Source organism: Mus musculus, chromosome 1, assembly GCF_000001635.26.
Source record: "Mus musculus strain C57BL/6J chromosome 1, GRCm38.p6 C57BL/6J".
Classification (NCBI taxonomy): domain Eukaryota; kingdom Metazoa; phylum Chordata; class Mammalia; order Rodentia; family Muridae; genus Mus; species Mus musculus.
In genome coordinates this window covers 60697002-60818897 of record NC_000067.6, presented here as the reverse complement: position 1 = coordinate 60818897, position 121896 = coordinate 60697002, and the positions used below count along the sequence as shown (strand labels likewise).

Genomic DNA, 121896 nt, shown 5'->3' with positions numbered 1-121896 from the left:
CCTGGTCCCTTCTTCTACTTGCTTAGGTGGGTTTAATTCTCCTGTAGCCTCCCTCAGCCTTGAAGCAGGCTGATCCAGACTTTGACCTTGCTGCCACTAAGAAGGAAATTACCTAGGGTAGAGCCTTCTGACCTTGATGGCTCTATTTGCTCTTCTTCAAGACTCTGCTACTGCTAAAAGGTCCTTGAGATGTTCCGGAGACACACCCTGTAGATCGCCTATGGGCTGGCTCCAGGCACCAAGAATGGGCTGGTGGGGGATGGGCCTACCCTCTTTATAAGCACAGACTCTCAGTAAACTTCGGAGGGCCTTAAACAAAAAAGTGTCTTGGCCTCCATTATTTCTCTCGTTGTTCTCTCCCATACAGCTCCTGCCTCCCACTCAGGAACCCAGTTAGTGTAGCTGCAGGCAGCTACAGGCGGCTTACATTCTCCCAATAATGTTTTATACTGTTTAAAACAAAAGGCATCCGTGCATTTTATTACATTTATTCCTAGATATGGAATGGTTTTTATGTCATTACAAAGAATCTCTTATTTAATTCTCTATTTGTTGCTAGTATGGAAATATGACTAATTTTGCACATATGCCAATTATCTAAAGAGCCTGACAATTTCACATAGCAATATAGTTTGTAGATTCTTCTGGACTTTCTCCATATGTAATCATGTTATCTATGAATAATATCACTTTGTTCCCTCCCTTCCAACCATTACGCCTTTACCCACTGCATTTCATGGCTCCTTTTTAAGTCAAAAATTCCAAGTGACTGAGGTAATTTGAAATCATGATCTTATAACTCAGAACATTATCTTTTCTTCAACAATTTATCAAATTTGTAGATGTTAAATATGATTCCCATGTATCCCAGTATCTTGGAGACATTTTTAAACATGACTAAAACCAAAGCCATTGAGAATGCCCAAGAGACTTGGTTCCAAGCTGACACTCACTATTAATTTGCAACATCCCCCCACATAAGAACAAAAATCTTCATTCAAAAAAAACCTACATAAATTTCAGCTGCCATTCATTTCTCTACTAGAACATCACAATATTTCTGTCAAAGTATTCTCACATTCCATAGAGGTCATGGTTCAACAAGTATCTATCACTTTAAACAATGTGAAAAAATTTACTGCTTTCTCTGAATGAAACCTCTCCTGGCATCTTTGTGAAGACCACTTCTCCAGAACTAAGCAATCATAATATATCATTTAACAGTCTGTTCTGGAATTTAGCTAGGAGCCTATTTACTATGGATATAAGTTTTCTTTTGGAACTTTGGTGTCAACAACTTCCTCATCTCTAGTTTTCTGTTGTACTGTTTTCATACAGTAGAACATCTAACTCCAGCTCTTTTAACCATTCTGTAGCTGAGCAGGCCATATCCAACCACATCCTAACTTATATGTCAGTCAGGGTCCTGGAGGACCCAGAATCCACACCTTACTCCAGAAGAAAAGGGTGAAGGGATTTTAACAGGACTACTAGTGCAGTGTGAGCAGAACTAAGGAAACACACAGAGATGGTGAAAGCACCTGAAGAGAGTAAAAAACTGAAACAATCCTGAATCAGGCTGGGTATCAGCTGACACAGGTGGCACTGTGTAATTGAAGAAAGGGACCAATAACAAAACTGTGCACAATCTTTACGTAAATAAGAACTGATAGTGTGGTATCTTAATATGAATAAGAGTCAAGAAAGGGACTATCCAGCAAGCCTGAATGAAGCAGAGGAAGCTACTACTAGAATCCAGAGACTGTCATGTGGGGCAGCCAACCCAACATAGTCAGAGGATCAGGTATGGGAAGACAGAAGGATAAGGTACCCGAACTCACTCTCTCCATCAACGTGACCTTCTAAAATCCGGCTGATGCTTCTCATTGACTGAACCCCACTCGAAAAAGGAAGGCAGAAAGACAGACAGATAGACAGAGGTTGGCGGTAAGGGGAAGAGAGGGGGAAGGAGGGAGAAGGAGGAGGAAAGGGGGAAGAATTGAAATCTTAAAATAAGATCCAGTAATACTTGGAGCAGATTTTTGTCTTCCATCATGGGATGTGGCTGTATAAACTCTCCAGCTCATCGGCCACTCCTTCCCCACTTGCTCTGCTGTTTCCATCCATTTCTTTCGTACTGCAGTCATTTACAAGAGTCTGTATCTCATTTCAAGCAAAGCCCAGCTGATGAAGCAGTGGGTTAAGGTGCTTGCTGCCAAGCCTGATGACCCCTAGGAGCTACATCATAGAAGGTGAGGACTCCCTTATTCTCTGACCTCCAGAAGAGCATGAAGACACACATTCCCATGCATATACACTTATACAGACACATATTAGATACAATAGACAGACACACAGACAGATAGATGACGGACAGATAAATGTTTAAAAGGTCCATTCACTTTGTGTTATCTCCCTTTTGGAGACTTGGAAACCCCACCAATACATTTTGAAATAAGTCAAGTATTGTATTTTTTAACTGTTTCATAAGCTGTAAAATGGAAGATAATACCCTCCCTATGTTAGCTTCACTTCAAATGAGAATATTTCTTTTTTGATGACCAATTATTCCATTGCTAGGGTCTTTTTCATTTATTTTCCATCATTGGTAAATCATGTTTTAAAAAAACAACATCAAATTTTTAGGAGACTGAGATCTCCAGTGAAAGCCCAGTGGTTCCATTTACAAGCAAACTTCACTCCACACTTGACAATACGAATGGCACACTAAGCATGTCAACACTGAGTTCTTGACTTGTCCTTCACTGTGGAAATAGCCCTACAAGTGTAATCTCACCCTGCTTAGTCACAGACTAGGAATAGCCCATGGAGAGGTTGACCTTAGTGTGAACCTAACACTTGGATCCAGTAGCAGTAGGGTTCATCAGTCAGCTATGCTCCCTACAGCGAATTAAGGAATACGTTGTCGCACCTATCAAAACAGCATGCAGCGTTTAGAATTAGAAAAGCCTTGAGATTAGCTCGAAAAGGGAAAGTATTTGCCAATATTTGCCAGTTCACTGTTCATTTGTAATTTTTAAAAGAATCTTCAGCAAATGATCACGTGAACACTCTTTACTGGTAGATACCTGCTAGATAAAAAGCCTGGAGAAAGCTAATGGAGTAAACCTCCCACTTAATGCTGAAGGCAAATCACTCACTCCTACATCAGGACGGGAAAGCCCATTCCCAACACCCACCACTGAATGAGAAACTAAGTTGTCAAATAAAACACACAACAACTCTTTTATTAAATAAAAGTTAAAACATGTAAAGCTAAAATATTACCTAAAGAGTCATATATATAAGGTGGCACACGCCTTTAATCCCAGCATTTGGGAGGCAGAGGCAGGCAGATCTCTGAGTTCGAGGCCAGCCTGGTCTACAAAGTGAGTTCCAGGACAGCCAGAGCTACACAGAGAAACCCTGTCTCGAAAAACCAAATAATAATAATAATAATAATAATAATAATAATAATAATATCCAGGAAAGGAAGAAAATGATTAAAGCACAACCAATATCTTTCCTCGGGTAAGGAGGAAGAGGATTTAATAGAGGAAGGGTCAATGCTACTAGTTAAAGCTTATTTCTTACATTAAAACAGGTATACATTGGTATACATGGGATTGTTTTAACCGTGTACACATATACAAGTTATGGATACATTATTTGTGCTAATTCATTCATTGTATATTACACATTTATAAGAAAAATCACTTTGAGAGTAAATATAATAAAGCCTTTGACCCTTCAACCTTCCTTTTGAAATAGTTTCTATGTAGATACTATTCCTAGAAATTAAACATACTGCTGAGAATTTTGAAGATAATTGATTAAAGATGGAAAGACAAAAGAGGCCTGGGGAGCCAGCCCTAGGTTTCTGTTGTAATTTATTACTAAAATTGAACTACTTTACTCTCAGCTTAATAAAAGTTTAAGAGAAGGGAGTATGAGTGAAGCTCTGGGGATCCCAGCCCCTATGAGTCTTTTGTTTGGAACATCTGACCCTGTTCATGTCAATGAGGTATGAGCTATTGTCCATGACCCTCCTTGTACTGGACGGTAATAGACCACCCCAAGCACACTAGAGTGTATCTAATATAGGAGCTCTGATTTAAACAGTACTTTCAAGTTCAACCACATGCTTTGCTGACCTGTCGTCATTACACTTGTATATATTACCATGTGTATCTATGCACAGCCCCAGATTTGTGCTTCTTGTATTTGTGGTATTTTTGAAGATGCAGGAAGCACTAAGGTCCTTTGGAGAAATATGGGATAGAACAAAGCCTGAAAATGTCTCCTATGAATACTACTATTTTTTTTAAATGTATCTCTATGAAAAAAACTAAGATGCTCTTACTTGATGCAGGAAATAAGTATCATCACTTCTGGTTATACTAGGACCTAAATCTCTCCTCAATGTTATTCATATTTTTTTTTTCCTTTTTATGGGGGTTATCAAGGTCTTATGGTCAAAATCAATCATGCTTCCTCGCTGTCTCTCTATCTCTGTCTGCCTCTCTTATCTCTGTCTCTGTTTCTCTGTCTCTGTTTCTCTGCCTCTCTCTCTGTTTCTCTGTCTTTATCTCTCTCTCTGTCTCTCTATCTCTGCCTCTCTTATCTCTGTCTCTTATCTCTGCCTCTCTTATCTCTGTCTCTCTGTCTCTCTCTCTCTCTCTCTCCCCACGTTAAAAATCAAGCTGCCTTTTATTTTGGTGAGATGTTTAATTTGTATGCAAGAACACCTCTGTTTAATACTTTTGATCTTAGCTATTTGGAAATCCTTGCCCTGTTTCTGTCTGTGATGGAATTAGCAGCCACAGGCCTGGAGCTCTGCCTTTCTTCATCCAGTGACAAAGATGGATTGTTTTTGTTTGGGAGGGTTGTTGTTGTTGTTGCTGATGATTTATGTCAAGGTGAAGATAGAATCATTATGGAATCCAAGTTAGTAAGCAAAATAAGCTTTTTTTTTTTCCAGGATCAACTGCAACTGAAAATTAGTCTCTGTTACCTGAGCTCTGATCTTTGAGAGTGTCCTAGCTTCCCATTTTAAGACTAAAGAAAGTGAAGTTTTCTGGACATCGATTCAGATGTGAAAAGAACAGGCAGCTTCTTTATCTTATCCCAGGTCCTTCTATCTTCCTCCTCCAAGTCACGTATACATATCCTCAAGCACAAAGAACGATACAGATCCTCTTCTGAGCATGCTCAATACAGGCTTTCCATTAGGAAGCAGAAGAGTAGTATTCAAATCTCTCTCCTCTGTGTTGTCATAACAACCAGTTGAACTCTCTGCACCTCAGCAACCACATCTATAAATTGGAACAAACATCTACCTTTGAGCCCTGTGATGAAGGTAGACAGAGAAAACCCATGCAATGGCATTTCATAACTAAGTGCTCCACACAATTTAAAGTTATTATTGTTTGATTCACAGCTTCAGTTTGGATACAAATGTTAGCAGCCTTGAGTAGAAGCCAATGGTAGAGCCAAGAGAGGACTAACATTCCAAACTGTGTCATAGGGCATCACCAGTCCCCTGAGTTCTTAATAGTTGTTACATAAAATTAAAATTTTGGGGAAAAATATTTTAGTTACTTTTCTGTTGCGGTTTTAAAATATTCTAGTCAAAAGCAACTTGGGGGTTAAGCCTATATTTCCAGGTCATAATCCATCATGGATAAAGTTTGGGAAGGCACGTTTAAGAAGAAACACCAAGCAAACCCCATAATTCCTGCTTGCTGGTGTACTCTCTGGCTCACCATCAACAGATTCACATGTAGCTAGTAGTGCGTGCATGTGGTAGGATCCATAAAGGCACACCATGCAACAGGTCTCATGTGGGAGGTGTTTTCAGAGATGGGGGTGGCGATACAGAGGCTGCCTCTGGTGGAGGTAGAGGAGAAAGGGGGTGGGAAGGAGGAACAGACAGAGCCTTTTTTGTTGTTTTTTGTTTGTTTGTTTTTTTTAGACAGGGTTTCTCTGCAGCCCTGGCTGGCCTGGCTGGCCTCATGTTACACATGCACAGGAGGATATGGGATGTAGCCTCTCAGCAGCTAGTAATGATATGTCCTACTGTTGCTGAGGGCCCTTGGGCTGGCCATGGAGGTGCCTGATTGCTAATAGCTAACTTTCTTAGATAGCCCTAGACTATTTTCCTGGGGATAGTGGCACCCACAGTGATCTGGCCCTTCCTGCATCGATTACTAATCAAGACAAATCTACCAGAAATGCCCAAAGGCCAGTTTAAGCTAGGAAATTCTTCAGTTGAGGCTCCTCCTCTCCCATGACTCTAGGCTACCTCAAGTTGACATTTATGAATAAGGATAGGAAGGATCAGAGCAAATTGGTGAACACTGGGAGAGCAGTGGTCTCACAGAGTTAAATTCTCTTTTTATCACCAGATTTCTCAGAAATATCAATATGTTAATGTGACAATTTGACAGGAATGTCATTGTCTTAGTTTGGGTTTTATTGCTGTGAAGAAATACCATGACCAAGACCTCTTATAAAGGCAAACATTTAGTTGGGGATAGCTTACAGTTTCAGAGGTTTAGTCCATTATCATGGTGGGAGCATGGCATCATGCAGGCAGACCTGGTGCTGGAGAAGCCAAGAGTTCTACATCTTGATCTGACAGCAGCCAGAAGGCTCTCATTCTACCCTGGGAGGAGCATAAGCAAAGCAGACCTTAAAGCCTACCCCCACAGTGACACACTTCCCTACCAAAGCCACACCTACTCCAACAAGGCCACACTTCCTAATAGTGCCACTTCCTGTGGCCAAGCATTCAAACGCAAGAATCTATGGGGGCCAAACCTATTTAAACCACCACATTCCACTTCCTGAACTCTATAGGCTTGTAGCCATAACATAATGCAACTTCAAAAGTCCCCATATTCTATCAATCTCAATAATATTTAAAAGTCCAAAGTTCAAAGTCTCTTCTGAGATTCATGCAATCTCTTAACTGTAATACCCTATAAAATCTAAATCAAAAGGCAGATAGCATACTTCCAATATCACAGGATATACATTACCATTCCAAAATGTCGTAGTGAAGAAATACTGGATCAAAGCAAGACCAAAAACCAGCTGAGCAAACTCCAAACTGCATCTACAGGTCTGACGTCCAACTCCTTTCATCTTTGTTGACTGCAACACAGCTCTTTCACTTGGGCTTTTTCAACTTCCTGTTAGCAGCTTCCCTCAGCAAGTATCCCACATCTCTGGCATCTCTTACTTCTTTTGGGAATCCAAGGCAACTTTAACTTCACGGTTTCTTGTGCCAATGTCTTGGATCCACATATGATCTTCTGGACTCCTCCAAAAGATTTGAGTCACTTCTCCAGCTCTGCCCTCTGTAGCACTCTAGCTCTGACTGACTCCACTCCACTGCTGCTGCTATTCTTGGTGATCATTCCATAGTACTGGCACCTCCAATTTTCTGGAGTCTTCCACTGCAATTAGGCTTCACTAGTTTCTCATAACTTAACGGTGCCAAGCCTCACCTTCTTTGCATTACCCCTTCATTCCTGGGCCATCAACTGCCCAGAGTCTGTACCTTCACCAGTAGTCTTTGCTGTCCTCTCACAGTGCTAAGCCTCAGCTGTTCTCCATGTCCCCTTCATGCTTTCAAAACCAGTTCTACCTGCATGATACTTACACATTACCAAATCTGGCTGCTAGCACAAGGTCTATCTCTGGAACACAGCTTCTTTGTGCTCTCAGAAAATACTTCATAGAAGATTGCACCATAGTGATACTGGTCTCTTCTTAATCACTGCTGTTTTCTTAGTTCCAACTAACCAGTACCAATTGTCCCAGTAACCTCTTCTATTCTTAACTCCAAAGTCAGAGCTGCATGGTCAAAGTTGCCAAGTTTTGCTGCTTGCTTGGTTCTATTACATCATCACCAGCTTTCTGTTTTCTTTTCTCTTTGCAGAACAATATATTTATTTAATAATAAAAAAATTAAAAGAACTGGATCCCTCCCTTAAAGATTGCAGTCTCACCAGCAATGGAGGAGTGTTTTTCTTTCTCCACATCCTCACCAGCATCTGCTGTCACCTGAGTTTTTGATCTTAGCCATCTGACTGGTGTGAGGTGGAATCTCAGGGTTGTTTTGAATTGTATTTCTCTGATGACTAAGGATGTTGAACATTTCTTTAGGTGCTTCTCAGCTATTTGAGTTTCCTCAGTTGAGAATTCCCTGTTTAGTTCTGTTCCCCATTTTTTAAATTTGGTTCTCTGGAGTCTAACTTCTTGAGTTCTTTGTATATAGTGAATATTAGCCCTCTATCGGATGTAGGACTGCTAAAGATCTTTTCCCAAACTGTTGGTTGCTGTTTTGTCCTATTGACAGTGTCCTTTGCCTTGTAGAAGCTTTGCAATTTTATGAGGTCCCATTTGTTATTGTTGGTTTTTTTTTTTTTGTTTTTTTTTTTTTTTTTTTTGGCTTTGAAATTTAGAAACAAGTTTTATTTAAGATCTGAACTACAATTCCTAAGTTATCAACTTTTCAGAAAACTGTGGCTACACAATAATGCATTGCCTCTATCCTGTTAGAACATGCATTAGACCCAAATACAAAAACCAGGAAGGAACCAGAGCATCTCATCACATAGCATTAACACATATTAGAAAACTGTGTAGTGTCAAAGGGATAGAACCACCAGCATTCAAACAATGTTGTCAACTAGGCAATAAAAATGGTCTACTGAATTTTTTCTTTGTCTAATTACTACATACACTGGTAGCAGCTTTGAAATGAGGAAAGGACCTGGGTACTCCTTTTATTTTCTGTCTGCAACAGAACAGGAAAACAATCTGAAACATAAGCCCAGTTTTACATTGACAGTTTTAAAGAACATCAATTATACCATGAAAGGACACAAACAAAAGTCTTTACAGATACCAAACAATAGTGAGTGGTCAGTAGTGGTCACAGAGCTTGCAATGACAGTCAGCAGAAGCCACTTTGTAATCATTGGCAGTAAACATAGAGGCAGAATTCTTTGCCAGATGCTTAAGGAGATCATGCAGATAGCCCAGCCATAATGCCAGGCTTTTTTCATCAAGGGGAGTATACATTGCCCCAATTCTCACGAGTAATCTCAGTAGGTGTGGCGCTCCATAGATCTGCGACATTGACGCGTCAGGGTGAGCCAGCAGAATCTCAGCATACTGAGGCCTTTCAACCTCGCAGAGCAGCTGAGTGCCCAGCATCACATTGAAATACTCTTTTACCCCTCCCACAACTTCACCAAGTGCACGCTCCTTATTATCAACATTTCCCTGCGATTTCTTGCAATTGGCATACTCCTCAAGAGGAGCTGGAACAACCGCTTCTGTCTCGTAACCAAGTCCCAGTCCTCCACCAGCCACAGTTTTAATTCTTCAGGGATCGTCGCCTTCACCTCCATCCTACTCTTGAATGCCTCCTCGCTCTCCACAGCAGGGTCAGCCCATGCCCTTTTCTTCTGAGGTGTCTGAGGAACTTCACTGGTACTGCCACCGTCTCTGTTGCCAGGAGCCTTCTGCTTGTTCTTCCTTGTCTTCCACACAGAACCAGAAGCGTGTTTTTCAGCAGAGCGACCTCCCCATCCTCCGGGCAGGGCCGGATCGAGATTCTTTGGCTGTGAACCAACTGACTTCTTTCCTGAGGCAGCTCCTCTCTCATCTTACTTCTCTGTATATTGCTTCGAGTTGGTTTCTTAAAGTTGTCTTCTTCTGCAGATTGTTGTCCGAGTTTGTGAAGCCTGCTTTCTGGAACTCATTCAACCCTGTTTTTATTCCAACAAAATGTTTCTTCTTTCCCTTCCAAGGATTCCTAGTAATCTCCTAGGATGGTCTGGAGAAATGAAGTGGGAATACAACCCTGTATTCTGCAACTAGGATTGGTTCTGCAACCAGGGTGAGATCTCCTGATCCTTACTGTGTAGCAAACTTGGCTTTTCTGATGATGACCTGAAATGAGAATCCAGCCTCTGTCTGCTGAGTGCTGGAATTAAAGATGTGTACCGCCATGCCTGGGTTTAACCTTTTCTTTATGTCCAAGTGAAAACAATAACTAGGTCATAACCCTAACATGATATAACTATCTCTCATACGGCCAAAAACACATAGTAAATTTAAAATAAGTGGCAATGTCCCCTTTTCAACATCTTTTTCACAAGATGGAAGCTTAGCTGGGTTGGATCCCCCCTAGCCCCACCACCTGAGGTCACCACTCACCCTGTTTGTCTCCTTGAACACAGGATTTAGCTCCATTCCACTTCTCGGTGCCCTTTCAATACTTGAACAAGCATTGTGTACTTTTCCTTTGTAAGCTTCCTATGCCTGATCTAAACATTCTTCATAAGAGTGAATGACAGAACTAAGTCTACACTAAACTTTTTTGAAATTCCCTTTGTCAATGCAATTATTCTAAATCTCTTCACCTTAGCCTCAGACAGACTCTTCAAATGAGGGCAAAACGTAACCATATTCTTCACCAAAATGTCACAAGAACGATCTCCAGGCAACATACTAAAATTCTTCTCTGAAACTTCTTGAGCCAGGCCCCCAGAGTTTGAACCATCCTCAGCATCAATGTCTTCTATGTTCCTACTAGGTTGGTCCATTAAGCACCACTTAAAACATGTGCTGCTTTCTAAATCCAAAGTCTAAAATCTACATTCCTCCAAACAAAAACATGATCAGGTCCATCACAGCAATACCCCAGTCCTTGGTATCAAGTTCTATCTTAGTTTGGGTTTTATTGCTATGAGGAGACACTATGACCAAGGCAACTCTTATAAAGGCAAACTTTAGTTGGGGCTGACTTACAGTTTGAGAGGTTCAGTCCATTATTATCATGGTGGGAAGCATGGCATCACGCAGGTAGACATGGTGCTAGAGGAACCAAGAATTCTTCATCTTGATCTGAAGGCAGCAAGGAGGAAGCTGTCATTCCACACTGGAAGGAACATAATTATAGGAACCCTCAAAGAACACCCCTACAGTGACACACTTCCTCTAACAAGGCCACACCTACTCCAACAAGGCCACACCTCCAAATAATGCCACTCTGTAGTGGGCTTGGCCTAGTGCTACTTGTATTCTAAAGTCAATTTGAGTCCCCAAAATTGTTTGCAGGAGAGAGTCCACTTGTAAGACAGTGAGGGACCCTGCCCCTACTTAACTCTGATTGGTAAAGAGGCCTGCAGCCAATAGCTGGGCAAGGCAGACAGAGGCATTCGCAAACTAAGATAGAACTTGGAACCAAGGACTGGGGTATTGTTGTGATAGGCCTGGCCATGGTTTTGTTTGGAGGAATGTGGATTTTAGACTTTCAGATTCCCAGGCTTGGGGCTGGGAGAGAAGGAGGAAAGAGATCTGCCATTCTGGGAGAGAGGGGAGGAGAGGAGAGACACCATGCCTGAGAATAGTACAAGACACGGAGAGATGGTCACCATGGAAAGAAGCCAGGAGAGCATGGCCCAAAGGGCTGCCCAACTGGGTCCAGAGCAACCAAGGTAAAATATAGAGTTTAGTAAGTGATAACTCAGGATTGTTGGTGGGAGGGGGGTTAGTCACGTGGAGGTTAGGTAGTGGCCCAGTTATTGAGCTGTTTAAGGCACACCAAAATATAAAGGCTGTGTGTGTCTTTCATTCTGGAACATAAGGTTTCATTAATTTATTAATTAATACTACACCACTCCCTATGGCCAAGCATTTAATCACATGAATCTATGAGAGCCATACCTATTCAAACCACCACAGTCTTCTATAATGTTTAATTTCTTACCCCATCTTCTTTAATGCTTTTTCTTCCATAATACCATCTTAAATACACCTTGTCTGTTGGCCCTTCCCTTTTGGTTTCTATATTCTGAAATCATGATACTGAATTCTCAATATGTATTCTGTAATTTTGGCTACATTGGATTTCTATTAACAAACAGAATAACAAATGCTCCAAAAATGTTTTATTGGAGCAAAGGTCCACAACTGATCCCACCAAATATAATAGAGTGTAGTATATGGAGTATAGGATATGGAGTATAGTATATGGAAACTGGAAAGGAACTTGAAGGGCTCTAGGAGGCCCAAAGGAGCAAACACAGGCCTGAGCGCAGCAAACATGGCTCTGACAGGTTTTATCTTTTACCTCTCTTCCCTTGCTAAAAACCATTAGATTATATTCTTAAAACTAGCCACCAAAGTTTGCTCCCTTATTTGGCCATTTCCTCCTCCTGAGGCTGACCACCAAGGTCCAGCTATCAAAGTATCAGTCCAGCAATCAAAAGCCCCCTTTTGGCTCAACTAATTAGCAAGCTTCATCAAAACAAAGCAACTCATCCTAACACAGGGTTTCCCCCTTTCCTTTTATAAACTGCCATTTGCCTAGTGCCCATGTCTGTCTCCCTCTATCTAGAGACAGCCCTTTGTTCTTTTGGAGCAAATATACCTTTCCCTTCTTTTCCCTTCTCTTTGGTCCTCTGTCTCCTGTCTTTCTCTCTTATTCTCTGCCCTTTGTTCCTCTGGGGCAAATAAATTTCCTTTGTGCTGAGAAGTTGGTCTTGGAGTGTCCTGTGCCAACTCTGGTCTTTTCAAAACTATTTTCCAGGATCCAAGCAAGTCACTAGAAATATGAACTATACTGCATGGACAGATCCCCTTCCCAAACTATAGGTCAGATTTGCATAAAAATAATTTGACTGTCAACTCTATTGGTGCCATGAAGTGTCTTAATCACAGTTCTCTTTACTTCTATTTTTTATCTGTGTCTGTTTGGTTGGTTGGTTGCTTTTTGGTGAGGAAGTTTAAATTCACAAATTCCTTGCCTCAACTTCCCAAGTGCTAAGATAATCCTGACAGGCATGTGTCACCAATCCTGCTACTACAGATTCTTTTAAAAGTACAGTTTGTTCATGACACATTTTCAAGTTATACAAAAGTTTTAAGGGTAGGCAGTCTGTGTAATATAGGACTCAGCCATCATGGTATGCACAGTAAGGTAGAAAAGTGGAGCACAGCTTTTCCCTTGGCACATTCCAGGCCTACCTTTCAATCATTTTCTTACTCAGGGTATGAAAAGGCTCCCCATACTCCCTCAAACTCACAGATTTGCTATCTTCTGTTTATACACTCATATCTTACACACACACACACACACACACACACACACACACACACCCTCTTCCCTTCTGTCAAATGTTTTCTCGTCTCTATGACTCAGATCATAAGTTCTTGGGCCAAATCTAATTCCCTTGCCCTTATTTTCCCTTTTTGTATCATGTTTAGCACATATAATCTTTCTCAAACACCCAGAGGCTACCCAGGGCACCTCTAACTACCATGGCTGTCTCTCTAAATATCACCTACACCTTCTTCAGTGTGAGCCCCCCATACTCCCACAAAACTTTATGGCTCATCTGCTCCACTCCAGCCTCAACTGCCAGGTTCAAGCTTCCCCCAATTTGTAAATGACTACCTTCTGCAGAAGCCCGTCTAGAGTCAGAAAAACAACCTTGGGCTTGATTTGAATGTGAAAACCACTGTGTTCCTCTCTTTGCTAAAATAGTTACTGTGCATGGCCCTTTTCAGTTTCTAGACCCCTTTGCCCTAAAAAACATGAAGAAAAGAAAAGCAGGTGGAAAGGAAATCTTGTACATTTAACTCATTCCCTTTGCTACCATGCCTTGTTACAAAGCCTCAAAGACTTAAGAATATCTGAGTTAGGTTGTCAGGTTGCCATCTGCACTACCTGGCTTTATGGCAACTTGACACAAGCTAGAGTCATCAGAGAGAAAGGAGCCTCAGTTGAGAAAATGCTTCCATGAGATCCAGCCGTAAGGCATTTTCTTAATTAGTGATCAGTGTGGGAGGATCCAGTTCATGGTGGCTGGTGTTATCCCTGGGCTGGTGATCCTGAGTTCTGTAAGGAATCAGACTGAGCAAGCCATAGGAGCAAGCCAGTAAGCAGCACACCTCCCTGGTTCTGCATCAGCTCCTACCTCCAGGTTCCTTCCCTGTTTGAATTCCTTTTCTGATTTCCTTTTGTGATAAACAGTAATGTGGAAGTATAAGCCAAATAAACCCTTTCCTCCCCAACTTGCGTTTTCAGTCATGGTGTTTCACTATAGCAGTAGAAGCCCTAAGACAGCATCGAACTCATAAAGGGAAATGTGTATTCCTGAAAAGACAATGCACTTTGAATCAGGACAAACTAAGTTGTTTTGCCAGTTCCCATCCACATGGCCTTAAACAACTTTGCTTGACTGAACCTCAATTTCCTCATCTAAAAGGCAACGAAAATAGACAGTGTGTGGGTTATCTTGATGAGGTAACGTAGTTAAGATGCCATGCCTAAGGCCAAGTCATGGGAAATATGATGCTGTTTATTAGCCCAGCTAATTCCCATATATTTGATAATGATCATCCAGCAACTTTAAGCCTCCACTGTTTCCCCAGTCAGTCCTTGGGACAGCCTCCAAGTCTATTATATTTGATGTTATGCTTGCCAACTGTTCAACAAGGAAAGGCTAGATGGAACTGGGCTATAACAAGAACTGTATCTGTGCCAACAGAGGAGCCATAGAGTCAGCTGAACAGTGAGGGAAAACAAAATTTCATGCTCGGTCAGCTCACCATTTGCTCCTTCCCCTTCTGCATATGCACACCATGCCTCCCTAGAAAAGTGGTTCTCAACCTGTGGGTCGTGACCCCTGAGGAGGGGTGCATGTCGGATAACCCTCTCACAGGATCACACAGCAGATATCCTGCATGTTAGATGTTTACATGAAATTTCATAACTAATAGCAAAGTTACAGTTAGGAAATAGCACCAAAATTAATTTTATGGTTGGGGAGAGGTCACCCAATTTGAGGAACTGCAGCATTAGGAAGGTTGAGAAACACTCCCCTAAAACCATCCAAAAAGAATGAGCTAATTTGACTGCTGTCCAGTTGCTAGCAAAAGTGTGACAGATCAAAGACAATGAGCACTGAGACCGCCAGTATCTGGACATTGTATGTAAATCTGTAGTCAATAAAAATTAGAAGTAAATGTAGAATGTCTTCACTTGGGTTCCAGAGAGCAAATTATGACACAAGGACTTCAATATGAATATTTTATTAGGGAATAGAGTTCAAGGACCAATAGCAGTGGCCTGGAAATGCAAACTAGGAAGAGAAAAACCAGTTCAAGGAAGGGTTATTAAGTCAGCCACCAACATAGATGCTGTGTTGCTCAATCCTTCAGAACCATATGGGACGTGTGTGAAGTCTAGAAATGAAAAGAGAGAACAAGTTAATCACTGTCTCCTACTCCCACAGGACACAAATGCTTCACACTTATAGGCTGCATGTTCATGTTAGCCAACTATTAATGAAAATGATGTGTGATAACTAAATATAAGGCTTTGCTGACTTACAAACCACTTATTCTTTTACTTAAGGGTCTTCGTAAGGGTTAGCTGGCCATGCTCCACTTCAGACTCTGTGAAGGGAGGGGTTAGGTTTCTTTCTAGTCTACATGTCTATCTTTAAACTAAAATGTGCCTGGCACATGTGTCTCGTGATGACTAGGGAAACGCTAGGCTGATTCAAACCACAGAAACACATTTAAAGCCCTTCTCTACATTGCATGCACTCAAATTCCATGGGACACAGCAAGTTATAAAGCCAAAGTCAAGGAGGGAGATAAAATAACCATCTAATCTACTAGGAGGCACTAAACATAAAACTACTTGACAATGAGTACCATGGGAAGGGAGTGAGACTGAGAGCCATCATCTAATCTAACAATGCAAGCATCAAGTGTGCTTGTGAGAGGTCTACCCGGAAGCCCTATGGCAGATGAGAGATCCTCAAGGACTTTGAGAGAAGGTCCTGTCAGTTGAAACTGTGTATTCACCTCAACAAAGGCAAGGAAAAGTGATGGGCAGAGCTGAAAAGATTTGAAGTGACATATAAGAGATGTATGGGGGCGCATAGTTAACTATGACTCCAGCTAGAGTTTTACAGCATGGCAAGGATAATTACTTCATCACAGGATTTAAGAAGGAAGCTCCTGAGATATGTACTTTTCCTGTGCAAATAAGAGACGTCATGTGACTCAATGCAACTGTGTGGAGGTCAGAGAACAACTTTCAGGCATCAGTTCCATCCTTCTACACTGTGGGTTCTAGGATAGAACCCTGGTCATTAGGCTTTCAAAGCAAGAACTTTTACCCACTGAGCCATCTCACTTGTCCTATACTGTTGCTGAAATTTTTAATCACAAATCCAGGGTTTCTACAACCCCCCTTGCCCCTTTAGTTCCCAGATAAAAGACACACACAACCTTTTATTTACAATAAGCCTTAATCAGCACTAGAACTGGACAGATAGCTACCCTCTAGTATGCTATTAGAATTTACTTTCCTATTGATAACCCTGAGTTATTACATTATGTTTTTCATCTGGGCTGCTCTTAACTTGAGTTTGGCCAGCCCTCAGGGCCACAGTTTCAAGGCTCAGCTAACCCATGGTGGCTTCTCCTCCATTAACCTTTTTCTCTTCCCTGGGTCCTCCTCCAACCCCCTCCCCCAAAGCCTACGAACCCTAAACCCTACTATTGTCTCTTCTGCCCAGCTATTGGCTGTTGGTATTTTTATTTACCAATTAGAAATAATTTGGGGGCAAGATTACATAGTGTCACTTGGAAATCAGGTCTTGGGGGCTGCACTTACCATTACAATACACAGCAAAAGACCAAACCTCACCACTATACTGCTATGTTTAGAATTCTGGAAGTGGAGGTGAGGAATCCTGAGTCCTTCATAGAAGAAATGAGTTGTTGGCCAAGGTGGTGATGTCAGATAGTCAGATATCCTTAGCCATGCACACTCCAAGACAGCAAACCTCTCTTCCTCATATTGTCCTAGAGTTCAGGGAGAGCAGGACATCCTGGTTCCATCTTTTAAATAAATCACTCTTCCTGAATGCAACCTAATCCTCTCACTTATCTCTTAAATATACAACTCTTGCCATTCTGGAATGAAAGGAAGCAGACATTCAGTATTAGTTCTGGGATCCAAGTCACTGTCCCACATGCTATCCTCCTCTATTTCAGTCTAAAGTGGTACTCGTCTATCTTCTTCAAGGTTAAAACAGTCAAATATCTAAGTATCTTGTCCAACTTAAAATAGCCAGAAATACAAAGCCGTCAACTGAAAAAAAATTTGATTGAACAAAAGTGACTTAAAATTTGTGTATCTTTCTGTTGGGCCCCATTTTGGCCCTGGTTTGGGCCTTGAGGACAAACCCGAGCCTGGCTGAAGTTTTGAGACATGTCTCAGTTACTTCCGTATTGGGGTGACTCAGCAAAACCTGTTTGGCCCTGCCTCTGCCCCACCATTGCTGATGTAGAGCTTTACCATTGGCCCTGTCAGTTACTCCATACCCTCTGTCACCCTTCTCTGCCTCCATCATCTTACCTCACCAAAAATCCCCCTTCCTTTGTTCTAAACTTATATAAGTGAGAGGCTGATGCCATAAAGTTGAGTTCCTCCTTTGACAAGACTCCCAGCTCGGTGTGTTTCTTTTGGGTAGGTCAACACTCACCGTCCTGTTCAGCCCCAGAAAGACCCCAGCAGGACCAGGACCTTTCTCCTCTCTCTTGGACCTGCAGGCAAGGAGCAGGCATATTTCCATAGTTGGATTCAATATGAAGATTGCTTTTCAAAAACGTACGTTCCTAGCCAAACATTGGGTGGAACTTGGGGAATCTTGCAGAAGAGGGGAAGGAAGGATTGCAGTAGCCAGAGGAGATAGGATTCAACAAGAAAATCCACAGAATCAACTAACCAGGGCTCATAGGGACTCACAGACACTGAACCGACAATTCGGGAGCCTGCATAGGACTGACCTAGGCCCTCGGCATATGTGCTATGGTTGCATAGCTTGGTCTTCTTTTGGGACTCTTAATAGCGGTAGCAGGGCCTGTCTCTGACTCCTTTGCCTGCTTTTGGGACCCCTTTCCTCTTACTGGATCACCTTATCCAGCCTTAATATGAAGGGAAGTGCCTAGTCTTATTGCAACTTGATATGACATATTTGGTTGCTATCACTGGGAGGCCTGCCCTTTTCTGAAGGGCAATGGAAGAGGAGTGGATTCTGCAGGGAGGCTGGGAGGAGAGGAGGGAGGGGAAATGGTGGTTGGGATATAATATGTTAAAGGAAAAAACCACATTCCTATAGCAAGTAACCAAAAATCTCTTGACATGTTAATATGTCCAAATTCACACTACACTAACATCTCATTTTCTTTCTTAAAATGAGTCTCCTGCATTGGTTTACTCAAGGGTATTTGTCCACAGGTTTATGAACTATAATAAATCATATGAAGAAAGGGGAAGGAGTGTATGTATATGTGCTTTTTTTCCTGGAAAGAAATTCAATGACCTTTAAGATCCCCAAAGGGTCTGAGCTCAGAAAGAATATGAACACTATAAAATATCTAGTATATATATATATATAAAAACCTCACAGTATAGATTATATGAAATATATAAAGTGGCACTCTTAAAACTTTGCCAGTGGGTGAGGCAAAATTATACTCCAAATCTGTTTTCTTAAAATGAGCATTTCCTAGACTTTTGTTGGAACAAGCAGAAGATGGCAGCCCAGCCAATCTGGCCTCTCCAGAAACCAAGCTCATTCTCTGCTCTCCCTCCAGCAAACTTTCTTCCCACTGGCCACTGGCACTCATCCAAGCTGAGCAGCTCAGAATAATTCCTGATATTCTTCAGGCTGAATCTGGGAGAATTACATGCATTTTCCTCTTTGATCATCCTCCCAACAGCTGTGAACCTACCGAGAAAGGGGAAGATGAGAACAGGGTGAGTTTCTAGAAGGAAGCAGACACCAGAGGTGGAAACAGCCCTAAAAGCATTTGTCCTGGTTACACTGTCCCCTCCTATCCAAGCTACTAGCCCCTCCCCCTTGTTTCCAGTACTATCTCTGGTTAGCATCTTCATTTTTAGGTTATAGATAGATAAATAGATAGACAGATAGACTGACAGACAGATAAAATTAAAAATCTCTCACAGCCATGGCCAGAGAGCAGACTCCCATGTGATTCTACATTCTGTCAACTTGACAATTAACACTAACTATCACAGAATAATTAGCACAAGCCACGAGTCCTGGTGACTCTCAACAACTTAAAAGGCAGAGACAATGTTCACATAAAAAGATTAAGAATGTCACTCTGGGAACAAACCTGGACTTGAATCATTGCTCTACACCTGGACATGTCATTCAAATTCTCTAAGTCTGTTTCTTTGTCTATAAAGTAAGCAAAATGGTGGCAAAGTCAATTTCATTAAAGAATTGTGAAGATTAGATAAAACCTGTGTGGAACATACATCCTATATGGCCCTACACACAGCATTCTTTAATATCTATAATTATTAATAAGTGAAGCTTCGAATCTTAGCACTTTCAATGCCAACCCACCTCAAAAACTATACAAATGCACGCAACACTCAAAAGGAACTTAGAGGTGTGCAGTGCATAGATGCTACATACAAGTGAAGGGAGATCCACCAAGCAGTGACATTGGCACTCTGTTGACATCTCTCCTTGTGTTTTAAAAGAACAGAGTGTTAAAAGGTGACTTATAGGCAAGTTAGTTACTCAGTTCCCTTCCTGATACCCAAGCCTTTTCACTTTGTCATGCTGAACTGGAAAACAAGCTCTAGGGAGAGTCTCATTATCTTCCCCTTGAATATGAGTTGGTATTACTCTAAGTTCTAAGGCAACTTTTGCTTTGCTCTTTCCTGGAACCCTTGCCATAGAACCTTTGATGCCACATTATTAGGAAGTCCAAGTTGTGTGGAGATGTTCTGTGGAGGCCAACAGCCTGCAACCAGCAGCTCTCCTGGAAATTCTAGCTGGCAACCAACATTAGTGGCCAGGCTGTATGAGGAAGCTTTTATAGCAGCTCCACTGCTCATGTGGAGAGAAACAAGCCAAGCATGATCAGCCTCCAACTGTAAGAAGTGAAGGTGAGAACAGTAAGAGTGTGAGACCCTTGTGTTGTGCCAGAGAGTTTAGGATAGTCTGCCACCAGTCAGCAAATAAAGGAATGGAGGTCCCAAAGAAGAGAAAACCCCATGGGGCTGAAGAGATTAGCTTAGTGGGTGACAGGGACAAGTGTTCTTGCAGAAGAATTCTGATCCCAGCACTCAGCTCAAGTGGCTCACAAACCTTTAACTCCAACACCCTCTCTGGCCTCCTTGGGTACTTGCAGTCACATACACACTTCTGTGTGTGTGTGTGTGTGTGTGTGTGTGTGTGTGTGTGTGTGTGTGTTTATGCTCTCACTATTGCTTTAGTACCTCTATGCATTTTACACTAACAGAATAGAAGATGCTGCTTTGCAAAAAAAAAACAAAAAACAAAAAACAAAAAACAAGTCTTCCATAGTCCATTGATTTGCATCCAGTTTATAGCGCTTGACTTCTTACATCCTTTAAAGCTCCAATATGTGGTTTCAGAAGTTAGTACAGTATTCTCAGGAGTTTTCTTTGATATTTTTGACCGTATACAATAGTAAACATTATTAATAATTACAATGTGTGTGTGCATGTATGTGCGTGCATGTGCATGTGTGTGTGTGTGAGTATGTGTGTTGGAACACAAATGCATGGTGCTGAGTCAATGCCATTGTATGGTTATTACCTAGAGAACACAATCTGAGATACTGAAATTTGTTGGTGTTTTTACAGAAGAACATTCTGGATAGAGAGGGGTGGTAGGGGAAACAGAAGTGAGCAGAAGGAGAAGGAGGCCTCTGATGTGGTTTTAGTTCAAACAGAAGTTAATACTTACTGGAAGTCATGCAGCAGGGATGGATGGCTCTTCTCAATCGCCTCCCTGGAGGGACCTCCAAATCAACCAACCAACGAACAGACACTATTCCAGGAAGAAGACATGACTTTAAGGGAGGCACCTGCCTTCAGTAAAGGATCGTTCCCACAGAGGGACTCATTTATTTATGGGCTATCAGAAGCAAACACTTCAGCAGCTTCAGGAACACTGCCCTGTTCTATAGGGAGGTCTGGATGCCACATCTCAGTGTGACCACATCTAGATCAACACCTAACAGACAAAATGGTAGAATTGCAAGTATTTCCATTTTCATAAAACTACTAATACAATTTACCGCTTTTTTTTCTGAAGAGAAATGGAGGATAAGTGGATCTGGGGAGGAGGGGGCACTGGGAGAAGAGAAGGGAGGAAAAAATTCAGTCAGAATGTAATATATGAAAGAGGAATAAATAAATTAATTAATTTACAAAATAAATAACTTTAGTTTTATGTTAATATTTTTTAAATTGTCAAAGGAAGGTCTGTGAGAATGGCCCTTTCATGATTGGAGAGAGATAAATATGATGGAATTTTGTCTCCAAACATAGGAGCTATAGGTGATTTTAATTCTATTTATATAAAATATTCAATGGTACAAGCCTACCAGAAAGTAGAACTTTCAATACTTTTAACTGCAACTTCTCTGAGTACATGGTTGGTGCTATATACTACATCTGGGCATTTTATTAGAAGTTCCTGCACTGAACCCCAGCCCATCAATGTGGCAAACAGTGTTTTCTCTCTCTCTCTCTCCATTTTTTGCCATATGAGGACATACCAAGGTGTCCAGAGAGTGAGCCCTTACCAGACAGGTATCTTGGACTCTCCAGCTTTCATGAGAGTGAGAAATAGATGTCGATTCATGGTAATTTGTCTTGGCAGGGCGAACCAAAAATAGGTAGAAGCCCAGCTAAATGCCATTAAAGCAATTAGATGTAACTTAGACAGATGTGGGTTGCACTAAAGGGGGTAAATGAAAGACTAAGAGGCTCCAGAACAAACTGCAAATTTGCCAGAAAATGAAGTGACCTCAATGTTAGTTTCACCCCTAGCTGTTTGATATGAAGTTACTAGTTATTGCAAAAAGAAGCAAATCGGGTGTTCTGTGTTTAAAACAAAACAAAGCAAAAAACTTAAATACCTTTTTTACTTAGAGTAAATGAGTTTTCCACAAAAGGAAAGCACGTGTGGAAAAAAATATATTATTAAAATGGCTTCAACAAGCACAGGGAATTAGAACCTCCAAAAATATGTTTGCATGGCATGGTATAGAAGATTAACCTTCAAATAACCTCATTTCTCTAGAAACTCTTTCTGGCCACCTGAGAGAAGATGAGATAAAGAACTATGTCACTATGTTATAGTCATAGATACAAAAAATATGTTTAAAGTCTTATTTTCAAATTCTTCTATCGACTTGTGGACTTTTTTTTTAGGTATATATCAGTTGTACAAAGGAGTTTCATAATGGCATTTCCATGCAGTGTGACATATTATTTATACTTGAATAAAAATAAAATTTATGGCATAAGTATATCTTAAACCTTTTAAGCATTTGTTAACTATGCAGAAAAGTACAAAGCAAATGTATATAGCTCAGAAAATCTGTAGTAACCAGCACCCAGTTCAAGAAGCAGAACACTGTACCTTCCATAACTCTATTGCTCCATTACCATTAACAGATGGCTGGATGTGCGTGATATTTATATTCACTTGTCATTTATAATTTGCCAGTATTTTTACTCTGCATGAACATTATATTGTTGATATACGATAATAGACATATTACTAGTTTGTTGTTTTATGTTTTTGTCTATTTAGTGGATCTCCATTGATCTTTCTTTATCTCAAGTATCACAAAGACTAGGACTGAGCCTGCCCATCGTCTCCCCTTGCTGACACCCTCTGCTCACAGCCTCCCTCACTCCTGTGCTTCGGCAGGTCTGTCATAAAGAAGCTGCACTGCCCATATGTTTCCCACCCACCACCTTGGTCTAAATTTGGTTCATACTGTTACTCTCTCACATAAACCTAACTCTTTTTTTTGTAACACCTACCATAGTCTATAATTGCATATATATTCATGAGTGTGTGCATGCCTGCTGATCATCTTCATCAACTTAAAAGCTCCATGAGGTGAAGAAATTTAAGTGTTCTCTTAGTATTTCCTAGCCAGCATGAAGCTCATCCAAGACAATCAGTGGGTGTTCAAGGGAAAAAGAAACGGAAAGAGGGATGAGAGGGGTAAAATAATAAACTTCACAGTGATGACTGACTCAGAGATCTATGCCTCCCTAGACTTGCTCCTCTGTAACACCCCATAAGGCATGTGTAGCTGTATTCCCACAAACATATTAATAACAAAATGAAGTGCATCATCCTTCCTCTGTCTGATACCAGCTTTCTCCTGTGCATCCTGACCTTGCAGGGTGAAACACCATCTACCGTCACAGCAGTCAGAACTCAGGAGTGACTTGTGTCCCTCTAACTTTGAGTGAGCCAGCCTTTCCCTCAACTGAGTACCTTCCCAATCAGCCAATCTCCAAACCAAATCCTTGCCTCATTTCTGCAGTGCCTGCCACAACTTCTTTCATGTGCTAGCAAAGAGTCCTTCCAACACTTTTGACCAGGTTCCTCTGGTGCTTAAAATCTTTCCAGAAGTGTGAGAGGTAGTAGACGCCTTCCATAGTAGAGAGTCAATCCATTTTGTCAAGTTTAACAAATCAAGAAATAGGAATATAAATATATTGAGAACTACAGGGGTAAATAGGAACTATTTTAAAAATGGTTAACTTGTAAATAATAGAATTGCAGACAGGGGACATGAAAAAGGAAGATATTTCGTTTTTATTTTTATAGCCTTGGGTACTGTTAGAACATTGATTATACTCTGTGGCATGTAGTTTTTCCTACCTTGCTTTAAGCTCCAGACAGACCACACTACCAGCCCCTACCCTGATTCCCTTGGATCCACAGATAAAACACACACACACACACACACACACACACACACACCAGTTAATCTTAAAAATGCCTTTGCTAACTCAATTACTGGACACTACTAAACCTCCTCTGCCACCCTAGGCATAATTGGATAGAGTGACTATTGGCTACTCCAACTGAAAATGCACATAGCTGGTTGGCTTTATCTCCTGTCACTACTGCCTCCTTCTCCCCTCTCACACCCCTCCTCCACCCCTCACCTCTCACCCCACCCCACTCCTGTCATCCCTATTCTCCCTGCATCTTCGTCCCAGGAAACTCTAAGTGTCCTGCCCTGTCCTCAGTCATTGGTTGCTGGTATCTTTATTGATCAATCAAGAACCAGTTGGGGAGTCTTCCATTAGCAGCCTTCAGAAGAAGATGTAGAACTCTCAGTTCTGCCTGCATCATGCCTGCCGAGATGCTGCCATGCTCCTACCTTGATGATGATGGACTGAACCTCTGAACCTGTAAGCCAGCCTTAATTAAATGTAGGTCTTTCTAAGGAAAAAAAAAAAAAAGAAGAACCAGTTGGGGAATAGGACCTTAGTGTCAGAACCACCATCTATAATACTCTATAAATAATTTAAGATGAAGATTTTTAAATGTATTTTTATTAAGTTTCTGGTTCTCTCTCTCTCTCTCTCTCTCTCTCTCTCTCTCTCTCTCTCTCTCTGACATTTTTGTTGACATGGCACTTGGGTAGTTGATTGCATTATCCACATGCAAATTTTATTATGTATATTATGTTGCAATGCACATAATATACATATAATACACAAAAATATCCTTTAGAACAGTTATGCTTAAGACATGAGTAATGGATTTATACTCTGAAGCTGCAGTGTAATTAACTGGGAACTCAATGTCCTAGGAGTGTTTGGTGACAGTTTGCAGCACAAGGCTATTATGCTGCACACAATTGTCAGAGTGTCCCAGAAACAAGGTACTGTCACATTAACAAGGTTACTGGTACACAAGTACCACTTAGCATCAGTGCATAGCTGTAAGGAATTGAGGTTTACCCCCAGGCTGCCTTAACATAACTGGATTAATCACAGCTCAGATGAAAAGGACAGGAAGTGTGGTCTCCATAGAAACCCTGCTGCAGTCTGGATAGTAAAGTGCTAAGACACAGGAAGACTTTAGAAGTGCAGCAAATTCTGAATTTTCAGAGCCTATCTACACTCTTCTTCAAGCTGGCCTTCTCCTCAGGTGTCAGAGTCACTCTGCAACATCTGAGATTCCAGTTTGTTCCAGGATGAAGGGCTCACTGAGGAAGATGTCATCCTTTTTTCATAAAGAGATCCTTAATTATGCTGGAAATGGTATATACATCTAGATTCTCCATTATGCTCTTGACCAAATCTGCCACATTAGTCAGGGTTTTCTAGAGTAACAGAACTTATGGATGAATCTCTGAATCCATATATAATCATATATAATATCATATATATATTATGTAAATAATCCACTATACATCCATATATAAAGGAAATTTATTGGAATGACTTACAGGCTGCAGTCTAACTAAATCAACAATAGCTAGCTGTGACTGGAAAGTCCAAGAATCTAGTAGTTGCTCAGTCCCACAAAGCTGAGAGTTTCAGCAAGTCTTCTGTATATTCTAGAATCCCAAAGAAGCAGGCGCAATGCCAGTGAAGGAATGGATGTGCTAGCAAGGCCAGAGCAAGCAGACAAAGAATAAGAGCTTCCTTCTTCCATTTCCTTATATAGGCTTCCAGCAGAAGGTGTGGCCCAGATTAAATGTATGTCTTCCCGAATCAAGACCTTGATCGAAAGCCTGTGTCTTCCTACCTCAAAGGTCCGGACCAAGCAGAAATCTCAGGTGTGCCCTCCATTTCTGGGTTTTAGTTTATTCCAGAGATAGTCAAAGTGACAACCAAGACTAGCCATCACATCTACCCTTTCAATGTAACCACCTCACAGGCATTGTCAACCACCTGTTTGCGAACCTCTTTCCACTGCTCCTTATTTGTGTCAGTGCCAAGTTCTGGGTTAAATTGTTCTGGGAGTAACATTTGCGTCACTCCACACAAACACACTAAAGTCTCTACGCTCCATAAGTCCCATCCATGACAGCTTGGCAGGTGAACTTCCAGCCTTTTCCCCCATCAGGTGATGGAACTGAGCTAAATCCAAAATGCAACCACTTCCGGATAACTTGGTTTTGGGAAAAGCCACTTGTCTTTCAAGCAGTGTAGGTCAAGACATCCAATGAGTTTGACCCAACAACAACTGTTCAGATCATACTTCAGCTCTTAAAGGAGGTCACATTATGCTGGACCAAATAGAGCCAGCTCCCTTTCTCTTGCTGCCAGTCCCCAGATGCAATAATTACCAGCTTAGAATTCTCAGTCACACTACAGTCTTTGCCAGGTGTTCTAGAGGTGTTCTGGTGTTCTAAGGGACATGTTCTTGGTCCATCATGTTGCCCTTCAGTTTGTCTTCCAAGATATCAAGTTCATCTGCCAGGTCCTTCATTATGCATGCCATCATGCCATCAGTATCTTCAACCTGCAGCTGTGTGCCGGACATACTCATTGGGTACACTTGGGTCCTCTTGTTTCTGAGTCCATGATGATGAGGGTTGGTACTGTTGGCATGGTTTACATTAACAGTATCTTTTATTTTCTTTATTCTTCCCGTATACAATATATCCCAACTGCAGCATCCTTCAGTTTCTCCACACATACCTCCCTTCACCCCCAGATCCACTGTTCCTCCATTTCCCTTCAGAAATGAACAGGCCTCCCTGTGATATCAACTGAATACAGCAATGATTATTGCCACAAACCCACTAGAAGAGGCAACCCAGGATGATAAAAAGGATGCCATGAGCAAGCAACAGTCAGAGACACTTCCACTTCCACTGTTAGGAGTCCCACAAGAACACCAAGCTACCCAACCCTAGCATGATGCTGACTCCCAGTTGTGATAATGACCAGCAAAAACTGTAGTGTGACTGACAACTCTAAACTGGTTATAGGTACTTTTGAAATGGTCATTTCTAGTTCTCTGGAAAGTTAGTTATAACAAATGATGTTTTGCTGGGGCACACAGGTGAAGAGGTATCTTGCTAAAGCAAACATGAAAGACTTTTCCTGAAGCAGACCCAGGTGTGAGGATGTTTGGATATAGCAGACATGTAAAAGGATGCTTGATGAAGATGTGTAGTCTCCCCTCCCCCAGCCTGAAACCTGCTTGCTCAGGGGTGGAGCTTCCTGCTCATTCGTTCTGCCACGCCCACTGCTGGAACCTGCAGAGCCACACACGTGCACTTTTCTACTGGACCAGAGATTATTCGGCGGGAATCGGGTCCCCTCCCACTTCCTTCATAACTAGTGTCGCAACAATAAAATTTGAGCCTTGATCAGAGTAACTGTCTTGGCTACATTCTTTTCTCTCGCCACCTAGCCCCTCTTCTCTTCCAGGTTTCCAAAATGCCTTTCCAGGCTAGAACCCAGGTTGTGGTCTGCTGGCCGGACACAACAATTGGCGAACCAACGCGGGACTGAGAAACGGCAAAGGATTTTTGGAAGATTCGCTGCTGGTTCGGAGCTCCATAAAATAAAGGATTAAGGAAATTCATACCGGAGAAGGTATGGGCTAAGCTGAGACAGCGTTAAACCCGAGCGCTGGTTCACTTAGGTTCAGCAGTGAGGAGCTGGGAATCAGGCGGTAGGCCGTAGCTCTCCGAAGCTACATGAGGTGTGAGAAAAGAAAGGGTTTATTAAAAGGAATAGGCGGATTGCCCCAGTTAATAAAAAATGCATCATAAGGGAGGAAAATGTCCCAAAAAGCAGAGAGAAATTTCTCTCTGGGCCTTATAGCAGGAGTACTCTGTTCCCTTTTGTGTCTTGTCTAATGTCCGGTGCACCAATCTGTTCTCGTGTTCAATTCATGTATGTTTGTGTCCAGTCTGTATGAATGAATGTTCTATGTTTTGTGTTGGATAATAAAGATGGTATAAAAAACTTTATCTGCAAAGCCGAGAGCTGCCACATGTTTCATCCAGGAATCAGACACGTGGCGGGAGGGCCCCTGCTGGAAAAACTGTTTCTTTTAGGAAATAAGGGCGAGTGCACAGCCTCTAAGTTTCGGAGTAAAAAAGCTAATAAATGGTTCATGATTAATGTGTTTGACAATGGTAAAGAGTTTTTTATTCTATGATTGTAGCTACAAAAATTATTATTCTCTGATTGGTCTAAATGTAACTGCTTCATTTGGTTCTTTTTTATTGGTAATGTGCTCTGAGTGTCTTCACATTCAGCTCATAAGTTGTTGGTTAAGATTAATAATTGTTACATTGCTACAGATGGTTAGTGTTAAATTTGATAACTCAAGTTTAGAGTCCTTCCGACACATGGCATAAAGCAGGCCAAGAGGCTGGGTCTCTAAAGATATTTCTAGTTTAGGTAATAATTAATATAGTTTGTATCCTAAATAGTAAAATTTAAGATAAGATTTAAAGCAATGTCTCTTTATTAAAGCATTAAAGCTTGCTTTAATAGGTATTCATAGGTATTAATTGACATCCAAACTTCGTAATATGATAGTAATGCTTCTAATATTGATTTTAAAGATAATAAATTGTTTTAAACTTGGGTTTTGCTTTCCCAAGGTTGTAGGTATTATCCTAACCTTGCACAAAAAACTTAAAAATTATGGTTAAAACTGCTATTGTTCCATTGACTGCAGCTTGCAGTTTGATTTCAAATTTAAGATCTTTAATTCACCTGTATACTGTAATTAAGATAATTACAAGAGTAATCATCTTATGAGAGCGCTCATACAGCTCACTTCATACAAAACTGTGACAGAGTTATCTAGTTATGTTTGTCTTTGTGAATAGATTAGACAAACAGTTTGGTTATAGTTGCTGCCTGGCAGGAAACTGTAGTACAGGCAATTTTTTCACAACACTAAAGTTGTGAAGAACGTTTTAACTGTAAGTCATCTTAAGAAAGAGTATCAAAATTTAGAGGCGTAGACAGTTATATTGTTTCTCTAAAATCGGTCCTTATTACAGGAGGGCCAGGATGCTCATATTAAAAAGTATTTTACGTTTGAGTCAATACATGGCTCTGGGCAGCCCCAGAGCAGCTTGTGGCCTTTCTTTTGTTTTGCAAACAGTGCCTGAGAAAGATTTTTCCCTGTGTTCAAGAGAAATTCTTTTTAACAGTGTTGCAGATCTATTCAGATGTTTAAAATAATGCTTAAATTCAAAGAGTTTTGCTTCTAGTGAACTGTAACCACTAGAAAATTTTGCCTCTAGGTATGGCTAATGTAACTTTACCTTATGTAAGAAAAATTTTTATTGTTTCTGCTTCTATACAAGAAGCCAAGAGTTTTAATCTTTCAGTGTATATTGTTTCCTAAGAGGAAAGTATTAACTAATGCTTCTTAAAGTTTACCTTAAATCCTTGCTCTCACCCAAAAGATTCAGAGACAATATCCTTTTATTACTTAGGGTTTTAGTTTACTGCAAAAGTTTCTACAAAAAATAAAGCTTTTATAATTGTTGTTAATTGGTAATTAAAAATTGGTTGTGCCCAAAACAATTCTTTGGCCAAAAAGAAAACATTATTGTAAAGTCATTTTTCTCATCCTCCCAGCCAATCGTTGGCCCACGTGGGCCCAACTAGCTTCTGTGGGGCAAAGTCTTAAGACACAGTTTCCCCTGTTCCAGCACAGATGATCTAGTTGTGTGCTGTAGATGTGTTTTAAAATGCTGAACAATCAAACCTTAATTTGTATATTAATAGTCAATGCCATATCTCTGAGCTCGCAATTGCTTAAATTGTTCATCCCTCAGATACTATTCTCAAATTTACAATTGCTTATGCATATTTCTAGTTAATAAATTATGCACATGTGACTCTTAATAACTTTGCAAGCCTTCTAGAAACAACTGCTCCTTAAGAAAATTGATTGAAAGTGCAACTAGTCACTGCCCCTTTACAGCCATGTATTTAAAATGTTTTGTCAACTAGTTATTAATTCAAAAGTTTAGGTATTGTAAAATTTTAAAACTTTAACTTCTTAAAAGACAAAAAAGAGAGAAATTGTATCCCCGTGCATACTATTTAGTGCATTCCCATGCACACTATTGAAGTCTTACCTTTATTTTCAAAATCTAATATTTTAATGTCAAAGAGTTTAATAAATGCTTTATAGTATCTTAAAGGGATCTACTTATTGGCTTATAGATTAATCCTAAAACAGCTACCTTATTAGAAAAGGGAAAAACAGGTTTTCTCCACAAAACGCTGCAGAAGCATATTAGTAAATTCGTGTGACAAACTGGTAGGTAAGTTGACTCATGTCCTGATTGAATTGACTAAAAAACTAAATTAAATTCATGTTTTAGATCCATCCTTACTTGTCATTTTTCCAGTTTAGACTAGCTTCTAGCCTTTTAACTTTATGGCAATAGTACATCAGAGACTGTATATTCAGACTTAGTAAAATTAGTCATTTAATAGAGTCATAATGATTTTTCTCTTTTCTTCAGTGTGACCGGCCATTCTAACTCAATCTCAGACTGGTCTAATATTCAGTCCAATGTTAGAGATTCCTATATTCTAAATTACCTAACAAAGTTAATTCAGAGCACATCCCCCACTTCCCCTAGATCCCTAACCTCAGAAGGATTGCTGGCCTTACAGCTAGTAGAAAAAGCTATTAAAGAGCAATTGGTCACTTAATACATTGGTAAAATAGAAGGACCCCCTGACTAACAAATGGAAGGGTCCAGATCCAGTTCTAATTTGGGGTAGGGACTCAGTTTGTGTTTTTTCACGAGATGAAGATGGAGCGCAGTGGCTGCCAGATAAATTAATTTGTTAGATGAACACAGATTCTAAATCTTCTAAAGTATCACCTTGAGGACTAAAATTCCTCTTTTGCTTAAAAGTCGGCTTGAGGACTCAGGCTCCGAAAAAAAAACTACTCTCTGAGCCAGCTCCCAACAGGAGGCCGGAGACTAGCCTCAGCTTTACAATTTGCATTTGAATAAAGTACCTGGACTTCCCCAAAATAAGTTCTGCTTTCCTACTTTCTCACTGTCGAGATTTTGTCTTTCAAGCAGGTAAATCAACATTCTCGAGGCGGACCAGCGGATGTGCATCCCCGCCCCCCTAGAGCACACAGGTGGCTGCTGTTATCTCCTTTCCAAGGACATTTCCAGCACGTGGCCTTCAGTCTGATTTAAAAATTAGGTTTACCAAGAGGGCTAGAAAAGTAGATATTTCTATATTAATAAAGATTGGTTTTTATTTTGATAGACAGGCTTAGTCCCTTAGCTGACCTCTGGCTTCACCCTTGCTGTTACTGCAAGGTGTCCTTAGGCTGTGGAAAAAACAGGGATGAGGAGGAACAACTTCCAGCTCCTATTTCAGCCACAAGTCATGGTGTTACTAATGACATAATTATTGCTTAGGCCTTGCTAATCTGAGGTTGATAATTCTCCTTTAGGAGCTGCACAGCACTCAGAACTGTGCATACTGGTTTGTGATCGTACAAATTCAGTATGGGCATCGCTTGGTGCAGAGGCACTGCAGGGGAAGGTCCAGCTTGACCATTTCTGAGTTTCCTGTGAATAAACCCGGTTTGAAAGAGGTTGGTATCATATTTTGGCTAAAAATCAAAAATATTTTTCGGCTCTGCCTCACCTCCCCAAAAGATACCCAGAGCCACAGGTGTGGGTCTTATCAGTACCCACGGGAGGAATCGGGTCAATGTCCACCCAAGCCAAGGTTAAAAGCCCACTCATCTACGGATGAGAAAATCATTTGATCACCTCAGTTAAGCGTTGCCTTATTTAACTTAATTAATAGGGGGGAGAGAGATTGGAGACGTACTATTGAAAGGGCAAGCCCTTCACTGCCTCCCACCCAAATAAAAAAGCCAATTGGCCTTGTACTACAAGAGCCGGTCGAACTCCTTCTCCCTGTTTCCCACCTATCATCCAAAAATGCGGAGGAATATCAACTTAGTGTTATTCTTATTATAGTGTATTTCACATTTGTTCAGTCAAACTTAGCCAGAGTTCCAACGCCCTACTTAAAATTTCAACTAGAAAGTTACCTACCAAGTACTAATTAGCATTATAAAGTCAGAGCCTACAGCTCCAGGCTTTTCAGTTAGTTGTTTACTAAGATAAGAAAGGACAGTCTTAGCCTTATACAGTTTACCATAAGAAAAGTTAAGGAATCCCATGAAAGCAAGTTTTTTCTTTAGCCCTAGATTCCAGGCAGAACTATTGAGCATAGATAATTTTTCCCCCCTCAGGCCAGCTTTTTCTTTTTTTTAAATTTTGTTAATAAAAGGGAGGAGATGTAGTCTCCCCTCCCCCAGCCTGAAACCTGCTTGCTCAGGGGTGGAGCTTCCTGCTCATTCGTTCTGTCACGCCCACTGCTGGAACCTGCAGAGCCACACACGTGCACTTTTCTACTGGACCAGAGATTATTCGGTGGGAATCGAGTCCCCTCCCCCTTCCTTCATAACTAGTGTCGCAACAATAAAATTTGAGCCTTGAACAGAGTAACTGTCTTGGCTACATTCTTTTCTCTCGCCACCTAGCCCCTCTTCTCTTCCAGGTTTCCAAAATGCCTTTCCAGGCTAGAACCCAGGTTGTGGTCTGCTGGCCAGACACAACAAAGATGTATAAATATGACCCCACAGACAGTGGGAGACAAGCACTGAGCCTTGTTGATTTGCTGTGCCTTGCTATTCTTCACTAAAGACACATATGTATTGCTTCAACTTATATAGCGTTGTTGAGCTCTACTTGTGATAATATTGTCATTGTGAGAAATTCGCCCAAGAACTGCTCTCGAGGCTCCTGAAGCAGCGTGCCGCTTCTGCAGCCTCACCTCAGGCTGGTTGGTGAGCCTGGTCGTTTCTTCAGGATTGAACTACAGTTTCCAGTTTGTGCCTGATGACTGCTTGGTGAAAGGACTGGATAGTAGCTGCTGGTTCGTGCCTGTTGTCGCCTGCCTAGAGGACTGGTCTGCAGCTGCTGAATCATATTTGGTGTTTGCTACGTGACTGAACTGCTGCCCAAGAAGATCAAGCTTGCCCCTAAAGAACTGTTGTTCCTGTAGGCATAAGTTTTTACAACCAATTCTAATAAGGGTTCAGCCTCTCCTCTAGCACACCACCCAGTAGAGGTAGTAGAAAGGAAATGTTATCAGGATATAGGGGCTGTTCAGCAACAGCCTTGTGATAAGAGTTCATTAGAAGAAAAACAGGGCACAGAATAGATGGCTCAGTCGGTTAAAAGTGTTTGCCATAAGTAGGTTTCATTCCAGGGATGCAGGGATGGTTAAATATATGGAAATCCATCAACATAATCCACTATATAAACAAACTCAAAGACAAAAAACACATGATCATCTCGTTAGATGCAGAGAAAGCATTTGACAAAATCCAACACCCATTCATGATAAAAGTCTTGGAAAGATCAGGAATTCAAGGCCCATACCTAAACATGATAAAAGCAATCTACAGCAAACCAGTAGCCAACATCAAAGTAAATGGTGAGAAGCTGGAAGCAATCCCACTAAAATCAAGGACTAGACAAGGCTGCCCACTTTCTCCCTAACTATTCAACATAGTACTTGAAGTCCTAGCCAGAGCAATTCGACAACAAAAGGAGATCAAGGGGATACAAATTGGAAAGGAAGAAGTCAAAATATCACTTTTTGTAGATGATATGATAGTATATATAAGTGACCCTAAAAAATCCACCAGAAAACTCCTAAACCTGATAAACAGTTTCAGTGAAGTAGCTTAGCTGGATATAAAATTAACTCAAAACAAATCAGTGGCCTTTCTGTACACGAAGGATAAACAGGCTGAGAAAGAAATTAGGGAAACATTACCCTCTCAATAGTCACAAATAATATAAAATACCTTGGCGTGACTCTAACCAAGGAAGTGAAAGATCTGTATGATAAGAGCTTCAAGTCTCTGAAGAAAGAAATTAAAGATCTCAGAAGATGGAAAGATCTCCCATGCTCATGAATTGGCAGGATCAATATAGTAAAAATGGCTATCTTGCCAAAAGCAATCTACAGATTCAATGCAATCCCCATCAAAATTCCAACTCAATTCTTCAACCAATTAGAAAGGGCAATTTGTAAATTCATCTGGAATAACAAAAAAAATCTAGGATAGCAAAAACTCTTCTCAATGATAAAAGAACCTCTGGTGGAATAATCATGCCTGACCTAAAGCTGTATTACAGAGCAATTGTGATAAAAACTGCATGGTACTGGTATAGCAACAGACAAGTAGACCAATGGAATAGGATTGAAATCTCAGAAATGAACCCACCCACCTATGGTCACTTGTCTTTGACAAGGGAGCTAAAACCATCCAGTGAAAAAATGACAACATTTTCAACAAATGGTGCTGGCACAACTGGCCGTTATCATGTATAAGAATGCGAATTGATCCATTCCTATCTCCTTGTACTAAGGTCAAATCTAAGTGGATCAAGGAACTCCACATAAAACCAGAGACACTGAAACTTATAGAGGAGAAAGTGGGGAAAAGTCTCAAAGATATGGGTACAGGGGAAAAATTCCTGAATAGAACAGCAATGGCTTGTGCTGTAAGATCGAGAATCGACCAATGAGACCTCATAAAATTACAAAGTTTCTGTAAGTCAAAAGACACCGTCAATAAGACAAAAAGGCCACCAACAGATTGGGAAAGGGTCTTTACCAATCGGAAATCAGATAGGGGAATAATATCCAATATATATAAAGAACTCAAGAAGGTGGAATCCAGAAAAATCAAATAACCCCATTAAAAATGGGGCTCAGAGCTAAACAAAGAATTCTCAACTGAGGAATACCGAATGGCTGAGAAGCACCTGAAAAAATGTTCAGCATCCTTAATCATCAGGGAAATGCAAATCAAAACAACCCTGAGATTCCACCTCACACCAGTCAGAATGGCTAAGATCAAAAAATCAGATGACAGCAGATGCTGGCGAGGATGTGGAGAAAGAGGACCACTCCTCCATTGTTGGTGGGATTGCAAACTTGTACAACCACTCTGGAAATCAGTCTGGCAGTTCCTCAGAAAATTGGACATAGTCCCACCTGAGGACTCAGCAATACCTTTCCTGGGCATATATCCAGAAGATGTTCCAACTGGTAAGGACACATGCTCCACTATGTTCATAGCAGCCTTATTTATAATAGCCAGAAGCTGGAAAGAACCCAGATGTCCCTCAACAGAGGAATGGATACAGAAAATGTGGTACATTTACACAATGGAGTACTACTCAGCTATTAAAAAGAATGAATTTATGAAATTCCTAGGCAAATGGATGGACCTGGGGGCTTCATCCTGAGTGAGGTAACCCAATCACAAAGGAACTCACGTGATATGTACTCACTGATAAGTGGATATTAGCCCAGAAACTTAGGATACCCAAGATATAAGATACAATTTGCAAAACACATGAAACTCAAGAAGAACGAAGACCAAAGTGTGGACACTGTGCCCCTTCTTAGAATTGGGAACAAAACACCCATGGAAGGAGTTACAGAGACAAAGTTTGGAGCTGAGATGAAAGGATGAGCCATCTAGAGACTTCTATACCTGGGGATCCATCCAATAATCTGCCTCCAAAAGCTGACACCATTGCATACACCAGCAAGTTTTTGCTGAAAGAACCCTGATATAGCTGTCTCTTGTGAGGCTATGCCTGTGCCTGGCAAACACAAAAGGATGCTCATAGTCAGCTATTGGATGGATCACAGGGCCCCCAATGGAGGAGCTAGAGGAAGCATCCAAGGAGCTAAAGGGGTCTGCAACCCTATTGGTGGAACAACAATATAAACTAACCAGTACCCCCAGAGCTCGTGTCTCTAGCTGCATATGTAGCCGAAGATGGCCTAGTTGGCCATCATTGGGAGGAGAGGCCCCTTGGTCTTGCAAACTTTATATGCCTCAGTACGGGGTAATGCCAGGGCCAAGAAGTGGGAGTGGGTGGGTAGGGGAGTTTGCGGGGTGAGGGTCTGGGGGGACTTCTAGGATAGCATTTGAAATGTAAATTAAGAAAATACCTAATTAAAAAAATAAATTATAAAAAAGTGTTTGCCATGAAGCCTGATGACCTGAGTTCAAAATTCATATAAAGGTGGAAAAAGAGAATCAACCCCATAAAGCTGTCTTCTGACATCTACATATGTGCCACAACACACACAAACCCCTCACACAACAATAATAAATAATTTTTTTAAAATGACAAGATGTGGTACTACACCCAAAGAAATAAGCCACTGATCTAAATGTGTAATAGCATTTTAAATATATTTTTTAATATAAGCATATATTGAATTTTTAAATGCACCATATTAAGAGTATTTTGAATTAAGGAGTGCAGCAGGAGAACGAGACCACTGGCATAGAAGACTCAGCCTGATTCTGTGCTTTGTGTTTTCAGAGGACTCTGTGAAGTAGTGCAACAGCCCTATTTTTCACATCTCCTGTTGATATCAAAACAAAACTCTACTTTTCCCAGATTCCTTCTAGAACATTCTCATCACCAATTCATACAAAAAGAGAAAGAGGAGAAAGGATTTTTATTTAACTATTTTTAATTTATAATATATTTACTGCATTTCCCCCTCCTCTTTTCTCCATCAAAATCCTCTCATGTATTTCTCCTTACTCTCTTTCAGATTCATGGCCTCTCTTTTTCATTCATTATTGGTGTGTGTGTGTGTGTGTGTGTGTGTGTGTGTGTTCCTAAATACATAAATACAACCCATCAGTCTGTATACTATTGCTTCTATGTGTATGCTTTCAGGGCTAACCATTTGGTATTGGATTTGTTCCTCCCTGAGGAGACTATTTCCCCCACTCTCAGTGTTGTTCCTTAGCTGCCTGGAGTTCTTTGTGTAGGGTTGAGGCCTCATGGGTTCCTCAAACCACCACCATCCACATCAGCATGCCTTTCCATGTTGTCCTTGCTCAGCTCAGTTTTAGGCAGTCAGTTTGGTGAAACATTGTGGGTGTAGCCTCTGACGTTCTTAAGAGACACAACCTCACAGCAAACTCTCTGGCCTTCTTTCCAGCCCCTCTTCCGCTCAGCCCCTGATCCCTGAGCCTCAGGTGGAGGAGTAGTATTGTTGATGTGTCAGTTGGTACCGAGCTCCACAGCTCTGCCTTTTGATTTGTTGTGGTTTTTCAGTTCAAAAAGCAGTTTCCTTGATGAGAGGAGTACATTCTAAATGTATTAGAAGACAGTTAGGGGTTATGCTAATTTAGGAAAGCAGCGATGGTGGTAAGTTTTAAGAGGAGAAAATGCGAATGAGTGCTTGAATCTTCTGTTCTTTTCTAACTTACAGAACCTCAGGAGCCAATGTTTCAAAGAAGCCAGTAACCCAAATGTCATCTCTTCTGAGGTAAGGACATTGTTACCAATATACTGATAACATCTAGTTCTTCAAGTTGTCAGAGACTAATAACTGAGCATACCAAGAGGGTAAGGTAGTGTTGAGTTCTTTATTTCTCCAAACAATGTGAAATTTATGAATATATGTTCATAGATTATAGATAACATTATATATTATATATGTAATCAGTCAACATGAAGTTAATTAGGATTATATATATGCATATAAACATATATATATAATCAGTCATTATGAAGATATTAATTAGGACGGTTATATTTCTCTGAATCTTTTTCTTTTAATTTATTTATTATTATATGTAAGTACACTGTGTCTTAAGACACACCAGAAGAGGGTGTCAGAAATCATTTTGGATGGTTGTGAGCCACAATGTGGTTGCTGGGATTTGAACTCAGGACCTTCGGGAGAACAGGAAGATTATACTTCTTCATGTAATAAGAAAATCCACCTGAAATGTCTTCAATAATAAAGCTATTTGTTGTCAGCCATGTCAAGAAGCTGAAGACAGACACTTTCAGGGTTGCTCGGCCTTCTGCTCAGTTCCCTCAAGGTTCGGCTGCTTTCTCTGCCCTCCTCTCCTGGCCTCAGCCTGCTCTGACCATCGGGCCAATCCTGCTCATTGTGCAAAATCCCCTTGAAGACACAGCAATCTAAGATTCAAAAAAGGCATTCTTTATTTCCAAATGTCTTTTAAGAACAAAGAGAAACTTTCCCAGGGGAGCTTTGGTGCACACTCACGGCCTTATTGGTTAGAATTGTGTCACGTGTCAGCCAATCCTGGATGAGAGGGTTACCATCACTCTAGCGTATGCCTACCGTTATCCACTCTTTGGATTTCCTGGAAAGCATAAGTGGGAAAATAATACAGAGTTCTGTGTGTTGCCAAGCGAGAGGACACAGTTTTTGATTTGAGTGTAAGAGGCATGGTAATAAAATGCACTTTGACATTTTTAAAACCTTGTAAATTGCTAACCGGGCGGTGGTGGCACACGCCTTTTATCCCAGCACTCGGGAGGCAGAGGCAGGCAGATTTCTGAGTTCGAGGCCAGCCTGGTCTACAAAGTGAGTTCCAGGACAGCCAGGGCTACACAGAGAAACCCTGTCTCGAAAAACCAAAAAAAAAAAAAAAAAAAAAAACTTGTAAATTTTATCAGTAGTTTTCAAATTTCCCAAACCTTTTAATAGTACCTAGTTCATCTAATTTATCAAAAGACAAAACAGTTTTTGTGTGTTTTTCAGATAAAAGGTTGTATATTTACCTATCCACCTGTTTGTTCACTCAGTTAAAAGGTTTTAAGCACCAATATATTATACTCAAGATTTAATATACTATGAAGAATTCAGAAATCACTAGATTTATACTATCAAGTATTATTATTATTATTATTATTATTATTATTATTAGAGAAATGTCTATCTTTAAAAAAACAATGAAATTTTTCATGCTATTACATGAAGGTGATTTTCAAATTAAATTCACACAAGAAAGCCCATATAAATAAATATTTCTACCTTAAATCCACAAGTATTTCACTATTTATTTAAGAAAAAGTGACACATAATTTTTAACTAGTGGAGATAATGTGTACAAGAAATTGTAGGCTTTTTCAAATATTCCCAGCTGACAAAAACCTCAAAAAATACACATGTATATAAAAGCTATAATATGAAAAAATAAAACAGTTGTAATGTGGGATATAAAAAGTACAAGACATCTACACAGAAGTCCCTTTGTCTAATCCTTTCATATAGTAGTGAGTAGAAACTAGAGACAATCTGCCGTTGTCCCACCAGAAGGTTCAAGGGCAAAGACAAGAATTAGCCCCAAACTTAGTATTCTACGGGGCACAATAAGTCATAATTTCCCCCTGAGCTCTAAACCTGGAAGTTTACTTTTGCATTACTAACCTTAATTCACGAAACAAACAACCTACTGAAAGAGGCCAGATTTGAGGGGCAATGAAGGTTAAAACAAACAAACAAACAAACAGGAGAGAGGTGCTTGTAGGAGCTGGGACCTCTCTTCCTGTTTTGTTCTCAGTGGTTTTCATCCTAGGTTGCTTCCTTTTGAGACTGAGAATATGTCTCTCCCTATAAAGCTAGTAACCAAGCGGCAGAAAGATCGAAGTAGGCTCCACAAGATAAGTACTCTCCTGTCACAGCTTCAAGAGGAGGCTGAGCAGATTTAAGTCTTTCTTATGGCCTCTGTAGAGGCCCTGGGAAGGAACTGAGTGAATAACCTACACAGCAGTCCTACACACTATATAAGAAAAGTCTTGGAGGTCCTAAGGCTGTTCACCCAGACTGTAACTTGAACACATTAGTGTATCCTGGCTTTGCAGGATACACCATTCTGAGAGAGGTGTGCCTGCTCCTGGTATTACAGGCTGTTTGCATATTAAATCTTAGGTATTACAGGCTGCTTGCATATTAAATCTTAGGTATTACAGGCTGCTTGCATATTAAATCTTAGGCATCTGACCTTTTGGGGAGCAATTTCCTATTCTTGGCTGCACAAATGAAGCTAAATCTTACCCTATTTCTAAAATGCCCAGATAGAATGAATGAGTGTATGGCTCAGAGTGCCCCCACAGGCTGTTTCCAGAAAGAACTATTTGTACCTTGGGTGTAACCAGCAGCTGTAGACAAACAGGGTGGAGCAGCGATAAGGGATGACAAAGGCCGGGTCAGTGTCTATGATCTGTATAAAGCTGACTTTCACGCCTACCTGTGAAATGCCAAGCTTTAGTTTGCCCTTCCAGTGGGCAGCAGCAGGGGTTGCGGGTGCGGGTGAGGGTGTGCTCTCCTGGTCACCTATAAATAGTAGCTAAATTTAGATTTGAAAAAGTCATGGAAAGTGGTAGGAGGCCAGTCCTGAGACAGCTGCTTCTGGTCTCTGCTCCACCCACTCCACACTGGAGCTGAGTGTGGTCCATTTGGAAGGATTTGCAGGGTAATTCGTCTTTTTCATTACCTTGGACACGGGCCATACCCCCCCACCCCCACTGTGAATAAAAATTTATTTTGTTTCCTTGGAGATTGCATGGATTTGATGGTTGGACGAGAGGGAAAAGAGCAAAGAAAATGTAACAGTAATCATTGGGCTTTTAGCACTAATTTCCCGAGGATGCTGTCATCTTGAAATTCTCGTCCCCTTTGCTTTTAGTTTCCTGTTTCTCCTCCCCAGGATAGCTCTCTCTTGGATAAAGTCTCTCCCTCATTCTCTGCAAATCCTTGCCTTTTTTTTTTTTTTTAAATAAAGTTACTTGGACACTCACACTCCCAAGAGGTCTTTACATGCACCCAGACTGATCCCTTCTAGATGGTGTCTGGCGTTCAAAGACAAGCTCAAAGCTTAAAAGTGGTGCCTTGGTTCTGTCTCAGAGGTCAGCAAACTGCGGCCTACAGGCCAAGTCTAGCCACTGTCTGACACTGCACAGGCCATGAGCTGAAGAATGGATTGTATGTGTACATACGGCTAGGGTGATGGTGCAGCAATCAGAGGAATCACAATATCTGGCAAGAAAATTAAAGGAGAATCAAATACCAATATCCATAAGTAAAAGCTTGCTGAAATACAGCTAATCTCAGTTGTTTGTCTACAGTGACAGACTGCAGTAGCTACAAGAAACTATACAGTCACCAGAGTAACAGTAGATACACAATGTCTAAGTTCTACAGTCAGGACTAAGTAGGTGCCTTAAGGTGAATAGAAGGAGGTGAAGGGTTGTAAAATACACTCTGATTGGTCCACGCAGAGATAAGGACAACAGCGTTGCTCTATCGTTTCTCCTGTACCCAGTCCGCTTTTCAGAGCTGGGAAGACGGTCATCAAAATGTTGTTGGATGAATGAAGAAGAAGACAGGACAGAGAGGCACAAAGCAAATGAAACATGAGTTGCACCCTGTTTGGAATGAAAAAGCATCCCCATGACAACCTCCAGCTAGTCTTGCTTCATATCATCTATATCACTGGTTCCCAGACGTTAGCAAAAACCCTCACTTTGGATGCCAACGTATCGAATGCTCAGTGTGTGCATAAGAAATTGAAAAAAAAAGTCTGTATGAATCTGGCTAACTTTGCTGATGCTAATTCAAACCCACCTTTCTGACCCTCTTCCTCAGTCACCAAATGTACATCAATTTAGTCTAGACACTAAACTCAGATGAGGAAGTTATCAAGGGAAAGGAAATCAAATGTAAACTTCATAAATAAACCTTTTGTTCATCTCTCTCTCTTCTTCCCTCCCCCTCCCTCCCTCCCTTCCTCCCTCTCTCCCTCCCTCCCTCCCTCCCCATCTCTGTGCTTGCAGGTGACACCCACACATATCCTTCAGCGTTGGCAGAGATGTTCACTCAGATAATGACTGGAGTTCATGCTACCTGTTCTCATCTTCATGTGTCATCGTCACCATGCAAAACCACAACTATAGGAAAACAGAGCTGTTTGCTGCTCTTCTGTCTCAACTGACATTTCCACCCAGTTCACAGCTTGCCCTTTGGAGACAAAGGAGATTATCTGTCATTGAGATGCCTTTACATAATGAAGTATGAGTGAAATCCAGGCTATCCTTTACAACTTTTTATCCCCTTGAGTTTGTAGCCTTTCCAATCCTTTCGCAGAGTTTAAGTGGGCAAATGGCATAGGGCATGGCCTTTGGGAAGCACACATTCTGATCCTTGATTTTGCCCCAAGAGTGAGGTCAGCTCAGAAAGTCTGACATATTCTTGGACACACAGACTTTCAATGCAAGTAGTTTCAAGCATTGGGTCCAATGTCAACCCTGAAATGAGCAAAAGGCACTTAAGCTAGTGTTTCACATACTGCTCTGGACAGTAGTCTACAGTTTTAAGAACCATAAACCTATGATTCAAAAAAAAAACAAAAACAAAAACAAAAACCACACACACACCCTACTTTCAGAATGTCAGATGGGAAAACATAAGGAGGTCCAATCTCTCAGATGTATTTCTCAAAACCCAAGATCCTGAGTACCACTGCCAGCACATCAATGGAGGCTCAGTTGAGGAGAACACAGAGCACACCATCAGCAGGTTTCTAAGGTGGTTCCCAGACCATCTGTAGCTGCCTTTTACTGTGGGGGTCAGATTTCTGTTGCAATGAACCCAGGAGTTTCTTTGATTTGTCTCAACTATCTATCATCTCTGTTCCAGATATAACGAGAGATGACAAAAGATACTGCTTAAATAGGAATGTGGGTCTAGGGAGGTGGCTCAGTCAGTAAGGGACCTGTCGCATAAAGATCTAAGTTTGGATCCATTCCAAGCAGTCACGTAAAGAGTCAGGCTTTAAGGGGCTCACCTGACGTACTAGAGCTGGGAAGGTGGAGGCAGGAGCTTACTGCAGCTCACTGGCATGAGTCCTACATTCAGTGAGAAAGTCTGTCTCAAAAAGTACAGTGCAGAATGATAGAGAAAATATCCAACATCAGCATGTACATGCATACACATGTGCTTATGCACACACACACATGCACACACACACATACACAAAGATATATACACACATGGCTCTTCCCACTGAAAAGGAAACTACCCTGGGCTGGGGATGCAGCTCAGTTGTTTGCCTAGATGGAGCCCTGGACTGAATCTCCTACAAAGTGCACTAAAGGCTGTTGTTTGTTGATTGTAAATTCTCACATTTGTGGGGTTAAGACATGATAGAGGGGCCTGTCTAGTGATGTCATAGAATTTGCCTTGTGTTATACCTTGAGGATGAGTCTGGAGGTACCTCAACTTTTTAACAGGTTATACAATTTTCCATTAGTACAATAAACACATCCTTACTGAGATCTGTGCAGAGGTTTTTCCATCTATTAATCTGGTACCTTTCCAGTTTGATCTGATTTCCCTGTTGAAACATCCACGAGACTAGCTGATTCCAGACTTTCTTAAGTAGTAGCCTGGATGTGAGCTCATCTTTTTCAAGCTTTCTCTGCATTTATTGAACTCCACAAGTCTCGTTTCAACAAAACAAAGAGTGGGTTTAAAAATGAGTTCATCATGTACCTTGTTTACTCCAGGTCATCTGCAAAGGAAAACTTAAGGCCAAATAGAAACAGCTACATGGATTACCAAGTATCAGACAAGCTCTTGTGTCTGTGGCTCAAGTGTCTCCTCCTCCACACACAGGATTCTTTTGCACTGCCCCCCACCCCACCCCACCCCCAGCCACTGTCCGCTGATGTGTGTGTTAAATACTAGTATGGTATAAATTTTCAGCTTGCTCCCAATGCCACGTATTTTGCTTGTTTGCTCTTCTTTTTGGCTGAAGCTGTTGCAAGCTTTTCAAGCACCCACTTACGCCATGAGCAAGACAGGTAAAGAGACTGGCATTTCCTGTCCTGACCATTGTTTGAGATCTTTTTGGATCAGAGCTAACAAAGCATTTCTAGACTTCACTGGAACAAAATCACTCCACAGAGAAGAGCAGTAATTCAGCTGTAGGGTGAGTTTTTAACTACAAAAGCCATATTTTCAGAAACCAGAAGCTAAAGATGGGTTTAAAGCATTGACAAAATGCTTCCCTCAGAAACATGGGTTTTAAATGAAAAAACTCTCAGTGCCAGGCATGGGATATGTCATAGAGACTGCGGAGGCCCGCAAGGCAGCAGAAGCTGCTATTGTCCTGGTTGCCCACCTTAACTGCATGGTAAAGCCCTGCTGCTGAAGATACAACAGACTTTAATTACAGAACAGAACAGAGTAGTCAAGGTAGAAATGGCCTGAGAATTTCTTTCCTGCTGGTTAACTTTCATAGTGCCGAGAGGTGCTTTTCTGGCAACTGAGGGGTGGGGTGGGGTTATAAACAATGCCACCAAGAACCGGTCCCTGGAGGCTACAATATCAACCTGACAGAGAAGATGTGCCCACAGATGCAATGGTGACAGGAAGGTTATGGGTTAACCAGTCACTTTCTGATTAGATTTGAGTCCTACACTATAGGAAGGAATTGATGCCTGATACTGTGAACCTGGTCAAAAGTCCGTGGCTCATGGTTCATAAGTCATAGGTCATAATAGGGAACCCACTGCTATTGTTTTACTGAATAGACAGGTAAGACTTCCTTCTAAATATTTCTTTTTATATCCATAGGTAAGTGCTGCTCTCAGCCTTTGCCAAATAAGCCTCTTTTCTGCACTAGGCAGAAACTGGTCAGATTGGTGAGAATGAGTGACTTTTGTGTTTTCTTCAACCCTAAATGGGAATCTGTAGCAAGCAACCTTTCCCACAAAGTTCGGGGGACGTCATGGAAGAGGGAACTAACTTATAGAATGTCAGAGCCAGAGAGTGTGGCATGCTGTGACATGCTGTCTTCTAGATATGCCACAGCCACTGCACAGCCATTGTACTATGAACTTACAGGAGCCATGGCTACCTGTACAAGACCTGTTCAAGGTCAAGCCACCATGACTGGTACACATTCCAGCAAGTGGCACTAACTGGACTAGGTGGGTTACCAAAATGAAAAGAAAAGGAAAAGAAAGGGGAGGACGTGAAAACAAGAGGGGGTTGTGCATTGGGGACTGCCCAGGGCCATGGTGGCCAGGAGCTGGGTATGGGTATTGTCAGATACAGCGAACAAATGCATGAAATTGTCAACAATGTTATTTTTATTTATTTTTTATGTGTGTGTTTTGCCTAAATGAATGTCTGTTGGACCACATAAGCATCTGGTGGCCATAGAAATCAAAAGAGAGCATCAAATATGGGTGCTGGGAAACAAACCTGGGACCTCTGGAAAAATAGCCCATGTCATGCTCTAAATGACTGGGATATCTCTTCAGCCCCAATAACAACATTTTAAAAGAAGGTTCCAAAAAATAAAAAATAAAAACAAAAAGGATGTCAAGAAGCTATTGAGAGAGAACTTGAGAACTTTAAATGGAAAATCAACCTATTCCTAATTGGTTGTTTTTAGAATAACATTTTTAGAATGACTCCGACTGTATTCATCTTTCAGGATGCATGAAAATTTCTAAGCTGTAAATGAATTTGTATCAATGATATGTCCTTCTACCAGATTTCTCTGTGTCTGCTTTACCTCTTCTGTCTCTAATAGGAAGTGGAAAACAGAAGTGATTCTGCTTCCTTCTCAGACTATGAGCAGATCATTCAGATTTGCCACTAACTCATAAACCCACGTGAAATCCATCTAGTCAATGAATAAATATTTATTGCAGGCTAAGCATTATTCTAGGCACTGGGGATACAGCAATAAAATCAAAGCAAATGGAGTTCTTTCCCTTTGGAGATCCGGTGTAGATTTAGGAAAAAAAACAGGCAATAAACCAATAAATAAGAAAAATACCTATTAGTAGAGTTATAGAGAAAATAAAACAAGGCATGGAGACAGGTTGTACAGGTAATTAACTACAGTTGAAGGTGGCATTTGGGCAAATATGTCAAGGAAGTAAGAGCAAACCAAGTAGATATCTATGAAATAACATTGTAGACAGGGAAAATAGTATGAATAGAATGTGTTAAGTCCCTGGTACAGAAACAATCTTGATATTTGCATAAACATAGCAGTGCAAGAGAGATTTAAGCTTCACCTGTCTTTGTAGAGAGCATAAACTCATTCACAAGTCCTGAGAGAACCCACACTACTGTGCTTAACTTGGGTTAATGGTGGCTATATGGACATGAACATTGCAATTTCTGGTCCATCTTACCATGTAGTTGAATTTAACATATTCAGGTAAGTATACAAGTTACATATAGTTCCCATATGGTAGTACAGAAAGCTGGGATGAGAGATCAGACATCCATTTGACCATCAGTATGCATATTAAAATAGCCATTGCAGATTAGTGGCTCACTCCGTTGACTAAATGATTGAAGACCTAAATGATTTGAAGGCTCAATCAAGTTATATCTGTCCCCAGCAGTCACATTACAGAGAATACATTGGGTAAACCCAGACTGAAATCTCCAAGAGATAAAACATTGGCCTACTGATAAACTGCTACTGACTCGTAGCAAACCAACCACAGCTTGTATTTCTTCCATAGAAAAACAACGTTTTGAAAATCTGCAGAGAAAGAGACAGACAGAGAGATACACAGAGACAGAGAGACACACAGAGAAAGACAGAGAGAGGGAGAGAGGAAGAGACAGAGAAGTGAGGGAGGGGAGACATATGCACAGGAGAGAAAGAGAGAGACAGAGACAAAGAGACACAGAGAGAGGAAACCAAAGGTGTTAAAAATGTTTGTCATACACTTTTTCAAAATCTCTCCCAACTCACTGCAAAGGGGGTGCATACCTGCCCTAAGAAAAACATTAAAGCACGAGTTTAAACACAGGCATGTGCTAGTGTGGTAATTTTATCATTGGATGTAGCTATAAGGTACACCGGGTCTCTTTAAAATTGGCATGCTCGGTACCAAATAGGTGAGCTCATAATTAGAAATTACAGGCACACCTTTAGTTCTTAGACTCTTACAATAATAGCAGCAAGTGACATAGTTTTCTTCATACACACTACATCTGAAACTGCAAAAGCTTTACTCTGACCCAGTGTTTTTAACCCGCCTGTTGGTTCATACCGAGAGCGAAAGGCTTTGGACACCTATGTTTCGGTTGTGTTCAGAGGAGGTATGAAAACTTTCAGGTGTGATTCATCTCCAGTAAACCTCCTTTTCCAGTTAGAAAACAAAGTTATTGATTGCCAAAGACCAAATCTTTCCGTTTAAAAAAAAATGGTTTGTTATTTGCTATGACCCTTTCTATAAATTCTCCAGCTCTGTCATTTTCAAATATAATTTTATAACTTAGATTCAAGAACTCTATGTGTCAAGAGGCTGACTGCAATCACAAGGGCCAGCATTCTTTTATCACACAAGTAGGGCTAATCTTGGCCTTCTCTGGTTTAATTAAAAGCACAGAATAGAAGCCATTAAAAAAAAAAAAAACCAAAGCACAATATCTTCTGTCTAGAATTAAAAGATTCCTATCTTTTCTTACCCCTCATATTAAAAAAAAAGTTTAAAGATCTCTTTATACACAAAAACAGTGGGGGGAGGGGAAATGCCTCATGTTTGATTACAGGATATTCCAATTAGCTGGAAAGTTATTGAAGCTGAGAGATTATCACGAGTTTGGGTCATGATTGTGCACTCCTGAAATCCCAACTCTTGGGAGGCAGAGGCCAGAGGATCTTAGCAAGTTTCAGTGTGGCCATCTTACAGTTGAGGAGTCATAGACTTGGATGAACAGTGACTTGCCTGAGGCCATTTAACTCATAATGAAATGTTTTTTAAACCAGGTCTTCCTGACTTTAAAACCTCTGAATAATTCAAAGCACTATACAAATGGTGAAGACAGCTGGACAGCCGTTCTTCAAGGTCCCCAGATACATTCCAGTTGATCCGAACTGGAAGCAAAAAAGAAAGTCCACCTTCATTCCAGTATCAGGTCTTGTAGGTACTTGAGAACTTTGATGTCGTCCCTAAAGACACATTCCAAAATAATTGTTCATGTCAATGTATCCCCATGGTATGAAGCAGCTGAGCCCACAAAGTTCTGGAGTCCTGAGTCCTAGGACATATAAAATCCCTCTAAACTGTAGAGTCTAAAGGAACTTATACTGGGGCTCCCAATGGTGCCTTCTGGAAAACATCTATGTCTTTCATACATGGCAAGAATGACCTCATTCCCTTCCTCAGAGGAAGCTTCCTGGAATGCATCCTTACCACCCTGACAAATACTAACACTACCCTTTTTGTTCACAGTATCATGACTAGCAATATATAGACACAATTTCAGATATCCATCCACAAAGGACAACAAGTGGCCCAACTGTAAGAAGTTGAAACTTAAAATGATTTGACTATAACAGGCTACTAAACAGATAACTCTTCATAGCATTTTGTGTGTATGTATATGTGTGTGTGTGTGCACATAGGTATGTATGTATACATACATATGTGTACGCGTTTGTTTTTTTTTTTTTTTACATAAAGTGACCTTACTTCCTCTCACATTCTTCTTGGTGTGGGAGGGCTATCTAGTTCTGAAATCATGTTGTGACTATTAATAATACTGAGTTCCCATGACCGGGAATGAGGAAAGAAGCACTGGGGGGTGCTTTGAGGCCATTCCATGAGTCAATGTGATTAAAAATGGTCAGAAATCATTAAAAAAATATGTCCACAACTTTCTAAACTAACAGGAAAACACTATTTAGGAGCTAAGTGGCTCATTTCATGAGTGAAAAAAGTGTTTTCATTATTTTTCAAATAGTTAAGTACTATACTCTAACCTATCCCCACCCCAAACACCAACTTAGCCAAAGAGAAGGTTTTTCTATCCTTTCTTCTCTGTCCAAAACATCTTTGGCTATCACACCACATGACTGAAATGTGCTGGCAAGTGAAAACGGGGCAGGGCTCATCCAGGAGCCTGCAAATTGACTTCCCAAGGCTGAATGAATGATCTTTTTGATTGCTCTACTCTAACTTCCCCAATCAAGTCAATAAATGTATTAAGCTTGAGTTTGGGTCAAGCCACACAGACTTTATCCTGCCATAGAAGCTTCTGTCATTCATTCCAGAGTCTCAAGATGATCATGATGTTAGATCTAGACACTCTAAAATAGTTGGCATTGGTGGCCCAGTAGAGGTCCAAAGTGGCCGGCTGAAGATGAGGCTGTCCTTTCCTATCCAGAGCAGTGATGATGAGCAGGTAGACGGGTACCAGCCGGCGGGCTTCTGGATAGGGGTCCCTGTCAGGGGCGGTACGCTGCAAAGTCTCTGGCAGGGGCGTAGGGCTGGTAAGGCTTTCGAGTGAGCCCAGGCCTCCGGGGAGTCATGTTCATGTAGTCACTTTGAAGGAGTCTGTTCCTTCTACTATTTGTCTAGGGGGGGAAATGAAAAAAGAAAAAGGTCAATATGGAAGGACTTAGAGGAGGTATTATTGGAGGGGTTCTAAGACTTTAGGGATAATTACTCAGATCATCAGCTGTTAAATGACCCTGAGGAGCCTTTTTGTGTGCCTTGGACTAGGATAATGACTAATCAAAGCCTGACTATCAACAGCTCTACTAAAAATCTAAAGGAAATTGTTTTATAAAAATGCAACCATTATTCTCAATGTTGTCATCTAATCCGAAGCCCAAGAATGTATTTTAGAACATATTCACTATTGATATGTAAATGCAATAGAAAGCCTTTAGTCTTTGGATAGATTAAACACTCCCACTTTAATCATTCATTAAGTAAGCTATTTTTCTGTAATTAAACAACAACAAGACAAACAAATAAACAACAACAACAAAAAAAAACCACCAAATTCTACCAGGAGCAGAGAAAGAGGAATGATACTAAGCCTGGAACTAGAGGTAAACTCACTTTGCATCTTGACCATGTTTTTTATGACTGTGGTCTAGGGCATCATTGCTAGATCAATGTGATGGTAATGTTTGCATAGTTGTCAAAAGCAGAAAGTCATGTGGATTGCAGAGTCGGGATTCTCTGTTATTTAAACACAAAGCCTTATTCTAAGCAGACAAGTCAGATGTGATAAGTATATACAATAGGTATGAGGGACAGGTGTTCCTGGATTGATAATGAGTGGTTGAGGACAGCCTTGGCCTCCTTTTCACACCCACATGCCAAGGCCTCAAAGTAAGCAAAGACTGCTGGGAATACTATCCAGGCAAGCAGTTTTCAGTACTGATGCTAGCTTTTAGGGTCTCCTTTGCCAACCCTTGCCTGTGGATCCTCCAGTGAAACCATAGCTTAAAGAAAGGCCTCAGTAAGAAGGGTGTTGTGACTTTGAGGTTCTCCAAGCTACACACAAAGATAAAGAAAATCTGTTACAATCAGCTCCCATGCTTACCCCAACACTATTATCAGACAGTGGGTTTAGCTGATTCTTAACCAATGGGATGGAAATGGCTGGGGATCCAGTCCAAAACCTATGGTGTTCATGTGCACTCTCACAATGTATATGCATAGAACACCCACCCCTTGTGTCTGTGTATCTGTGTCCCTCACCAACCAATGCCCGTTAAAGATGCATGACTTCAAGGCCACTCTATCCTTTGCCTTTCCTCCTACCTCTGCCTTGTTTCCTAGACAAAGCAGCCACACACAGGGCACACATAAGCAATGTACTAAAATGGTCAAGAATGCAGATTTAAAGGCAGATAATGCTACCTAAATACGCATTACCTACACATTGTGGTACATACTGGCATAAAGCATGTTAAAACAAAAACAAAAACAAACAAACCAAAACAACGCTCCTCTAACCTAGAAAGGGAGCCAGTGTGACAGCTCAGCTGAATGAACAGAGAATTAGAAAAAAAAAAAAAAAAAAAAAAAAACAGGTCGCAGTCTGTGGCAACCTGACCAAGAAATGCCTTTTCTTTACTCAAATGCCAACATCAGGTCAAGCACAGAGACAGAAACCCACACAGCCTGGAGCTTCCTACAGTTGCACAGCATGGATTCTCAGAAGGCTCTGGAACCCAGTTAACTTTCACCTAGGGCACATTGCTGGCCAGACAAAAATAGGATCCCAGAAAGTGGTTAAGTCCTCGGGATCCCTAAATGCCCAGCTCACCAAGATGTTTCCTGACCAAATAGCAGGAAAGGAAGAGCTCATGGTAAAGGCGCTACATTGTTCTGTGAGGTGCAAATTATTCTTATACCCCCACTTGGTCAGAGAGTACAAAGACCTGGGTTTGAAGTCCAAATAAGTGGCATTTTTGTTAGATAGCCTGGTTTGACTCCCAAAATCCACACAAGTAGAGCACTAAGGCTGTCTAGTCACAGTGAGCCTGTGAGATAAGTCAAGAACAGTTTTCCCAAGGCAGAGAAGATGAATCTTACCAGAAATTGGGGGGCTGCCAAAGGAAAGCACAAAACATATCTGATGCATGACTTGAAAGGTGAATTGTTTTAACTCATTGAAAGTGAGAAGCTGCTTTTGGGGTGATTTCAGTCACTCAGTGCATTGGTGCCTCATCTTAGAAGCTGATTTCCTTGATATATATTTACCATAAGTGTTAAAGTGGTGCCTGTGGGATCACTGAAAGCCAAAGCAGTTTCCAGAAGTCCTTCCCACGAAGCTAGTAAATTCCTTTGACCTAGGTCAATACATGACAAGGGAGCCCCTTCTTGGAAGGGTACCCAGAGGGCTATTGCACCTGGTCTTTAGATTAGGAAATTCAAGTTCTTGGTTAGAGACTTGGAAAGGAAGAAAGTCAGTAGTTGAGGATTAGAAAAACCAAGTCAAACCTAAGGATTCTAAAGTCATTGGAGGCCCCTGTAGAGCAAGAAGATAGCAAGAGTGCAGACTCCAAAGTCCAGAGCGATGGACGTTCTCAACTAATATCAGAGCCAGAAGTTGGGCAATAGTTTCTATACTAAAGCCTCTGTCACCATACCCAGATTGACAACTTTTGGAATTCTCAAGATGAAACAATTCCCATGAACAAGCTAGCACTGTTCCCCACTGTGTAAAAGTTATAGACTCGTCAAAAGGTAGCCTGACAAATGTCCACCTGCCCCATGGCCTGTGAACTACAGGAATGTGTGGGGAATAATAGAATAGAGAGGCAACTTTGGCTAAGCAAATAAACAATTTAAATCTCTGGTGGGAAGATACAACTTGATGACTTAGAGCTAGAGCTGCCCTGTCCCCTCTCCAATGCTATAGTAAATAAGATGGCATCACATGGCATGAGTTCTAGAAATCCCTGATCATAAGTTGTCTCTTTAAATATTTGGATTATGCCTTTAAATGGGTATCATATCTCAAACAGGCTTAGTTAGGTCCTTATTTGCTTTGTATGGTGGTTACCTATTTAGCAGCACAATAAGCATTCACTAAGTCCTAAGTGTGCTTCGTAGTAGATGGGTGAAGAGTAGCAAGATAAGGGGTCTTTTTTGTCTTGTGCAGCATACATTTCTCATTGAAGAACTTACCTGTATATTCACCCAACTTCTGGGGAAAAAAAAATCAGAGGCATTTGGAATCAATACATAAGGCATTCTGTTACTCCTACACAAAGGGGTTTCTAAGAAAAGGATCCTTGTTAAGGTCGTACCATCTTAACAGTGAATGTGTTCATCAAAATGTGTTCAACAAGCATAAGGAAGATAGCTTAGCAGTTAACAGCACTGGCCTCTCTTCCAGGGAACGGGGTTCAATTCCCAGCACCTACATGGTAGCTCACAAATATCTGTAACTCCAGTTTCAGAAAAACTGATGCCCTCTTCTGGCTTTCAATGAGTGCCAGACATATAAATGGTGCACAGACATGCATGCAGGCAAAACACTTACTCACACAAATTAAAATTCAAAAATCTTTAAATATGTTCAAAAGTCAGACATGGTGCTATACACCTATAAGCCCTCAAGAGGATGAAGCAGGAGGATTGACATGAGTCGAGGTCAGTTTGGATTGCATAGTAGCTTCCAGACGAATCTGGTCCACATGGTGAGTCATTGTCTCAGAAAAAAAAAAAAAAAATCAAACGAACACAAAATGTTTAATCTTGAATCAAAAATTCAACATTGAGGAAGAAAATATCTATTAAACTTATTGCAGAAAAATCTATAGAGACTAGTAATCTCTATTCAGTGGGGAGAGCTCTGAACAGTCCCTCTCCTCTTACAGTCTCATAATGACAGCATCCAAGTTGACCTCACACAGGGCAACTGCTTCAGAAGAGACAGAAAATAGGACTGACATAAACAGACCTGCTTTCTTCTGGTTTGAATGCACAATTTCAGCAGCCTACTTTCTCCTGATTTTTGACCCCAAGCCAAAGCACGGGCTTCAGTTGCCTAATCCTGATGAGATTTAGATTTTATACCTTATGTATGCATTTAAGCTGCTTGATATGCAATTATTATGTTAGAAAATTAAGAATAAGAAAAGCTAATTCTCTAATTTCCCACCGTAATCTTCCCATTTCATTCTAATTCTGCCTGGCTACTTGGTGCCTTCTGGGAAACAGAACTCACATCAGATCATTACTATGTATAAGTTGGACAGACTGAAAAGCGTCATTTGCTTTAACGTAGAAAAGATACAGGCCAGAGTCTTAATATAGTCAGAGGGCAGGCGCAGAGAAGTTACATAAAAGCAATGTTGCTCCTCTTACCCAGATAACACAAAGAGCCACTGTCACTAGCAAGCCATAACAAAACAGGACTCCAGCAACCACGACCAGTGCCCAAAACAGCTTAGGAGATGACTGAGTATGACAAAGATGTTTCTCTGAAAAACACAACATGTGGGTTAAAGGACACAGAAACAGCAGTTGAGTACATTTCTGTCCTGTACATCAGAGGCGAATTTGAAAGTACTAAAACATGCAAAATACCACCAGCTTAGATGATCGAGTCTTGCTCTTTGGGACTTACTCAACCCCACCACTGATCATACTTTGTCAGTATACAAGGCTAAGGTTACAAACACTGCTTTGTAGTGCTACATGGGTGTCAGTCACTGGGTCTTGTTAGCACTGCATAGTGCTAATGGCGACTTTCAGTGACTTTAACCTGACCCCCAGCCCTCGTCAGGTATATAGATAATTTACCTATACCCTAAACTCTTTGAAATAAGTAAAATGATACAAATGTTTTCAACCCCTAAGAAAAATCATCAGCTTAATATGGCAGTCAGAACTCTAGCCTGGAAAATTTTGAAAAGATAAATATCTGGCTCCAACCCCAACAGATTATCCGATACTGAATGAGTCAGGTTATTTATTTGGTATGAGAAAGGGGATGGGGAAAAAACTCCATGCAGTTCTATTAAAACTCGTGGAAGATTATAACTAAGCAGAATACTTCACAGTTCATTGAGATGTATAGACTTTGAGTCTGATGAATTTGGATACATGAGTTTTTTTTTTTTTTTTATTTCCAAGTTCTTTCTAATAAAGTTGTAATAAAATACAAAAATAAAAAGAATATCAACAACTCTCTGATCCATGAGGTTTTAATCCTGGCTACACATTAGAATTATCCGGCAGAGTATGAAATCATTATCTACCTCCCCTTCCTCAAGCCATGTTGGTTAAGTCAGAAACTTAAAGTTGAGCACAGGCATTTTTCCAGTTACCTACTTAGGGTTTATGATATACAAATATAAACAGGGCTGAAAGCTGCCAAGTACAGAATCCCTGACTTCTTTTCTAGTTCTCCTAAATCGATATGTATGCATACACACAATATACTAGCCTAAAGTAATGTATCATTTATATGGAAAAGTGTTTTACTCTTCCAAAATAGTATATCTTTTTATCCTCTGACTCAATCCAATTAAATATTTTGCCTGAGAATTACTGATATTAGAAATCTTAATTTGTGTATTAATTGCCTCTGTTTTTGCCAGGACATGAAAGATACTGTCATGTTAACATAATAATTCTTTTCTTGTTTGATATTTAAATTTTCTTAAGTACACCTTTGTTATGGCATAAAAGAAAATGCATTTATTGTAATTGTGCTAAAGTTGAATGTAAAATGGAGTATATATTTTCTTATCTGTCATTCTCATATACATAAAAATCTATCCACCCTCCCTCAGTTTTTAATGTTAATGCCAATAACTATATTTGAGTTTGAGAATCCTATTATTTTTCTTCCCAGTATTTACACAGAACATAATCTCAACGTAAACATAATGTACTTATTGCTGCTGATTCATGAGTGCTGCTTAATTATATTGGGTTTGGGGCTATTAAAAAGTTGGATAACTTAGCCAAGATCTCAAATTGCATGCCCCCTAAATTTCTAGACCAGCATCCTTTTTATGTTTTGGAAAATGGAAAGAAACTTAGTAAGTGGAAGAACATGGATCAAAAAAAAAATTAGTTTAGTATCCAACCCATTCTTCCTGAGTCCTGATCTGTCAGACTATGTTTCATTGTAGAGGACTCTGCTCAATTTCATACTTGATCCAAAAGGTCAAATGAATTCAGGAAAATCTCATAGTTTCTATTTCCATAGACTCTTCCCTCATCCTTCAGTGAGGAAAGATAGAGGCATTCCAAATAAGCTGGAATCATTGCTGGAGTAAAAAGAAACAGGTTTATGAGATTTGCCTTCGAGTCTCAGATCACATGCGAGAGCCCCAGCTTCACTTATCCCAACCCTGCCTTCAGCATTCTGCAACCGTCCTTTAGGTTACAGGAGTACAGTGGCGTGTTACCTTTTATGTGAATAATAGTTCCATTGCTCCTCTCGTTGTCTAGGTAAGGCGGAGGGTACATGAACTCAATTTTGCAGAAGTAAATATCTGTGTGATTGACGTGCAGATTCCAGAGACGGAACGTCACTGTTTCGTTGTCGAAATCCCCGTCGCAGTTGAACTCGGCATTCGAGCGAAACTGGGGCTGATAGGTAAAATTCCCATTCCCGACACAGACTTCCACGTCGCTGTTCACGCCCTTGTACAGGGATGCCCGGAATTCCTTTGCGAGAAGGTTGTAGGAATACCTGCAGCTGAGGCTGACCTCGTTGCTATCTACCACAAGCAGGGGCGACTGCTTTACCAAAATCTTGTTTTCTGAAGGGAAAAAAACATTTAGTTAGGAGCATAAGAATAATAATTCCATTGCCCTGAAATCAAAGTGAATTAATTAGCCAACTGAACAGACCTCCAACAAAGTTAGTCCCTTGGCAGAAAAAGATATATTAATAGCTCTTCTTGGAATGATGACTACACTGAAAGTTCTCAAGTTTATATTTCAATGATGCTGGCATCTTTCTCTGAATGGGAAGACAGGAGCGTGCTTCCACCTGGACAGCACAATGTGAGCTGCTGTGAGCACTGAGTACCCCAGCTAAATGTGAGCTGCTGTGAGCATTGAGCACCCCAGCTAGTCACTAGAATTTTGTTAGTCCAGTTGAGATTCCTATGATGTTAGTCAGGCCTTGGGTTGACTTCCTGAATAACTGATCAGCTTGGAGGCCTCTTGAAAGCCTGACACAGATGTCCAAGTGATTTTTTTTTCAACTCTGCAACAGATTTTTGTAAAAGTATTTCAAAGTTTTAAAACATTCTGACTTTGCTTATTGACCAAACCAAGAGCAGTCAATAAAGGGGTAAAGAAAGGCACCACGTTTGTAGCCCCAAGGGCTGGCTTAAATTACTCTTCCAGAGCAAATTCAGATAAGAGCCTCCCAAAAACGTTGCATGATTATTCTCTCAAAGCAAGAAGAGTTCTATCTTTATGCAACAATCAAAGCTCTGGATACCATCTAATTCAATTTCTCCCCTTAAAGGCAAAGAAAATAAAACTATACTCTCAGTTCCTTTGGGAGAAGGGAGACAAAGCTCGTACTGTTTCCAATGCACCCCCATTTCCAGAACACAGAAATACAGAAGTACACTCCTTTTTTAAAAGAAAGTATTACATTTTAAATGTGTGTGTGTGAGAGAGAGAGAGAGAGAGAGAGAGAGAGAGAGAGAGAGAGAGAACATGCATGCAAATGGAGGTCAGAGGTCAAGTTGTAGGATTGGTTCTTTCCCTCCACCCACAGGTCAGGCTTGGTAACAGGTGCCTACCATGTCTTTGACTCTCTTTTTTTTTTCTAAACAAACAAAACAAAACAGAAACAGAAACAGGTATTCACTGGCTGTCTACTACATAGACCAGGCTGGCCTATAACTCACTAATTCACCTGCCTTTGCCTCCTGAGTGTTGGGATTAAAAGTGTGGGACACCGTCCCTGTACATTTGTTTAAAAAGAAAAAGATGACTGAATGAGGTCTAGAAACATGAATGGTTCATCTACAGACATTGAGCAAATGGTGAACAAAATCAGAACTGAAACCAAAGGCTACACCACCTAAATAGCTGACCGCTTAGGCACAGAGAGTCAACATCATAGATCAAAGACGGATAGGATGTAGGCATCCTCTTTCTCAGACATGACCTGAATTTTTCAGTAGTAAACAAATTGCTGTCTGTGAAGAAATTTTTAAAAATAAATAAATAAAATTAAAATCAATTTTTACTGGGGAAGCATGCTAAGAGCTACCTATTTATAGTTCTTGTTGTGAGGCTGTCCTCTAATTGTCGAGCAATCTCTTCAGCCTGCTAGTTCTAATTTTTAAAAGGTTATTTGTACCACACCCAAGAGCCAGTTAGACTCCGAAGTTGTTAAAAATGAAATTTATCATTTAACCTGGGATTGAATCCATGTACACAGGTGTTTTGGTTTTGGTTTCTGTTTGTTTGTTTGTTTGTTTGTTTGAGTTTGTTTTTCCTTTCTTCCTTCCTGTATTTCTTCTTTTTTGCTTTGGGTAGAAGGTGAGTACACAGAATTAAATCTCTACTAACTTTTATCATCTATATAATTATCAGTATTTCAATACATATAGAACTTAAAAAGAAAACGCATATCCACAACCTCTTACTCTCAGAAATTCTGATATATTTGATATAAGTTAAGATGTGGTTAGTGTTGATATTTGGGTTGAAATAACTTTACTGAAATGTAATTCACGTATCATAAAGTTCTTCTTGTTAAAAACACGATTAAGGGATTTTTTTTAATACAATGGGAGTTGTGAGTGGACCACCATTTCTGTAAAACATTTTCATTACACGAAAAGGAAACGTCCATCGCAGGAGCCATCAGTTCCCGTCATGCTCTCCCTCCAGCCCCTGGCAACCACTCCTCTACTTCTTGTCTCTACTTGCCCATTCAGGACATATCCTATGTTTGAAATCACAGTATGTGTGTCGTTTTGTATCTGGCGTCTTTCACATAGCTATTTTCAAGTTTCGTGTGTGATGTGATAAAGTATCAGAACTCCAGTTTATGACTATTCTGTTGTGCAGCTGTAGTACATTTTGTTTTTACACTCAACATTTTTTTGCCTGTTATGAGCAATGCTACTGTGAACATCTGTGTAGGGGTAGGGAGGAGCTAGAGGGATAGGACAAGCTCCAACATCCAAACTCCAATGTTCTTTTAGTAATCCCTGTCTGATTCAGCAGATGACATCTTCCCAAGACACATGTGAGAAGGAAAACAGATTTCCTACACATGAATTCCTTGGGCAGTTCCCAGTCTAGTAAGGAAGAAAAAAAAAAAAAATATATATATATATAGTTTTGATCCAGTAGACAACAGTCTGCAGGTTGTGGGACCAGTTGATTTCCTAGACATGAAGACTGCTAGTCTGTGGGATAAAGGATGATGCCTACATTGATTGACAAATGTTTACCAAGATCTCCTGCCAGTGATAGAGACCAAGTGAAGGCTCTTAAGCCGAAAAGCAGGTGCTCACAGCTTTTCATTTCTGTAGATCACGCTAACCAAAGTGGAAGCAGTATTATGGAAGGTACAAGGATGAGGGCATGGAGAGTGGGCAAGATTCATCAGAGGTGAGAGGTGAGAGACTACACTGGCTTAGAAGTAGTGGATGAAGTGAGCAATGTTTACAGGCTAATGCTTACCCAACTTGACAGTGATTTAGGTGTGGTTAAAGAGAAAAGGAAGCATTTAAAATGACTTCCTCAGCCAAACAGGGTAAGAAACAAGAAGGTATTTTTCTTTTTACTCATTTCTACTTCATTACCAGAATAGACAGATCCAAAAACTAAGTCAAGTGTGGACATCTGGGTATAACGAAGACATGTTTTCAGCATCAGGGGTCGGGACACAGGATGGAAACTTTCAGAGGAAGAGACTGCAGTCATTCTCTGAAACGGTCTTTCTTCACAAGGAGTAATATGAGAACTCAAAGGTAGCTTTTCTTCTTCTTCCCAGCACGAGGCCTCTGAGCTCAAGCCTCAGCATGACTGAGGTTGTCTGATTTCTCCCAAGCCCATTTGACCTCAGCGTTACAAACCAAGCATGCTCTCAATGAGAACTGCACAGCCCCTGTGTCAAGGCTGTGTGTTGGCTGCCATTGTGCTGGAGATCAAGCACAGACCAAGGAAAGGGGAAATGCCTCATTCAGTGACTGTGCCAGCTTTTGCTGGGAAGAGTTTGAAAACTGTGAAAAGGAGATGGGCAGTTTATCCGTCGGTGCTCACATTTCTCTCTTCTGTGTCGACAGATAATTTTTAGATTAGCTGATGCTTAAAGAGAGATGCTATAGTCAAGGTAATTTCTTGTATTGTGCTGATATGTGGCTAACAGCTTCCTAGCTTAGGATTTGAGCTGATAAGACCTCTTTTTAAATGTTAATACAATTTCTAGATTTCAGTCCCACCTTAATTTATTCCCCGTGAGAAGCTACCTGACAGGACCTCAGAATCGACATCTTCTCTGGAGACACACGAAATAAAATAGGTTTCTTTAGGTATGAAAGAAAGATTACAGTTGTCCTAAATGGTATTGACCATGTGTACTCACTGTGGTTTCTAATACGTATGATACTACTAGCTCCTTTTAATTTCCCTTAAAAATGGAGCATGCGTGAAGAGATCCATCTCCACCCTACAGCAGTACAGCACAAAGATACAGATGAACTGAAGCACATGACAATGGTCAGCTTGGCTATGTATTTTGGTTTGTTTTTTGGAGTTTCTGGGGATCTGTGGTATTTCAAATAATTTAAGGGAATATTATAAAATTTAAGGACATACCTAGACTTAGACCAGTGGTTCTCAACCTGTGAGTTATGACCACCTTGAGGGTAAAATATCACATATCCTGCATCACAGATATTTACATTGTGATTCATAAGAGTAGCAAAATTACAGTTATGATATAGCAACAAAATAATTTGATGGCTGGGGTCACCACAACATGAGGAAATGTACTAAAGGGTCACCACATTAGTGAGGTTGAGAAGCACCGACTTGGAAGGAACTAGAGATACATTTAGCTTTCCTCTATGGACTTCTGTTTGAAGATGTGTTGTTTTCTAAACCATGCTAGGAACTATCTTTCTTTCCCTCTGCAAATATTTGATTCTGTTTTCCTTCTTGTGAGTGGTTTACCTAGGCTACACCCACAAGAAACAGCGTTACTCTCCCAACTGCATTCACTCAACACAGTAAAAGACTGCCTTGGCTGGCATGTCTACCAATCATCAGGTTGTTTTGATGGTGAATTTGTGCTTTGCTTTTCAAAGCCTCTCCTAGCAGCTAAACAAGCCAAAGCTGTGGAGACAGGAAGCAGTAACCTCAAGACTCTTTTCCTCACAAATAGGCTCTATACCAGGTGACATGAAGACTAAGGGCAGAGGTGAGAAAGCACTTATCTGCAGCCCAGGGCAAGGCTGTGAGAGCCAGAGTTCCCACCAATAGTCTGTGAAACTTGTGGTAGAACTGGCTTCTAGAAGGTTGACAATTGATTGTGTTTCCAAGGGAATGCAATAGTTACAAAAACAACTTCTTTCCTTCTCATCAATTCTAAGTGGGTCAATTACTATGCTTAGGAACCAAACCAACCTCTGTACAGGTGCACTGGAAAATCATCTCTAAGGTGATCAAACATCAAAGAACTTTGACCTTAAAAGGATGTATACACACACACACACACACACACACACACACACACACACACAAACACACACCTCCCAGTTAAGCTAAATTGTGTATTTACAAAGAATATGAAGTATAAAATACAATGTAGGGAACATAGTAGTTTAGAATCATGAGCCTATAAGACGAGTCCAAGTTCAAGACAAATGAGCAGCCTTTGAGACTTGAACTCAAGCCTCCCAACAGATTTTGGTCTATTGTTCCTTTCCCTCTGACACACTGCATCAACATTCTAACATAATTCCAGTGGTTGGTTTTAGGTCCTCTAGAGTCTGGACTTGATCAAAGAGCTGATACTGAGATCTTCATGTGAGAATCAAGGGAATTACTATTTAGCAGTCGGTAAGTTGAATGGCAAGAGGACTGGACCAAAGTAAACTTCATTTTCTCCACCATTTTAGTGGAGTTCTGTATGGAGAGAGAGAGAGAGAGAGAGAGAGAGAGAGAGAGAGAGAGAGAGAGAGAGAGAGATCTCAGCTGGAAGGAACTTGAAAATTATCTAAAGCCATTCCCTTGTTTTATAGATGAGGCTACTGAAAACAAAAATAAATGACTTTTTTTTTCAAACAAAGTCACACAAAATACTAAAGAGCTAATGTGTAATTTATTCGTGACTGATACTTTCAATCATAAATGAACAGAAGAAAAAAAGAACAACTTTGTTCATTCGACAAGACAACATCAGTTTTGTGCTCATATTTAGAGGAAGTATGGTTCCAACTAGCTCTTCCTTGTCTGTGATTTTCCATTCCACAGTCTCTATTACCTATATTCATCTGTAAACCCAGATCATTAAATGGGAAATTTCAGATATAAACAATTCATAAATTTTGAATTGGCATCACTCTTGTGATGAGGTTCAATGTTAGTCACCTGAGATGTGAATTATCCCTTTAGTTGGTTGTTCTACTATGCACAATCACCAGTTAGCCATGAAATTGTTCCCTGAGCTATCAGATCAACCACTGAGATATCTCACTGGTTTTGTTCAAACTACCTTTATTTTACTTAATAATGACCTGCAGTGAACGAACGGTGATTCTGGCAAAAATTTCTATAATTAATAAGGAAAAAAAAAGATCAAATGCTGAGGTATTTAGGATTCACACTAAGGAGGGAAAGTCAGGCTAGTTTGCTGTTACACCTCTGACTGCAGAAGTTGCAGACACAGTGTGTGGTGGGCTTGGCAAAGATGGGAAAGACATTCATTTACAGAGTTTTACTATCTAGGATTTCAAGTGTCTACAGAGAGTCTTGGAACATGTTCTCCATGGATAACGAGGGATAACTACACACAAAGAGTTTGCGCACAATTTGAGAGACCTACAGATTCATAGATGAATCTCAGATGAGACCTACAAACACTATTATTATACAAACTGCTTTTCATAAAGAATTTCTACTTTACAATTAGTGCTTATCCATTGTAGCTCTTCCATTTCATTTTAGCTCCATGTACAAAAATATGTCAATCAGCTCATAAAGTTACCTTTCAGTCCAACTTTTAATGGCTGAATCCTTAACTAAAAAGATTTACATTTTAAATCATGTTTAAATTTATAATATTCTGTCTTTCTTTTTTTATATCATAAGCATCATAGTGAAATAAAGTGGCCCACCAAGGCTGGTGTGACTCAAGACTGAAGCATAGACTGGCATGCTAAAGATGATATTAGAAAGATATTATACATACTTAATTAGAAATTGATTTTTCTTCTAGAGATTCTAATGGATTCCATTTATTTCCATCACAACACTTCTATACATTTGGGGGAAAAATGAAGTTATAGCTTCCTAATTCTGGTGTTTTCTTTTGAAAATTCCAAGTGAACAGAATTTGATGTGTTAGTAACATGTTAGATAGGGGGCGAGGCTATGTTTGGCTGCTTTGTACTCTCGTGTTTGTAGCCAGTTATGAAGACGTCATTGGTTGCCCTGGCAAAGAATGCCTGGGTCCTGACCACAGATCTGATTAAGTTACTATAATTTTCCTCCAAACGTATTTCCTGTTTGGGACTAGGATATCCTTCACCTTCTAGCCCCCTGACCACTAGCTTCCTTTCAGACTCTGTAAGGTACAGGCTCTCTGATGAGCCAATCTAGTGCTTGTTCTTGAGCCTGTAAGTCATACTGGGGGCTCAACATCTTGTAGCTCAGGTAAATAGTTTCAAAGTAACTATGGTTATTTCCTCTCATTTTCCATCAACTGTTTTCTTGCAATTCTTCTCATTTTTAAAAGAAAGCATGGTATAAGTAAAATCTTTTTTTTAAATGAATTTCAACAATATGATATACAAGCATGTATGTTGTCTCTTTCGGGATTCCAACTGAAAATACGTGGCCTGTTAAGTCACTGGCACCCATAGGCAGGCTTGTTTATGAAAGATGCACTGTTCAAATTGTGAGAGAGTAGAAGCCAACAGGAGCAGGGGACACCTGTGGCATGCAGCACCACAGCTGTGACCACTGTTAGATCTGAAGACAGGAGTTGCCAGAGTCAGAAGGAAACAGAAGAGTAGTAGAGACCACTGTGACAAAGCATGACTATTGTTGATTTAAAAAAAAAAAAAAGCTAACCGGCTAACCTTGTCCAAGACTGTATGTCATTGCTATCAACTGTATCAAGTACACTAAATCTTATTAATAGTACATAATATTTTAAAACAAAACAAATATCATTCAACTCAGGCAATTACAAATTGATTATAGGTGCCAATGAAAACAGAAATAGAAATATGATGAATAAATTTACTAAATGAATCACTTTGGACCATTACTTATCAAAGCTATACCCTTAACTCTGTTCTATGACCTACAGTGCTTTGGATGCCCACAGACAGATGACACAGGTGAAAATCATATTAAAAATTTAAATGCAAGGTAAATTTTCAAGAAAAAAAAACCTATGGTCATTTTCTCTCATTTTCCATTAACTGCTTTTGTGAAATTCTCATTTTTATATGAAATCATGGCAGAAATAAAATCTCTCCTCCCAAAAATGACACTGAACAATATGATACACATGTACAATAATGTAGAAGACACTTGTCTTTGTCTCTTTAAAATATTACTGTCCTATATGCAACTGTCAGAAAGTTCCGGTGCAAAAACCAACCAACCAACCAAACAAACAAACAAAAAAACCATATGAGTACTGAGACATAAAACATTCATTTCTAGGAGAGAAAATTTGTCAGAATAATTAATGTATACACTCTGAAAACAAAATTTGATTAGTCAGAAAATTGTTCTCTGATATTCTAAATTCTTCCATGACAAAGTCATTAATTCAGCAAGTTTAAATAATGAGCTCTGATTATTTGGTTCTTTGGAAATGGAAAGATATAAAAGAAAGCCCTGGTAGGTTCACAGTTATACTCCAAACCCATGGACAGTGCATGAATTCTATAGAGTCATTGACAGTTCCAAGGAAAAGCTCACAGAAGCAATGAGTCTGGAGGCTTATATACAGAGCAGTCCTGAGCTGGACCATGAAGTCTACAGCAAATTGAGATAGGACAAGATTAAGGAAATGACCTTACTGCAAGGGTTTATCAGAAAGTAACAAGGAATTTTATTTATTTAAGGACGAAATAGGTATTATGTTTACACCAATCATGCGGGGTGCAGGGGGCTTTGATACCAAGAAAAGGCGCGTGGATTTTTCCAGGACTCTTCACATCTAAGGTAAGAATGGAGTCCCACCTCTCCCGACTCCCTGCGGGGAGAGGTTGCACGATAGTATGATGGAAGGTTAAGGACAATTCAGAGCAGTGAGGCTGTTGCCATAACAGATGTGAGCTGGCAAGGCCTGAGCTGCAAAAGGATGAGCAAAGCACCAGCGCTGGACTGACTGACAGTCAGTGCGCATGGGTGGAGCAAAGCACCAGCGCTGGACTGACTGACAGTCAGTGCGCATGAGTGGAAACCCACCCAAGTTCCAGTGCCGCTAAGCGCAAGAATTGAGGCACCGTTGATAATGTAAGTTAATAAATGATATCTGTTTGGAGAAAAGGAACTGATGGATTGTTTCAGAAATGTTAGACTTAAGGGGTGGATAAGGCCTCCCACAGAGACAATCAGGAGGAGACAAAAGGATAGGGCAGAGTTTTAGGAAGCCGCTGGAGACTGAAATATCCTTAGGTCACCTGTGTTGAGGGTGAATGGTAATTTTAAGACGTCTAGAAAGCCATTGCCTACTCCTGTGTAATCCAGCCCCACCTCCCAGAGATTCCACTGTGGAGCTGAAACTCTTAAACACACAACCTCATAAGCCTGAGATCAGTCCCGTCTACCATGTATAGGACGACAACTGTCCTCCGGTTTTCTAGAAATAGGACACCATGGCAGAGCAAATTGATTAAACAGAAGTGGTATCATAGTAAATACCACTGAGCCATTCAAAAGAGTCAAACTGCATTATTCTAGTACCGAAAGAGCAGTTATCTTTATTAACTTTCAACACGAATATTATGACCGTAATTCAATTTTCAAATATGGAAAACAGTTATAAAAGAATTATTTACATGAGCATAATATTTTTAATCACTTCATTGTATAAACTCACAAATAAGATTACACAAATAAATTAAGTTACAGTGACTCCTTCAATCTGGCTACCCTGATATATTGTTCTCTATATGTGCTTTTTAATCCAATGACCAGATCTTAGGGCTCCTGAGTCTTCATCATCTGAATTCCTATTCAAAACATGTAAGAAGATAGCAAAACATTTATCTTATCTGTGCTGCTCTCTGTAAATATGAAACATTTGAACAAGCTGCTCAGGGCTCCTGTGACATGCACAGACTCTTCTGGGTAGGTGTCAGAGCCTGGAATTCTGGAAATAATGACTGTTTTAGACCTGAACTTTACGGTGGAAAATAAGAGTCAACAAAGGCAGTATGGCTTCCCCAACCCTGCAGCCATTTAGAAGCACATAGGCACCTAAGATTCTAAACAACAGATATAAAAGATTTCAGAGATAACTGGCTTGCAATTCTCTACATATATGCATCTATGTATATATGTATGTATGTATATATATGTGTGTGTATGTATGCATGTATATATGTTTGTATGTATGTATGTATGTATGTATGTGTGTATGTGTGTATGTATGTATGTGTATATGTATGTATAAAATACATTCTTGAATCCAATCCCTTCATGTACCAGATGAGTAAATTGATACCCAGATCATGTATGTCATGATGTGACAAACTAAAGACCCTAACCACATCTCCCTATCTTGAGAAATCCTTAGATTTATATTTTGAGTTGGGAGTGAGTTAGAAAGTTTAAAAACAAAACAAAACAAAACAAAAGAACAAAAACCAGTCTTGGTCTTCCCAAGATCAAGCAGCTACATACTTATTCCAAAAACAAAACAAAACAAACAAATCAACCTAACCCCACAAAGAGATGCTAAGATTAACATCCCTGCCTGGAAACTGGTAGCTTCTAGTTGGTTTGAACCTTGTGGCCCTGTTATCTCAGCCAGGAGCTGAGGTCAAGCCCACACACACTGTGCACTTAGAGATTTGTCCTCTCTCTAATTTTCACATCTTTTGAGAAGACTTCCCAACCTCCCTCTGAAGTCTGTTCTCTGACTCCAGTGCTCACTTCAGTTGCCTCCTAACCAGATTTCATAGGTTGTATCCCATTACAAAGCTCAGTCCATGAAAACAAGAAAACTCAACTAATGATACAAGCAGATCCTGTGTGTTGTGACCTTGTGCTTCTTGTCCTTTTCCTCTGTTTCCTCAGTGCCATGAAGGATTAAGATATGAGAGGTCTAATAAATATTTGCTAAAGGGAGCTACGTTCTCATAGAACCATCTCTTAAAATAAAGGCAGCCTTTTCCTCAAGGAGGTGACTCGTTCACCCAAAAAAAAACTAGTGTGAAAAAACTTTCACCCAAAAAACTACTATGAAAAACAGTAGATCAGGAATGGCAGAGATAGACAGAAGGAACCACAAGACAAATACAGCCTTAGTAAAGTCAAGAAGGGTGGGGTGCCAGTGTGAGACAGTGGAGGATGTTGGAGTTAAGGGCCTTTTTATTAGGGTACAGAAGACATTAGCTTGGAAAAACTAAGATGAGAGCAGCCCAAAAGCATGCAACAATCCCAAGAAACTTGACAATGTAATCTTTTTCTCAACATCTTCTAGTATGATTGTCAGCACAGCTTTCTTCCCTGCAAATTGAGAAATACGGGTTTCCTCCCATCTCTAAACACCTGTGGTTTATCATTGTTTTCTACCACATTAAATTAGTGTGGATAGAATGCTATTCATAATTGACCTAAGACTGAAAAAAAAAAAACCTAAGGTTTTACGATTCTCCCCTTTACTTTATCACATCTTGAAGTGTTTTTTCTTTTTTTAACCTGTCACAGGAACCAGACTATCCTGCACATAGAAGATTCTCAATAAATGCCTCCCGAAGGAGTGCATGAATGAGAACTTATCTTGCCAAAGTACATGGTCAAGCCAGACACTTAATAGCACTCTGGTTTGGGGGTCCCTGAAGTGTCGCAACAGAAGAAAACATTCTCCTCCTATGTGCCCTTCCACACTTAAACCCTGAGGATAGAACCAATGTGTTTCAGCTAGACCCCTGCTGATCTCCAATTATGTATTAGTATCACTCAATATCAAAGACGGTTACCAGGTCCCAAACAAGCTGCAAATACATCTAAGTGATGTTCTGGCTCTTCCTCCTCAGCAAGAAAACCACAACCTTCTAATTGATCACTGATTAAAAAATCGAAATGTTGACTCTGGAGAGATAGGTCAGTTGGTAAAGTATTTGCTGTGCAAGCAGGAGGAACTGAGTTCAATGACCAGAAGTCATATTTTAAAAACTAGCTGTGATGGCATCCACTTGTAATCCCAGTACCAGGGAGGCAGAGATAAGCACATCCCTAGTATTTAGTGGGCTGCCAACGAAGCCTACTAGGCAAGATCTCGAAACAGAGAGAATTCAAAAACCAAAAACAAACAAATAAGAAATGGTGGTCAGCACCACAGAAATGGAACCTGAGGCTGCCCTCTGCTTCCACACTCATGCACACATGCACCTGTAAATACACAAACACACAACAAAACACAAAGGTGAAAGGTTGAAAATTCAAACACCCGCCTAATTTCTCGACCAGTATCATTGTTACAATGAGGGGCATGTCAATAAATCAGATGTCTAGATGAACAGATGGATGATGAAGATACTTAAATGTTTTGATTATACATTATATGGTCAATTATGAGCCAACAACGTAATTCAGAAGCTGTGGAAAGGATTTCAAGATTAGATTAGAGACTAATGTGAACTATAAGTAATTCTGAATGACATCGGTAACCTGGTTACCTTGTCAACCAACATCCTAGAGATAATGATAATGGTGGCGGCGAGGAGATGATGGTAACCATGATGTGAAGATAAAGAAGCTCGAAGTTAAGCAAAAAGCTCTCCACCGACATGAAGTGTCTCTTACTCATGAAGATACAATTTGCATAATGATACAAAGGGGAAAAAAAAACATGGGACCAGTTACATTAGCAATAAATCACTAAAGGCAGAGAAAACACTCCCTTTCTGAGTCTCTGCCAAGAAACTGAGGACTTCTTGATCCCACCCAGCAAACCTCTCTTCTACAGCTTAAGGCTGTCAAACTGAGAGTCACAAGCAAAAAAAGAAACAAGAAAACCTACCTTGTGAATGCTTTCCCCTCACCCCTCAGGCCTTAATGCTCCCCACCCCAGCCTGCTCCCCCAGCTTCAGGGACTAATTGCCACTCACCAAGTCTCCTGATAAAAGCTCTGGGTATGTTGAGCATTTGTTGTTTTGGTCCTCTTCCTTGGTTGGTTAACTAGTTGATTGGGTGTGTGGGTGGGTGGTGGTCGAGCTATAACCACATCACTACCCAGAGAGTCCAAAGAAAGCCTCACCTGACTTAGAGAGCTGGACACCCCTCCAGTGAGTCACAAAAACACCCAGGTCATTTCTCTTCGAGTTTGACTAAACTCTCAACAGAAAAATTCAAACATCTGTGAATAAATTTCTTAAGGAAAAAAGCAAACTATAATTTAGCTGAGAGGAGAGGAGAAAAGGATTTATCCCTGTCAACCCGCCTGCTATGAGGTAATGGTGCTTTCTGGGAGTTCCTTGTCTTCTAGTCACGACAAGTGAACCCTGTTGTCCCCACCAATGCCTGTGAAGGTGAACAAAAAGAACAATGCTTTAGATGATAAACCACAAATGAAATTTGCTTCTGGAATCTTAGTGGCATAATTTTTTTCACTTGGTCAAGGTCAGCACACTGCCAACTAAGAAGTACTTGAAGGAAGATATCGACACACAACAGTCATGGTAATTACAGGGAATTTCTTCACTCGTGAAAATAGAAAAGGGGGTCATTAGATAGAAGAGTCCATATCTAAGGAAGGGAGGCAATGAGAGCCCTTCCCCCACCGCAAAAGTTTGCATGCCTGCTCTTCACAGCAACTCTCACAGATTCGTTTCTTCTGATCTGCCTGTGGCGATGACTCATTCTGCTTCTTGGAATTGATAAATCAATATTAATTTTAAAACTCCTTGCTATTAAAGTCTCTGCTAGATGGGTTGCCTTTAAAAGAGGGTAGTTGGGGGAGGGGACACTAAAAAGATAGTGTATTAATTAAGAGCATGGTAGTGAACCAAATTCTTAGCAAATCCTGTATTTTGGAAGTAGCTATCAGATGTACTTCAAATGCCAGAATGCCTGGTCAGTTTTTAACAATCAGAAGAGCTGGCCACGATGCATCAGAATCAGTGCAAAGGCAGCAGCCTGCAGATTACATCACATTCCTCCGCACTCATCTTTTCTTATCTTACTTTGCAAGCCCAGCCTCAGAGCGACACTTAACTGTGAGAAGCCAATTATTTTTCTGTGCATCTACCACAGAGGAAGTCATTTGCCAAAGATCGGGCAAGAATACAGTTTTTAATTACTCTACTTTGTAGATATGACTTTTTATTAAATGCCAATCATTTTTCCATGCCTCACTATGGAAAAGGAGTTCTGAGGGGAATGCAGAATCAGTGGAGAAGTCATTCATGTTCAACCTGGCCACTTGGGCATGCTCTATCCACTACGATTTGGGGAGAAATGAAAAGAAGTGCTCTCACGGAAAAGTAAACAGGTATTTCCTGAGTTTAGTCTCTAGACTACATGGTCAGTTTGCTGAAAAACTAACAAAAGGCTAGGATAGATAGATAGATAGATAGATAGATAGATAGATAGATAGATAGATAGATAGATAGATAGATAGATAACCAATGATGCATGTTATCTACCCACCCCCACTATCAACCACAAATGATTATTCTCTCAGGAACCTGCAGCTATGAGCTGGACTTACACTCCAAAACCCAACAGAATCCGGTCTTTTAAGATCTCAGGAGCACTATTATCCAACATGCATACAAAACATGTAACTTTAGCAGAAGAAGCATCTAAGGTACAGCTTCCTAACCCTTCCTGTATCAGACTTCTTTAATTGAGCCATAATGATCTTTCTGCTGTATCACTCAAGCCATGAGAATCAGGTTGCACTTAAGCATCATCAAGTAAGTGCATTAATGCATGCTGTGAACCAATGAGTCAAAATTATTCAATTAATGAATCTAAAGACCTGCCCCTAACACACAGGCACATTTTAATGCAGTTACATGTCTCATGTAGCCCAGGTTAGCCTCATACTTGTTATGTAGCCAAGGATAACTTTGATCATTCTGATTCTCCTGCCTCTACTGGATTATAGGAATGTGCTACCATGCCTGTTTTATGCTGTGCTGTGATCAAACCCAGGGTTTCATGTACGATAGATAAGTGCTATGCCAACTGTACTACATCCCCAGCCCAAGACAGTAACATTTGACCAGGGAGTTTCCTTGTGTGAGATGGTGGACATGAAGAGAGAAATGAAAAGCATACAAAAGGCTTCACATCCTTTTCCATGGGTCACACATCTTTGCATTTGCAATTATCTTCCTTTCCTTTTAACTTCTTTCTCTTCAGCTTCCTACCTCTACCCCATCCTACTTTTTCAATGGCTGCTTGGCATCAAATCCTAAGACGTAGTAGGAAAATGTATTGGTATCTATGAAGCAAAACCTATCTTAAGGTAAATAAAACTAACGACCTGCACACATGTGAACTTGCCAACTTCTCTTTTAGCTAACCCCTGTAAAGATTCTAAACAGTGAAACATACAAAGCTTTGAGTCCAACCCAAAAAGTTTCCAAAGAAAATACATGAGTTTATAACAAATGGCTGTCCACAGAGGGCATCAGAAAAGCATTCTGTGTAAAATCACTAATGTTGCATGACTTTCAACAAGGGTAAGGCTTTACTATCTAGTAAATTAAGGTGTCTTAAGTATTCCTTTAAAAGAAAGTTAAGATCCCTTAAACATGATATACAGAAACCTTTAAACATAAATTTTAAAGATTCTTTAGCTGTAAATATGTGTTGCCAAATACTGGAGACCTGCATCCTCTGGAGAAATTATTGAACATTCTCTTCAATAGATGGCCTCCTTCCAATGGTCTCTTCATTTGGAATGGAGTTTATGACAATAAATAGCTCTTACTCATGAGAACCAAAGGTTGTTTAGGGTAAGAACTTTCTAATTGATAAATATATAGCCTCCTTGCCATTGCTATTGGGAACTTGAAGGATTTTAACCTAAATAAACATATTTCAACCAACAGTAAAAGGAAACTTACTGGTGTCTATACCAGCTTTTGTGCTTACTTCAGGATTCTTCTTGGCACTCGCTGAATTCAGGTAGACATACTACTTACATGAACACCATGTTTACTGCTCAAGCCTGAACTAAGACCTCCACAATGTCTATTTCATTTTATCTCACAATGAAATTGAGGTGATGCTCATTTAGGGTCCCGTTTTACAGAGATTTAGGTAGTAAATCCTGCTCCAAACGCCACTAGGGAGAATTGAGATATGAGCCCAGGCAATCTAATCCAAGACCTCTAGAATTTACCTACTCTCTTACTTATCACAGTTTTATAGGATGTAAAAAGTAGAATCCTGACTGGGCGGTGGTGTCACATGCCTTTAATCCTTGTACTCAGGAGGCAGAGGCAGTTAAATCTCTGAATTCGAGGACAGCCTGGTCTACAAAGTGAGTTCCAGGACAGCCAGGGCTATACAGAGAAACCCTATCTCAAAACAAAACAATAAATAAAATTCTGAATATAAAAGTTCTTGGGACTAGTTGTTAAATAAAATGTTACTTCTTCCCAAAGAACTTGTGTTAAAGTTCTATTTGCTGTATTATGAGAATTAGCTAGTTTCTAAATAGTAGCTTGTCAAATTAGCACAAAACTCTAAATGCATTCAAGTTTCACAGGTCACTACAGTTTTAAAATAAACCATGCTGGTCATGAGAACACAAATGAAAACAGGGGGAAAAATGGTATCAAAATTGCTTACCTGTTACTTGAACTGAGAAGAAGTTGAGAGCCAAGAACAGCAGCCTGAGTGTCATTGTTCTGATGAGGGCCAGGGCTGCAGCCCCTCCTCTGTGAGCAAGGCAGAGTGTGGTGTGAACTGAAGTCACATCTGCCAAGGTCTATGACTCTCTGCCATCCAGGGCCACTTTACAGGGCACATGATCAAGGGACTCAAACCACAAGGCTTCGTGACTTTCACACAGGATATTACATTGTTTTTGATGACTTGACTTTTACTTCTTTTAGCAACCAGTCCTTTTTTTCTTTTTTCTTTTTTGGGAGGCGGGGGGGGGGGGTACTGAAGAGAGTGTCAGCCACCACCAGATAATGTGCTCAGGAGAGTCATGCTGATGAGCATCGGAGCTGTGAAATGTGGGCGCTTAGGGCCCAGCAACAACAAAAGCAGACAAACAAGGCATTCTAAAGAAGAGAGAAAAACCTCTCTCAGAAGACAAACTCTTACAGACGAATCCAAAATACAAGGCTGTGTGGGAAGCTGAGAGATTTCTATGCACGTGTTTAAATTCTGCATAAACGTTATGAGATTGAAGTTTGAAATAATCTTAAGGCGATCCTATGGAGTGTATGTATAACTCACTTCTACCAATTTTGAAAACCGCTTCCAAGTACACACTTGGCAAGCACCCAGGCATCTGAGCAGCTGCAGAAATTTCCAGAGCAAAGAGGAAGTCATAAAAACACCATATTTTCTTAGGGAAACAGGAGGTAAACGAAACACCCTTGCTACCTCATGTTCCCTATGTCCCTCAAAGAAACATTTCAAACAGCAGACCATTGGAAGATTCACCACAGAGACACCCGGGGCCTTTGTAACCAGCTCTCCACACCTCTCCCCAACTCCTGGGCCTTCTGTAGACAGGGCTAGCCCACCAGCATGGCCAGCTCCACATTCCTCTTCTAGAGCCATCCTGGATCCCCCTGGTCAGCATCTGTACTCAACAGCTTCCCTGATAGTCTGACTCTTATAGAAGCTATAATCATCGGAGTTTGTGGTTATATGTATCTCATACACATTAGCTTTCTCAAAACTTTCTTGGTGATTTTTTTTCTTTCTTTTCTGATAATCTGAGCTTTGTGAAACCAGCCTCATTTGTGATTTTGTGTATATTTAAAAGAATGATTTATATTTTTTATTCTGAATACAAAAGTGAGCTATATTGCATACGTAAAAAAATTTAGAAAAAAATATAAGCATAAAGTCAAGGTTTACCTATATTCTTACCGAATTATAAAAATACTTAATATTTGAGCCATTACTTTCCATGTTGTTTTGTTTATAGTTTTCAATAGATATGTTATCAATTGTTAATTTCTAAGGCATCCATATATGATATAAATATTTTTATTACATTTTAGCTGGTATATAAAACTTAAATATTAAACGTATCAGTCAAATACCATATGATGTTTTATAGGCATATATACATATTTTATTTTTCGAGACAGGGTTTCTTTGTGTAGTCCTGGCTGTCCTGGAACTCGCTCTGTAGATCAGGCTGGCCTCAAACTTGTAATCCTCTTGACACAACCTCTTAAATGCTAGTATTATAGATGTGGACCATAATACCCGATTCTACTCTCTGATTCTAGGCAATGAATGTTTTTTTGTTTTGTTTTGGTTTGTTTGTTTGTTTTTTTATCTTCAATTGGATGAAATTATGTGATACTTGTCTTTGTGTAGCTGACTTCTCTCTCAATGGCAGTATACAGAATAGAAAAAGATTTTCACAAAATTCACATCTGACAGAGGGCTAACATCCAAAATATTTAAAGAACTCAAGAAACTAGACATCAGCAAACTAAATAATTTAACTTTAAAATGGGATACAGGTCTAAGCAGAGAATTCTCAACAGAGGAATTTCAAATGGGTGAGAAACACTTAGAAATGGTCAGTGTCCTTAGCCATCCAGGAAATGCAAATCAAAACAACTTTTGAGATTCTGTGCTATGCCAGTCAGAATGGCTAAGATCAAAACCACAAGTGACAGCTCATGCAGGCCAGGATGCTTAACAAGGGAAACACTCTTTCATTGCTGGTGGGAGTGCAAACATGTATAACCACTTTGGAAATCAATATAGCAGTTTCTCAGAAAAGTGGGAATCTATCTACCTCAAGACTCAGCCTTACCACTCCTGAACATATATAACTAAAGGACACTCCAATCTACCATACTCATCTGTTAAAAAGATGACATCACGAAATTTGAAGGCAAATGAGAGGAACTAGAAAAAAATCATCCTGTGTGAGGTAACCCACAACCAGAAAGAATGTTTAAATGCTAAAAAACCATGTTGCATGGTATGTACTCAGTTATAAGTGGATATTAACTGTAAAGTAAAAGATAATCATGCTACAATCCACAGACCATAAGTAACAAGGAATGCTTAATGGAAAGAAGGAACAACACAGAATATTCCTGGAAAGTGGAAGTAGAATATATTTCCTAGGTGAGGATGAAAACAGGAGGGGTTGGATGGTGGAGGGCGGATGGAATGAGAAAATACTGGGAGAGACGACTAGGATCGGGGAGGGGCATTTGGGGAATGAGTTAGAAACCTAGTGAAATGGAAACTCCATGGGATCTACAAGGGTGACCCTAGTGAAGACTCTTAGTAATGGGAGACACAGAAGCTGCAGCCATCCTCTGCAACGAGGCAGGGCCTCAAGTGGAAAGACTGGGACATCAACCCAACCATCTAACCTCCAACCTACCATGTCATGCCTGCGTGACATGCTGGCACTGGAGCCTAGCATAATCATCATCGAAGAGACCAGAGAGACTTCATCCAATAACTGATGGGAGAGGATACAGAGTCCCACAGCCAAACATTAGCAGGAGCTCAGGGAGTTCTGCAGAGGAAGAGGGGTAAGAAGGATTGGAGGAACCACAGGGGTCAGGGGCACAAGAACACAGCCCACATTAGCAACTGACTGGGACTCAAGTGGACTCACAGAGATCAGGGATCCTGTATGGGTGACCTAGGTCCTCAGCATATCTGTTATGGTTATGTAGCTTGATGTTCTTATGGGATTACAAACAGTGGGATCCAGGGATACTTCTGACTCTTTTGCTTGCTTTTGGAACCTTTTTGTTCCTGCTTTTTGTTGTTGTTGTTGTTCCCTGTCCAGCCTTAATGTGACGGCATGTAAATTGTAGCTTGTTACAGCATATTTGGTTGATGTCCCTGGAAGGCCTGCTCTTTTCTGAGGGGTGGAGGTAGGGGGAGATCCAGGAGAAAAGGGAGGTGGTGAGGGAGTGTAGCTGGACATTTGACTACTTTATGGGTTTTTTTTTTTTCTTCATGGAGAAGGTTTTTACCCTTCATGCCTTTCCTACTCTTTCAACTCATTAACACTAGATAGGAGAGAAAAAAGGATAGAGGTGAAAGGGGCTGACATTATCATTAGACTACTTTCTGCTGATTAGGGGCATTGAGTTCCTTGGGGCAAGTTTGATATTTGCAGTCAAGATATCTAATTATTCTTCCTCCTCCTCCTCCTCCTCCTCCTCCTCCTCCTCCTTCTTCTTTTCTTCTTTTCTTCTTTTCTTCTTCTTCTTCTTCTTTTCTTCTTTTCTTCTTCTTTTCTTTTTCTTCTTCTTCTTTTCTTCTCTTCTTCTTCTTCTTCTTCTTCTTCTTCTTCTTCTTCTTCTTCTTCTTCTTCTCCTTCTCCTTCTCCTCCTCCTCCTCCTCCTCCCCTACCTCCTCCTCCTCTTCTCTTTCTTCTTCTCCTTCTTCATTCTTTGCACATAAGTACTTAAAACACACACACAACCAACAACCCACCATCAACAACAACAATCTTACCTCTTGGGTCCCTAGCAAGGACCTTCTGAAAAGTCCCCAGAGTTCTAAACATCACACACTCACAGAAACTATCTTCAGCTAGCAAAATCATGCCCCTGCTAGAGCACAAGGCAAATCATAGTCAGCTGCTGTGGACAGTCTGAAGCAGCCCATATATCCTAGGCCTGGAATTAAAATGAATACATATCCTTATAATATTTCTGTATTTTTTAAGAAACCAAAATTCTCACTCTAGGAGAGAGACTGAGAGGAGGGGAAGGAGGGAAAACTGAATTGCAATATAATATATAAGAGAAGAATAAATAAAAAGGGAAAGTATAAAACAATAAACTTATATTTTAAATTATGTGTATGTGTACATGTGAGTGCAAGTGCCCAAGGAATTGAGAAGAGGATGTCAGAGCCTTGGAGCCCAAGTGGGTGCAAGGAGTTGAACCCAAAGCAGCAAGCACTCCTAACCACTTTTTAGTCATCCCTCCAGCCCCTTGACTTACTCCTCTTAACATAATGACCTCCATTTCTGCCACACAACAGCATCTCCTTCCTTTTCATTGCAGAGCCTATTCAGACCAAATGCTCCTGTTCATTCATGAATGAACAGGCTTTTAGGTTACTCCCATGTCTCATCTGTTGTGAATAGTGGTGTGGTGTACTTTGGAGTGGACATAGCTCCTCTATTTCTGATTAAACTTCCCTTGGATGTACTCTCCCATTATCAGGATAGCCAGATCATTTGGTGGCCTCTTTCCCCCACATTCTCACCAACATTTACCACTCTTCTTTTCAGCAAATTCTGTTCTCACTATGGCTTTGATTTGTGTCTTTATGATATTAATGATGTTGAAATTTTTTCCTGTATTCATTGTCCTTTTGTGACGGCATTGTTTGAGAAATGTCTATCAAAGCTAAAAACTTATTTTTACTTGACTTACTTACAATATATCCATTGGATTTTGGAGTTCTTTATACATTCTAGATTTCAACCCTTTATCAGACACATATTTTGCAAACATATTCTTTTTTTTAATATTTTCAGTCCTTTAAAGATTTTATTAAACTGGAATACTACATTTATTATAAACAAATTACAACTTATTCTTTTTTAAATATAATTTTTTCTTTTTTTCAATTAGATATTTTATTTGTTTATATGTCAAATGTTATCCCCTTTCTCAGTTTCCCCTCTGTAACTCCCCTCTTTGATCTCCCTTGCCTTGCTTCTGTGAGGGTGCTTTCCAACCCGCCCGCCCACTCCCACCTCACTGTCCTACCATTCCTCTACACTGGGGCATCAAGCCTTCACAGGCCCAAGGACCTCCTCTCCCATTGATGCCAAATAAGACTCCTTCAGCTCCTTCAGTCCTTCCCTTAACTCTTCCATTGGGGTCCCTGTGCTCAGTCCAATGGTTGGCTACAAGCATCTGTATTGGTCAAGATCTGGCAGAGCCTCTCAGGAGACAGCTGTATCAGGCTACTGTTAGCAAGCACTTCTTGCATCTGCAATGGTGTCTGGGTTTGGTGTCTGCATGTGGGATGGATCCCAAGGTGAGGCAGTCTCAGGATGGCCTTTCCTTTAGTCTCTATTCCACTCTTTGTCCCTGTATTTCCTTTAGACAGGAGCAATTCTGGGTTAAAATTTTGGAGATGGAGGAGTGGCCCCATCCCTCAACCAGGGAGCCATGCCTAACCTCTAGATATGGTCTCGACAGGTTCTCCCTTCCTTTTGTAGGGTATTTCAGCTGATGTCATCCCTGTGGGGTCCTGGGAGGCTTTTGCTTTCCTGGATATGGGACTTTCTGGTTGCTACCCCCAGTTCCCCATCCCCCATTGCTACACACCTCTTTTCAATTTCCTGACCCTCTGTACATCTCCTCCATCTCCTCCCATATCTGATTCTACCCCTCATTTTCCCCTCCCTCTCCTCTCTTCCTCCCAAGTCCCTTTTACCCTCTACTTCCCTTGATTATATTGTTCCCACTTCTAAGTAGGACTGAAGCATTCACTCTGGTCTTCCTTCCTCTTGATCTTCATGTGGTCCATGAGTTGTATCTTGGGTATTCCACACTCTTTGCCTAATATCCACTTATCAGTGAGTACATACCATTTGCATTCTTTTGTGACTGAGTTACCTCACTCAGGATGATATTTTCTAGATCCATCCATTTGACTGCAGATTTTGTGATGTCATTGTTTTTAATAGCTGGGTAGTATTCCATTGTGTAAATGTACCACCTTTTCTGTATCCATTTCTTTGTTGAGGGACATCTAGGTTGTTCTAAAAATTCTTTAATTCCTTTTTATTCATTGCATAACCAAGTTATCATTGAGTAGAGCATTTTACAGCTTCCATGTATATGTGGGCTTTCTGATGATTTTGTTGTTATTGAAGACCAGCCTTAGTCTGTGGTGATCTGATAGGATGCATGGGATTATTTCAATTTTCTTGTATCTGTTGAGGCTGTTTTGTGACTGATTATATGGTCAATTTTGGAGAAGGTATCATAAGGTGCTGAGTAGAAGGTATATTCTTTTGTTTGAGGATGAAATGTTCTATAGATATCTGATCCATTTGGTCCATAACTTCTGTTAGTTTCATTGTGTCTCTGTTTAGTTTCTGTTTCCATGATCTGTCCATTGATGAGAGTGGGGTGTTAAAGTCTCCCACTGTTATTGTGTGATGTGCAATGTGTGATTTGAGTTTTAGTAAAGTTTCTTTTATGAATGTGGGTACCGTTGCATTTGGAGCATAAATGTTCAGAATTGGGAGGTCTTCTTGGTAGATTTTTCCTTTGATGAGTATTAAGGGTACTTCTTTATTTTTTTGGATAACTTTTGGTTGAAAGTTGATTTTATTCAATATTAGAACGGCTACTCCAACTTGTTTCTTGGGACCATTTGCTTGGAAAATTGTTTTCTAGCTTTTTACTCTGAGGTAGTGTCTGTCTTTGTCAATGAGGTGCATTTCCTTTCTGCAGAAAATGTTGGGTCCTGTTTATATATACAGTCTGTTAGTTTATGTTTTTTTTTTTATTGGAGAATTGAGTCCATTGATGTTAAGAGATATTAAGGAATAGTGATTGTTGTTTCCTGTTATTTTTGTTATTAGAGGTGGAATTATGTTTGTGTAGCTATCTTCTTTTGGGTTTGTTGAAAGATGATTACTTTCTTGCTTTTTCTAGGGTGTAGTTTCCCTCCTTGTGTTGGAGTTTTCCATCTATTATCCTTTGAAGGGATGGATTCATGGAACGATATTGTGTGAATTTCGTTCTATCATGGTATACTTTGTTTTCCCCATCTATGGTAATTGAGAGTTTTGCTGGATATAGTAGCCTGGGCTGGCATTTGTGTTCTCTTAGGGTCTATACAACATCTTCCCAGGATCTTCTAGCTTTCTTAGTCTCTGGTGAGAAGTCTGGTGTAATTTTGATAGGTCTGTCTTTATATGTTACTTGATAGTTTTTCCTTACTGCTTTTAATATTCTTTCTTTGTTTTGTCATTTGGTGTTTTGACTATTATGTGATGGGAGGAATTTCTTTTCTGGTTCAATCTATTTGTAGTTCTGTAGGCTTCTTGTATGTTTGTGGGCATCTCTTTCTTTAGGTTAGGGAAGTTTTCTTCTATAATTTTGTTGAAGATATTTACTGGCCCTTTAAGTTGGAAATCTTCACTCTCTTCTATACTTATTACCCTTAGTTTTGATCTTCTCATTGTGTCCTGAATTTCCTGGATGTTTTAGGATAGGAGCTTTTTGCATTTTGCATTTTCTTTGACTGTTGTGTCAATGTTTTCTATGGTATCTTCTACACCTGAGATTCTCTCTTGTAGCTCTTGTATTCTGTAGGTGACTCTTGCACCTATGACTCCTGATCTCTTTCCTTTCACACACACACTTTCTCTGATATTGAAGATTTCTTTAGGATGAAAAAAATAGTCATAATTTATAGCATCATTCAGCTGACCCATATGACACATAGTAACTCCAGTCATTGGGGTAGGGGAGAATGGTCCTGATAACACCTGATGACTTCATTAAAATGCATAAGTATCTTACTAAAATAATTCCAGATACCTTAAGTCTACATATTCTTGAAAATTAGGAACATATACATAATAATGAAATAAACTACCTTAGTCAATCAACTAATGTATTCAAATTCCAAGCACAGCCTTTGCCAGAATATGTGTGTGTGTGTGTGTGTGTGTGTGTGTGTGTGTGTGTGTAAAGATGACTAGATTCTATATGCTCTTTGAAACATAATAGGAAGTAAACGTGGGCATGGCCACAAAGGGGGTGAAAATGAATTTGCGCATTCTGCATTTACTGTGGCTAGCTAGTATGTCTGTCTCCAGTCTGGATAAATCACACTCATTCTACCAAGTTCAGTGTAAACAGTCATGCCTTCTCCAACCAAACAACACACACATGCGCGCGCGCGCGCGCGCGCGCACACACACACACACACACACACACACACACACACACACACACACCTCATCTCCCTGCTATAACCTCTACCACACTATTTACAGAATCATATGATACCACAAAGACAAAGTACCCACAGATTGGTGCATGGTGCTATTTGTCTAATGCCTCTCCAGCACCATGCAAGGATGAGGATAGAGTCACATCTGTTCTTCACAGCTACATCCCTAAGTCTAGCACTCAGTAAATGCTCAGAAGTTATTGGAATGAAGGTGTAAAAGGCATGAAACTCCCTACAACTCCCACTCTTCCAGCCAATATGTCTGCAATTGTGGACATCCCTGTCTTGGAGTCTGATCAGCGAAGTCTTTACCCTGACTGTATTCTTAAACACCAGACACTAAGAAACCGTGCAAAATATGCCTTCTCGCTAGCTAGGACCTCAGCACCAGATTCCTGGCTGCTCCTCTACCCCGGTGATGTGCTTTAAACCAGTAGGCATCTCGGAGAGCTGCTTCCTTCATAAATCATTTGTCTTATAGCCAAAGCCAGAGTCACATCTAGCCACTCAGCCTCTCCTCCCCTTTCTCCCGCACCCTCTGTGCATCCCTTACATTTTGGAAAATGGGATGTTTCCTCCACTGGACACATATTTAAGACGTGCTTAGCCAATTTGGCTACAGAAAAGGAAAGACACTGAGCTTGGGATTCTGTTAACTAAAAGCACAGGATTTGAAGCCTCACAGAATTAGGGATTGCCTGCTCTGAGAGAGCTACAACCTCAATTCCTTTTATATAAAACAGAGATGAAAATATTTCACTCAATGTGTTGCTCATATTTCACAGAGTATGAATCTCCTCCACCCTTAAGATAGAAATATATTTAATCTTCATTTCACGTTGCTTATAAAGGCTGAATAAATGCTTGTTGGATCAATCAGAGCAGATCATCAAATGTACCTGTGGTCTATTTAGATGAACCCACTTTGCTACACAGAGTAGGTTCCTCCACACTCTTCTTTGGAAATTAGCATTAGTTTCTCCTTATTGAACACTCCTGAAGTTTGAACATATATAGGTATTAACTGCAAAAGTAGCATTGAAAGCTTCCAAGAGTTACAGCTGTCAAGCTGCAAGTTATTAAGAAAAAAAAAAAAAGACTTGTGGCTAGCTACTGGCACACAGAGCAAGCCAAGCAGCATAAAGTGTCTTTGATCTGGATTCTAGCTAGATACTTACTACTCATTTATATTCCTAATTCTCCCCACAGCTCCTTCTTACAGAGGTTTGAATGCTCCCAGGATGGTTGTAGGAAAATCATAAAACAAGTGATCCTGTCTTTCAGCTTTATAGGATTATGCCAGCTACTAGTATTTTAAAGAAGAATTTATTTAAAATGATAGACAATGATGAAGTTACAAAAGTAGTGTATATTATCCAAACACACAGAATCAATGCCTTACACAGAAAATTATGCGAAACCCAGAAAGGAAAGCTAAGGAAAGGCTACACTGATCATCTAATCCCACTGAGTACGCGGTACTAAAAACTTTTGCAAGAACAACTTAAGAGGTTTTATCAAGAATTACATGAAACGATATTGTGAAAATTTTCTTAGAGCAATTACCTAAAAGATCTAAGTGGATAGACTTTGGCCACTTAGCAGGTAGGCTTATCACTCTGAGTTATAAAAGCTGTAGCTAAGATTTATTCTCACTTAATCCTCACTCCAACCCAGGAGATGGAAGCATCATTATCCCCATTTCATGGGTAAGGAAACAAGAGCTCAGAGTGGTTAAGCCGTGTGTCCACAATGTAACTCTAAGCAACCGTCTTTTTTTTTTTTTTTTTTCTTTCATTCTGCTAAATGTGACTCTAAGGCACTGGTTCTCACCCTTCCTAATGCTCTGACCATTTAAAGCATTTCCTCACTTTGTGGTGACTCCCAACCATAAATTTGTTTTGTTGCTACTTCGTAACTGTTGTGTTTCTACTGTCATGAATCCCAATGTAAGAATTTGATATGCAGACTGTCTGATATGGGACCCCCAGGGGGGCATGACCTACTTGCTAAGAACTGCTTCTCCAAAGTCGTCTTTGATCAGGAAGGTGTGGTTCTCAGCACTACGGTGCTGACCTTATACTCATGGAGACCCCACCAGAAGAGGAAGCGAAGCCTGTACAGCCTTGCTCTCATCTGAAAGGAAGTTATCCTGACCAGACAAAGAACTGCATTACTGTCAGCAAGATGGGCGTATCATGAGCCTAGACAACAGGCACTGACAAAAGGTTCATGTATTTGTTGATCTGAAGAAAGCGAATCGGGGCACAGCATCATGAACATGGAGAAGGTATGCTGCCCTCAGACTCCAGCTAGGTCATTTCAACGGGGTAAACTTACATACCTGACATGGTTTTCTAAGAAGATGGTTATTGGTGAAATAGTTGACTATTCCTGAAATTCTGCATTTCTGAAAATCTGATGGTTTCACTGAGGTTGATCTAAAGACAGCCGCCTACCTCCTGGGTGGTACGGCACAGAGGGAGCAAGCATCCTGTGTCTGACTGATTTGCTGTTTTAAAAATCTGGGCTGTTTGGATATTTTCTGGAGACCAGAATGATAATTAACTATGACTGGGGTGGGAGAGCAAGGAAAGGAATGTATTTCACTCTGTGTCCTGTATTGACTGATGTCAACCTTTTCTATTCCTGACCATGCAATCAGTGGGATTGTAAGCAGGGCACCTCTGACCTCTTCAGGAACTAAAATCCTGTCCAAGCCTTGGGAAAACGGCCACGCTTGGGCTTCCTCCCCCTCTGCTGCAAGTTTTACAGGCCTTCGAACGTGTTGCTTAAAGCAGCAACCCCGGGAAATAAAGCTGTTAACTTCAACATTGCTCCCCGCGGCTGCTCATGTTACTGACCCACTGGGAATCTGTTCCTCCTCCCTGCTTTGCTGTGGCTCCCTGTCTCCTGCTCTTTCCCACAAGTTCCCACAGTCACTGGATAAGGAAGGTCAATCTGAATGCATCTGTCCACTTTCCGGAATGTCACGGAAGAGTAACAGCTGTTGACCTGCTATCCTGTTTGTCTCAAAAGCAGCTTGGATGAACTCCAGCTAATATATACAGTCTCTACTTCCTATGAAGGATGTAGGGCCAGGACAGTGTGCTTTCCACACTTGCTTTGAATTTTAGCATAAATGCAGTCTGCTTTTTAACATTGGATCTTATTACTAATAATTAATGGTTATACTTATGCCTACAGTTCGTCAAGCATTTGCGATGCAAGACAAGGTAGAACTGTCTCAAAGATGTAAGACTTAAGTTATCTAGAAAAAGCAGTATTCTTTTCTTCCTAAGTGACCATGCTCAGATATTTTTACACACACACACGTCTTTATCAATTTCCCACAAGTACACAGGATGAAATTAAAATTGTGCACTTTCTTCTAGAGATAGGAAAGAGAGGTACTTGGGAGGGGGAGAGGGAGCTAAATGGTGATGTGAGAGAATAAAGAAGCCTTTGGAAGCTAAGGCAAGTAGATCAAGAATCTGAGTGCCAGGGGCTGGAGAGATGGCTCAGTGGATAAGAGCACTGACTGCTCTTCCAAAGGTCCTGAGTTCAAATCCCAGCAACCACATGGTGGCTCACAACCATCCGTAATGAGATCTGACGCCCTCTTCTGGTGTGTCTGAAGACAGCTGCAGTGTATTTACATATAATAAATAAAGAAATCTTTAAAAATAAATAAATAAAAGAATTTCAGTGCCAGTCTGGGCTACGAACAATCAGTTTGCGGCCAGCCTGAGCTACATGATGAAACCCTATCTCAAAAAGAATGTACAAGAAAGAACAGGGAAAGACCACTAAGAGCAGATGAACATGGGTTTTGTCTAAGAATGCACCTAGAACACCCACAACACCCAGAACACCAGCGGTACATATGGTATCTTCTACATGTTGCCTTGAGAAAAATCCCAGACTATTTTTGTGCTCACAGAATGTAGCTCCTATGGTATCCCAGGCCACTCAGACTTGGAGTGCCTGGCACCAGGCTCATCATTCCACCCAGTCACAGACTCTGGATGGAGACTATGAATATGGGAAAACCTTATCCCCTCGGGGATTGGCTCTGAGTTAATTTCTCCTGCTATTGCTCACAGTGTGACATTTACTCATGTTTGCTGGACCAAATTATAGGGCTCTTCTGGGAAAACTGCAGTTGTTTAGCTGACCTCTCAACAGAACAAATAAGACTAGAAATGTATATAAGTCATATGAACTCGTTCACCCAATAGACTGGTACAGAGAATATCCAAGGGAGATTAAGGGAATTCCCGTGTTCCCCCCAAAATATAAGCCTTGAAGAAACATGGTGGAAGAAAACCCTAACCTACCTGGAGAGGCATGTGTGGGTGGGGTCACCATGATAAAGAGAATAAGCAAAACTGTCCAGACCACCGTCAGGAGGGGAGCTTGCTTTCCAGGCACAATATATACTACCAATAAAAGCCATGCTGCCTGGACTGCTTGTGCACCCACAGAGAGTTCAGTGAGGTGACAAGGAAAAGACACCAAGGAAGGCTTGGGCTGTGGCAGGCTGGTCACCATGAGTCTCCATGCCACACTTACTCTCTGAACTGAGCTCAGGGAAGAAGCCTTGAGGTAAGGCACAGCACACACCTCTGCTTTGCTGGCATGGATTTAGGAGGCATTCGCATAAAAGATCTGGTGTTTAGAACAGGTTGACTAGCCAATGTCAGTTTCATATGATTGCTATCAGTTGCTGTAAGCTGTGTCCAGCCGGAGTGCTGCACGGTCACAGCAGGGGAAGGGGAACACGAGCAATAGGCAGTGGTACTCAGGGGACTCCCAGCTCAGGGCCGCTACCAGCCGTGAAAAGGCTCCTTCTCACCTGTCCCTTAAATCTTGGCATTTTCCATCGTTGAGGTTTGGAAAGGATAATAAATTACTGTCTCCCACTTGCTGACTCAGTTTAAAATCAAGTAATAAAGACTAAGAAAGGCAAAGGAGTCAGGCTGATGGGCAGAGAACTGTCACCGAGGAAATCTACTGAGACCTGCAGCCACAGAAAGCAGCCCAGAATTCAGCACATTTATCCACCAGCCACAGGCATCTCTGGGGAACCACAGGCACTACCTCCAACCATAGAGTCGTTACTCCTAGCTAGTACATAGTATAGAAAAAAAGTTGGTCCCAGAGGTGGGGATGAGATACAAGAGAGTCAGGGGAGATGTGACATCAGGGGAGTGATTGTGTAAGTCAACAGAAAAGGCGAGATTTCAGATGCACAACCAAATGCATCCCAGAGAGGAAAACTGAAAGCCCGAGAAGCAGATGGTCGAGGTGGGCAGGGGGATTGGGGACAAGGAAAAAGAGGAAGGAACCCAGAACATAAGCCAGTTTTTTAATGTCTAGGATCAGAAGCTACAGGTTGACAAACATTGATCGGTCCCTTTTCCAGTTCACCCATATTGTCTCAGAAAACCTGCGTGTGGGAGCTTGTAGTCCCTGCCATTGATGAAAAGACCTAAGCTACAGCCACAAAGGATGCAGGCACACTTCTCTCAGCTCAGAGGTCGTGATCTGGGGGAAGCTGATAGATGCCTTGACTTCTTGCTTTTTGCCATTAAATCACAGTTTTGAAATAAGCTACCCCTAGGCTGTGTGAACTGACAGGAGAAGCATCAGAAACTATACTCCTGTAGCTCAGGAGTTCAAGGTCAGCCTGGGTGGCTTGAGACCTAGTAAAAAGAAGGAAGCAAGCACGGGAAGCAGGCAGGCAGGCAGGCAGACTAGCTCATACATTGTGGTGGGTGATGAGTGATATTCTGTACATTTTTACATTCATCCTTTAGTCTTTGGTGATATGACCAGACATAGCTTCTATCTCTTCTCCCTCCCTCAAAAACTGCATAAATAGAAGCATTTTCATCACAGCAGAGAGTGAGAACATGGCACTTAACTCGGGGGTGCCACCTCAGTCAGACATTCGGCTAACCTCTCAAGCTTGCTACTGTTGCTGTCTCTGATGAGAAATTCAGACTTCCAAAAATAGCATCTGTAAGGTGGCTGAGCAGTGGGAAGTGGCAGACTGAATAATGATTTGCACTGTGTCTTCAGATGTGGTCCCTAAGGACTACTGTGAGGCTGCAGCCCACAGGGACTGGAAAGGCTCTGGCTGGTTGCTGGACTTTGCCCAGATCCTGGAGGTCATAACTGCAAAACAAATGATGTCTGTTATTTTTCAAATCCCTGTTTAGGGAACACTTGTGGAAATGTGTTGGGAGCCGCGCCCACATTCGCCGTTACAAGATGGCGCTGACAGCTGTGTTCTAAGTGGTAAACAAATAATCTGCGCATGTGCCGAGGGTGGTTCTCCACTCCATGTGCTCTGCCTTCCCCGTGACGTCAACTCGGCCGATGGGCTGCAGCCAATCAGGGAGTGACACGTCCTAGGCGAAATATAACTCTCCTAAAAAAGGGACGGGGTTTCGTTTTCTCTCTCTCTTGCTTCTTGCACTCTTGCTCCTGAAGATGTAAGCAATAAAGTTTTGCCGCAGAAGATTCTGGTCTGTTGCGTCTTTCCTGGCCGGTCGTGAGAACGCGTCTAATAACAATTGGTGCCGAATTCCGGGACGAGAAAAAACTCGGGACTGGCGCAAGGAAGATCCCTCATTCCAGAACCAGAACTGCGGGTCGCGGTAATAAAGGTTCCCGTAAAGCAGACTGTTAAGAAGGATTCAACTGTATGAATTCAGAACTTTTCAGCTGGGGAACGAGAGTACCAGTGAGTACAGCTTTACGAGGTAAGTCTGATCTTGAACTTTCTAAGGAAATTCAAGACAGTCTATCAGAAGTAAAGTGGAATATGTTTGGCCTTGAATTTTTTCTGGTGTTAGGAGCCCTTTTGTTCCTTTTCACATGTTATCAAGTGGTTAAGGCAGGGCGGATTCTAGATGAAATTCAGGACAAGCTATCAGAAGTAAAGTGGGGAGAGAGAGTAGGAACAAAGAGAAAATATGGTACACAAAATAAGTATACAGGCCTTTCCAAGGGTCTTGAACCCGAGGAAAAGTTAAGGTTAGGTAGGAATACCTGGAGAGAGATTAGAAGAAAAAGAGGAAAAAGGGAAAAGAAGAAAGATCAATTAGCGGAGGTCTCTAGGAAAAGGAGCCTGTGCTCATCGCTGGATGGGCTCGGGGAGCCAGCTCTTAGTAGCTCTGAAGCAGATGAAGAATTCTCCTCTGAAGAAACAGACTGGGAGGAAGAAGCAGCTCATTATGAGAAAAAAGGGTACCAGCCAGGTAAAGTGCTAGCTAATCAGTTAAGGAAGCCAAAAGCGGCTGGCGAAGGCCAGTTTGCTGATTGGCCTCAGGGCAGTCGGCTTCAAGGTCCGCCCTATGCGGAGTCCCCGCCCTGCGTAGTGCGTCAGCAGTGCGCAGAGAGGCAGTGCGCAGAGAGGCAGTGCGCAGACTCATTCATTCCCAGAGAGGAACAAAGGAAAATACAACAGGCATTTCCAGTCTTTGAAGGAGCCGAGGGTGGGCGTGTCCACGCTCCGGTAGAATACTTACAAATTAAAGAAATTGCCGAGTCGGTCCGTAAATACGGAACCAATGCTAATTTTACCTTGGTGCAGTTAGACAGGCTTGCCGGCATGGCACTAACTCCTGCCGACTGGCAAACGGTTGTAAAAGCCGCTCTCCCTAGTATGGGCAAATATATGGAATGGAGAGCGCTTTGGCACGAAGCTGCACAAGCGCAGGCCCGAGCAAACGCAGCTGCTTTGACTCCAGAGCAGAGAGATTGGACTTTTGACTTGTTAACGGGTCAGGGAGCTTATTCTGCTGATCAGACAAACTACCATTGGGGAGCTTATGCCCAGATTTCTTCCACGGCTATTAGGGCCTGGAAGGCGCTCTCTCGAGCAGGTGAAACCACTGGGCAGTTAACAAAGATAATCCAGGGACCTCAGGAATCCTTCTCAGATTTTGTGGCCAGAATGACAGAGGCAGCAGAGCGTATTTTTGGAGAGTCAGAGCAAGCTGCGCCTCTGATAGAACAGCTAATCTATGAGCAAGCCACAAAGGAGTGCCGAGCGGCCATAGCCCCAAGAAAGAACAAAGGCTTACAAGACTGGCTCAGGGTCTGTCGAGAGCTTGGGGGACCTCTCACCAATGCAGGCTTAGTGGCCGCCATCCTCCAATCTCAGAACCGCTCCATGAGCAGAAATGATCAGAGGACATGTTTTAATTGCGGAAAGCCTGGGCATTTTAAGAAAGATTGCAGAGCTCCAGATAAACAGGGAGGGACTCTCACTCTTTGCTCTAAGTGTGGCAAGGGTTATCATAGAGCTGACCAGTGTCGCTCTGTGAGGGATATAAAGGGCAGAGTCCTTCCCCCACCTGATAGTCAATCAACTGATGTGCCAAAAAACGGGTCATCGGGCCCTCGGTCCCAGGGCCCTCAAAGATATGGGAACCGGTTTGTCAGGACCCAGGAAGCAGTCAGAGAGGCGACCCAGGAAGACCCACAAGGGTGGACCTGCGTGCCGCCTCCGACTTCCTATTAATGCCTCAAATGAGTATTCAGCCGGTGCCAGTGGAGCCTATACCATCCTTGCCCCCGGGAACCATGGGCCTTATTCTCGGCCGGGGTTCACTCACCTTACAGGGCTTAGTAGTCCACCCTGGAGTTATGGATTGTCAACATTCCCCTGAAATACAGGTCCTGTGCTCAAGCCCTAAGGGCGTTTTTTCTATTAGTAAAGGAGATAGGATAGCTCAGCTGCTGCTCCTCCCTGATAATACCAGGGAGAAATTTGCAGGACCTGAGATAAAGAAAATGGGCTCCTCAGGAAATGATTCTGCCTATTTGGTTGTATCTTTAAATGATAGACCTAAGCTCCGCCTTAAGATTAATGGAAAAGAGTTTGAAGGCATCCTTGATACCGGAGCAGATAAAAGTATAATTTCTACACATTGGTGGCCCAAAGCATGGCCCACCACAGAGTCATCTCATTCATTACAGGGCCTAGGATATCAATCATGTCCCACTATAAGCTCCATTGTCTTGACGTGGGAATCCTCTGAAGGGCAGCAAGGGAAATTCATACCTTATGTGCTCCCACTCCCGGTTAACCTCTGGGGAAGGGATATTATGCAGCATTTGGGCCTTATTTTGTCCAATGAAAACGCCCCATCGGGAGGGTATTCAGCTAAAGCAAAAAATATCATGGCAAAGATGGGTTATAAAGAAGGAAAAGGGTTAGGACATCAAGAACAGGGAAGGATAGAGCCCATCTCACCTAATGGAAACCAAGACAGACAGGGTCTGGGTTTTCCTTAGCGGCCATTGGGGCAGCACGACCCATACCATGGAAAACAGGGGACCCAGTGTGGGTTCCTCAATGGCACCTATCCTCTGAAAAACTAGAAGCTGTGATTCAACTGGTAGAGGAACAATTAAAATTAGGCCATATTGAACCCTCTACCTCACCTTGGAATACTCCAATTTTTGTAATTAAGAAAAAGTCAGGAAAGTGGAGACTGCTCCATGACCTCAGAGCCATTAATGAGCAAATGAACTTATTTGGCCCAGTACAGAGGGGTCTCCCTGTACTTTCCGCCTTACCACGTGGCTGGAATTTAATTATTATAGATATTAAAGATTGTTTCTTTTCTATACCTTTGTGTCCAAGGGATAGGCCCAGATTTGCCTTTACCATCCCCTCTATTAATCACATGGAACCTGATAAGAGGTATCAATGGAAGGTCTTACCACAGGGAATGTCCAATAGTCCTACTATGTGTCAACTTTATGTACAAGAAGCTCTTTTGCCAGTGAGGGAACAATTCCCCTCTTTAATTTTGCTCCTTTACATGGATGACATCCTCCTGTGCCATAAAGACCTTACCATGCTACAAAAGGCATATCCTTTTCTACTTAAAACTTTAAGTCAGTGGGGTTTACAGATAGCCACAGAAAAGGTCCAAATTTCTGATACAGGACAATTCTTGGGCTCTGTGGTGTCCCCAGATAAGATTGTGCCCCAAAAGGTAGAGATAAGAAGAGATCACCTCCATACCTTAAATGATTTTCAAAAGCTGTTGGGAGATATTAATTGGCTTAGACCTTTTTTAAAGATTCCTTCCGCTGAGTTAAGGCCTTTGTTTAGTATTTTAGAAGGAGATCCTCATATCTCCTCCCCTAGGACTCTTACTCTAGCTGCTAACCAGGCCTTACAAAAAGTGGAAAAGGCCTTACAGAATGCACAATTACAACGTATTGAGGATTCGCAACCTTTCAGTTTGTGTGTCTTTAAGACAGCACAATTGCCAACTGCAGTTTTGTGGCAGAATGGGCCATTGTTGTGGATCCATCCAAACGTATCCCCAGCTAAAATAATAGATTGGTATCCTGATGCAATTGCACAGCTTGCCCTTAAAGGCCTAAAAGCAGCAATCACCCACTTTGGGCAAAGTCCATATCTTTTAATTGTACCTTATACCGCTGCACAGGTTCAAACCTTGGCAGCCACATCTAATGATTGGGCAGTTTTAGTTACCTCCTTTTCAGGAAAAATAGATAACCATTATCCAAAACATCCAATCTTACAGTTTGCCCAAAATCAATCTGTTGTGTTTCCACAAATAACAGTAAGAAACCCACTTAAAAATGGGATTGTGGTATATACTGATGGATCAAAAACTGGCATAGGTGCCTATGTGGCTAATGGTAAAGTGGTATCCAAACAATATAATGAAAATTCACCTCAAGTGGTAGAATGTTTAGTGGTCTTAGAAGTTTTAAAAACCTTTTTAGAACCCCTTAATATTGTGTCAGATTCCTGTTATGTGGTTAATGCAGTAAATCTTTTAGAAGTGGCTGGAGTGATTAAGCCTTCCAGTAGAGTTGCCAATATTTTTCAGCAAATACAATTAGTTTTGTTATCTAGAAGATTTCCTGTTTATATTACTCATGTTAGAGCCCATTCAGGCCTACCTGGCCCCATGGCTCTGGGAAATGATTTGGCAGATAAGGCCACTAAAGTGGTGGCTGCTGCCCTATCATCCCCGGTAGAGGCTGCAAGAAATTTTCATAACAATTTTCATGTGACGGCTGAAACATTACGCAGTCGTTTCTCCCTGACAAGAAAAGAAGCCCGTGACATTGTTACTCAATGTCAAAGCTGCTGTGAGTTCTTGCCAGTTCCTCATGTGGGAATTAACCCACGCGGTATTCGACCTCTACAGGTCTGGCAAATGGATGTTACACATGTTTCTTCCTTTGGAAAACTTCAATATCTCCATGTGTCCATTGACACATGTTCTGGCATCATGTTTGCCTCTCCTTTAACCGGAGAAAAAGCCTCACATGTGATTCAACATTGTCTTGAGGCATGGAGTGCTTGGGGGAAACCCAAACTCCTTAAGACTGATAATGGACCAGCTTATACGTCTCAAAAATTTCAGCAGTTCTGCCGTCAGATGGACGTAACCCACCTGACTGGACTTCCATACAACCCTCAAGGACAGGGTATTGTTGAGCGTGCGCATCGCACCCTCAAAGCCTATCTTATAAAACAGAAGAGGGGAACTTTTGAGGAGACTGTACCCCGAGCACCAAGAGTGTCTGTGTCTATGGCACTCTTTACACTCAATTTTTTAAATATTGATGCTCATGGCCATACTGCGGCTGAACGTCATTGTACAGAGCCAGATAGGCCCAATGAGATGGTTAAATGGAAAAATGTCCTTGATAATAAATGGTATGGCCCGGATCCTATTTTGATAAGATCCAGGGGAGCTATCTGTGTTTTCCCACAGAATGAAGACAACCCATTTTGGATACCAGAAAGACTCACCCGAAAAATCCAGACTGACCAAGGGAATACTGATGTCCCTCGTCTTGGTGATGTCCAGGGCGTCAATAATAAAGAGAGAGCAGCGTTGGGGGATAATGTCGATATTTCCACTCCCAATGACGGTGATGTATAATGCTCAAGTATTCTCCTGCTTTTTTACCACTAACTAGGAACTGGGTTTAGCCTTGATTCAGACAGCCTTGGCTCTGTCTGGACAGGTCCAGACGACTGACACCATTAACACTTTGTCAGCCTCAGTGACTACAGTCATAGATGAACAGGCCTCAGCTAATGTCAAGATACAGAGAGGTCTCATGCTGGTTAATCAACGCATAGATCTTGTCCAGATACAACTAGATGTATTATGACAAATAACTCAGCTGGGATGTGAACAAAAGTTTCCGGGATTGTGTGTTACTTCCATTCAGTATGTTAAATTTACTAGGGCAGCTAATTTGTCAAAAAGTCTTTTTCAGTATATGTTACAGAATTGGATGGCTGAATTTGAACAGATCCTTCGGGAATTGAGACTTCAGGTCAACTCCACGCGCTTGGACCTGTCGCTGACCAAAGGATTACCCAATTGGATCTCCTCAGCATTTTCCTTCTTTAAAAAATGGGTGGGATTAATATTATTTGGAGATACACTTTGCTGTGGATTAGTGTTGCTTCTTTGATTGGTCTGTAAGCTTAAGGCCTAAACTAGGAGAGACAAGGTGGTTATTGCCCAGGCGCTTGCAGGACTAGAACATGGAGCTTCCCCTGATATATGGTTATCTATGCTTAGGCAATAGGTCGCTGGCCACTCAGCTCTTACATCTCACGAGGCTAGACTCATTGCACGGGATAGAGTGAGTGTGCTTCAGCAGCCCGAGAGAGTTGCACGGCTAAGCACTGCAATGGAAAGGCTCTGCGGCATATATGAGCCTATTCTAGGGAGACATGTCATCTTTCAAGAAGGTTGAGTGTCCAAGTGTCCTTCTCTCCAGGCAAAACGACACGGGAGCAGGTCAGGGTTGCTCTGGGTAAAAGCCTGTGAGCCTAAGAGCTAATCCTGTACATGGCTCCTTTACCTACACACTGGGGATTTGACCTCTATCTCCACTCTCATTAATATGGGTGGCCTATTTGCTCTTATTAAAAGGAAAGGGGGAGATGTTGGGAGCCGCGCCCACATTCGCCGTTACAAGATGGCGCTGACAGCTGTGTTCTAAGTGGTAAACAAATAATCTGCGCATGTGCCGAGGGTGGTTCTCCACTCCATGTGCTCTGCCTTCCCCGTGACGTCAACTCGGCCGATGGGCTGCAGCCAATCAGGGAGTGACACGTCCTAGGCGAAATATAACTCTCCTAAAAAAGGGACGGGGTTTCGTTTTCTCTCTCTCTTGCTTCTTGCACTCTTGCTCCTGAAGATGTAAGCAATAAAGTTTTGCCGCAGAAGATTCTGGTCTGTTGCGTCTTTCCTGGCCGGTCGTGAGAACGCGTCTAATAACAGAAATGTACAATTTGTACCCAATATTATGGACACAGTCTCTCAGATCTGCCTAATCTCTAAATCTACCACTCTTTCTAATTCTTAGAAATCTAGTCTCTGAATTGGTCTACAAACTGGACAGTATGTATGGTGTATCTGCACAGAAAAGGGGTTCACAGAACCTCTTGACTCTTGCCTTTTTGCCACCCAAGTGGAAGTAATGTAGCATATGAGAGTGGATATGAAAATGAGATTTGTTGAAATGTGAACTCCTATTACATCCCAGTAACTAAGCCTGACTGTTCTTGGCCTTTCTTGTGTCCAGAACCCCTTTACCCATCTAAAAGCCTCATCTCAGTATTTTTGAAATGTATAAAATAAATACATATGATTGCAAAATCAAAAACTCATCTACACTACACTACTAGAACACAGTTGTCATCAATCAAGCATGGTGGCACATCTTTAGTGCCAGCACTCGGGACAGAGACAGAGACAGAGATAGGCAGATCTATGAGTTCACGGTCATCCTCAACTACAGAGTGAGTTCCAGGACAGCCAAGCTGAACAAAGAAACCCTGTCTTGGAAAAAAAAACCCAAATAAACAAACAAAACAAAAAGAAAACAGTTTTCAAATATTTGAGGGAGGGGTCAATATGGTGGTGTTAGTTTGGGGGGGTGTCTATGTGTGTATGTTTTGAGGGGGATCAGACTTCAAGCCTTATTCATAAGAACGTACATTGAGCTACATTCTACAGAGCCTTTTTTAGTTTTCTGATACAGGGTTTCACTGCATAGCCCAGTGAAATTCCCAGCTTGGAATCCACTCCAGTCCTGCCTTGGCCTCCCATTAAAGCTGTATACTTCAACACTTGGCTTTAATTTTTTTCAAAGGAATATTTGCATCAAATAATGTGGTAAGAAAATAATTTGTGATTTCTACTGATGACAAAGTCACAAGTTAAAGTAAAATTACTGTGGTTCATTGCCTAAATATATCATTGCGGTGTTAAATTTCAGTTAGAGAGGATCGTGAAAAAGATGTCATTTTCCTCACTGAGTTTATATAGATGTCTCCCTAAAAAGCACTGGATAAGGCAGAACATCTGACAGTCATTAGCACCTCATATACCTACACATGAATCATAAACACAAACTCGCACATACACACTCAGCACTGTATCATCCCAGACCTGGGATCTGAACACATCTTAATGACATGCATGAGAGAGGACACTTCCCAAATGGCTGTTATTCTAAAAGATGGTGAAACAGACAGTGTAAATAACATCATACACTTCAGCCTCAGTATGCTGCAGAGCTTCCAGTTCCAAATACTGGCTGACTGTGGATGATGGCTTCCACCATGGCTCTGATGCTTGGGCCAGGATCAGAAGCTCCACCAGTCCACTTGTCTAGTTTTTTTTTCTCCCTTGCATTTTAGATGTAGTACAACTTTCCATTCTGACCATTATTACTCAGTTAGGATGAGACTTTAAATCCATGATGGGAGGACCTCACCCACGCCCCGAATCCTTTTTTTTTATAGTCTGTTTGTTTTTTTATCTTGATGTGTATGTGTGTATATACCATGTGTGGGGAGCATATGTGGAGGCCAGAAGAGAGTCTTGGATCTTCTTTAGTGATGTAGCCACTGTTAACCATGCTCCAGTAAATACACCCACCCCATGCTCATGAAAGCAATTCTAATTAGACTCACTGAGTCACATCCTATATCCTCCAAAAACCAAGAAAATGCATGAAAATAAGGGACAAGTTTGGGAAGAGGAGGGGGATTCAGCAGAAACAGGCAGGATGTATGAGGGTGTAGTGGATGCTTGTGAGTGTCCTGGTTTGCCTTCAATTGCTACAGTAGACACCATGACCATGGCTCTTGTGGATCCTGTGAGCCATGCCATGTGCGTACTGGAAACAAAACTCAGGTCTTCTATAAGAATGACAATCACTCTTAATAACCACTGGACCATCTCCCCAGCCCAAACAATTCTTGTTCTAGATATAGAAATGAAGCCCCAACTTCTTGAATACATTCAACACATACCTTTGCATATTATATCCTGTGAATAGATCTGAACATTTTTGGAGGGCTTTTGCCAGTTAGAGCACATACTCCCACACCGTAGGAGACTCCTAACATTGCGTTTCCTTTTGCTTTCTCCCCTAAAACAAGAATTCTTTTCAGCCATCAGGTCATTAAGATTACTTCCTTCCACTCTGTGATATATGCTCTTCTCCTTCACTCTCCCCAAAGTGTATATCTTCTCCTGACAGAGTTTTTCGGTGGTGGTGGTGGTGGTTTGGTTTGGTTGTTTGGTGTTTTTTGTTTTTGTTTTTGTTTTTTGGAGAGGGTGGTTGGTTTTTTTTTTTTTTTTAGCTTTTTCTTCTTTTAGTCTTCTTTCATTTTTTAAAAATGTTTTATTCTTTGACAATTTCATTCATGTTTACTATATTTTTGGTCTTTTTTACTCTGCCAGCTAGTTTGTTGTTTTTTGTTTGGTTGATTTTGGTTTTGTTTTGTTTTGTTTTTGTTTGTGTTTGTTTGTTTTTTTATCAGCTTGACACTAGCTAGAGTCTTCTAGGAAAAGGGAATCTCACTTAAGAAAATGCTTCTATTCAGATTGCCTATAGCCAAGTCAATGGGGCAGTTTCTTGATTAATAATTGATGTGGGAAGGCCCAGCCCACGGTGCCACCCCCAAGCAGATAAACCTAAATTCTATAATACAACAGACTGAGAAAGCCATGAGGGCTCCCAGTGACAAACCTCCTCCAACTAAGTCTTTTCCAACAAGGCCACACCTCCTAATATTACCACTCCCTATGGGACTATGGGGGCCACTTTTATTCAAACTACCACAGTGTTTATTACAGCAATTGAAAGCAAACCAGGACAATCATGTTCACCCATTATAGCCTCTCATACCTCCTGCCCTTTTCTGCTGAATCTCTTCTTCACAACAAGTCTATCTAAGTTGTTTGTTTGTTCGATTTGTTTTGTTATTTACATTCCAAATGTTGCCACCCTCCAGGTCCCCCTCCCAGAGTTCCCCATCCCACTCTCCCTCCCCTTTGCCTCTTAGAGGGTGTTCCCCCTCCCCATCCCCATCCTGGGCATCCCCCTTCCCTGGGGAATCAAGTCTCTACAGGATTAGGTGCATTCTCTCCCGCTGAGGCCAGACAAGGCAGTCCTCTGCTACATATGTGCCAGGAGCCTTGGACCAGCAAATGTATGCTCTTTGGTTGGTGGCTTGGTCTCTGAGAGCTCCCTGGGGTCCAGGTTAGTTGACACTGTTGGTCTTCCTATGGGGTTGCCATCCCCTTCAGCTCCTTCAATCCTTCCCCTAACTCTTCCATAGGGGTCCCCGACCTCAGTCCAATGGTTGATTCTGAGTATCTGCATCTGTCTCAGTCAGCTTTTGGTAGATCCTCTCAGACAACAGCCATGCTCTCTAACAGTTGCTCCTATCAGCAAGCACAACATAACATAAGTAATTGTGTCAGGGTTTGGTGCCTGCCCATAGGATGGATCCCAAGTTGGGCCTATCACTGGATAGCCTTTCCTTCACTCTGCTCCATTTTTGTCTCTGTGTTTCTTGCAGGTATGGAAGAAGACAGGAGGAGAGAAGCCCAGTGGGCCAGGAGAATGAACAGAAATAAGCAGCTTCTGGGGGTGAGGTGTGGGGAACCTCTAAAGTTCCAGAAACCTGGGATGTGAGAGGCTCCCAGGACTCAATGGGGGTGACCTTAGACAAAATTGCCCTGAAGAGACCACCTCCAGTAGACAGACAGGGTCCCCAGTGGAAGGATGGGATCACCAGCTCACCTTCAACATTGTTGACCCAGCACTTTTCCTGTTTACTAGTCTGCCTCTTATTTTTACATATTTATTTGGTTTTGGAGGGTGTGGGGTGTGATTCGTTGAGTCTAAGTAGGATGGCTTTCATGAGCACGGGGAGAATGTATGTACTGGAGCATGACTGACTTAACAGTGGCTAGACCACTGAAGAATATGAGTTTCGCTCTCCTACCAGTCATTGCCTGCCAATCATTCTTCAGGAAGGGGGAGAGGCTTGTGATATGATGTGATAAGCCCTCATCTTGTTTAGGTCTTGTGAAAGTAACTGCAGCTGCTTAATTCATGGGTATCGTGACCATGTCCTATCCACAGGCAGCACTTCATTATTTTCTAGCCCTTGCCTACCACTTCTGCAGTATTCCCTCATCTTTGGAGAAAGTAGCCTAAATGTCCCATTTAGATTAGAGACAAGCACTCAAAGGTCACTTACTCTCTGTAATTCAACCAGTTCTGAGTCTCTGCATTAACCACTGCTCACTGAAAGGAGAAGCTCCTCTGACCAAAGCTGAGGGCAGTGCCAATCTGTAGATATAAAGAAGATATTTGGAGAGACTGGAGATGGCTCAGAGGTTAAGAACACTGTCTGCTTAAACAGAGATCCTGAGTTCAATTCCCAGCAACCTCATGGTGGCTCACAACCATCTGTAATGAGATCTGGTGCCCTCTACTGGCCTTCATAGTTACATGCGGGTGAAGCATTGTATATATAGTAAATAAATTGAAGGAGGAGGAGGAGGAGGAGGAGGAGGAGGAGGAAGGGAAGGCAAGGGAAGGCAAGGGAAGGCAAGGGAAGGCAAGGGAAGGCAAGGGAAGGCAAGGGAAGGCAAGGGAAGGCAAGGGAAGGCAAGGGAAGGGAAGGGAAGGGAAGGGAAGGGAAGGGAAGGGAAGGGAAGGGAAGGGAAGGGAAGGGAAGGGAAGGGAAGGGAAGGGAAGAAAAAAGAGGAAGAAGAGAGGAGGAAATTTAGAGGCAGTTTGACACAATTATCCACTTGGGCTTTTAACCATGTTTACAGAACCAGGCATTAATTCTCTCCTATAAAACAACCCTCAAATCTAAGCAAGAAACAGTTGGTTACCACTTAATAGCCTTGCCACTGTGGCGTTAGTAGGCACATCTTGCCCAGACAGTCGTTTCTAGCCCTTGGTAAATTTTCATTTATTCTGTACTGCACATAACAGTCTATATTTCACAAATGAATATAATTTATAATTATTTTGTAGGTAGGTTTTCGTTTGTTTGTTTGTTTTGTCCATTAGACCTCTATTAAAGGCGAAATTTCTTATGGACAGGAACCATGCCTGATTCGTACATGTCTGCACCTCAACCAAATAGACACTCAACCAAAAATTGGTAAGTATTGAACATTCTCTATTATAATATGATGCTCTACAAGCTGTAATGTATTGCTTCTATAGACTAGCAATTGAGGAAGGTAAGCAGAGTGAAGTGTACTAGACAGAGTATATCCAAAGTTGTCCCTCTAGTTAGATGGATCAGAAATGGAATCCTATTTAATTTGGTTTGATGGTCTGTTACCTGTTGGTCCAACTGGCATATTCACTCCACATGCTGTGCCAATATCTCACAAGGTATAGGTAATCCTGATCCTACTTCTCTGATTCTTAGACAGATGGATATATGAAGCATAATGTTACTTAATCTCTGGAATCATGAAATCTGTTGCCTTAGTCAAACTCTAGTCCTGGATAGCAAAGTGGCCTTTCAGCCAGAGTCACAGTACCAGGACAAGTCAAAATGTAGGTAGAACTCTCCTCACTGGGATCTATTTCTTTGGCAAGCCATTCATTCATCCAAAAATGGTTAACGAGATTAATCATTTAATGAAAGCTGAGAAGATAAAGGTAAATAAAACATCTCAAGTGGTTCAAGGCAGACAAGTGCAAAGTAAGTTTCTCCTTCCAAATTAATCGAAAGAGGATATGTTATATTCTGGTTCATCTAGAATTATCTTCCTAAAACATCTATACACTAGGTACATCAACCTACTTTATAAATGCACCACGGAAGAATTAATGAGACTGTGCAAATATACGTGTACAACCACATTTATTCTTTCATGAGATCCTGAAAGTATACAAAAGAAAATGAACCTCCCACCCACAGACATACAAACCAGACTTCACCATTTAATACAATGACTGTTCCTTTAAGAGATGTCTGGAGTCACTTCCCCACCCAGCCCAATAAGCACAATGGAACATTTTCCTTGAGATTACCTCACTCCCGCTGACCCACACAGGAAATAATTATTTTGGTAGTCTCTCATAAACAGTAAAATATACTTGCTTGAAAAATAAGCTCTTTGACCCTGTAAGTCAGTGGCTTCGTGAGCATACCAAACTAAGTATCCTTCCAAATCCAACAATTTTGTACGTAAATGGTGCCTTATTCTTGAATTGTGGGTTCCCAGATCCAGGCTCCACTTGACAGTTCTGCCAAGATGCCACCACGGACAGTGGTTTCCTTGTATTTCTGCCTAAAGAAGAATGTGGCATCAAAGAAAAATTATATTTCTTTCCTAAGATAGAATTTGGAAATTCAACAGATGTCCTAGCAACAGATTCAAACACAGTAGTCATGGCTGAGAAATCAGCTCTGCTCTTGCATGTATCCATCCTAGGGTGCACCAGAGAAATGCAGCGATGTTTAAAAGAGTGATGGTTTGGAATGAAATTTCTGAGTCTAGTGAAAGATCAAGATGTCCACTCCTAAGCTAACTGAAACCTGCTACCATGTATGTCCCTTTCTTTCACTATAGAATCCCCAAAGACAGCAATGTAGAGGATTCCAAGCAAACTGTCTGTGAGAGGAGTCTGGCTACCTGCAGAAAACAGAAGCATTGGAGCCATAAGGCCATGTTCCCAGTTGAAGGTGACACTAATCTACTGAACACCCAAGTCACTCCCTTGGTATAAAAGCCCATTGGGCAACTGGAGCCAGGGGGCTGTCCCTAAATCTGATGCCTGTCTTTGGATCTCATTTCCCTAACTAAGCTGCCTTGTCTGGCCTCAGTGGGAGTGGATGTGTTTAACTCTGCAGAGACTTGATGTGCCAGGGTTGGGAGATAGCCAGGGGGACCTCCGCCCTCTCAGAGGAGATGGGGAGAGGTATGGGGGAGGGACCTTGTGAAAGAGAACTGGAGGAGGTGAGGACAGTGATCAGAATATTAGATAGATAGATAGATAGATAGATAGATAGATAGATAGATAGATAGATAGATAGATAATGGAAAGGGAGGAAAAGCCTTTCGGGACTACCTGACAAGCACCCAAATTGATTGGAGCTAAAGACAATGGTGTGTTTTCCTACCTCTTTCAACAGTCTGCAACTAAGCAGGTCAGATCAGGACTCAAAATGTCAACTGAAGAATCAGGAACTCAGTTACCTTCCATCAAGTCACCACACTCTTCTCTTTCAGGCCACAAGCCAGAAACTGGAGTATTTCTGCTTATTTCCTATCGACGAATGCTTAGTCACATGACCAATGTAGCTTCATGGTCGTTCCCATTTCCATACTCAGAATTCAATGATAATGAACAAAATGGAAATCAATACCAAGAGACATCCAGGAGTCTACCACACTCCTCAGCTTTCTGATTGTTTCACTTAATGATAGATATGTTATCAGAAGACATAACCTCTTGTCTTACATAACTGTTGTAGTACCCATCCCTCCCAAATTACTCTGCTCATTAGACCTGTGTTAGTTGGATCCACTGACATACTAAGGCATGAAAGATCCTAAAGAATGGAGCCAGGGTTCTTGTGCACAACTGTGTGATAACATCTGGCCAGATGTGTAAGCAAGCTTGCTCTTACCTCTGGAGTCTACCTTGATGACCACAATACCCAACTATTGACCCCATGGTTGTGAGGGTCACCTTGTTTCATTTTGTCTTCCTTTCCCTATACATAATAGGAGAATTATCCAAGGTGACTCCCAGACAACTTCAACATTGGAAAGGAAAGAGAATGTCTCCACACTTCAACTGAAGGTAAACTAGTCCAAGAAAGGACTTACATGTCAACTTGGAACTTCTCTGAGAGCTTCTGGGATGGTACCAAGAAAGAAGCTATGTACAGAGGAGGCTTGGGAGTGACTGGGCCAGTTCCCTTCTTGTGTCCTTTGGAGTTGCTGACTTCTAAAGGCACAGAGAATTCCTGACTGGGACTTCCCTCTGGCTTCCACTCACTGAGGAGGAATGGAAGAAGACTCTCTGGTGAGTGGATTAGAATCCCACCTGGTGTTTACACCAAGCTACAGGATGTGCTTAACATCCTGGCATGAATGGGCCAGTGCTTGGCGGCAATGAACAGCACCTGCTTCGAGTATCTACTTGGCCAAATAAACGAACGATACTCGAATATCAAGTAATTTAAGAACCAAATATATGGATGCTCAATAGCTCAAAGACCTCTGAAAGGCAAAGCAGTAGTGGAAACCACATCGATACAAGTTCTTCCTAAAGGAATGAGAAAAAGACGTAAATTTGTTTCTGTGCTATTAGCAGAAATCATGATATACTGCAACTAAATCATTACTGTTTTGGAAAGAAAAGATACTTGAGGTAAGAAATATTAATAAACAACCTATACTCAACATAGACCTATAAACCACAGAAATGGGAAGATTTAACCAGTCTCACACCTGGTGTTTATGGGTTTTGTTTTTTACAGCACATTTATTGGGGCATATAAATACAGAATATTTATATAAATACAGAATACAGATAATGTATATACATGCCATCGAACCTTAACAATATTTTAATTACAAACCTATTCCAAAGTCCAACCTAGGTCAGGAAACATTAGCACATCCTTTTCCTGTTTCTGCCTTATCCGAAAACTGGAACAAAACTCTTGGAAGGGATCCAGAGTATCAGGAAGAAATTGTTTTAAGTGTTGCTATGCATGAGCCAGGCAGCAGAGCAGCATGAGCTGACCTCCATAGCTGAGGCTCTTCCTATGTAATAATAACGCAAGTCCTAAAAAGACTCTGCTGTGCTCATTTCTGGCAGTGGGCAAGGGAATTTGTACAAATGGCTGACTCTCAGATCGGCTGTCACTCCTTCCTCTACTCCACACAGCCCCGTTAGCACTTACCTCATTCATTACACTGTAATTATTTGTTCACAGGCCTGTCTCCAGGACATGGAAAGGAGTTAAGAACACTAGCTCTGCAGCCAAACTGTCTAGATTTGAATCATAGCTCTGCCGCTAGCTCGTTTCTGTGGCTCTGAGCAAGTCCCTTAACTTGGCCAAGCTTCTGTTTTACCATCGCCAAAGCCCAGTTAATAATAGGTCATTAGAGTGTCAGCTGTGCAAACCTCGTGACAAATGGATGAAAGCCACATCCATCCTTAAAGAACATCTTCAGTAACTATTAGTGTTCTCACTTAGAGTAAAATCACTCATCTGTGTATTCCTGTCCCCAGTGTGCCTGACTCCTGAAGGCAAGAGAAACAGGGTAAGAAAGACAATGTCCTCGGCTGGTCTGCTACAGTGCACTAGTGGGACTTCTCTACTGTGTACACTAAAGAAGAATAACCAGGCATCTGTGGCCCAGCTCCAGCCATCTTCCTCTTAGGCAAGAGATGCCCTCACAGGGTATAACCCAAACCCTACATTCCCAGCTTCATCTTAGTGGGCAGACCCACATTTTTCCTCCCCAAAAGAAAGCAACTATTCTCTGTTTTCCTTCAAGAGCTAGCTTTGGTGCTGTCTCTGGGTCTCACTGGGAAAGATGAATTCCAGGTGGTGCTGGCAGAGTCACAGGTCCCCACACTGAGCTCTTCCCTGCAACCTAAACTGATCAGTCATAAGCAGGATAGTTTGACTTCCATCTGCCCTTCAGTGTGTCGTTTCTCAACATGTCCTGCTCATTGTGCCTCTAAGACTAAACAGAGAGGGATGGGGGAGGAGAGGGGAAAGGGAAGGGGAGGAGGAGGACTAGTTCTGCATCCAGATGGTAGCACACATCTGCAATCCCAGAAGCAAGGGGATTGAGGCAGGAGGACCACAAGTTCAAAGCCAACCTGAACTATGTATCAGGATCCTGGTCTTGGAAAAAGTAAAAAATTCAGATTTCTAATTTTTCCTGAGTTTAATGAAGTGTTGCATATGGGAGAAACTGAAAGGCAGACCTTGGCAGTACTGAAGAATTGAAGAGACCAGGTTTGACCTGTTCTGACCACTTTGGGCAGTATAACCTGGACTCTCTTGAACCTTTTGCCTTCTGTTTGGATTCCATCAATTACATGAGACTCTGTGGGTAGGAGGAGAGAAACCTAAGCATTTGTCAGTCTACCCTTGCCCTGACTGACTAGGTTTGACACTTATGGCAAACCTCTACATAGCTCTCACTCTGACTGTGTGGCCCTCTCTGCAGATCTAGCTCTTGCTGGGTTCTCCCCACTTGTCCCCAATGTCCCCTCAAGTCTAAGAGCAGTAACAGCTTTCCAACATGCCTAGTTTCCTTGGTCCTCCCATACTCATGTTATCTCTATTAACCCTTTCCACACTTCTGAAAGGTGTCCCTTTGTTAAAAATCTCTTTAAGGATGCTGGGCATGGCTGGCTCGTGCCTATACTATTGTTACATGGGCAGGCGGCAGGAGGATCACTGTAAATTCAAAGTCAACCTCATCTATATAATGAGTTCCAAGCCAGCCATGGTTTTATATATATCAGGTCATAGGGAAAAACCAAACACAAAATTTAAGTTAAAATAAAGTATTTTGGGAAAAACTCATTTGACTGCTAAAATCCTAACTGAAATGAGTGGTCAAACACAACAGGAAGTCTAGTGGAGAGGAAAACGTGAGCCCTTCATCGTCTGACGGCAGTGAACATTGTCTCATCCAGAACAGTATAATCCTCCTTTTCATTACACCTTGCTGTAGCAACCTGCAGACAGTGTTGTTCTGCTTAAAGAGAGAGACCCTGATCAAGCCACCCTTATACTCAGTTGCATGTGATGGTTCGGAATCTCTTCTCAAATCAAAACATGATAGGGAGTGGAAAGTCAGAGAGAAGTAGAAGTGACACAATTAACTGTTTATTTTTAGCTCAATGAGGAAGGATTTGCACTTTTGAAGATGTGACATTATGATATAGAGAGCACTCAGATCAACATACAAAGATAAAAGATCTGAAGTCTGCAAGACAGGAGCTTCTGAGAATATCGCCTCTAAGCGAATAGAGATACAAACTCTGTTTCTGTTTTTCTGGCTTTCTATCAAGTTCAGTCTTCCCTTTCATGTTTTAATGTGTTTGACTATCCATATTTCCAAATGTAGGCACAAATTTGTCATAGCGTAAAACTCCATGTGAGAACGAATTCTTGCTAGAAGGGTAGCATTAGTAAAGATTAGCCCATTGAGAAATTTCTAAAGGCAGCAGTCAAATGATAATTATTTCTCTACAAATAGAAAATGGCAAAAAAAAAAAAAAAGCAAAAATGCCCTCACTTCAACATTTGGACTTTCAGAGCCCACAGCGGCCCTGCAGTGTGAACTCCCTGACACAATACAGCACGCTTCCTCCTACCGTTTGTCAGTTGTGCACCCTGTGACCCACAGTCTGAAACACTGTGCCCAGTTCTGTCCTTCTATCTCAATCTGACTTGTCAGCATCAATACTCAGCTGTGACCCACACAGTCCCCTGCACTTGTCAATCATGGTTGTATATAATGAACATTCTCTGTCCTTGGAGCACTGGGCCACTCACTGCTCTGTCCCTTGGTAAACTGCATTTTTCAAACCATTCTATTGTCTCCTTCCAACCCTTTTGACTTAGCTAGGGTTCTTTTTTTTTAATTAGATATTTATTTCACTTACATTTCCAATGCTATCCCAAAAGTCCCCCACCTGCTCCCCCACCCACTCCCCCACCCACCCACTCTCACTTCTTGGCCCTGGCGTTCCCCTGTACTGAGGCAGATAAAGTTTGCATGACCAATGGGCCTCTCTTTCCACTGATGGCCGTCTAGGCCATCTTCGGCTACATATGTAGCTAGAGACACAAGCTCTTGGGGATACTGGGTAGTTCATATTGTTGTTCCACCTATAGGGTTGCAGATCCCTTTAGCTCCTTGGTTACTTTCTCTAGCTCCTCCATTGGGGGCCCTGTGATCCATCCAATAGCTGACTGTGGACATCCACTTCTGTGTTTGCTAGGCCCCGGCATATTCCTACAAGAGACAGCTATATCTGGGTCCTTTCAGCAAAATCTTGCTAGTGTATGCAATGATGTCAGCGTTTGGACGCTGATTATGGGATGGATCCCCCGATATGGCAGTCTCTAGATGGTCCATCCTTTCGTCTCAGCTCCAAACTGTGTCTCTGTAACTCCTTCCATGGGTGTTTTGTTCCCAATTCTAAGAAGGGGCAAAGTGTCCACACTTTGGTCTTCGTTCTTCTTCAGTTTCATGTGTTTAGCAAATATTATCTTATATCTTGGGTATTCTAAGTTTCTGGGCTAATATCCACTTATCAGTGAGTACATATTGTGTGAGTACTTTTGTGATTGGGTGACCTCACTCAGATTGATGCCCTCCAAGTCCATCCATTTGCCTAGGAATTTCATAAATTCATTCTTTTTAATAGCTGAATAGTACTCCATTGTGTAAATGTACCACATTTTCTGTATCCATTCCTCTGTGGAGGGGCATCTGGATTCTTTCCAGCTTCTGGCTATTATAAATTAGGCTGCTATGAACATAGTGGAGAATGTGTCTTTCATACCAGTTGGAACATCTTCTGGATATATGCCCAGGAAAGGTATTGCAGGATCCTCCGGTACTACTATGTCCAATTTTCTGAGGAACCTCCAGACTGATTTCCAGAGTGGTTGTACAAGCTCGCAATCCCACTAAAAATGGAGGAGTGTTCCTCTTTCTCCACATCCTCACCAGCATCTGCTGTCACCTGAATTTTTGATCTTAGCCATTCTGACTGGTGTGAGGTGGAATCTCAGGGTTGTTTTGATTTGCATTTCCCTGATGATTAAGAATGTTGAACATTTTTTCAGGTGCTTCTCAGCCATTCGGTATTCCTCAGGTGAGAATTCTTTGTTTAGCTCTGAGCCCCATTTTTTAATGGGGCTATTTGATTTTCTGGAGTCCACCTTCTTGAGTTCTTTATATATATTGGATATTGGGCCCCTATCTGATTTAGGATAGGTAAAGATCCTTTCCCAATCTGTTGGTGGCCTTTTTGTCTTATTGACGGTGTCTTTTGCCTTGCAGAAGCTTTGCAATTTCATGAGGTCCCATTTGTCGATTCTGGATCTTACAGCACAAGCCATTGCTGTTCTATTCAGGAATTTTCCCCCTGTACCCATATCTTCGAGGCTTTTCCCTCCTTTTCCTCTATAAGTTTCAGTGTCTCTGGTTTTATGTGGAGTTCCTTAATCCACTTAGATTTGACCTTAGTACAAGGAGATAGGAATGGATCGATTCGCATTCTTCTACATAACAACCAGTTGTGCCAGCACCAATTGTTGAAAATGCTGTCTTTCTTCCACTGTGGTTTTTGCTCCCTTGTCAAAGATCAAGTGACCATAGGTGTGTGGGTTCATCTCTGGGTCTTCAATTCTGTTCCATTGGTCTACTTGTCTGTCGCTATACCAGTACCATGCAGTTTCTATCACAATTGCTCTGTAGTACAGCTTTAGGTCAGGCATGGTGATTCCACCGGAGGTTCTTTTATCCTTGAGAAGAGTTGTTGCTATCCTAGGTTTTTTGTTATTTCAGATGAATTTGCAGATTGGCCTTTCTAATTCGTTGAAGAATTGAGTTGGAATTTTGATGGGGATTGCATTGAATCTGTAGATTGCTTTTGCCAAGATAGCCATTTTTACTATATTGATCCTGCCAATCCATGAGAATGGGAGATCTTTCCATCTTCTGAGATCTTCTTTAATTTCTTTCTTCAGAGACTTGAAGCTCTTATCATACAGATCTTTCACTTCCTTAGAGTCACGCCAAGGTATTTTATATTATTTGTGACTATTTAGCAATTCGACAACAAAAGGAGATCAAGGGGATACAAATTGGGAAGGAAGAAGTCAAAATATCACTTTTTGCAGATGATATGATAGTATATATAAGTGACCCTAAAAATCCCACCAGAGAACTCCTAAGCCTGATAAAGAGCTTCAATGAAGTAGCTGGATATAAAATTAACTCAAACAAGTCAATGGCCTTTCTGTACACAAAGGATAAACAGGCTGAGAAAGAAATTAGGGAAACAACACCCTTAGCTAGGGTTCTACTGCTGTAATGAAACACCATGACCAAAGGCAACTTAGGGAGGAAAGGGTTTATTTTGCCTACTCTTCCAGATCACAGTTCATCATCTTCAAAGACAGCCAGGGCAGGAATTCAAACCAGCCAGAACCTGGAGGCAGGAGCTGAAGCAGAGGCCATGAAGGGGTGCTGCTTGCGGGCTTGCTCTTCATGACTTACTCAACCTGCTTTCATATGTTTAGAACCTAGCACCACCATCTCACAGGAGGCACCACCCATGGTGGTGGGCCCTCCCCTGTCTATCACTAATTAAGAAAATGCCCTACAGGCTTGTCTACAGCTCAATCTCATAAAGGCATTTTCTCAACTGAAGTTCCATCTTCTCAGGTGACACTAGCTTGTGTGAAGTTGACATAAAACTAGCCAGCACATTTTTTTGCTGAGGCAATTCTTCATGACTTTAATATCCTTTTAATAGCCTTATGTTCTTTGTGTCACCTTCAGAGCAATAAGCAAACAGGCCCCTTTGTTATTTTCATTAACTGGACCACTCTCATAATCTTAATTTCAAGGATTCCAGTCTACAGTTGCAACCCTTAGTATCTCAGATAGATTACTGTCACCCCAGTGCTCTTCAGTTAACCAAGCCTATATTTTTAGGTTCTCACAACTTTTTTTTTTTTTTCGAGGCAGGGTTTCTCTGCATAGCCCTGGCTGTCCTGCAACTCATTCTGTAGACCAGGCTGGCCTTGAACTCAGAACTCTGCCTCCCAAGTGCTGGGATTAAAGGCATGTGCCACCACTGTCCAGCTAGGTTCTCACATCCTTAACAGTTATCTTTTTAATGCAATTTAAGGACCAACAGCCATCACTATACTCAACTACCATATGTATGTATGTTTATATATGTATATATGTATGTATGTTTCCATATGAATATATATGTGTATGTATGTTTATGTGTGTATATATGTGCATTTGTACATATGCATATATGTATATATGTGTGCATATATATGTACAATGTGTGTATATGCATGTGTATATATGTACATACATTTAATTCCCTCTATTTTCTCTGTTTCTTTTATAATCCTCTGGTGAAACCCCAAGCTTATCTAAATCCAAAGTTCTAGCTGTGTTTGAGTGTGGCTGAGAACATGCATATAAAACCTTTTTGTCTATTCTTCGTACTCACTCTCTACAAAGCATTCGTTGTGGTTTTTGTAGAAACTACGATCCTATTTCCTTTCTATTCACTGATTTAGCTGATGCCTCATTACATAATAAGTGTACTAGTAAATGCAAGTGCTATAAACAGCTCAGCTCGGGGAACAAGCACACTGACTCTGGGTAAGCAACTGAAGAGATCGGGAGTATAGCATGCAACAAAGAGTCATCCCCCTGTATACAATGTTCAAAGTGCCACGTGTCCCAGCATATATATACATATATCCTCCATTAACTTAGTGAGACAAGTAAGGGAAGTGGAGAGAATGCCTTCTGGTCATACACACAAGAGCGCTATAGATTCTGTAAAGGGACAAGAGGCTTTACCTTCTACTTCTTTTGATTCCAATTCTGAGAGTCTGGCCTACATTTCTTGAGTTTGTAGTAAGTCAGTTGAAAAACTCATTTATTTGCCCTGATAATTGCCCACTATTATTTTTTTTAGCCATGCTACCATTTCAGCTTCATCCCATCATATCAATTTCTAGTTGATGTTGTTGCATAAATATTGAGTTACTCAAGATTAAGAAACTTTTCCAAAAGTTCTCTAATCTTCTCTGTACAACACGAGCATCCTGCTAAGAAAGCACGTCTCAGCCATTTGCTTTCAATATTAATTCTTCTCCTGCCGGGCGGTGGTGGTGCATGCCTCTAATTCCAGCACTTGGGAGGCAGAGGCAGGAGAATTTCTGAGTTCGAGGCCAGCCTGGTCTCCAGAGTGAGTTCCAGGACAGCCAGGGCTATACAGAGAAACCCCGTCTCGAAAAACCAAAAACCAAACAAAACAACAACAACAAAAAAACACCAAAAAAAAATTTCTCCTCCCAGTGAAGGATCTTTAAGACATTCTTTTCCAAGTTGCCACCCTATGAATTTTTAACATCATACTTACACTGTATACCTGCTTATGTAATTGTACATATATCCATGCGTAAGATATTAATAAGCAATTTTATATAAACACACATACACACACACATGCACACACTTTTCACCCCTGGTGGGTAATTTCTGTTTAGACAGAGCATAGGAAGTACATCCTATGTACAGCATGTGGCTGTTAGGTGTGGCTGATATGTTACGTGCAGATGGAGTATTCCTTTGGGGAAATGTCTGCTTTAATGTTTAAGCCCTTCTTTTGGTGCTTCATTATTATTTGACCTTTCTTACCTTGCTATCTTTACCAAATGGAAGGAAGGAAGGAAGGAAGGGAGGGAGGAAGGAAGGAAGGAAGGAAGGAAGGAAGGGAGGGAGGGAGGGAGAAGAGGGGAGAGGAGGGGAGAGAAGGGGAGAGGATAGAGAGAGGGAAGGGGAGAGGAGGGGAGAGGAGGGGAGGGGAAGGGAGAGGAGGGGAGGGGAGGGGAGGGGAGAGGAGACACAGCTTCTTTTTTTTTTTTATTACGTATTTTCCTCAATGACATTTCCAATGCTATCCCAAAAGTCCCCCATACCCTCCCCCCCACTTCCCTACCCACCCACTCTCATTTTTTGGCCCTGGCGTTCCGTACTGGGGCATATAAAGTTTGTGTGTCCAATGGGCCTCTCTTTGCAGTGATGGCCGACTAGGCCATCTTTTGATACATATGTAGCTAGAGTCAAGAGCTCCAGGGTACTGGTTAGTTCATAATGTTGTTGCACCTACAGGGTTGCAGATCTCTTTAGCTCCTTGGATACTTTCTCTAGCTCCTCCATTGGGGGCCCTGTGATCCATCCAATAGCTGACTGTGAGCATCCACTTCTGTGTTTGCTAGGCCCCTGCCTAGTCTCACAAGAGACAGCTATATCTGGGTCCTTTCAGCAAAATCTTGCTAGTGTATGCAGTGGTGTCAGCGTTTGGAAGCTGATTATGGGGTGGATCCCTAGATAAGGCAGTCTCTAGATGGTCCATCCTTTTGTCTCAGCTCCAAACTTTGTCTCTGTAACTCCTTCCATGGGTATTTAGTTCCCAATTCTAAGAAGGGGCACAGTGTCCACACTTTGGTCTTCATTCTTCTAGAGTTTCATGTGTTTAGCAAATATTATCTTCACAGCTTCTTATATCTCAAAATTCCAAAGGGCACCATGAAACACCAATGTAATAGTAGTACATTGTTTTATTGTATTAGAAAGGTCAGCTTGTTCCCCCAGTGTTCATATCTAATACTGTGAAGTTGCTTCAAATTATTTTCTTGGATCTATAAACAGAAAAAAATGCTATTCTGTGTATACTAATAAGCGTCCAGCAGTAATCTGCCTGACATTTGGAAAACAAAGAAAATTCCTGATGTCTGTTTTTTTTTTCCACTTTGGCTTTTCCTTCTAAGCTTTCAGTGTGCAAGAATAACCCTCCTCTGCCAGGTGTTAGCAATATTAGATCTCCAAAGTACCCATGGAAAAAAAATTGGATTGACACACTAGATAATATCAGGATAACTGGAAGACAGCTTTAGAGAGAATCTGAATGCTGGTTATGATTAACTGGTATATAATTACAAACAAAAAAAGTGTCTCTTGTTATTAGCAATTAAGCCAGGCCAGAAAACTAAAATATCTAAAAGGAGCCTTGGTGTATGTCCCCCTTCCAATAGAAAGTATGCACCTTGAGTATAAAACATTAGTTATTATAGGAAAATAAAACAGAATAATAGAAATATGAAATACAGCTTTATAGGCATCCAAAAATGCAGCAAAACCTTTGATTTTCTTACCACTCTCAGCAAAAATATTTTATTTTGAGATTTGTATCTGTATTGTTTCTTTTGGTAAAATTGGAATTTACGTACTTATAAATTAATATGTAAAATTCTCTTCATCTTTCACAATGTACGTTCCATAAGAACCAGAACCTCGTGATGTCTGCTGGCCACCCTAGCCCAGGGAAAAAACACAGGATCTGAACATATTAGATGCCCAAGGCACTTACTTAGAAGAATTAAAGAAATTCAGTGGGAGGAAAGATGTTTTGACATAACTCTCTTCTCAATGCAAAGATACTGTGAAAATATCTTACTTTTTCTCATCTGTCTCAATTTCTCCTCCTCCTCCATCCTCCATCTTCCTCCTTCCATCCCAGGGCTATGTTGTATTCAACAGAGTTTACCAAGGCATGGTCCCCAACCTTGTGGGACTTACAATCTATTGGGGGAGAAAGATTCAAACCAAGAAATCACCATATAGCAGCATGTGAGGAACGCTATCTTTGTAAGGACAAAGAAGCACTAACCTGCTGCCTCCTGCAGAAATCTGAATTGTGCTTTGGCAGGCAACCATCTAAGGGCAAGAAGAAATAAACCTTTCAGAATTGAAATTTTACTTTTACAATCAGTTCATTGAAGATGAAGCCTGTGCTACATAGCTTTACATCAACTTAACACAAACTGAAATCATTTGAGAGAATGGAACCTCAATTAAGAAAATACCTCCATAAAATCAAGCTATAGGCAAGCCTATAGGGCATTTTTTTTTTTTAATTAGTGATTGATGGGAGAGGGCCCAGACCATTGTGAGTACTGCCATCCCTGGGCTGGTAGAAGAAAGCAGGCTGATCAAGCCTTGTGGACCAAGCCAGTGACCAGCACTCATCCATGGCCTCTGCCTCAGCTCCTGCCTCCAGGCTCCTGTCCTATTTGAGCTCCTGCCTTTACTTCCTACAAAGATGGACTGTGATTTGAAACTACAAACCAAACAAAGCCTTTCCTTCTCAGCTTGCTTTTGGCCATAGTGTCATCGTCACAGCAATAGGAACCCTAGCAAAGACAAAGGCAAAGTAACTTGAGAGCTTTAGCCATCTAAGCACTTTAAGTTCTTTTTTTTTTTTTTTTTTTTTTTTGGCAGTTTCCAAGTAATTTTATTCAGAATTTTGTGTTTGTTTCCTGAATCAATAAATACTATACAAAACAATGTAAAAATGGCTACCATTTTCTCTCCCCTGCTCCCCTCACCGGGGGACAATTCCCTGGACAACCTCACTCAGGGGTTCTCCCTGTAGATTTGGTCCAGCAAATGAGGCCAGCCTTGTTTTTTAGCCCCTTGACTCACTTTTGGAGATTTGGCTGGGGTAGGAAAGCCTTTAGGAATGAGGTGACTAGGTTAGGGAAATGCATTAGTGTTTGGGGGAGAAGGAGACGGCGCCTGGGGCAGAGCCTACCCCAAAGAAAAGGGTGTCTAAAATGTTCACGGTTCCTTCTTTTTGCCTCAAAAAGTGACATTTATTCATAGAGAAAAAAAAACTGAAACAAAAAAAAAAAAAAAAAAAAACCAAAACAAAAACAAGATGTCCATCCCTTGGCTCCCTCCCCTCCCCCCTCCAGCTCTTCCTTAGCCCCACCCCAGGACTGAACCCTGGGCTAGGGCCAGGTCGCAGGACAGCCCCTCAAATGAGGTCAGCAACGTTGAGGGGCATCTCTTCAATGGAGGTGTTGTAGAAAGTCTCAATGTCTCGAAGAGTCCTCTTGTCTTCTTCGGTCACCATGTTAATAGCCACACCCTTACGACCAAACCGACCACCTCGACCGATTCTGTGGATGTAGTTTTCCCTGTTGGTGGGAAGGTCATAGTTGATGACTAAGGAGACCTGCTGCACATCAATGCCTCTGGCCAACAGGTCAGTGGTAATTAATACTCTGCTAGAGCCAGACCGGAACTCCCTCATGATCACATCTCGTTCCTTTTGGTCCATATCTCCGTGCATGGCAGAAACAGTGAAATCTCGGGCATGCATCTTCTCGGTGAGCCAGTCCACCTTCCTTCTGGTGTTGATAAAGATGACTGCCTGGGTGATGGTCAGCGTCTCATACAAGTCACACAATGTGTCAAGCTTCCACTCCTCTCGTTCCACATTGATGTAGAATTGGCGGATACCCTCCAGGGTCAATTCTTCCTTCTTGACAAGAATCCGAATAGGGTCTCTCATAAATTTCTTGGTCACCTCAAGGACATCAGAAGGCATTGTAGCAGACAACAAAACTACCTGTGTGTTGCTGTTGAGCTTCTGGAATATGTCATAGATCTGATCCTTGAACCCTCGGCTTAACATTTCATCTGCTTCATCCAGTACGAATATCTTGATGTATTTGGGGGACAGGTATCTCCGGTTAAGCATGTCAAACACCCGGCCAGGGGTACCCACGATGATATGGGGAGCTTCCATCTGCAGCTTCTGCACCTCAGCACGCACATTGGTGCCCCCAATGCAGGCATGACAAGAGGCACCCATGTAGTCTCCTAATGCCATAACCACCTTTTGTATCTGCTGAGCCAATTCACGTGTGGGTGCCAGAACCAAAGCCTGAGTGGCCTTTAGATCTAATTCAATCTGCTGCAGAATTGATATGGCAAATGTAGCTGTTTTCCCAGTCCCAGACTGGGCTTGAGCAATCACATCATAACCCTTGATACAAGGAAGAATAGCTCGCTGCTGGATGGCAGAGGGCTTCTCAAAACCATAGGCATAAATACCACGGAGGAGGGACTCTGAGAGATTCATGTCATCAAAGCTATCCACAATCTCGTTCCAGTTACTCTCGATGACGCCTTCCGGCTCCATCCCGTCGGGGCCATTGTCTCTGGATCGAGAATCCTGACTCGCAGACATGATCCTTAGAATCTCTCTTTTTTTTTTTTTTTTAAGGTTTACTTATTTTATGTACATGAGTACACTGTAGCTATCTTCAGACACACCAGAAGAGGGCATCAGAGCCCATTACAGATGGTTGTGAGCCACCATGAGGTTGCTGGGAATTGAACTTGGGACTTCTGGAAGTTAGTGCTTTTAACCGCTGAGCCATCTCCCCAACCCCCCATTAAGTTCTTGATTTAAGCATCACTCAGAAGAATCACTACAGAGCCCATTGTGGGCACGCGCACACACATACACATACACAGGGCAAAGAATATCTCCAGTCTCTCGGTTATTATACCTCTAGAGCCTGCAACTATTTCTCATGCACAGAAAGTGCTCAGGAAATATTTCATGAAAGACTCCTTTACAGTATATTTATTTTTCTCTCTTTAAACCCAATTTATCTCATTCTTCCATTCAATTAATAGAAAATTATTTCCATCCCTAAATAATATCATTTGCCTTCTCTTTAAAGTTTTCTTTTCCCCTAGTTTCCCCAAGCAATTGAACTGCCATTCAATAACTGGGAGTGAATTGTGTTCTGTGCATTTGTACCCAGGAAAGAATTTACCCCAGGAGTCTTCCTAAGGTTGTTTCCTCTCCTCTTGTCAGGTAGCCACAAGAAGCAGGTTTATTTGTAGGCTCCCAGAACTGTTTCCCCATGGGGTTTCTCTTGCCTTCTGTATACATGGAATTCAAAGAATTTAGTCTGAAAAAAGTAAGAGTTTCTTTTGGAGAGTAGTTTAAAATTAATGTTTTCAGGGGACTGGCAACAGGTCAGCATTGCTTCTGTTTCCAAAATTAATTCTTACTCTCTGCTTTCACTTACGAGGGGAAGAGGGAGGCAAAGAGTAAGGTCCTGGTTTAAGGCTTAAAGTGGTCCAGATATTTAAAAATAGAAATATCAGAAGGACCCTGAAAGAGTTCTAGTCCTGAGGCACCCAGAAGTCTCTAAAGTCGGTGGCTGCTAAGTTTGGTGTCTCCATGGGCCATCTGGCAGCCAGAGAGAGATATTTTAAGCCATGGTAAGGCATGTTGGCAACCTCAAAAACCACACCCTTTGAATGTTAACCTTGTCCACCAGCATGAGGCACGTCTGACAGGGGCATGGGGCAGGAAATAAGGGCTATGCTATGAGATTGCCAGTTCCACAGAAATGCTGTTGACTTCTTTAAAAGACATGTGGTTAGGACAAGTGCCTTATTCTTTTATTTACTGAGTGTTCTAAAAACTGGAAAAGTCAATCAAATTTGGATGTTTCCAACTGTCCAGATGTGTCCTAGATTTGGCCTGGATGTGAGGGAGAGACTTGGATTGATTTAAATATGGAGTATATTTTTTCACAGTAGAAATAACTTTTCTGAATTATACTATCTTTCACATGACCCTTGAAGGAAACAAAAAATATAGTTTCTGAGGAGGAATTATATTGGTTCTTATAAATATTAGGTAAAGGTAGACATAGGACTAAACAAAAAAGTTTAAAGTTTCTCTTACTAGCTTAAGATTTCATACACATAGGATGAGCTGGGTGTGAATGTTTGTAATCCTGACCCTAGTAGACTGAGGCAGGAGGATGGCTGTGAGTCTGAGGGCCAGCCTGAACAGTATAATGTATTCAAGACTAGCCTAGGCTACAGGGTAAGACCCAATTTGGGGAGTAGAAACCATGAATAAAATGACTACCAAAAGAAGGTATTTTCTTAAGTGTTAGATATCTGTTTTCAGTCGCAGTTACAATTCATAAAATGCTATACTGTTATATCAATTATAACAATGAGCAGGAATGGAATGCCCTAAAGTTTCCTATTTGGGTTTTATTCCATATGAAAATAGGAATTATTCTTTCTTCCTTTCTTTCTTCTTTCTTTTCTCTTTTCTTCTCTCTTTCTTGCTTTCTTTCCTCCTTTCTGTCTTTCTTTCTTTCTTCAAAGGTTGACCATTTATTTGTTCCTCTTAAAGACTTATTTTTGTTTGGACTCTGACTCAGAAGTAGCAGCTCTCTGCAAAGACAGCCTAAATCTCCTGGCAATCTGTTTCTGGCATTTGGCTTTAGCTTCTGTCATTCTCTTGGAGAAAAGTTTAGCACATCCTGCAGCTTCCTCCTCATTTTTCTTAGTGCGCTGTTTCTTTGGAGCAATATGTCAGCATTTGGGCTGCAGGATGAGTGGAGTGACAAGATGCTAAATCTTAGGTGCTTTGGTCCTGGGCATCTCACCTTTTTTGTTTCAGAGCTTTATGACAGTGTATTGGTGGACATCATCTTCTTTAGAGAGACTGAAAAGCTTTCTGATTTTGCTAGCTCACTTGGGCCCTCATGGCTGAGGCACAGTAGTACTCATCAGTTAATACTACTCTTTCCCCCACCCCTTTTTCCCTAATAACTGAATTGAGAAACTCAGATAGGCATCTACAATGCATTTTTGAGCAGACTTGTATGTCTTTGCTCCAGTTCTCCTTGGTCTATAACAAGAATGCCCATTACTTAATAGCAGCCGCACTCTACCATGGGTCAAGACATTTTGCTTCCTGGGTGTCTTAGTTAGGGTTTTACTGCTGTGAACAGATACCATGACCAAGGCAACTCTTGTAAGGGTAACATTTAATTGGGGTTAGCTTACAGGTTCAGAGGTTCAGTTCATTATCATCAAGGTGGGGAGTGTGGTAGCATCTAGACAGGTATGATGCAGGAGGAGCTGACAGTTCTACTTCTTCATCTGAAGGCTGCTAGCAGAAGACTGACTTCCAGGCAGCTAGGGTGATGGTCTTAAGCCCACACCCACAGTGACAACACCCCCTCCAACAAAACCACATCTCCTAATAGTGCCACTCCCTGGGCCAACCATAGACAAACCATCAAGTGGGAAAATCTTGCCTGTGGTTCCCACCCTGATTCAGACTACATAATCCTTCAAGGCTTCACTAAGAGTTCATCATCTACTTTTCACAGAAAGCACCAAATTTGTGTTCATTGTCCATTTCAGTGAGCTTCTGACAGCGGGTAGCTGGAAAGAAGAAGATGTTCGGTTTCATCTTGACATGGTTAACTGCCTAGGAAATGCTCATCCCAACTCCATCCCCACCCCCAAAAGCTCTTAGATTCTTTAAGTTGAAATATCTCAAGTTTAAGGGAGGAATGCTACCTTATTCGCTCTTGAGTTGAAGGCAGCAGGTAGGAAGTTTCTAAATGACCCAGATTTTAGTGTCAGTTCTGAAACATTCTGTTCACCTGAAAAACAAACCAAAATTCTTTCTACAAAATGGAAAAACTCATATGTCCATGTCTCCAAGGTAAAATTTATTAACCAAAACATCAGTTTTGCACTTCAAATATGTATCATTTTATTTGCTGATTAGAGACCAAATTAATTTCTCTAAGATTTCTAAGATTTTCCGGTGTGTGTTTGTTTGTATACATGTTCTTGTATGTGTGTGTTTACATGCTCTGGTGTATGTTTGTTTGTGTACAAGTTCCTGTATGTGTGTGTTTACATGTTCCTGTATGTGTACATGTGTGTATGTGTACATGTGTGTACAGGTCAGAGATTGGCAGCAGTGTTTTCCTTATTTGCTTCTCTACCTTTTTTAAAATTTATTTATTTAATATCTGTGAATACACTATCAACTGTCTTCAGACATACCAGAAGAGGGCATCGGATCCCGTTACAGATGGTTGTGAGCCACCATGTGGTTGCTGGGAATTGAACTCAGGACCCTCTGGAAGAGTAGACAGTGCTCTTAACCTCTGAGCCATCTCTCCAGCTTCTCTACCTTTTTAGACAGGGTCTTTCACCTAACCTAGAGCTCACTGGTTGGCTAGCATAGGGCTGGGCAGAAGTCTCAGCAATCCTCCTGTCTCTACCCCTAGGACTGGGATTATAGGTTTTCATGCTTGTTCGGTGAGTACTTTACCAACTGAGCCATCTCCAGTAGCTCCAAAGATTCTTCTTCCTACCAATATTCCTCCGGTAGTGTTGTGAATGATAATGTCCCCCATAGACACCTATGGTCCCAGGTGATGGCACTGTTAGAGGAGATTTAAGAGGTATGGACATTTTTGGAGGAAGTAAGTCATTGTGGATAGCTTTGAAAATTTAAGGACTCATGCTTCATGCTTGTAGTTCAAGGTGTGATTCCTGAACTTCCTGTTCCTGCTGCCATGCCTGCTACCAGCTGCTCCCATTCTGCTATCAGGGACTCTGACCCTATACAACTGGAAGCCAGAATAAAGGCTTTCTTCCATGACTGTGACCGTGACAGTGACCATGACCATAACCATGACCATGGTGCTTTATCAAGGTAATTAGAAAGTGACTGATACACCAACTGCAGCTTGAAAACAACTTGGAGAGCACTAGGCCAAATGTCTGCCTGAATACACCACCCAGAAGCTTCACTCCTGCAGCCTTCTAAGGCTCTGGAACCTTGTGAGGCTAGAAAATTCAGCAATTTCATTTTTTGTTTGTTTTTGTTTTCACAAGGCTTAGCAGTAAACCAAATAGAAAGAAGGAAATACCAAAAATACATCTGCTGATGTCTCAAGTATGTGACAATATTTTGTACCTTACAAAAACAATGTACCTGATCTAGATATTTGAATGAAGTCGCCACAGAAGATAAATAGTATGAGAAAATAAACTAAAAAAAAGAAATAAGTCCAAGTCCTCTTTGTTAGTGACAATTTGGACAAACTTTCTTCTTTCCTTTCTTTCTTTTTTAAGATTTATTTTATGTATGTTTACACTGTCGCTGTCTTCAAACACACCAGAGGTGGGCATCAGATCCTATTAAAGATGGTTGTGAGCCACCATGTGGTTGCTGGGAATTGAATTCAGGACCTCTGGAAGAGCAGTCAGTGCTCTTAACTGCTGAGCCATCTCTGCAGCCCCATGGACTAACTTTCTAACTGTAACTCATTATAGTTTTCTGCAAGCTATAAGGAAACAATTCACAATGGTGGCTACAAAGCCGAAGCCTTTGGAAGTTTCAAGTCTTCAGCTATAGCCTTGAGTTCCAGCTTGGAATGTGCTGATGGAGCCCATAGTAGAGCCTGCCATCTGGGCAAAAACCAACATCACTTTGGCTCTGGGGTGGATCCAGACAGAAAAATCTGAAAATCAACTGAGTAACTTGTGGTTGATATTGGTTATTAACTTTCTTAGAATCTCCTAGAAAACAAGCCAGTAGGCGTGCCTGTGGGGGAGTTGTAGATTGGGTTAATGAGATGGAAAGACTCAGCCTGAGTATAGGCAGCATCAGTCTGTGGACTGGTGTCCCAGACTGAATAAAAAGAGAAAGAGAGTTGAATCCCACTGATCCCACCTCTGCTTCCTTACAACAGTGTAGCAGCCCCACCACCATTTTCTCACCCTCAAATGTGAGACAAAGAAACCCTTCCTTCCTTGTTTTTCTCAGGCATTCTGTCACAGCAATGGGAAAAGAATCCAATACTGTAACCATTGACCTTTCCTGCCACAAGACAGAATACACAGATCTTTCATAAACATCATTTCTGTTTTTCTGAGTTATCCATCACTGTTTTGAGGGAAAACAATCCTTAAATTTTTCAGAAAGCACATTAAGTGGAAACCTAATTCTAGGTTTGGTACAATAAGTATATGATTCTAAACACTTTGATGGTGTGTGTGTGTGTGTGTGTGTGTGTGTGTTTGCTGTTGCTGTGGCCAAAAAAAAAAAAAAAAAACAAAATGAAGAAAGAAAGGTTTATTTTGATGTATGATTTCAGTGGTTTTAGCCCATGTGGTTATTTGGCTCCATCACTTCTGGACCCTCAGTGAAGCACACCAGACTGGAGAGCACATAGCTGAGCAAAAGCCACTCCTCTCATATAAATCCTTATCGTTCTTAAAATTATAAACATTGCTGGAACAGGGCCACTCTTGAACTCACTCCCAGACTTTTGCATGCTGAGCTCATTAGAAGAGAGAGTAAATATCTTAGTTACTTTTCTGTTGTGGTAAGACAGCATGCCTGAGGCACTGTGAAAAGTGTTTCATTTTGGACCTATGGTTTCAGAGGGCTAGACTCCGTGATGGCAGAGCAGAGGAGGGATGTGGTGACGGAGAGCTCACATCTGGATCTTCAAACAGAAAACAAAGAGCACACTGGAGATGTCTCAGGTCTTTTGAAACTTCAAAGCTACCCCCAGTGACACACCTCCTCCAACAAGGCCATGCCCCCTAATCCTTCCCAAATGGTTCAACCAACTGAAGACCAAGAATTCAAGTAGCTGAGCATATAAGGGCCATTCTCATTTAAACCCACGCGGTAATAAATGGCAAATATAGGCAGTTCATCCATTTCCAGGATAAACCAGTCTGATTTCGTTCTATAGGCATTCATTTACCTCCTCTAGCCTGAAGAGACTGCTTGACTAGACTGACATGAGAGGACAACTCATCTTCCTGAACATTCTACTGCCAGTTTCCATATGCAAACCTGGGAAGATTCTCTTGTACATACTTTAATATTGCCTCTTCTAATATTTTCCTTACTTATGGATAAGTTAAAGACACACACGCACACACAAACTTTTAAAAATAATTGCTGTGAGTTAAACCCTTAAGGATTCATGTAACCCCTGCTCTCTTCTTAAGTATTTTTGTACCAATCCAGAAATTTATCAACATTAAGTCCAAGCAAACAATATCCAAGTTGGGTTGGGAAGATGACTCAGTGGATAACGTGCTTGCTATTCAGCATGAGGAATTGGTTTCAGATCCCCAGAACCCACATAAGAAGCCAGGTGCAGCAGCATGCCTAAAACCCCAACGGGGTGGGCAGATACAGGTGGATGGGGGGGTACTTTCTGGCCCACCAGTCAAGCAGAAACAGGGAGCTCCAAGTTCAGCTAGAAACCCTGCATCAAAAATAAGGTGGAGA

General features: G+C 41.2%; 1 protein-coding gene, 1 long non-coding RNA gene and 3 pseudogenes across 2 annotated transcripts; all 5 read right to left on the bottom strand.

The window, feature by feature from the left end:
• Window positions 8461-9977, bottom strand: Gm11581 (predicted gene 11581; annotated as a pseudogene).
• 2310016D23Rik lies at window positions 15129-40437 on the bottom strand. The gene is made up of 3 exons (XR_865459.1): window positions 39982-40437; window positions 20871-20954; window positions 15129-15276 (listed from the first exon to the last, which is right to left on the bottom strand). It is a non-coding gene; the product is annotated as an RIKEN cDNA 2310016D23 gene (long non-coding RNA).
• Window positions 25805-26393, bottom strand: Gm11609 (predicted gene 11609; annotated as a pseudogene).
• Window positions 40438-45538: 5101 nt separating the features above from the next.
• On the bottom strand, window positions 45539-72510 carry Cd28 (CD28 antigen). Its single transcript, NM_007642.4, has 4 exons — window positions 72370-72510; window positions 55563-55919; window positions 53506-53621; window positions 45539-49241 (listed from the first exon to the last, which is right to left on the bottom strand). Exons 1-4 carry the CDS (start codon window positions 72422-72424, stop codon window positions 49113-49115), a joined length of 657 nt encoding a protein of 218 aa, NP_031668.3. The 5' UTR covers window positions 72425-72510; the 3' UTR covers window positions 45539-49112.
• Window positions 113203-114980, bottom strand: Eif4a-ps4 (eukaryotic translation initiation factor 4A, pseudogene 4; annotated as a pseudogene).

Excerpts from the sequence above, each read along its gene's own strand:
- Cd28 (NM_007642.4), bottom strand. The coding sequence starts at position 72,424 with ATGACACTCAGGCTGCTGTTCTTGGCTCTCAACTTCTTCTCAGTTCAA. Across the intron at positions 55,920-72,369 it reads CTTCTCAGTTCAAGTAACAG|AAAACAAGATTTTGGTAAAG; the intron begins GTAAGCAATTTT and ends TTTTCCCTTCAG. Across the intron at positions 53,622-55,562 it reads AACTATTATTCACATAAAAG|AGAAACATCTTTGTCATACT; the intron begins GTAACACGCCAC and ends TGTGTTTTTCAG.